General features: G+C 46.9%; 4 protein-coding genes across 8 annotated transcripts; 1 reads left to right on the forward strand and 3 right to left on the reverse strand.

The window, feature by feature from the left end:
• Positions 1 to 2392: 2392 nt before the first annotated feature.
• Positions 2393 to 58260, reverse strand: RSF1 (remodeling and spacing factor 1). Of its 3 annotated transcripts, XM_062639072.1 has the most exons (16): positions 57896 to 58260; positions 33818 to 33909; positions 28350 to 28442; positions 27518 to 27723; positions 26684 to 26841; positions 21256 to 22982; positions 20284 to 20481; positions 19007 to 19111; positions 17379 to 17458; positions 15940 to 15994; positions 15015 to 15124; positions 10970 to 11037; positions 9691 to 9898; positions 7231 to 7454; positions 4975 to 5166; positions 2393 to 3270 (listed from the first exon to the last, which is right to left on the reverse strand). In XM_062639072.1, exons 1-16 carry the CDS (start codon positions 58095 to 58097, stop codon positions 2693 to 2695), a joined length of 4296 nt encoding a protein of 1431 aa, XP_062495056.1. In that variant the 5' UTR covers positions 58098 to 58260; the 3' UTR covers positions 2393 to 2692. The 3 variants fall into 3 exon arrangements, with proteins under 3 accessions (XP_062495056.1, XP_062495057.1, XP_062495058.1); XM_062639073.1 differs by lacking the exons at positions 33818 to 33909; positions 57896 to 58260 and adding an exon at positions 33632 to 33797; XM_062639074.1 differs by lacking the exons at positions 27518 to 27723; positions 28350 to 28442; positions 33818 to 33909; positions 57896 to 58260 and adding an exon at positions 27140 to 27303.
• Positions 57823 to 68959, forward strand: AAMDC (adipogenesis associated Mth938 domain containing). 2 transcript variants are annotated; one of them, XM_062639227.1, is made up of 4 exons: positions 57823 to 57847; positions 62938 to 63088; positions 67423 to 67518; positions 68229 to 68959. In XM_062639227.1, the coding sequence occupies exons 2-4, from the start codon at positions 62957 to 62959 to the stop codon at positions 68367 to 68369; spliced, it is 369 nt and encodes a 122-aa protein (XP_062495211.1). In that variant the 5' UTR covers positions 57823 to 57847; positions 62938 to 62956; the 3' UTR covers positions 68370 to 68959. The 2 variants fall into 2 exon arrangements, with proteins under 2 accessions (XP_062495211.1, XP_062495212.1); XM_062639228.1 differs by lacking the exon at positions 57823 to 57847 and adding an exon at positions 61725 to 61749 and having other exon boundaries at positions 68236 to 68959.
• Positions 68960 to 74474: 5515 nt separating this feature from the next.
• INTS4 (integrator complex subunit 4) lies at positions 74475 to 106797 on the reverse strand. 2 transcript variants are annotated; one of them, XM_062639135.1, is made up of 23 exons: positions 106653 to 106797; positions 105914 to 106105; positions 102814 to 102931; positions 101767 to 101873; positions 101383 to 101568; positions 100493 to 100543; positions 99776 to 99864; positions 99333 to 99453; positions 98760 to 98831; positions 97513 to 97687; positions 94739 to 94944; positions 91173 to 91315; positions 90295 to 90410; positions 87621 to 87754; positions 86372 to 86529; positions 83077 to 83170; positions 81383 to 81463; positions 80862 to 80992; positions 79977 to 80036; positions 78550 to 78709; positions 78059 to 78202; positions 77180 to 77300; positions 74475 to 75191 (listed from the first exon to the last, which is right to left on the reverse strand). In XM_062639135.1, exons 1-23 carry the CDS (start codon positions 106704 to 106706, stop codon positions 74998 to 75000), a joined length of 2907 nt encoding a protein of 968 aa, XP_062495119.1. In that variant the 5' UTR covers positions 106707 to 106797; the 3' UTR covers positions 74475 to 74997. The 2 variants fall into 2 exon arrangements, with proteins under 2 accessions (XP_062495119.1, XP_062495118.1); XM_062639134.1 differs by having other exon boundaries at positions 105914 to 106108; positions 106653 to 106788.
• A 2009-nt stretch (positions 106798 to 108806) lies between these two features.
• KCTD14 (potassium channel tetramerization domain containing 14) lies at positions 108807 to 113714 on the reverse strand. Its single transcript, XM_062639254.1, has 2 exons — positions 113376 to 113714; positions 108807 to 110490 (listed from the first exon to the last, which is right to left on the reverse strand). The coding sequence occupies exons 1-2, from the start codon at positions 113433 to 113435 to the stop codon at positions 109819 to 109821; spliced, it is 732 nt and encodes a 243-aa protein (XP_062495238.1). The 5' UTR covers positions 113436 to 113714; the 3' UTR covers positions 108807 to 109818.
• Between the last annotated feature and the right edge of the window lie 341 nt (positions 113715 to 114055).

Here is a 114055-nt window from a genome sequence, read left to right on the forward strand (position 1 = left end):
TAGGACTTTCTGAAGGGCATTTCCTGCAGTTCCAACTCACCCAACGTTCCCACTGGTATAAGAGGGAACTCTGGATCCCAGAGAGATGAAGCTGTCTCAGGTACCACAGGTGACTTCTTAGAAGAGAGAAAAGCTGGGTTTTGAGAAGTGAAACTTGGACACAACTTGTCATTCCCTGCTTTTAAAACATGACATTCCTGATGTAAGCTTCAATGCTCCAACTCTGCTTCCTGGTCTTTCCCACTTTGACATCAGTCCCTAACTCGGTATCCTCCTGGTTGGTATATTCAGTATCTCAACCCTTTTGTATCTTCCTATGTTCACAATTACTCACACACCATGTATTTAACATCTGGGATGACTCTAGAGGCAAGAACGTTTGCTACAGCACTGATCAGATCCTAAAAGGCTCCATCAGGCAGCAAAAGAGATTATGGCACTGCCAAAACAAACGAGAATCCATCACTTGCACATGGACCAGTTTCCATGGCAAGTATTAGAAATGAACATTGAGAAGCAGAAACTATGTTCTTGCTTGGTTTAAAACGTAAGTGTATTAGAAACGTAGCAGCACTACATTTATGCATCACTTAAGCAAAGAAAACCACTAGAGTAGCTTAAAATGCTACAACAGGCTCTTTAGAACTTCATCCTACGCTTCTGTGGCTTTTCATTACCCTGTTTTAGGAATGAAAGCTTAGTTAACAGCAGTAAGGTGGGAAAAGAGTTAATCTGTAATGGAATCAGGTTCTCATTTAGAGTGATTTCTCATTTAAGGTACAAGCTTGCTTAGCACAGCAGATAGTGAGTTCCATCTGATTCTAGCTCTACAGCAGGATATGTGCACTGCTGGAACCCAGATGAGGAAGAGTCAGAGAGTGGTTTGGATAGAAAGAGATGGGGCAACAAAGGCCAGAAGGCAGGCAGTTTGGGGATGTAGGCTTTCTAGAGAGGTATTTAGTAAAGGCCTAATGCCAGTTGAATGCCAAGAGAACAGAAGTGCTTCATGACTGACTAGGAAATACAATATAATGGAAGGGGATGGGGTGGGGAAGGAGAACTCACTCCTCGGTGGCAGCAGCAGTTTTGGTGCATCCATTGCCGGCAATGGACATCAACACCAGTCAAAAATCCCAGTCTCAGAGCAAGAGGATTAACAGATGTGACCTTGTTGGGTTGCAGTGTTTGGCAGATGTGAGCTGTCCGTGTGCTACAGCAAATGCTACAGCCTGCATCTGGAGTCAGAGTAAAGAGAAAGCTGAATGCTACCCAAACCACATCAGCTCTGTATATATGCCCCATGTTGGTTGGGGTTGTCTTATCCTTGAGTAAAAGCACAGATCACTTCATGCCCACTCAAAAGGCGATGGGATGTCTTGGAGCCGAGGGTTTTCTCTCACAAACACTGCCTTCTTGAAACCAGCTGGGTCACAGGACAATTATTAACATGGATTAAGGAAACCCTAGTGGCCAAAGGCCAACGCTACATTCAAAACCCGCTAATAACATCCAGGCAGAGAAGTAAAAGCGAAACAAAAACCACACACAAACCCCAAACAGAAAACCTCCCAAAGGAAAACTGTTCCATTTGTTTACTTCAATTTGAAGTAGATATTAAAGACATGAATGGACCAGTGGTGGTTTAGTTGTAAATCCCTCAATCCTCTGATGCACTGTCATTCTGGTGGTCACGGCTGTTTGCACGCACGGATTTTGCTGGGAATACTCCAACACGGTGAAACTCGAGCGGCCAGGCAGCTACAGGCTTCTTTGTGTCTGTACAAGCTTCCAGCACGTCAAGATGCCATCCAGCTTACAGATAGCTTCACCTTGATACATCCTCCCTCTAGACACTGTGCATCGAGGAGCATCGGATGAGACAGCTTTCGAGACTGATGGCAAGAGTGTTTGGGCTGCCAAAAACTTCATTACAGTACACTTTACTGTACAAACACTTTAAAGGATGTTTATTAGGAAAGTCTGCAAGTCATAATGGATAGTAGAGTTCTTGTTTATGGTACCTTCTTGGCCTCTAAGGATTCTGTTTGCCTCCAGTATTCAAAAATCAAAACTGCATCTCCATGAAGGTGATTACTAAAATGAGCTATGGTTGTTAACCTACAACTCACAAAATGCAACAGTACAGACATTTAATCTTTCACTGTCTGTTAAGTTGTCATCTAAGTTGTGAACATTTAAATATAATATATATCTCATATGAAAAAGCTAAAGCACAAGTGCTTCTGCACCCACCCCTTCCCACCCCACCCCCCCCACCCCCCCCCCCTTGCTTTGAGCCAAACCCACCCCAGCTCCGGTTTGGGCCCTGACCGATTTGGAATGCTTTCTTAGGCCACCCATTTCCACAAATTTGTATGCACTCAAGGAAATATAAAGTCAAAAATATACAAATCTCTTGTTGTTATAAGGTTTTTGTGAGTGAAATTACCCAGGACCATGGACTTGGAAGGAGAAAGGGGAGGAAGGGGTAAAGAGAGAGGGACTTTACAGCAATTCATCTTCAGAGTTCAAAACTGGTCACTTCACAGAAAGACTGCAGGACTGGTGAAATTCTTGCTTCTAAAAAGTGATACTGTAGTGGCGAGTTTTCTAGGAAAAATAAAAGAGCTTTTAAGAACTGGCCCGCTGGTATGAGCTACCGTGGAATAAATTAGCACAAAAAATGGAAGTCTTATAACTGTTCACTGTTACAGACGTAATCAACAAGGTCAGTCACTCGCAAGAGTTCATCTTCATCTTCCTCCGGCCCTACCGCCTCCTGCCCGCTCCCCGTGCCGTTGGGCGCCAGGCTGGCGCTGGCTGTGCTGTCCTTGGGGGCTTGGGTCTTCTCAGCTGGCTTCCCAATCAAGTTCTCAATGGTTTTCCCTGGGCTCTGTCCGTTGGTGGAAGGCAAATCCACCAGGCTGTAGTCCAAAGGGCTCTCTACTTTCCCTACGTTATCAAAGTCATCTTCGTCGTCGCTCTCTATCCGGTAGCAGTGCTTCTTGCTGTTGTCTTGAGGAGCCTGTGCTGCTGGCAGCTTGTTCGCAGGAGCAGGTTTCTCGGTGTCATCGTTGGTGTTTTCAAGGGTGTCTTCCTCGTCCGTTTCGATCCGGTTGAGCCGTTTGCGGACAGGCCGCCCCTCGTCCTCCTCCTCCTCCTCCCCTTCCTCCTCACTGTAGTCGTCTGTACTTCGCCGGCGCTTCCGGATCAATCGCTTGGACTCCTTTGTGGATTCGTCATCTTCAGAGTTCTTCGATGTGTAGCTCTCTGGAAGAAGCAGCAGACTTAAAGCCATTAGCAAGTGAGTACAGCCAGAACCATCACACTATCTAGTCTTCATCTTTCACATGCATTAAAAAGCCACATCTCGCTCACCACACACATTTCTGTCTCCTTCCCCAACCAACTCAGAACTCTTCCAGGCTTTTTACTGTTTAAATAAACTGCTCAGGAAGCAAAGACAACAATCTGTTGGACTGCAGTGACAGGACAAGGGCTAACGAGTTAAAACTTAAACAGGGGAGGTTTAGATTGGATGTAAGGAAGAAGTTCTTTACTGTGAGGGTGCTGAGGCACTGGAATGGGTTGCCCAAGGAAGTTCTGAATGCTCCATCCCTGGTGGTGTTCAAGGCCAGGTTGGACAGAGCCTTGGGTGCCATGGTTTAGTGTGAGGTGTCCCTGGCCATGGCAGAGGAGTAGAACTGGATGATTTTAAGGTCCTTTCCAACCCAAACCATTCTATGATTCTGTGATATTCTGTTTCCAATCTAAGGCTTTGGAAGTGGGTGTAATTCCCCCTAAAAGTGGTAACTGCAAGCCAGGAATAACAGATCTGCATCCCTGATCTAGTTCCAGGGATGGGGCAGCCACAGCTTCTCTGGGCACCCTGTGCCAGCGCCTCAGCACCCTCACAGGGAAGAGCTTCTGCCTAAGAGCTCATCTCAGTCTCCCCTCTGGCAGGTTCAAGCCATTCCCCTTGGCCTGTCCCTACAGGCCCTTGTCCAAAGCCCCTCTCCAGCTTTCCTGCAGCCCCTTCAGGCACTGGAGCTGCTCTCAGGTCTCCCCTTCAGGAGCCTTCTCTTCTCCAGGCTGCCCCAGCCCAGCTCTCTCAGCCTGGCTCCAGAGCAGAGCTGCTCCAGCCCTCACAGCATCTCCATGGCCTCCTCTGGCCTTGCTCCAACAGCTCCACGTCCCTCTTGTGCTGCTGCCCCAGAGCTGGATCAGGGCTGCAGGGGGGGGGGCTCAGAAGATACTGTACAGTTGCATTACCTGCTTGTTTCCCTTCATCTAAGAGCCAACTCTAACACTGTAAACTCAGGTCAAAAACTACCTACAAATCAGGTGTTCACCCTGTCAAGCACAGCTGATTCGCTGAGGCTGCCTGGCAGCTATTGCACCCTGTATTGCTCCGTGTCTCTAATAGCCAGATCCGAGGTCTCAGAAGCTGGCACCCAGAATGAAGGGCACCCAACATCAGTGCTTGCTTCTGCAATAGCTGATTTTACATCAAAATGCACAGTGGTTACTCATGTGTGACTGACATTACTGAGATGTGCTTCTCCATGCTTCCCAAAGCTCCTTCAAACAGCAGATGGAATGAGTCTTAACCATGAGCACACACACACTCAGGGCACCAGAAGTAACACCCTTTCCCTTACAAAAGAGAATCTTTAAAGGCTCACGGGATGAAGCTTTGTGACCTCTTAACAGAGAAGTGGTGAAACAAGTTTGAGATTCCAAAAGCCAGTTTTGGAATCTCAGCACTCTGTGCCAGACTCAGTAAACTCAGACCTGGAAGGGACACCGATGCCTATGCTGTGATTGTAACGGTGAACCATAAAGTACCAGTGGACTGAAACATTAAGGAACTCTAGAAGGAACAGTCTCCAAAAGCTGTTTTATGTACAGTTTTCTCTTCATGCTCCTGCTGACCTAGACCAGCTGCTGCAAAGAGAGGACTGTTCGTTTTACCTTCACTGTCCGAAGTGGAGAGCCGGCGTTTATGGACTCTCCTTAACTCCTTCCCGTATCGGACACTCTTCTGTGAGCCATCACTTTCAGAATCCTCCTTATAATTGACTTGTCTCTTCTGATTCCGTCGTGATCTTCTCCTCCTGGTTTCCAGGTAATCATCGTCGCTGTAATCTGTGTAATCACCGCTCTCTGTGCAGAAGGAAACAGCAGCCTGTGTTATTCCATTAAAGCAAAACAACTTAGATGAGCTTTAGACCAGCACCAGTAACTCCATGTGCTCTCCCAGCACAGGAGGCTCATTATTCTGACCCATTCCAGGCGCATGCCTCAGTCTCCCTATTCATCACCAGCACAGAATTGCTGATGTTGCCTCATCCCTGGCAGTGTTCAAGGCCAGGCTCGACAAAGGGGCTTGGAGCAAGCTGCTCTAATGGAAGGTGTCCCTGCCCATGGCAGGGGTTGGAACTGGATGAGCTTTAAGGTCCCTTCAACCCAAACCATTGCATGATTCTATGATTTCCAGATCTTCTCACAAAGCCTTTTCCTGCCTCCCTCAAACTCCTCCAGAAGGTGCTTTCCTTCCAGTGTTTTTATTCCTTCATCCCTACTGGAGTCAAAAGATGCCTCCTCTACAGTTCCTGAGAGTTGAAACAACCTTACTGGATTGGAGCTGATGATGCACATTACCCTGGGAAGTCCTTTCTGCTTCTGAAATGTAAATAAATTAGTTATAAAATTGAAAGTAACAACAAGCATCAGTCTCCCTAGAGCATAAGTTTGCTTAAACCAGAAGCTGTACATAGGACACTTACCAGCACCCACAGCTCTTCCTACACCAGTCTACTGCACCTACTGCCTTCAAGCATTAAATAGCCTTGAATCAGCTTTAACTTGAATCAGCTTTTTCACTGTGCCACAACCATTACTGCAGAACACAGGTCTGTAAGTGTCACATACTGCTCCTTAGTGATTGCCAGGAGTCACTGATCAAAGTGGCATCCTCTTTACTTCCTCAAGCATTAGAGGAAGAATCAGAGCAAGCCAACAAGAACCACCTTAAGGAAGAAACTCCATCACTGGAGACTGGAAACAAAGCCACTCACAGGGAACCTTAGTTCCTTAGCTCAAAATAGGCTTAAAGCAGTATCCTGGGGGACCACGAAGGGGGTGAAAGACAGAAACACATTGTTAACTCTTGGATACATATGGAATGACACTGGAATCAGCTGGGTTTACCACAGCTGTCTGTCCACCAGGAAACAGTACTTGCTGCTGTGTGCTATAGATATAGAAGTTACTTTAGACTTCTGCCAATATCTTCACTGGGAACAGGTTATGATTAGATGCACTCAGGGCAGGGAGACAGCAACTCTTTTAAGTGCATGTAGCTAACTTCATCCCTCCGTGCACGAACCCTCCTTTTGGAAACCAATACTCCAACATATTCATCTCTGTTCTAGAGAGGCAGATACACCACTGGGAAGGTAACACACACTGCAATAAGTTAACACTCCAGTGTACTTAGTACCTTATATTCACAGTAAGTCAAAGTAAGTGCTTATGTATCTGGTGCTTTCCAGGACTGGGTCTCGAATGAAGCAGAAACAAGGAGGGCAGTCCTCAGAGGAAGATGCAAGTCAGGAAAAGGTTTAAGTATCTCATAGGTACTATTCTCACACTTCAGACTGCACAAACAGAAAGCAATCTGCTTGAAGGACAAGCAAAATAAAGTGAATAAAGTTCTCCTGCAATGGAAGAGTCTTCAGTTACTAAAGATCAAAAAGGATAATTATGGGAGAGAGATTCAAGGTGTTATCATTGGCTTTCGAGCCAGAACTCGAATGCCATACAAGTGAAGGAATTTTCTTCCATACAAACAGAGGGAAAATGTTTCTTTCAGAAGCTTTTTCAAAGGTGATGGGAAGGTTTTTGTGTAGCTATGAAGCATATTTTGACACCACCATTTCTCTTCCCTGCACTCATGTGCCCAGCTGGAAGGTATGGGGTAGCTGTAACTGTCCACAAAGACACAAGCTTCCATTTTAATACATAACTGCTGAACAAGCAAGCACCCAGAGCCCAGCTTCCTGCAGAATATTCACAGCCCAACAGGTAGCAAACTGCTTTACAGCGAAGATGACATCTGACTTGACCAAAGCAAGCCAACAGGTTCATGTCAGTCATGCCAGCAAACACAGACTTCCACTCTTCCCCTCTTGAGTACTGAATATGGCAAAGATTTCTTCTACTCACCAGATTCTCTGCTTGAATTCTCCTCAGAATCTTCATCTTCATCATCTTCAGAGTATTTTTTCTTGACTGTTTTCCTTCGTAACCTCCTGCTTTGCCTCATGGGCCTGGAGAGGTGTCGCCTGGAGATGCGGGCACAGAACTCGGAATCGCTGTCTTCGTTTGACGGGGGGTCATCTTCACTCTCATCCAGGTTCTCCTCTGATATAACAAACTCGTCCTGAGATCTGGTCAAAGAAAGACCACAGAGAACACAGGTAGATATTGGAAACAGAACTTGGAGTTTACAAGTGATAGATGCAAAATATATCTGTCATTAAAGATCTATCCATGAAATATATCCGTGTATGCAGAATTTCCCATGCAAACATCATGAGGTTCAATAAGACCAAGTGCAGGGTCCTGCCCCTGGGTCAGGGTGAACCCCAGCATAAACACAGGCTGGGGGAGACTGGATGGAGCCTGGAGAAGAGAAGGCTCCTGAAGGGGAGACCTTAGAGCAGCTCCAGTGCCTAAAGGGGCTGCAGGAAAGCTGGAGAGGGGCTTGGGACAAGGGCCTGTAGGGACAGGCCAAGGGGAATGGCTTTAACCTGCCCGAGGGGAGACTGAGCTGAGCTCTGAGGCAGAAGCTCTTCCCTGTGAGGGTGCTGAGGCGCTGGCACAGGGTGCCCAGAGAAGCTGTGGCTGCCCCATCCCTGGCAGTGTTCAAGGCCAGGTTGGACACAGGGGCTTGGAGCAAGCTGCTCTAGTGGAAGGGGTCCTTGCCTGTGGCAGGGGTTGGAACTGGATGAACTTTAAGGCCCCTTCTAACCCAAACCATTCTATGGTTCTGTGGTATTTGAACACAAAGCTGCTGCTCTCATGTAAAACATGCATCTCAGCCTGATCAACTTCTGACATTCCTGTCATTTCCAAAGTGAGCCAATGCTTTTTTAACCACCATTAGGCACTGCAGTTCACAGTCCCCTGCATTTGGCCACCAGCTGAATGTAAATCCCAACATAGATCCAGCAGACATTCAGCAGAGGAGGGAGCTGACAATGCATGAGCACACTTTACCTGATCAATGCACTATTACTTCTACCCTCATTGACTGGAAATGTCCAGCACATTTAACTCAGCACATTCATGTCCTCAGCACGATCATGGGTGGAAAACAAAGCTCCAGACTGCATCTGTGTTGTATACATTATCCACACACTTAGTAAACTGACACGGTGAGAGGTGTACAGCTTTAAATGTTGATGCTAAAAAGCCCAGGCCTCATGCTCCATTAAGTGCCTTCACTGAGGCATAAAGAATGTCCAAGATTAGTATTAATTTTGTTAATGTCAGGCATTTCCCAGACGGAATGATGAGGAATTTCACAGAAAAAGAGTTTCAGTCAGCCAGAGCAATACTCATTTAGTGTTTAAAGCTTCACATGTATTGGTTTCCTATAGTACAAACTGCTTCTCTGGCTGTTTTCAAACTCTTACCTCCTAGAAAGCAGAAAGCAGGAATTGAGTTCAGAACCTGCATGTCAAGGTGTGTATGCTCTAAATGGGGACATTTTCCTCTTCTGATTTTCAATCAGTCCCAAGAATAATCCCATAAATTGGGCATATTTCCAAAAGGAAACAGCCAGCCCCATTTTAGCTACGTCTCTGTTAAGGATTTCTGCTGGAGGGTCACATCATAACAACATTACAAGAGGGACACTGAGGTGCTGAAGCAGGGCCAGAGAAGGGCAACGGAGCTGGTGCAGGGCCTGGAGCCCAAGTGTGATGGGGAAGGGCTGAGGGACCTGGGGGGTTCAGTGTGGAGAAAAGAAGGCTCAGGGGGGACCTGATGGCTGCCTACAAGTGCCTGAGAGGAGGATGGAGCCAGGAGGGGCTGGGCTCTGCTCCCAAGGAACAAGGGATGGGACAAGAGGAAACGGCCTCAAGCTGCACCAGGGCAGGTTTAGATGGAGCTGAGGAACAATTCCTGCCCCAGAGGGTGCTCAGGCATTGGAACAGGCTGCCCAGGGCAGGGCTGCAGTCACCGGCCCTGGAAGTGTTCACACCCCATGGAGACGAGGCCTCAGTGCCATGGGGCAGTGGTGGCCTTGGCAGTGCTGGGGAATGGTTGGACTTGGTCATCTTAAAGTCTTTCCCAACCTAAATAATTCCATGATTCTATCAGAGAACTGGGCCCATCTGCTCCTTCACTAAGATAACCACGTCCAGAACACCACAGCACAGCCTCAAACACACCAGTAACATTTCCAGAACATGTTTTGCTTAAAATACAGATGGGATGATCTCAGTGCATGGATCTGGGTGCTGCTTTTCCAGCACAGTGACATTCCCTTAGGTCAGGAACACTTCTGCTGGCACTGTGCAGTGCCACTCCAGCACCGGGCTCCTAATCATTGTTTCAGAGGCACTTCAGAGACACAGGAGGCTGTAGCAGTTGTGGTAGGGGTTAAATCAGACCTACCCATCACTGATCTTGAATTCCTCTTCACTCTCCTCCTCATCCAGGTTGCTGTCGCTGTCCAGGTCATTCAGTCGCCGTCGTTTCTTGCGCCGTGCCACAGCAGCCCTTTGTGGTCGCTTGTTTTCTTTCCTTTCCTCCTCTAGGATTGTGGAAATGTCTTTTCCACGGTGACCTGTGATATTGGACATGTCTTTGCCTCTGCCAATACCTGAATTCAGTGAGAGAAAGGGGGGAAAAGAGCAAGTTTAGGTTTTGTTTAACTTTATAGGTATCTTCCTCCCATGCCTCCAGTTTCAGCTATTCTCTTTAAAGCAGGGTATTTATCATGCAGCGCTCTGTCTCGACCACCCTGTGGTCACTTGGACATACTGAGGTCCACATAGAGGGTGTCAGCATTCTGACACTCAACCCAACCCACACTATTACCAATTGCCAGTGCCTTTTGAGTAGGGCAGATGTCAGAAAACACACCTTCATCATAATGCTCAATATCCCTCTTGGGAGATGAAGTGTTTAAGTTGTGGTTTGGCCACAGACTGGGGTTCTGCAGGGCTGGTTTTACTGTTGAGACTTAGTTGTGTCTACTGTATGGATCTTGTGTCACACACCCTCAGACACCTGATTTACTGACTGCCCATGTGCATCCACCAAGCTTCTGAAAACTGGTGTCTTGGTGGAGATGCCACAAGCCAAGGAACTGAGGGATAAGGCTTTCATGGGAGCTTTCTCCAGCAAGCTGAGGTGATGCAGAAGCACAAATCCACCTGCACTGCCAGATACTAGTGAAGATCTCCCTTTTGGTCCTCTATGTCACCTTAATAGGCCTCCAAGAACATAATTCCACTCTATTCATGTTCAACTGAGAAGTGCTTATAGAGCTTATCAATATTTAAGATGACTTTGGAGACCCAGGTTTCAGGGGGCCCAACTGCAGACCCCAGTTTTGACAGGGGACAAATGCCAACAGCACAAGCTGCCACCCCAGTCTCTAATCGAAACCCTAGCAAATGAATTATAAGGGTTTTCTTGTCATGCTTATCCATTGCATTCATATATTGAATGTACAAGCTCAATTTAACTAGCAAGACCAAATACATTTTGGCAGCCTGAGATGGCCATTCCCAAGGCAAATGATTTCATTTGATTCCAAAAGTACAGCAGTATAATCTGTAAATCATGGAGTTTAAGGGAGAGGATGCTATTTGTGGCTGCTCATAATAAAATAAATCTCAACCATTATCACCACTGCAATGAAAACCGAACAGCATCAGTAACATACCTCCTCCGTCAGCCTCCTTGATATCATCTTCAATGGCTTCATCAATTGCCTCATCAAATTCATCAAACCTAAAAGGAACAGCTTTCATTTACCACTCTGAAGTGAATCCTGATTAAATTATACTATGAAAACATACTTATGTAAAACTGCTCTAAGAAATCACAGTGCACAATGGGCTGGATATAAAATAACAAAGGTAATGAGCTGGTTGATGATCAAATAGCCACTTCTTAAAGGTGTGGGGTCTATTTCTACTTGCTAACAGCTTATTTACCATTGCCTGGCTGTCTTACTACTATGTATGTGAACAGAAAACCACCCTCCCTTTGCATGACACCCCACTGAATTTAACAATATATAACTGCAGTGCTCTATAAGATGCTCTCAGTGGCATTTTTCACACAAAGCATCAGTCATTTATTCCACACCTTTCATCAGAAGACACACAAACACCAATCTGCAAGAGAGACTTTTAAGCACCATTAAAGTCAAAGGAAAATGATTCATGCTGTCTGAATCTTCCTTGAAACCTTATTTCAGAGAGCTCTGAGCTCCTCTTTAAGCTCATGGGCATTTTACTTTATGGATCTGTACCCTCCCAAGCTGAACAGATAAAACATATTGTACACAGTACCACTGAATCACAGAATCCCAGACTGGTTTGGGTTGAAGGGACCTTAAAGCTCATCCAGTTCCAACCCGTGCCACAGGCAGGGACCCCTTCCACTAGAGCAGCTTGCTCCAAGCCCCTGTGTCCAACCTGGCCTTGAACACTGCCAGGGATGGGGCAGCCACAGCTTCTCTGGGCACCCTGTGCCAGCGCCTCAGCACCCTCACAGGGAAGAGCTTCTGCCTTACATCTAACCTGAACTCCCCCTGTTTCAGTTTAAACTTTGTAATTATATACAAATAAGCTGTAATGTTACAGAACTAAAGAGAAGAACCAAAAGCCAAATCTGCTCTAGTGGAAGGTGCCACTGACCATAGCAGGGGGTTGAAACTGGATGAGCTCTGAGGTCCCGTCAACCCAAACCATTCCATGATTGTATTCAATATTTGTGTTTGTCAAGCAGCAACGTCTATAAAACCACCTGAATCTCTGCACAATGAGTTACTCATTTAAAGGGAACAGCACTTGGAGGGAAAATGATTCAATGCTTTCATACAGATGATTTCAGTTTGTTTCTCCAGTCAAATCCCACCAAAAAGGACCATTCCCTGTATCACCACATAGATGTCTTGACATCTAGCATGCAAAAGTTGACATTTTATGGACTACAGCAGGCAGTGTGTGCTTGCAGCCCAGAAAGCAACCGTATCCTGGGCTGCATCAAAAGGAGCGTGACCAGCAGGTCGAAGGAGGTGATCCTGCCCCTCTGCTCTGCTCTTGTGAGACCTCACCTGCAGCATTGTGTGCAGTTCTGGTGTCCTCAACATAAAAAGGACATGGAACTGTTGGAACAAGTCCAGAGGAGGCCACAAGGATGATCAGGGGCTGGAGCAGCTCCTGTATGGAGACAGGCTGAGAAAGTTGGGGCTGTTCAGCCTGGAGAAGAGAAGCTGCGTGGAGACCTCAGAGCAGCTTCCAGTGTCTGAAGGGGGCTGCAAGGATGCTGGGGAGGGACTCTTCATTAGGGACTGTAGTGACAGGACAAGGGGTGATGGGTTCAAAATGAAACAGGAGAAGTTTAGATTGGATATAAGGAAGAAGTTCTTTACTGTGAGGGTGCTGAGGCACTGGAATGGGTTGCCCAGAGAAGTTGTGAATGCTCCATCCCTGGCAGTGTTCAAGGCCAGGTTGGTCAAAGCCTTGGGTGCCATGGTTTAGTGTGAGGTGTCCCTGCCCATGGCAGGGGGATTGGAACTGGATGATCTTAAGGTCCTTTCCAACTCTGTTCTATGATTCTGTGTTATTTAGATGCAAGATTTTCTCCTCATATTTAAAACCCTAATGTTTTAAATACAAACACTGACAACTGGACAAGACTTTCATTAAAGATTCAGTTTCTCAGTCACAAAAGAAAGATTACAGTGATATTTCTCCTCCAGCAGAACAGCAGAAGAACAACTCCAGTATTACTCTGTATTCCAATAACAAGCATAAACCACGTCCTCATTTAAAAGTAATGTGATGGATTTCTGGTCTCTTTATATATTCCCTAAGAATAATGGCATGTGGTGTGCAAGGCAGGTTTACACCCCAAGGCAGTAAGTGGAACTATGCCATCAATAACATTAGTTCCACATCACTCCAACCCCCATTTCCCCTCCACACCACTAAAAACCCAACCTCTTTAAAATGTAAGAAATCACTTGATGCTTTCAGATCACTGCTACCAAACACCCTGAGCTCCAACACGAGCTGACAACAGCTTGCCCATGAGGTGCAATGGACCATTGCTTCTGCTGCTGCCGTCTTCATGCAGCAGATCTTTGCTAACTGCTCAGAGGACTCGACAGCTCACTCGAGGGATACAAAGGGATTACATGTCTCGAGAGAACACAGTGCCACACGATACACATCTGTCTGTCAGCAGAGTAAGGCATTTCCCTGCTGAAGGAAAGCATACACGATTGTCAGTGACACCAGTGGGACTTCACTGTGGACATGTAAATGTGAAGTGAATCACTGACAGGTGTAGTGTTTTCAGCAGCTCTAAGTTAGGTGTAGGATGGAGTCTGTAAGAAATACTCTATCATTCTGTATCAGAAAAACATCGTATGAAACATGACTTGGATTTGGGAAACCCAATCCCCGGAGTGCAGCACAGGCTGGGATCTGCCCCGCTGGGGCAGCTCTATGGGAGAGGACCTGGGGGACACAAGCTCCATAGGAGTGAACAGTGAGCAGATGCAGCAAAGGCAACAGAATGCTGGGAAACATCAACAAGGACATCACCAGCAGAGATAAAGATGTCCTTGTCTCACTGTGCTCAGTGCTTGTCAGTTTTCCACCCCTGGAATACTGTGTTCAGTTTTGGTCCTGCTGCACAAAACCGGTGTGGATGGGCTGGAGAGGGGCCAGAGAAGGGCCACAAAGATGATCCAAGGGCTGGGCAGCAGTGAGGAAAGGCTGAGGAAGCTGGGACTGTTCAGCTGGAGAAGAGAAGGCTCAGGGAGACCTGATCCATGTGCCAGGAGTTAAAGGATGGCTACAAAGAAGATGGAGACTCCCTTTTGACAAGGAGTCCCATGGAGAAGACAAGGGGTGATGGGCACGACTTATTGCTGGGGAGATTCCCACTGGACACAAGAGGGAAATTTTCCACACTGAGGACAACCAGCTGCTGGAATCATGTCCCCAGGGAAGTGGTGACTCCCCAGTGCTGGGCACTGTTAAGACTGGGCTGGACAGGGTGCTGGGACACCTAGTCTAGGTCATGCTTTGCCTCGAATGGTTGGAGCAGATGATCCCTGAAGTCCCTTCCAATCTGGGACCTGTTCCAATATCCTGGAACTTTCATTTACTAATTGCATTTTTACTATCACAGTTCCTCTGAACAGGTACAGACAATTTTTAGATGAACTGTCTCATCACTGCACGTTCTGTTTCATGCCACTTTCATGCTGGACAGAGCCTTGGGTGACACGGTCTAGTGTGTGGTTTCCCTGCCCATGGCAGGGGGATGAAACTGGATGATCTTAAGGTTCTTTCCAACCCAAACCAGTCTATGCTTCTATGTCAAAAAGCCCTAAGGGGGGGTTGGAAAGAGGAATTTAAGGTTTTTAGACACAAGCATAAGTTTCCCTTTCAACCAAAAGGAGAGATTTGATTCACCTGCTTTAACTTACTGCAGGAACTGCAGCAACACCCAAACCTTCTCCAGTATTCCTGAGCAAAGCACCACATGCATTTCTTTTCCTACCTCATGCCTTTGCTACAGCACCTCAGATGCTTTTGCAACCACTAACCTTAACCAGCATTGAGAGGAAAGAACAAAACCCTCTTTAGTTGGGCCTCTCCTTTAAATGTACCAGTGTGCAGGTGAAGCAGCGCTTATAAAGAAACCAAGTTTGACTTCTCTTTGCTCTACAAGGTGCTGACCTGTAGCTTATGCACTTGCGGGTTCGGGTGGATCTCCTTTCAAGCAGCTTTGATTTGGGCTTTTTGGAATCTTTCTTCTTCTCTTCGTGACCTTCGGGTATTTCTGGCTCCTGTTCACATAAGACACAAGGGTCAAAAAGCTTCATCTCCCCCCTCCCTCCACACCCACTGTGCCTGAGCTCATGATAGGGATAATTCCTATGATCCATCGGGGGAGAAAGTTAGCTTTATTACAGCCAATTGGAGTGGAAAGTCTATGTTTAAACCAAAACGCAGTCTCAGTTTGAGCTCTCATGCAAAGAACAGTTTCTACCACTTCAGACAAAGGCCTCTGGCAAAGACTTCAAGTGAATCACTTTAAAATGTGTCTAAGAAGTGAGAAGAAGCTGTTTTCCACGTGAATAAACCCAGATTTCCTCCTCTGTAAATGGAAACCCTATAAAAGCATGTTAATAAACCCCTAAATGTTTATAACCACGAGTTCAATCCACATTTGAGGGAGGCAAACGTTACGCTTCTAATACACACGGCATATTCCCTTGGAATCACAAGCCAGGAACATTTGTTCCCATCCATTCCATGACAATTAGACCTGGATAATTACACAGCAAACACCAGGGTTAAATAAATGCAATCCCACCTTTATAACCTATAGACCTGCAATGGGCAGGGAGGTGATTCTGTATCCTCCACTGACAGAGGACTCTGCAGGGCACCACTTGGCTCTAACACACACCACGAAGCTCCCTTGGTTTCCCAGCTAAATTCAATCTAAACCAAAGGGACTACAGTTAGTTCTGACCTCCATAGAGATGGATTTTTCTTCCCAAGATGCTACATCACCTCGTAATGCACCACTGAGGAACGGCTGCCCTGAGAAACTTGGGATATAAACCAATACTCTGACACAGACACAGTAACTTACCTGAGGTGGGATGATGTTCTCAATACTGATCCCCACGTAGACCAACCGCTCTTTCCTTTAGGAGAGGAAAAGGGAAAATGAACTTACAGACTGTAGATGTATCGAATTAGCACTGTTTGAAGCTCGTGCCATCTCTAGGCAGAAGCATCCCAAGAGGATGTTCCAACTGAAATCAGTTATTTTAGTTGGAATTATGTGCTAAATCTCCTATGATTACATTTTCCTGCCTGCATAATGTGGGAGATTCCACAGAGTTCTGACAAACAGTACTTGAAGATTGCAGCCAACACAGAAGTGATCGAAGTGAGGTGTAAAAGGCAATTAAACAACTGAAAGACAGTAATGTTGTGATCAAGATTATGTGGTCAGATCCATAACCACGACCAACTAGACTCTGAGGGTGCTGAGGCACTGGCACAGGGTGCCCAGAGAAGCTGTGGCCGCCCCATCCCTGGCAGTGTTCAAGGCCAGGTTGGACACAGGGCCTTGGAGCAAGCTGCTCTAGTGGAAGGGGTCCCTGCCCACGGCAGGGGTTGGGACTGGATGAGCATTAAGGTCCCTTCCAACCCAAACCAGGCTGGGATTCTATAACTTTGGAGGCACTGAAAGATAAAACGGGAACTCAAAATCACACTGATCTGGAAAAATGACAGGATGCAATTCCAAATGGACACGTGCCAGGTTTTAGACCTGGGCAGGAACAATCAATTCCAGAAACACCAGGGAACAAACTTGTCCTGGGAGTGGGGGGGGTGGAACTGCATGATCTTTAAGGTCCCTTCCAACCCAAACCCTTACATGAGTCTATGAAATAAGGGCCTATGTAGCAATTCTTTGCCAGAGGAGAAGAGTCTGAACAAAGATCAAGTCAAGCTGCTTTGGAAACAGCTATGATGACAGATGGGACTACAGCAACTGCAGAATCTTGTCAACTTGGCAAAGTTTAACAGAATCTAAAGCAAAAAGACTCAACCCCCACATTAATCTGGATCTTTGTAGCAAAGTTTGGACTTTGGATGGGGCTTGGAGCAAGCTGCTCCAGTGGAAGGGGTCCCTGCCCGTGGCAGGGGGTTGGAACTGGATGAGCTGTAAGGTCCCTTCAACCCACAGCAGCCTGGGGTTCTATGACTCCATGACTTAACTTTGCTTACAGCAGGAGCTGTACACTGGGCTGACAATATAACTGACACATGCAGCTGAACCAGTTACCTACAGGTATGAGAAAGCCAAATTCGTGTTCTGGCACCTTAGAGAAACTTAAATACAAATGTATTTGCTTGTTTTTCCCAATTATTGGGCCTATTCCCAGCACTGCACCACCACCACCGAGTGGGAAGTCAAACCTGGCCTTACCACTTCCCAGCTGTTTCACACAGCTCATTCAGGTATCACCACCCCTCTGCAGAGCACTCGCTGTGAACACAACCACACAGCAGTACCTGCGCTCTGCACGCTCCTTCTTCTTTAAGACCACGTCCAGATCTTGTAATTGTTCTTCCAACTTCTCACAGAGTAATTTCTGAGGGATTTAAACACAATATGAGTTTCGTTCATACCAACTGTTTTCATGTTCAGATGGCTCAGTCACTACTTCTATATTCATCCAGAAGAAGGGTGAGTTCTTTGCTACACTGGAGGCACCTCTTCGATGAGGACAACAAAGACCATCTCCCTAAAGCACTTATGCTCCACCATGAGCTGCTACAGCCATGCATCCTCCCAGTAACTGGCATTTACTGTCAGAAGCAACGTGCCTAAAGCAAGAGGTTTGGAATCAACACTTCTAAATCAGCACCTCATTTTTGTTGGTATTTACAGCTTTGGCACAGAGGATTTCATAGCCATACATAACATGCACACACAGTGGTACCTGTTTGGCCCTTATCTTAATCTTTGGAGAACACAAGAGACTGTGGACAGCACAATAAAAAGTGGAAATACACTTCAGGGTCCTTTTGTTACCAAATATCTTACTACACCACTTTATATATGGGTCCTTGAGTATGAAAGTGACTCTTCATGGACAAACTGTCTTTTGTTCCATGTTAATGCCCTCATCGTACCCTTTCCAAGGATGATCTTCATGCTTTTACAAACCTGTCATTTCTCCTCTTAAAAATCACTAAAAACCAACAGAGCAGTGAGATGCTCTAACTACCAGCTGCCATCCCAAACTGGGTAAAGAAAACACTATTATACAGTTAAGATTATCATTACTTAAACTTCTCCTAAATACAACTAAAAATCACTGCTCGGTGGCACCACATCGTGTCACGTCCAGTGTGGCTTTTTACAGGGCTTTTGGCAAGGGATCTTCCTAAAAGCAAGGAAAGGGGTTTGGGAATCAGGCAGATTACTCTGAACATGTGCATCAATGGTTCTCCATCAATTTACCAAGAACAGGAACACACACTCCCTGCCTTACCCCTGCAAGTCTGGCTGGCTTAGATGTCCTTTAAATGAAACCAGACCCATGCACCTATTATCTTTTGGCAGAAGCAATTTCTAACCTTCAAGAACATGTTCATGCTTGTCTGTTACTTGACAAGGACAATTCAGGCTTTGCCAGCAGAGGCAAACTATGCTGTGAGACTCATTAGAAACAGCAGCTTTCTTTACCCAGCTCCTGAGCATATGTCTCTGAAGAAGGACCAGCACTGAGAAACAGCTGCTCGCTTTGGCCACTGAGCCAAAGATGGGAGAAGACCAGCATGGTTGGAAATTCCCATCAGCACCACAGTCACCACTAGCAGAAAATGAAAGGGAAGGGAAAACCACCTCACAGAAGTCAGGTTTAATAATGGGCAAGATGGAAGCTGTGGCTGCCCCATCCCTGCCAGTGTTCAAGGCCAGGTTGGACACAGGGGCTTGGAGCAAGCTGCTTTAGTGGAAAGTGTCCCCACCCGTGGCAGGGGTTGGAACTGGATGAGCTTTAAGGTCCCCTCCAACCCAAACCAGTCTGTGATTCTCTAACATCACCATCCCCACCACTCATCACCACCTATGTTTTAACAGAAGTCAGATAAAAGCTGAAGAGCAGAAGAGTGAAGCTGAACAGGAACCATACATGCTGGCAGGGTGGGCAGAACCACTCTCCATCAGGGATGATCATCAAGGGAGGGCGAAGGCAGGCTGTGTGGTACCCACTGTCACAGGAGTCACACAACAAAATCTGTGGAAACAAAACGAGCCATGAGCATCTTTTGGCATCCACATGTAACGAGCTCCAGAACCACTTCTGCAGCCGACACAGAAGCACTTCATAAATAGCTTGGACTGCACCAAAACCTCCCAGAATCCTGTATCACCTCTCACTGGAGGCTTCCAGGGCCGGGAGTGGGTTTTATGGGGCAGTTTATGTATCACAGTTTTCCATTTTAACACCAGATTTCCTCTGCTTATGTGTTCTCAGGCACTTAGTACTACTGGACTATGTAGATTGTAGCATGGCATGGAATGTGGTAATACTTTCAAGATCCCAGATGAAGTGGAAAACTCCATCTGGACACGAAGCGGTATGAACTGTTTTCCCTGTGCACTCATATCCACACAAAGCAACCCTGGTTATTCCTCAAGTCAGGATGATTTTATGTCCTCAACAGTAGAGACAAAGTAGGGGCATAAAGAACCAGGCAACTACGGAAGTTCATATTTACCTGGGTATAACTGGAGACATCCCTTTCCATTAAAGCTGGTAAAAGCTGTGTGAGTATATACTATTTATGTCTAACTCCTAAAGGTGAAACCTTGTCTCAGCTATGCTAGGATATCTGTCACACCCCTCAGAGTAGGCTTGTTTTGTGGATTTATAGCAGGACATTAGGATTTCCCAGGTGAACAGAGGAATTTGTGATGATGGCTACCACTGATGAATGAGAAACGTGTACCAGGAAGAGTGAAAGCTCAAGGTGCTCTTCCTGTATGGGGTTTTGCTGTACCCAGTAGCCAGGGTGATGTGCAGCTCTATCCAATGAGGATGACTATGGAGCTGTGACCATGTCAGAAGACACTGGAAAGGACACACTTTTACACTGCTGGGCTTTTTGATGTTGTCTCCCCTGCTTTCACTTGAGAGGCACAAGCTCAAAGCCTCACCCAGGCTAATTCTCAATGGACTAAATTGTGTTACATGTCACAAAAGACAACAATTGAGAGGTGATAAACAGAATAAATCACTTCCCTTCTTATTAAAGGCAAACTCATTTACTACCAGGAGTTTACCACCTAAAACCTAGAAAGGATTCTCTCAAGAGCCACGCCAGAGAACGATGCCCCTTTGACACCACCAAATCCAATCCACCACATCCACACAACACCCGACAGCAGCTCGCCCCAGAAGCCTACCAGCTCAGGGTGATTGGGAAGGCCACACTTCTTGCACGGCTCATCGTCATCAGCAGGGGCAGCTTCTTCTTCCTCCTCCTCTTCCTCTTCCTCCTCCTCCTCCGAGTTTTTTTCACTCTCTGAGGCCTCGCTTTCATCGTTGCTTGAGTATTTCCACCGGCCGCGTGTCCTCGTACCCGTCCACCGAACTTTGCTTCTCTACGAGACACAGCAAAGGGAAGCACGAAGGAAGCTCTCACAGATCACATACAATACTTGTGTCTACACCGAACAGATTCATTTCCATCACAACAGCTGAATTTAGCACAGAGCACTGCACAAAGTGTCTTGTCAAAGAGCCTTCAAATGCAACCCGGTAATGCACGGAGAGAAATTCCTATCTCCCTGCAGGAAGAAACTCTCAAGGAGCATCTTCCATAAGAAAACAGGCTGAGAAAGTTGGGGCTGGAGAAGAGAAGCTGTGTGGAGACCTCAGAGCAGCTTCCAGGGTCTGAAGGGGGCTGCAAGGATGTTGGAGAGGGACTCTTCACTAGGGACTGGAGTGATAGGACAAGGGGTGATGGGTTCAAACTGAAACAGGGGAAGTTCAGGTTGGAGATAAGGAAGAAATTCTTTACATTAAGGGTGCTGAGGCGCTGGCACAGGGTGCCCAGAGAAGAAGCTGTGGCTGCCCCATCCCTGGCAGTGTTCAAGGCCAGGTTGGACACAGGGGCTTGGAGCAAGCTGCTCTAGTGGAAGGTGTCCCTGCCCGTGGCAGGGGTGGGAGCTGGAGGAGCTTTAAGGTCCCTTCCAACCCAAACCACCCTATGATTCTATGATGCTATGGCTGACTCCACTAACTGGAGTGCAAAGCTACTTTCCTTCTAAAGCTCACAAAAGGAACATAATCCTCAATACTCCTACGTAAGTGCATATCCTTACAGGTAAGCCTCGGGGTGTTCTTTACTGCCGGGTAACAAAACAAGGTATTACCTTGTTAACCTTGGAATTTGATTCCTTCTCTTGTTTCTTTGCATCTTCTTTCCGTTCCGGTTTTTGTGCTGCTGCAGGTTTCTCCTCCTCCTCCTCCTGTCGCTTTTTGTCCGTTTTCTGATCCCGAGTCTCCACAACCTTTGGAGTGGGCTTGGATATCCTTGGAGATCTCCTCAACGTGCGGCCAATGCTGACCTCTTCTGGCGGCGTTTCTGCCTTCCTCTTCCGACTGGAGATCCTGATGGTTAATTTAATCCCTTCTTTCTGCCTTTCAGAAGTGATTTCTTTGTTATCTGTCGCGCAGCTTTCTTCTTCAGACACTAGCTTATATTTAAACTTGCTTTTAGGAACTGGAGCATCCTTTTTACTCTCCGAGGAGTCTTCTAGACTCGAAGCATGGGCATCATCTGATCTATGTGGCTCTGGCTTGGCAGCTTCTGGCTCCTCCTCTTGTTTTTCAGGGCTGGATCTTTCCTCTTTGCTCTGCTCAGGTTGAGGCGTTTTACTTTCAGAGCCCTCCTTTTCCAAACCAGAGCTCTCTAAAGCAGCAGGAGAAGCAGGCGCAGGGGGTGTGGCAGCAGCTTTTGGAGAGGCAGCTCTCTCCTCAGACTCACCTTTCCCTTTCAAAGGCTCTTCATCAGTCAGTGCTGGGTTGGGCAGCTCTGCAGCAGCAGATGCAGGTGGGGACTTCTCTACCTTCTCTAAGCATTCTTTGGGTGGCGAGAGTCTCTCCTGCTTGATGTTTGTGGCTGGTTTCTCTTCACTTGGTTTGGCACAGGCTTCAGGGTTCAAAGGCTCTTCCACTACCACGTCAGTGGCTGTGCTGTCAGGGGGCTCCTTCTCCGCAGGACTCGATTCCTCCTTTAAAGGCACTTTCTGATTAGAAGCCTCGGAGCCCGCAGCCCCGATCTCCTTCGGCACAGCCACTGCGTTCTTCTCCACCTCACCCGCTTTGATGATTCTACTAACAGAGTTCAGGGACTCTGACCCCTTTTCCCCACTCTTCCCATTTTTCTCCTTCAAGGAGCTGCTCTCTTCCTTTGCACCAGCAGAGTGCTCCGGCTTGTTATTCTGTATGACGCTTGGGGTTAGCTTTTCGCAGCTCACCTCTCCATTCACCAGCACTTTCCCATCAGGACATAAAGCAGTGATTGTAGGGACTCTCTTAAAAGCTTCTTCTTCAGGTTTCCCTTCTTCCTTCAAGACATCCTTTGTTGGAGTCACACACTTACACAGAGGCCCCTTGATTGGACTGTCATAGTCATCCGTCAGCTTGATCTCTCGCTTCTTAAGCGGTATTTTGGCCTGCTGGTCATTTTTCAGCTTCTCACTGTCTTCCACTGACTTCTCCACTATTTCTTGGGGAGTTTTGACATTAACACAAAATTCTAACCTCTCAGGCTCGTGCACTGCCATTTTATCCGTGCAGCTTTTGACTTCTTTTAAGTCTTTTGACTCTATTTTGTTCTCCTTCACCTCGGCTTTAACGGGCTTGACGTTTTCTTTGAAGGAGTCACTTTCCTCTTTGACAGTTTGCTTTTCTTCAGCGTATTCTGAAGCCTTCTCTAATTTTACTATTACTGGCAACTTGATGATTTCTTTTTCTTCCACTTTCTCCATTTTCAGGGTGTTTTCATCTTCTTTGAGCGCAGGAAGAGGGAGTGTTTCTGATTCCATCACCTGTTCCTCTACCTCTTCTTTCTCTTCTTTGATTTTCACTTGATTTTCTGTTGACAGAAAAACAACTATGAATCACCCACAGGACCTACAGGGTCACAAAGAGCACCCATCAAAACCAAGGCAGATATAAAACATCCAACAACAGACACCCCCCCCCCCAAATGAATCTTCTCTCATTGAATACCCAGGGGTCTGCCCAGTCTAACACTGTCATTAAATGAACGGGATGTGAATTTTTAGCTATAGAATCACAGTTCAGCTTAATTATACACCAAAATAAACTGAAATTGCAGAAGCTAGCAGCAGAATTCTGCATTTAACCTTCTTTAAACAGCCATCCCAGTCCTTTCAACACTCGCACAATGGTTTCAGAGGGTACATAAAAGGGACACGTGGAGCATCAGCTTGAAGTCCTGCTTGAGTTCCTGAATTCATTCACAAACTAGAACGTGGTGGAGGAATCCATGGTCTTCAAGTGAAATTCCACATGGAAATCAGCCCCGAGCCGTTCAGAGAAAAGAGAAGACATTCAACTGTCCGAGGTGAGCTCTTAGGCAGAAGCTCTTCCCTGTGAGGGTGCTGAGGCGCTGGCACAGGGTGCCCAGAGAAGCTGTGGCTGCCCCATCCCTGGCAGTGTTCAAGGCCAGGTTGGACACAGGGGCTTGGAGCAAGCTGCTCCAGTGGAAGGGGTCCCTGCCCGTGGCATTGGGCTGGAACTGGATGAGCTTTAGGTCCTTTCCTACCCAAACCAGTCTGGATTCTATGTGTAGGGAGGAAGAATAGAACTGGTAACATTTTCAAACACAAAGCATGCATTTATGTAAGTCTCAGCAGCCAGCACAGCAGTGGAAGATGAAACCCGGAGCGGAAACATTCGGAAGGCTCAAAGCTGGTCTTTTCCCTTTCAGAGGAGTGCTTCCCGTTCTGATCCCTTGTAGCACAAAAACTGCCTCTTTAAAGCCATTTGTCCGTAATGGTGAGAATTGAGGTCATTTTTCTGTGTCCAACTTCTTCCACCCTCTTTTCATGTACCTCTTCTTCAACTCTGTTCAACCATTTCTTCCCTTCACCTCAGGCTTTCTCCCAGACTTCATCAAGGAGCACCAGAATCCCAAATCTCCTCTACACCAAAACTCAACAGCTGTAGTTGTCCGTAGTTAAACAGCCACAGGCTATAGTTTAACTCCCCAAACTGTTCATAAAGTGTTTCAGACACACAAACTGACTTAGCTGGTGCACAAGGCCTCTCAGCACCACTTGAGTCGATTCCTCAGGCTGGTAAAGTAGATGCAAGCATTGGGTCAGTTGATCTTCCTGCTTTAACACTATGGAGTCTTGGGTAACATGGTTTAGTGCAAGGTGTCCCTGTCCATGGCAGAGAGTTGGAACTGGATGACCTTAAGGTCCTTTCCAACCCAAACCATTCTGATTCTATGATGTAGGAAGTGGAAAGATCAAACGGGTATCAGGACTTCCAGTAGGTTTCCACTGTACCACGGAAGAGCTTTGTGTGAGGTGTTTGGACTACTAGGAAGAAACACTAAAGCTTCTCAACTGAGAGGCTCTGAGCAGTGCTTTGTGACTGTGCATGTATCCATCACTTCATCATTCATTCCATACACGGGACCAGTGCCCAGGAGTGATTCTGCATCAACATGATGTGAGACACAGGCAAGATCAGTACTTGGAATTCATTCTGCAGTGTTGGTAACCACACAGGTTGTGTTGTCACTTAAATGCAGAGTAACACACTGGAAAAGCCTTAGACTGGAAAAGAAACCTGCTGGAGCGCATCCCAATTCCCTGCCATTTCTACATTAGTCTTTTAATGCTTCCACAACCACTTCAGTGTTACCTAGATGTTTTATTTCTTCTGCTCTACACTGTTTGTTAGAAAGAATGAGAAAAAAAAAGCAAGCCTTTCCCTTTGATACCCAGAACCAAGGCAGGCTTTGGCTAATTTCATATACCAAATTAACTTAGGTTTAGAAGGAACACATCCTAACACACTGAAACCCTTAATTCTTCTCTCTGATTGTGAAAACATCTTGCATTTTGGTAACACCAGGTTGTAACTGGGGCGGAGTTACTTTGGATAAGCAGCTTTTAGCTTTCCATAACCTGAGAACAGAGCACATCTTGCAAAATAAAGTACTTCAGGTTGACAAATACTTGCTAAAAGCAACACACACAGCAACAAATTAGGCCCATTAATATGTATGTGCAATGACATTATAATAAAGAAGGAATAAAGGTTCTTTGCTAATAACAGCAATGCAGGGGAGAAAGCCAAGGACCACTTCACTTCTAAAACATTTGAGTATTTTAAATCATTACAATTAAACTCATGTTGAGTTCTGGAGTCCTCAACATAAGAAGGACATGGAGCTGTTGGAGCAAGTCCAGAGGAGGCCATGAGGATGATCAGGGGCTGGAGCAGCTCCTGTATGAAGACAGGCTGAGAAAGTTGGGGCTGTTCAGCCTGGAGAAGAGAAGCTGCGTGGAGACCTCAGAGCAGCTTCCAGTGTCTGAAGGGGGCTGCAAGGATGCTGGGGAGGGACTCTTCATCAGGGACTGTAGTGATAGGACAAGGGGTAACGGGTTCAAACTGAAACAGGGGAAGTTTAGATTGGATATAAGAAGTTCTTTCCTGTGAGGGTGGTGAGGCACTGGAATGGGTTGCCCAGGGAAGCTGTGGATGCCCCATCCCTGGCAGTGTTCAAGGCCAGGTTGGACACAGGGGCTTGGAGAAAGTTGCTCTAGTGGAAGGTGTCCCTGCCCATGGCAGGGGTTGGAACTGGATGATCTTAAGGTCCTTTCCAACCCAAAGCGTTCTGTGATTCTATGATTCTTGAAAAATCATGTTGATTGTGAAACACTGGAGGATATAACCTGTATTTTCTTGATTCAAACTCAAAAGGAAAAGGAAGCAGTGCACCCAATGATGTCTTGATTTCAAACATGGCATTGCACAAAGGTATTTTTCTTTTTAAGTTTTAATGTTGCTAGAACATGTAAAGTTTGGCAATAATTCAATGCCCCCCCAAAAACATACAATGATGAGCACGTACAGCAAAAATAAAAAACTCCTCATAAATAAACGCCTGAGCCTAAATATGCATGAAATACCCTGCAGAAATATTTATCATTTCAAAGTACTCAATACTGAAGGGCAACGGAGCTGAAGGGCCTGGAGCACACGTGTGATGGGGAAGGGCTGAGGCACCTGGGGGGTTCAGTCTGGAGAAGAGAAGGCTCAGGGGGGACCTGATGGCTGCCTACAAGTGCCTGAGAGGAGGATGGAGCCAGGAGGGGCTGGGCTCTGCTCCCAAGGAACAAGGGATGGGACAAGAGGAAACGGCCTCAAGCTGCACCAGGGCAGGTTTAGATGGAGCTGAGGAACAATTCCTGCCCCAGAGGGTGCTCAGGCATTGGAACAGGCTGCCCAGGGCAGGGCTGCAGTCACCGTCCCTGCAAGGGTTCACACCCCATGGAGACGAGGCCTCAGTGCCATGGGGCAGTGGTGGCCTTGGCAGTGCTGGGGAACGGTTGGACTGGGTGAGCTTAAAGGGCTTTTCCAACCTGGTTGATTCTGTGATTTACTGGATTTACTTTGAACAGAAACAGGTTCTGTGGGTTGATTTTCTTTAACAAGTCCTGCTCTAACACAGTAACTTTTCAGGAAGTTGAGAACTCTTTACATTGCCATAGCACAACACTGAAAACTTGAGAAAAGAAGGCAGAAAACCTTGTGTAGATGCTTCTGCACCCTTTTTGGTGTCTTCATCTTCTATGCTGGGGCTTTCACGGGATGAATTCTCCTGCTGAGCATTGCTGGGTTTCAACAGGGCAGGATCAATCTGTGCCTTCAGCAGCTCCAGGGTCTCAGCGAGCTCATTGCGGTTCCTAGATGACAGAATTAAACCCCATATTATCTGATAAGCCACTTGCTCAGCCCAAAGGGATTCATATCAAATAAACAAACACCATCTGCTTAAATGAGCCCTGCCCTGAAAACCAAATACACAACCACAGCAAAACGCCTGTCCCACCAGTGGCTGATCCTTCATAGTCAGAAGCCTCCCAGTTTATCCATACCAAAATGAAATACCTCCTTTGGGGGAAGGACCTTTTCCATCTCATCTAAAGCCCTCTCAAGTCTGGATGTGAGCTGCTACTATTCTTTTCTGTATTATCCTCTTACCCATCCTCACTGACTGCTTTCCAGTTGCTTTTGCCCTCTCAGTGGAGAGGAAGTTGCAGTTTTCTGCTCCAACAGGAACAACCACATCATTCAAGTGACATTTCCAAAAGCAGGGGACTACAGTGGTGGCTGCTGTGAGAAGCTGCCAGGAGCTTCGCCTGTATCCTGCTGCCCTTCCGTATCTCCTTTATAGCTTAAGCAGAAACACATTACACATTGGCTGTTACCAACACATACATGTGAAGGCAGAGAATCCCACCGTCAGGAATCCTGCTCCATGAGAAATGGAGTTATTACCACACATTTCTGAGACAGTCACAAATGGCTGAAAATCCCTATCAAATAAGGAAAAATAAAGGGGAAATAAAAAAGGAATACCTAACAATGCACTTCCAAGTGGATCCATCCTGGTCATCCTGCTCTTCTATGTACATCCTGACGTTATGCTCTTGATCCAGCTGATACCAGTACATGAGGCCATCCTTGTCACGACCGATGGGCTGAAGGCGCATGGCATCAGCATCCTCCTCATTAATGATATTCTTGAACTTGAGGTTATCATCAAACTGACATTCACAGAGATACTGGGAAAGGGAGAGATGAGGGAGACTGCTCAAATGTCAAAATACAGACAGAAATAAGAAAATCAGTCATTTGGAGCTTCTTTTTAGGTCTCTTTCTATCATATCTGTGAGTTTGAGCTACCAGGGGGGTGTTTTCCAGACCATGCTGGTTTGAAATGAAAGAAGTTTTGGGGTTTGGGTTTATTTTTCCAGCTTAGAAAGCGTATTTGTAACTGTTTTCTTTTACCTACTCCAAATAATCTCATTCTACAACGAGCCATATCCCCAAACTTGGAAGCAACCCTGAGAGCTTCCTCAGGACTTGAAGGCCCATCTTTGGCTTTGGAACTCAACAAGCTAATGAACATCTTCAAGTGCACTGCACAGGCACAGAGACGCTGACAGAACAGTCAGTGCAAACCAGCTTCCATACAAAGGGCAAAAAGTATGCAGTGTTCAGTTTGGGCCTATTCCACTCAAATGAATCTGATGCCTGGCACAAGAGGAGATCTATATTTAATGTATCTACTTATGGCTCAGTCAAGCTAAATATGCAAGCTGTTGAAGTGAGTGAGAAAGCCAAAGCTCCAAGATATTTAAGTGAGCAAGGAAGAAGTCCTTCAGCACCTCAGCTGATGAATGAGTACCTTCAGAATCCCCAGTTTGCATTCAACGCTCATTTCCAGGTATCCTTTCTTTTCCATCTCCCAAGCCCACGTGCTGTTGAATTCTTGGCATATCTGTCACAAACAAAATCACAACAGTGCCAGGGTTAGTGGAGGAAAGCAACTTTTGTATTAACAGTACCATGTTTCAGTAACAATTACACATGAGCTCTTCAGATAGCAGGTCAGAAAGCCTCAAAGAAAACAAAAGTGGGGTTGTTTGGCAAGCGCTTGTGAGGCTCCATGAGAGAATAGATCATTGAGGCTCTGATCATAGCTGCTCATAGCAGCCTTCCAGTACCTCAAGGGGGCCTATAGGGATGCTGGGGAGGGACTCTTCATTAGGGACTGTAGTGATAGGACAAGGGGTAACGGGTTAAAACTGAAACAGGGGAAGTTTAGACTGGATATAAGGAAGAAGTTCTTTACTGTGAGGTGCTGAGGCACTGGAATGGGTTGCCCAGGGAAGTTGTGAATGCTCCATCCCTGGCAGTGTTCAAGGCCAGGTTGGACAGAGCCTTGGGTGCCACGGTTTAGTGTGAGGTGTCCCTTGCCCATGGCAGGGGGGTTGGAACTGGATGATCTTAAGGTCCTTTCCAACCCAAACTATTCTATGATTCTATGATTCTGTGATCACCACCACGCTCTTTAAAGCTCTGAAATTAGGCAGCACAGCTCTGAACCAGGAAGATATGCTTGTCTTTGCTGTGCCAAAGATCCTATTCTTTTATTTCTGACTTGTCTATTTAGAAGAGAAACTCTCTTGAGTAGACATTTCTTATTACACGTCTTTATGGCACTTAGTGCGTCTTGGGCCACCTGAGCCCTACCCCTCTACTGCAGATAAATGCCACTGACACTCACTCTGCACTCTGGAATTATGATTCTTTAGAAAATAAACCAGGGTTCAAGCTGCTTGATCAATATTTTAATGTACAGAATCATCAGAGAATCAACTGGGTTGGAAAAGCCCTTTAAGCTCATCCAGTCCAACTTTCACCCCAGCAATGCCAAGGCCACCACTGCCCCATGGCACTGAGGCCTCGTCTCCATGGGGTGTGAACCCTTGCAGGGCCGGTGACTGCAGCCCTGCCCTGGGCAGCCTGTTCCAATGCCTGAGCACCCTCTGGGGCAGGAATTGTTCCTCAGCTCCATCTAAACCTGCCCTGGTGCAGCTTGAGGCCGGTTCCTCTTGTCCCATCCCTTGTTCCTTGGGAGCAGAGCCCAGCCCCTCCTGGCTCCATCCTCCTGTCAGGCACTTGTAGAGTGAGAAGCGTGGCCAATTTCTGTTTACTTCAAGCAAATAAATTCAATGACACCAATATAAGGAAAAACCAAACAAAAAAAGTGGCAGTAGAGTACAAGCAGATTGACTCAGCAGAAGCTCCAGCAGTCATGGTGCAGAAGGAATTCCCCTCTCCTAAACAATTCAGACATGAACAGGGAAGAGCTGTTCAGCAGTTGAGGACACATGGTGAGGCTATTCCAGCGGAAACACCAGTTGGAAGGAGGCAAAAGCTGATCAGTCTCCAGTCAAGATTATTCTCAAATGCTTCTATTGAATGACTGTTCAGATTAGCACACGAGCTGCTGGTGCTGCCCTTCAGCCTGCAAGGAAGTAAGGCCCTGCCTGATGGACTCAGTCAAGGCTGTGGTCTCCCAACCACTAAATGATTTTTAAACACAAGATACAGCCACTAAGCTACCTGGAAACCTGTAAATCACACCTGAAAGCACCTTTCTCTGGACACAGCTGCCAAAATAACCCTAAATTTCACCCACCAGTAGAACTCAGCTGATTCATGTTGTAAAACTCCATGTGGGCTATAACCCCAAGGCTGTGCTACCTACCCTCTGCTAGCCTTAGTACCAACACCTTTTCTTCAGTGACCCATGGGTAAGCCTGCACTCAGATCAGCTCACCCACACCATAAATCATGCTCTGACTTTAAACTATGGCCTACAGAGAACTGTGAAGAGTGCTCTCAGGTCACAGTGCATCCTGCTGGAGGGCCATGTTTCCTGCACCAAAAGAGCCTTATGTGAGCACTTCTCTGATGCAAAGCCAATGCTGACAGCAAGAAACAATCCCTCCTCACTCACAAAATGGGGTTACTCTGCTTTGTGTCTCATTCTCAGCTGTGTAACATGAGGAACACTGGGAGCTGTATATCAATCCCTTGCTGAGGGCATGTGCCAGTCACTGCTCATTACTCACTCATCAAGTATGAAAGCAATGAGAAGTTTCACATGCAGTGGAAGTGTGTGGCTGTCAAAGCAGAAGCTCAGAGGCATCATTGCTGCTGAAGCATCTGTTCAACCTGAAAAGACTACGTTTTGACAATTAAACCCCAGATGATTGTGCTTCCTCCTGCCAAGCACTGTCACAACCCTGAACTATGGATCTCACTGAGTCAGGCTCTGATGACATGTTCATCTCTGCCTTCAGAGAGGGGACTTCTCACAGTGGTAAAGAGCTGCTGCTTGCATGAGCTTCTGCGCACTAAGGAGTGGTCAAAGCCATCCCATCCAGCTAAAGAGAACTTGAAACACCTCTCAGGTTATTTCCAAAGCAGCTACGATGGCATCTGACACTATTGCCATGTTCCTAATGTTCACTGTAAAGAGCAAAACCAGCAAGGCCTGGGTTGGACTACAGGCACCTGAATTTTAACAGCCAGAAAAGACATTGTGCTCAAAACGTGCCAGTTTTGGGGCTGAATGTGCCAGATGGAGCAGTCCACGTAAACCTTATCCGTATAAAACTGCAGGATATGCTTGACAAAGGCCAAGTCATAGAATCCCAGACTGGTTTGTGTTGGAAGGGACCTTAAAGCTCATCCAGTTCCAACCCCCTGCCACGGGCAGGGACCCCTTCCACTAGAGCAGCTTGCTCCAAGCCCCTGTGTCCAACCTGGCCTTGAACACTGTCAGGGATGGGGCAGCCACAGCTTCTCTGGGCACCCTGTGCCAGCGCCTCAGCACCCTCACAGGGAAGAGCTTCTGCCTAAGAGCTCATCTCAGTCTCCCCTCTGGCAGGTTAAACCCATTCCCCTTGGCCTGGCCCTACAGGCCCTTGTCCCAAGCCCCTCTCCAGCTTTCCTGCAGCCCCTTTAGGCACTGGAGCTGCTCTCAGGTCTCCCCTTCAGGAGCCTTCTCTTCTCCAGGCTGACCCAGCTCAGCTCTCTCAGCCTGGCTCCAGAGCAGAGCTGCTCCAGCCCTCTGTAAGGCCTTTTGCCAGGAGACAGCACAACCTGAATTAGCTCAACTGCTCATTTCCCAAAGAGCTCAACTGAACAGTTCCTCTTCACTGTTCACATGTTTAGGAGAAGCCACTTCTCTACCTCAGCCCCACAGAGAATCAGAGAATCATAGAACAGTTAGGGTTGGAAAGGACCTTAAGATCAAGTTCCAACCCCCCTGCCATGGGCAGGGACACCTCACACTAAACCATATCACCCAAGGCTTCGCCCAACCTAGTCTTGAAAAGATATGCCCATACATACTCCTTGCACAGAGGAGAAGAGCTATTTTCTTCCAAGCTGCTTGATAAGCATTTTATATTATTGTAAGTACAGCTCATTTAGATCCTAGAGCCATCTTCTTCCAAACAAGACTTGTGTGGATGCTGGTGAGCCAAGCTGGGTGGTTCACCATCAGAAGACTCAGCTGCAGTGCTCCCTTCCTACCCTAACATACAGTCATCAGTCAAAATACCAGCCACAGCTTAGAAACATTGTTTTTATCATGCTCTTCGCAAGCATGGCAGTCAAATGAAGCATATCTATAAAGAGCTGGTATATAAAACCCATATTAATACTATTTATGTGCATAAATATGAAGAGCATTTAAATTTGAATGCTCTGCATTTAAAGTTTCCACCTTAAGACACAAAACCAGTCACACATAGAATGTATCAACCCCGGTTTTATCAAAGCAACACATTAGTGGGTTTTAGCAAAGGAAAAGCAGGTCAACATTAGAGTATGTCAATAATACAGTGAGCAACCTGCAGGCATCTAGGAAAGTGCTCCCAATGGTTCCACAATGGTTCCCAATGGTTCGGTTTTTGTGGCTTTTCCCAATACTCCATTGGTTTTCTAATTTAGTTATATCCCTTTGAAATGAGGACAACATTAGCAAACCTCTCTAGCTACCTTCAAATTCCTTTGTTCTTCAATGTTTCTTTGAACCATTGCCTAGACTAAGCTTCAAGCTAGCTCTGGAGACTGTTAAATGAAGTGGAATTTCTTACTTGGTCTTCACAGGGGGGGTGGGAGGCTTTCCTCACCACTTCCCATCCTTTCAGTGCCTGCTGAAGAAGATTTGCCCTTGTAACCTTGGTTTATCCCTCTGCTTTCTGCTCACCACACAAGTGCTAAGTTGCTTCAGCAGATGACATATGTCAGACTCGGTTTTTCTCAGCTTGCTGCAATGGCTTTTTAGTTTATTAAGGAATTCAACACAATTCAGTAACTGCAGTAATATGTGAAGTACACACAAGTTACATAAATTATTACATTATTCTTCTAAAACATCATTATGAATGCTTTACAACTGGTTAAGAGGTTACATTTAACCCCACGCCCTTCAGAAGGTTAATTCCTGACATAATCCCAGTCCTAAAAGCATCACCATCTTAACACTGCATGAACCTTAAGATGAATCCCTGGCTCTGTAAAACTTAGGGACAACACTTAAGGGACCAAAAGGCATCTGGATTTGCCACTTACCATTATCTGTGTCATCGGTCTTACCATAATGCTGTGTTTCTAAGTAAGATGCAATCATGGCTGCACAGACAATACTAAGACTATGTTTTTGTGGATTAAAAGACATATAGAACATACCCAAGGGGGAAATGGTAACCCGTTAATTTTGAGTATCTATTTCTATTTTCTGAAGCACTGTAAACACTTTAAACTGAAAACTATGCCTGTAAAGTGCCATCAATGGCAGAGCCACAATTAAACTCCCAATACAAAACAAGGGGATGCTGGATTTATAGATACATAACTACATTTTCATCCTTTTGAGTGCACAGATATCAATCACCACAATACTTTCATTTATTATTAACACATGCTGCAAAACCTGTGTGGTGAGTTCCTGGGTAAATACCAACCAAATCACAGTACTAAAATCATAGCCAGATGACTGACAGACAAGTGAATTGTTCCTGTGTAAATCTCTGCTAGACTTAGTTTGCAGGCTACAAAACCTCCTTATTTAGGGTCTTAATGCTCAAAGAAGTATTTTACAACCAGGTATGAAGGTGTCCACTCTTGCACATGCAGAAATACTGTCTGGTTACTCAAAGTTAAGCTGGGATCTTCCACAACTAACACCTGGGCTTGCACAGTGTTGACCACGACACAGCCCAAGGCTCATTCAGAGGTCATCCCAACCACACTCCAGCATTGCAGTATCATCCAACGTGCACATTGTACCTTGATCAAATATTTTTCCCATCTGTCTGCTGTGACAGACTTGCCAATCTTTCTCATCAGTTTCAAGTGAAGCTCCACCAATTCTTTTGGAACTGCAGCATTGAGAGAAAGAGAGAGAAAAAACAAAGACGTTATGAAGGCTGGTGAAAATACACTTCAATGCTGAACACCAATAACACCAAAACACTGTGACAGAGACATTCTGATTGAACAGAGTGACTTGAGCTCTGCTGAAAAGCATCCCCACAACTGAGGGATGGGGGAAGGTTAATTTAATCCCGTTGGATTTTCACTTACGATGATCATTGTCCTTCCTTATATCAAGGAAATAAGTATGAATGATAAAGATGTACAAGTTGTGGCAGAATTCAACCAACTGGACAAGAACTATACCAGTGAAGCCACCTACAAAAGTACTACCACAAGCAACACGCTTGCAGCTGCCCCCATAAACCCAAAGCCGTCTTCTGCCCCACAACCAAGACATCACTGAATCCAACCTCTGCTTGAAACACTCCAGAAGCTTTATCCTAAATACTTACTCTGTAAGTACTGCAGGGACAGATTAAGGCCTGGAGATATGGGGTTGAGGGATGGAGGAAAGAGCTGCTGCAGAGTACGACTGCATCAGCACCATCACAGAATCAACGTTTCCCACCCAAATTGTACCTCCCTCTGTGTACGCTCCTCAGATACAGCTTCACCGTCTCCTCGCAGCTCACATCTGTGATTTATGAATCAATCTGGCACCACCAAGTGGCAAACTCGCAGAACATCAATTCTAGAAGCTAGTGAGCAGCATGACCTTTGAAAAACACAAACCCAGTTATTACTAATGCAACTCTATGTGCCCACTGCCAGGAGCATCCTCATTTGTCATTTGTTGAGGAGACGCTTGAAGAAATGAACTTTTCAAGTATCTTTCTCTGCTCTTTGCATGTACCTTTATTTTCTCAAAGCATTTCCATCCCTCTGTGCAAACACACTTTCAAAGCTGTAAAGCCAAGAACTTTTATGATCAGAATTTATGATCATGTAACTTATGATGGCTTTTCTGATGGCCCATGAGCGTTTCTTGACACAGAATAAAGAGCTGGGACCCTAAATGTTACTGAGATGCCATTTCTTTTACTGTTCTATTCAATATTTGAGTATCTGTGTGAATCTATTCAATATTTAACTTAAATTCACCTTCGTGTTTCCATCATTGAATCCCAGACTGGTTTGAGTTGAAGGGACCTTAAAGCTCACCCAGTTCCAACCTCTGCCATGGGCAGGGACACCTTTCACTGGAGCAGCTTGCTCCAAGCCCCTGTGTCCAACTTGGCTTTGAACACTGCCTAACACTGAACCTGCATAACTTTAACTTACTTTTGTTCAGGATGTAGAGAGAATTCTTGACAAGAGTTCACTGAAGTGGGACAAAAGAAGAATCATTACAACACTTCCAATCCAACTTGTAACACACCAAAGGTAACAAATGGGAGATATAACTGCTTTGGGGTTGAGTTGTTTAAATCAAACAGACTACATCTCCTTTGTGAAGTGTCATCCTTGTTCCAGTGGGACCTGCATCACTCACTTCAGGAACTGTTGTAAGAACTTCATCACATTGTGCCTTCTTTTCAATCTCACATAAGGGAAGGAACAACACATGGAACCTTTCTTCCCCAAGAGCCATTCTGAAAAGGTTGTGGTCAAAACAGTGCCATGGAAAGCACATAAACCCCTCTAAATCCGAGTGATAGTCTCAAACTGATATGAACCCTTCATCTCTGGGTTGTAACACAGCAGCTCTCTAAAACCTTGAGAGAATACACCTAAGTGGAGCAGAAAACACCAGGACATTGTGCTAAGGGATAATAACACATACAAACATTACTCGTAAAGAAAAGCTGTTTCAAAGGATCAGATATAACCACACCATGGTGCCATCTGTGAGATACCCAAAGACAGCCTTTCCGAGGAAGAGGCATGAGTCAGATGGGATGAGTCACTGTAGGTACCATGATAAGGCTTCTGGTGGAGTTCAGCCAGCTGGAGTCCTGCATTTTCCTGAAGGGCAGCTCTTACGTAGCTTCATCCAACACCCTTTGAGTACTATTCCAGGTACTGCAGCATTCCAGGGAATGTCCCATGCAGCAGCCCCACTTCTCAGAAATTTGGGAATGGCTGAAAATTGAAATGAAGTGTGAACACATGGAAATCCCAACATCTGCTCAGAAAAGCTGTAACTTGAACACCTGCACAACCAGAGATTAGAGACCTGATAGTGGGCACCATCCACAGAACCATGACCCCGTTTCACCTCTATTTATCTGCCCTGCCAAAATGAACAGTTTCACAGCTGAACACTAAAACAGGACTGAAGTGAAGGAGCACAAAACCAGAACATGCAGGTGACAAAGAGCCCTGGGGCTGAAGGAAGGACTGGGGGAACTTGGTATTGGGAAAGTGATTACGACTGAAAACCTACATATCAGAGAAGAGCTGGAGTGCTGGATACAGAGGGGAAGAGCAAAGAATCACAGAGTGGTTTGGGTTGGAAGGGATCTTAAAGCTCATCCAGTTCCAACCCATGCCATGGGCAGGGACCCCTTCCACTAGAGCAGCTTGCTCCAAGCCCCTGTGTCCAACCTGGCCTTGAACACTGCCAGGGATGGGGCAGCCACAGCTTCTCTGGGCACCCTGTGCCAGTGCCTCAGCACCCTCACAGGGAAGAGCTTCTGCCTAAGAGCTCAGCTCAGTCTCCCCTCTGGCAGGTTAAAGCCATTCCCCTTGGCCTGTCCCTACAGGCCCTTGTCCAAAGCCTCTCTCCAGCTTTCCTGCAGCCCCTTTAGGCACTGGAGCTGCTCTCAGGTCTCCCCTTCAGGAGCCTTCTCTTCTCCAGGCTCACCCAGCCCAGCTCTCTCAGCCTGGCTCCAGAGCAGAGCTGCTCCAGCCCTCGCAGCATCTCCATGGCCTCCTCTGGCCTTGCTCCAACAGCTCCACGTCCCTCTTGTGCTGCTGCCCCAGAGCTGGATCAGGGCTGCAGGGGGGGTCTCCCCAGAGCCCAGCAGAGGGGCAGGATCCCCCTCCCTGAGCTGCTGCTCACGCTCTGGGGGTGCAGCCCAGCACACGGGGGGGTTCTGGGCTCAAGCACACACTGAAGCCGGGTCATGGGCAGCTTCTCCTCGCCCAACACCCCAAGTCCTTCTCCTCAGGCTGCTCCATGCAGTCTCCCCCAGCCTGGGTTTGTGCTGGGATTGCCCCAACCCAGGGGAGAACCTTGTTGAACTCCATGAGGTTCACATAGTCCCACCTCTTCAGCCTGTCCATCCCTTCTGGATCCCATCCCTTCCCTCCAGCATATGATGGCCTTGGTATAAACTTGGCATGATAAATCAATGGAAGGACAAAACCTCTAAGTAAGAACCAGGCAAGAAGTTGCAGTGGCCCTCTGACAACTGTGACAAGGAGCCCCACATTCACACAGGAAGCTTGGCACAGAAAGAACCTGAAGGATTTGACGTCTGTAGCGTTTCCCAGCGAGAAAGAGCAGTAGTTCCTGTTCTAAAGGACAATTTCAAGAGCTTATTTTCTAGCTGAGTCACTTGATGAGTATCATCATCCTCCCAAGTTGTGTGCCCACAAAAAGACACACAGGAAAGGGATAAAAATGTAACGGCTCTGGCTCCCGAGTGAATGAAAAGAGCAATCAAACATGCTGTCATCAAAGCCCAGATCAAAACAGAGAGAACAAGTCACCAAGTAGCACTTTTATATCCTGTTCCTAGAAAGATTTTGGCAGGCATGGAAAAACAAACAAACCACGCTCACATTGCAATGACACTGATATCCCATGGAAGTACTCTGAAATCTGGATGCTCAGCAGCTACATCATTTTCATACCTATATCCAAGTACCTTTACATCACTTAAGTGATTAAATACCTATCAGAAGAGTGCCTGCTTACCTGGACCATCTAGAGCACATGCCACTAATCATTATTCAGCGATCTTAAGACTTGAATCATGCTGATAAACCCATCCCCATGCAGGGATCCCATCACACCACACCTTTCACTGCCACATGTGAATTAGTTGTGTCCAACATGGACAGTGCTTGACTCTGGAACCTAAAAGCCTTTTCCAACCCATGTAGTAAGTTGTGTTGCCAACCTAACAGACCTGGCTACGAGACCTGCAGACTTCACTGCATCGGTCCTTGCTGCAAGCAGGATGTGACCCTAAAACACAGCCCTGATTTTAGCTGAGAGATTATTTTCAAATAGTTACAATTTATCCCCTATTTCTCAAGGCTGTAATGAAGCCCCATTGCTCTGCCACAAGTCACAGAATCCCAGAGTGGTTTGGGTTGGAAAGGACCTTAAAGCTCCTCCAGCTCCAACCCCTGCCACAGGCAGGGACCCCTTCCACTAGAGCAGCTTGCTCCAAGCCCCTGTGTCCAACCTGGCCTTGAACACTGCCACGGATGGGGCAGCCACAGCTTCTCTGGGCACCCTGTGCCAGCACCTCAGCACCCTCACAGGGAATCCCAGAATCCCAAGGGTTGGAAGGGACCTCAAAAGATCATCTAGTCCAACCCTCCTGCAAGAGCAGGGTAACCTAGAGTACATCACACAGGAACTTGTCCAGGCGGACCTTGAATATCTCCAACGTAGGAGACTCCACAACCCCCCTGGGCAACCTGTTCACAGTATCACAGTATGCTAGAGATTGGAAGGGACCTCAAAAGATCATCTAGTCCAATCCCCCTGCCGGAGCAGGAACACCTAGATAACACACTAGATCCAGTGCTCTGTCACTCTCACAGTAAAGAAATTTTTCCTGATGTTCACATGGAACCTCCTAGGCTCCAGTTTACACCCACTGCCCCCTGTCCTATCACTGGACATCACTGAAAAAAACCCAGCTCCATCATCCTGACACTCACCCTTTACATATCTGTAAACACTGATGAGGCCACCCCTCAGTCTCCTCTTCTCCAAGCTAAAGAGTCCCAGCTCCCTCAGCCTCTCCTCATAAGGGAGATGCTCCACTCCCTTACTCATCTTTGTGGACTCTGCACTGGACTCTCTCCAGCAGGTCTCTGTCCTTCTTGAACTGTGGGGCCCAGAACTGGACACAATATTCCAGATGCAGCCTCACCAAGGCAGAGTAGAGGGGGAGGAGAACCTCTCTTGACCTACTAACCACACTCTTTCTAATGCACCCTAGGATGCCATTGGCCTTCTTGGCCACAAGGGCACATTGCTGGCCCATGGTCATCCTCCTATCCACCAAGACCCCCAGGTCCCTTTCCCCTTCGCTACTGCCCAGCAGGTCAGGCCCCAGCCTGTACTGGTACATGGGGCTGTTCTTCCCCAGATGCAAGACTCTACACATGCCCTTGTTGAATTTCATCAAGCTCCTCTCCGCCCAACTCTCCTGCCTGTCCAGGTCCTGCTGAATGGCAGCACAGCCCTCTGGTGTGTCAGCCACTCCTTCCAGTTTGGTATCATCAGCAAACTTGCTGTGGGTACACTCAGTTCCCTCATCCAGGCCGTTGATGAAAATATTAAACAGCACTGGTCCCAGCACTGACCCCTGAGGGACTCCACTAGTCACAGAAAGAACTTCTTCCTTGTATTGAACCTAAATCTCCCCCTTTTGAACCCATCACCCCTTCTTCTATCACTGCAGTCCCTAACGAACAGTCCCTCTCCAGGTTCCTTGTAGCCCCCTTCAGACACTGGAAGCTGCTCTGAGGTCTCCACGCAGCTTCTCTTCTCCAGGCTGAACAGCCCCAATGAGATGATTTAGAAATCATCACCTTACTTTTAAATGAGGAAGTCGTTTATGCTTGTTATTGGAATACAGAGTAATACTGGAGTTACTATTCTGTTCTGCTGGTGGAGAAATATCACTGTAATCTTTCTTTTGTGACTGAGAAACTGAATCTTTAATGAAAGTCTTGTCCAGTTGTCAGTGTTTGTAATTAAAACATTAGGGTTTTAAATACGAGGAGAAAATCTTGCATCTAAATAACATAGAATCATAGAACAGAGTTGGAAAGGACCTTAAGCTCATCCAGTTCCAAACCCCCTGCCATGGGCAGGGACACCTCACACTAAACCATGGCACCCAAGGCTCTGTCCAGTCTGGCCTTGAACACTGCCAGGGATGGAGCATTCACAATCTCCCTGAGCAACCCATTCCAGTGCCTCACCACCCTCACAGTAAAGAACTTCTTCCTTATATCCAATCTAAACTTCCCCTGTTTCAGTTTGAACCCGTTACCCCTTGTCCTGTCACTACAGTCCCTAATGAAGAGTCCCTCCCCAGCATCCCTATAGGCCCCCTTCAGATACTGGAAGGCTGCTCTGAGGTCTCCACGCAGCTTCTCTTCTCCAGGCTCAACAGCCCCAACTTTCTCAGCCTGGCTCCATACAGGAGGTGCTCCAGCCCCTGATCATCCTCATGGCCTCCTCTGGACTTGTTCCAACAGTTCCATGCCCATCTTCTGTTGAAGACACCAGAACTGTACACAGTGCTGCAAGTGGGGTCTCATGAGAGCAATGGGGCAGGATCACTTCCTTCAACCTGTTGCTCACATTGCTCGTGATGCAGCAGAGGATACACCTCATCCCTAAGCTGTTACCTAAGCTCTTCTGCTCCTTGTTACAACTACCATTGTGGAGCTGACCTTAGTTCACAAGGTTTTATCCATGCACAGACATTTCTGGCAGACAAAACTCAATTCTCTAAGCATGGCAGCATTTTATTTCAAGTGAGGGAGCATACATTCTGTTACACTGTTGTTCAACGTCTTCATCGCTGACATGGACAGTGGGATTGAGCGCGCCCTCAGCAAGTTTGCCGATGACACCAAGCTGTGTGGTTCGGTTGATACCCTAAAGGGAAGGAATGCCATCCAGAGGGACCTCGACACGCTTGTGAGGTGGGCTGATGCCAACCTCATGAGGTTTAACCATGCCAAGTGCAAGGTCCTACACCTGGCTCGGAGCAATCCCAGGCACAGCTACAGGTTGGGCAGAGAAGAGATTCAGAGCAGCCCAAGGAGAAGGACTTGGGGGTGTTGGTTGATGAGAAAATGAACATAAGCCGGCTTCAGTGTGCGCTCCCAGCCCAGAAAGCAACCGTATCCTGGGCTGCATCAAAAGGAGCGTGACCAGCAGGGCAAAGGAGGTGATCCTGCCCCTCTGCTCTGCTCTTGTGAGACCTCACCTGGAGCACTGTGTGCAGTTCTGGTGTCCTCAACATAAAAAGGACATGGAACTGTTGGAACAAGACCAGAGGAGGCCACGAGGATGCTCAGGGGCTGGAGCACCTCCTGTATGGAGACAGGCTGAGAAAGTTGGGGCTGTTGAGCCTGGAGAAGAGAAGCTGCATGGAGACCTCAGAGCAGCTTCCAGTGTCTGAAGGGGGCCTATAAGGATGCTGGGGAGGGACTCTTCATTAGGGACTGCAGTGACAGGACAAGGGGTGGTGGGTTCAAACTGAAACAGGGGAAGTTTAGATTGGATATAAGGAAGAAGTTCTTTCCTGTTAGGGTGCTGAGGCACTGGAATGGGTTGCCCACGGAGGCTGTGAATGCTCCATCCCTGGCGGTGTTTGAGGCCAGACTGGACAGAGTCTTGGGTGCCATGGTTTAGTGTGAGGTGTCCCTGCCCATGGCAAGGGGGTTGGAACTGGATGATCTTAAGGTTAAGGTCTTTTCCAACCATAACTATTCTATGATTCTATCAATGCAAGAAAGATACTGATTAAAGTCTAAAATCACCTTCTCTCACATCTCTCACTTGAATCAAAAGGCAACACGCAAAAATTCAGAGCAGGTTGAATACAAAGCCCTTTTCTAAAAGGAGTTTCATTCCCAAGGTCTGATGTACTCCTCAGTGGAAAAAACCCAAACAAAACAGATTTATCCCTTTTTCATGTATCATAGAATATCAGATGAGATCTATTGCAAAGATACTTTTGCCCTGTTTCAGGTTCAGCTTTAAACATAGCATGTTTGGTCTTCAGTCAGTGGTCATCCAACCTGCACTTCAAGTAAGTCCTAGTTAAACTCTGGGATTCACCTTTTCATCCAGACTTGATTGAACAACAGCAGCAGATGAAGGTTTCATGGCAGTTTCTCTTGAAATCCCACTTTTACAAGCTTGGATCTCCCAATAAACCCCAGCATTTCTCAGTTATTATACCCTAAAGAAGTACAAGAATGTAACCATGCTACAAAGACACACATCTTTTATTCTGCAAAGCATTCAGCAGTGACTAACATGGAGAAATGTTGAGAACTCCTCAGTAAGAACTTGGTATTTCATAGAATAATCAGGGTTGGAAAGGACCTTAAGATCATCCAGTTCCAACCCCCCTGCCATGGGCAGGGACACTTCACACTAAACCATCTCACCCAAGGGATTTCCCCACCAGCAGCATTATGAGAGTCTTCTGTAAGGAGCAGCACAAGCAAACTGAAGGTGAAGCCAACACAAGTCATTCTGCATCAGCAGCTGAAAACCAAGAGCTGGGTGTTTGCTCTGCCCTAAGGTAGAATCAGTTCCTTAACAGAACAGCAGTGAAAATGAAATATAGAACATTTGAGATCCCAGCTATCCAGAAAGAACCACACAAGGGTTTAGAGACTTGGGCAAACTGGTAAGAGAGGAACATTTCCAGCAGCTGACAAAGATTTCCATGGAAGTCACAGGAGGATGAAAGTCATTCTCCAGCTGAATTCCTGACCTCAACCCAAAACTCTTACAAGTTTAATCCAATTAGCACAGAATTTGAGGCTTCTTTTAAATGGTTTCACAGCCATCAGCAGCCTTGCCTTTAGAACCCCAGGGAGCAAGTGTGAATAGAAAGGCAAGAATCACAGAATTCCAGGTTGGGACAGGCATCAAGGATCATCTGGTCCAACCATTTGAGGCAAAGCATGACCTAGACTAGATGTCCCAGCACCCTGTCCAGCCCAATCTTAATAGTGTCCCAACATTGGTGAGTCAACACTTCCCTGGGGAGATTATTCCAACGGCTGCTTGTTCTCAGTGTGGAAAATTTCCCTCTTGTGTCCAACTGGAATCTCCCCAGCAATAAGTCGTGCCCATCACCCCTTGTCTTCTCCATGGGACTCCTTGTCAAAAGCGAGTCCCCATCTTCTTTGTAGCCATCCTTTAACTCCTGGCACATGGATCAGGTCTCCCTGAGCCTTCTCTTCTCCAGCTGAACAGTCCCAGCTTCCTCAGCCTTTCCTCAGTGCTGCCCAGCCCTTGGATCATCTTTGTGGCCCTTCTCTGGCCCCTCTCCAGCCCATCCACACCTGTTTTGTGCAGCAGGACCAAAACTGAACACAGTATTCCAGGGGTGGAAAACTGACAAGGAAAAAACCTGTCAAACAGAATTAGCTGATAAAGTAGTCCACAAAAACACAGTGTGGGTCTTGACCAACTTTAAGCTTAGGTCTAAAACAAAGATTTATTTAGACTTAAAGAAGACGCAAACTCCCTCCTTTCGTCCTCTTGTGAGCTGATACCTGGGTCTCACATAGGGTGAGGATTCAATGAAGTTTCATCCCTTAGAGCACCCAACCCTTTAGTATCAACTGCTAGGAGCAAACTCATGTTTTGACCTGTTAACACCATTAAAACACCCACCCCTATCAACATAATTCTTTTAATTGCAAGAAACGGTTATAACTTTGGGGCTGCTGCGGCTTCACAGGGGGAGCCAAGACTGCACCATAGAATCATCAGGGTTATAAGAGACCTTAAAGCTCACCCAGTTCCAACCCCTGCCGCAGGCAGGGACACCTTCCACTAGAGCAGCTTGCTCCAAGCCCCTGTGTCCAACCTGGCCTTGAACACTGCCAGGGATGGGGCAGCCACAGCTTCTCTGGGCACCCTGTGCCTCTGTCAGAAGGTAACAAAACGCCACAGCACATACATGAAATTACCCACCCTTGGGCTACCTTTAAATCCTCTTTTTAGTGAGAGTCTCAGCTTAACACAGAAGGAAGAAACTTCATGCTCTTCTTTTTCTATTTAAATATTTTCACTACAAGTCACCTTTCATTAGTTTCTAAACGTTTCTGAGCTCTGGCCTTGGTTATAATTTGCAGCAATCAATTGTAATTATGGAACATGTGAAAAGATTTAAATTGGAATTACTTTCAAATTTCATTCATTGTGCTATTTTTCAGGTTTTACAATACAAAAAGAATGCAAATCTCCAGCAGCCCTGTCTGTGCACTTGAAAAACCTCTTCTGAAGCTAACAGCAGCCTTCTTTAAAACTTGATACAATCTTCCTTAGTCTCCTGACCTGTCTGCACAACCTTGCAAGAAGGAACTGTCACAGCCAAGCACTAAAATGAAGCTGAAGGTAAATGAGCAATCACCAAAACAAGAGGTAGATACACATGCCTGAAATTAAATATGCCAAATGTTACTGTGATTCTCAGCCCATCTTTGTGCCACCTGGTGTTTTGTTAGTTTTTAAATGCCCACTCCATGTTAATAATGAGAAGAGAAGGCTCGGGGGGGGGACACCTGATCGCTCCCTACAAGTGCCTGAGAGGAGGATGGAGCCAGGAGGGGCTGGGCTCTGCTCCCAAGGAACAAGGGATGGGACAAGAGGAAACGGCCTCAAGCTGCACCAGGGCAGGTTTAGATGGAGCTGAGGAACAATTCCTGCCCCAGAGGGTGCTCAGGCATTGGAACAGGCTGCCCAGGGCAGGGCTGCAGTCACCGGCCCTGCAAGTGTTCACACAACATGGAGACGAGGCCTCAGTGCCACGGGGCAGTGGTGGCCTTGGCAGTGCTAGGCAACGCTTGGACTACATGAGCTTAAAGGTTTTTTCCAACTCAGTTTATTCTTTGTTCCATGATTCTGTTATTTTGTCGGGCTAACAGCTAATTTTAAATACCCTGGGATGTGTTCATCATGAAATTTTCCCTGCTGATGCACACTTATTAATCACTCATCACTGGCTATCACTTGCAATTTTGTTGCCCATTCTCAACACTATTTGAGCCACTGGCACAGGGTGCCCAGAGAAGTTGTGGCTGTCCCATCCCTGGCAGCAGAATCATAGAATCATCGGATCGTTAGGGTTGGAAAGGACCTTAAGATCATCCAGTTCCAACCCCCCTGCCATGGGAAGGGACACCTTACGCTAAATCATATCACCCAAGGCCTTGTCCAACCTGGTCTTGAACACTGGCAGGGATGGAGCATTCACAACCTCCCTGGGCAACCCATTCCAGTGCCTCAGCACCCTGACAGGAAAGAATTTCCTCCTTATATCCAACCTAAACTTCCCCTGTTTAAGTTTTAACCCATTGCCCCTTGTCCTGTCACTACAGTCTCTAATGATGAGTCCCTCTCCAGCATCCCCATAGGCCCCTTTCAGATAGTTTAAGGTCAGCTGGACACAGGGGCTCGGAGCAAGCTGCTCTAGTATAAGGTGTCCCTGCCCGTGGCAGGGGTTGGAAGTGGATGAGCTTTAAGGTCCCTTCCAACCCAAACCCTTCTGGGATTCTATTTTCTCCACAGCAGTGCTTCCCCTGAGGCTGCATTCGCCATCTTTCACCTTGAGCTTTTTTAAATCAACTCATTCCTGGAGTCTTCTTCCCTAGAGATACCCATGAACCATCTGACACAAGCCTGAGCAATGTGTTCCAGCTGACCCTACGTGATCTGGGAGCTTGGACTTGATGATTCCTGACAGTCCCTTCCAGCCTTAACCACTCTGTGATCTCCTTCCTGTTTTCTTGGCAATTAAGATTAATTGTCCATCCCATCAAAAGAATAATTAGAAGTTAGGAATTCCACTTTATTTATACCACAATGACCAATACCCAACTTCACCCAACCTGTATTGGTTCATCACTTTCAGGTTTCTGATGCTGCTCCCCCTCTCAACCCATGACCACTTTGGATGCTGACTCATGTCCAGTGGTTGGGTGATGCACTCCTCAATACTCCTCTCACCCTGTGCCAGGGAGGGTTGTCAGGGGTGTGCAGAAAGCAAATCCACTCCTCAGCTGGCCCTAACTTAACATCAACAGCATGAACACAGACGACTGGCAACATCAGTTTGAAGACTGCAAGGCTCAAACCACATTTCATGGCTCACCTGGCTCCTCCTGCCACAAGCAATAATGCCAAAGAAGGGCTGGGCATAAGAGTTCCTATTTTTGTTTACATCAGGTAATAGAGCTGTGGAACACAAGTTAACCACTTTAATCTGTGATCTCCTGAATGACTTCGTATCTGTCAAGCAGGAACCACTAACCTATACTTCAAAAGAACTATCCATGCTTTCAAACAGAAAACAGCAGAAGATTTTTCTTTGGAGAATAACATAACTATGAAATTACAATTCCACAAAGTTGGCCAAAACCAGATGTAAAAGCTCCTTGCTTCTGATTCCCTAAATCTTTGTTCGACTCTTTAATACGTGGTACTCACTGTGTTCCACTCCCATGCTCCAACACAACTTTGGGTATTTTTCCCAGCTGTATTTATGAGCTTCTTCAGCAGAGGAGCTAACCCTGGCAGCTCAGCATCCTTCCCCATCATCAGCTGCTCCAGCACATCATTTCCTAACATGAAAGTTTTATCATGTTTCATCTTTATTGCCTGCATTTCACCAGGGTTTTACCATGTAGCCCTCACCTTGGATGCTTTCTTACACTGCTGCTAACTCCAAGAACACCACACCACAAGCTCTGGGATCAAACTAAGACTTCCATACTTCTATCACCCACTAATGAATATGCCTTTTGTGAAGCATCCCAACTTGTTCTCAGGAGGAAACCATTCTAATCCTGGGAGTCATTAATACTAAAAGGCAGTGAACGTGTCCTGGCACTTGTGCTACCAGATAAGAGGGAGATGAGCTGGAAAACAGCCACAGCAGCACCAGAGGGACACTGAGTGGAGAAGGAAATCAAGTGACTACTCAGAGGCAAACTTCATTCGGCAAACTACTGGGCCAGGATTTTGCCAACCACAACTGTTAGGAGAGCAAAACAGAGCTTAAAGCAAGCAAAAAAAGCCAGAGAGCTTCATGCTGATAACCCCCATTTTTAAAGCTAGGATTGACTGCTTGTTATCAATTCTTCAAGTATCACTTTAGCCTAGGAGTTTAAGGGGAAACAAATGCTTTTCTCTAAGGTACTACAATATCTGAATTATCATAATGGAAAGAAATCAAATGCTAAAGCACGGCTGCTGAAACACAGGAGTCTTTAGAAACAGCCCTTCCCTCATTTTGAGAAATGGTTTGTTTTCCCCAGACCATTACAGACATCAACAGGATCACTATGTCTATTGTAGTTCTGAGAAATTCTCTGCTGCTCGAGCTCCAAGAGCTTTGTCTGGCTATGGGGGAAGAGAAATAACTCTCTCATGCTGATGGCACACTGCATATATGAGAGACAAATGCTAGAAGGTACTAAGTACTCATTAAAGCTAAAATGTAGAACTGAAGCAAAGGAGAGTTCATTGATTTGGGGAGAAGGAGGGAGAGGAGAAGGAGTAATGAAATAAGGAGGCAAGATCACCTTAGTGTTATAAATGGCCATGGATATTGCTGTTCCACAACTGGAAGAAACTGTGCTCTTCCTGCAAGGCTGGAAGTAACCAAGAATATAACACACCTTTGTGTGAGTTGTATTGTTTCTCAATGATTTGAGACAGGGTACAGATGATGGACATGGAGCTGTTGGAACAAGTCCAGAGGAGGCCACAAGGATGATCAGGGGCTGGAACACCTCCTGTATGGACACAGGCTGAGAATGTCGGGACTCTTCAGCCTGGAGAAGAGAAGCTGCGTGGAGACCTCAGAGCAGCTTCCAGTGTTTGAAGCAGGCTACAAGGATGCTGGGGAGGGACTCTTCATCAGGGACTGTAATGACAGGACAAGGGGTAACAGGTTCAAACTGAAACAGGGGAGATGTAGGTTAGATATAAGGAAGTTCTTCCCTGTGAAGGTGCTGAGGCACTGGAATAGGCTGCCCAGAGAAGTGGTAAATGCTCCACTCCTGGCAGTGCTCAAGGCCAGGCTGGACAGAGCCTTGGGTGCCATGGTTTAGTGTGAGGTACCCCGCCCATTGCAGGGGGTTGGAACTGGATGATCTTAAGGTCACTTCCAACCCAAACCAGGCTGGGATTCTATGATTTATTCATCACCTTTCCATCCTCTGCGCCTGTTTGCCAGTTCAGTCCTTCAGTAGCTCCCATCCTCTCCTTCACCCCACACAAAGGAAGTCTTTCTGTCACTGTCTTCTGCCTCCAGCAGGATAATATCACCAAGTCACTAAGGAGGCTCTCTTTCCCCCCCTCAAAGCTACCAGGTTTCTGCTTGAGGGATGCAGTCTATCCAGCTACTGCAAAGCACAGAAAGACCACAAATAGTTATTCTGTTTTAATCTTCATCTCAACAATACTATGTGTCTTCCAGAAGTTCTTCCCAGGCCATAAACAAGCTATTCTTAATATCATCTTCAGGACAGCCTCAGAAGTGGCTGTACGAGGCAGCAGGCACTAATACTTGCACACACATAACTATCTGTTATCACACCAGACAATACTACATGGAAGTAACCTCAAACAAGAGGCTACTCCTCAGCTTCTGCAGCCCTCTGAAGGTAGGCAGGTCCAAGAACAAGGACTGTTGGCCAGAACAGAACTTAGACGTGATGATGGTGTCACACAGGACTCACTTTGGTGGTTAGAAAGTTCCCTGATACAAATATACCACAACACAGTCTATGAGGCTTCTTCAGAAAACATCATCTCACCCTGACCAGAAGAATTTCCACCAGCATTCCAGGTTCTTGTACGCTTGCCCTGAAATAAGTCTTGGAGCAAGCTGCTCTAGTGGAAGGTGTCCCTGCCCATGGCAGGGGTCTGGAACTGGATGAGCTCTAAGGTCCTTTCCAACACAAACCATTCTATGACTCTGTCATTACACATTATTACAACGTATCGTGACTCTACCAAAGAGTCACATCAAGCCCTGTAACTTGTGATCAGCAGTACACAAACATGCTTGATACCATACATTAAACACAAGAAAAAGCAATTACACTAACAGAAAACTCTGCTTCTCTACCCTCTTCTTTAGAAACATACCTAATCTTAAGCTTGAAAGTCTGTCCAGCTCCTTGTCACTAGATCTGGGTGGCTTTTGCTTGCTATTTTAAGCAGCTCAAAGCTTCAGGTATGTTTCTCCCATACAGATATTCAACAGCAGTTTAAGTCAATGTTCCCTGTGAATGTCTTCAGAGAATGGTGAGAACCCTTAAACTTAATGCTGTAAAGCTTTCCAGGTATTCCAGTGTCAACAAAAACACCTGACATAACCCACTGGAACAAGTGGCTTCAGCAGCTAAACTCACTTGAAAAGAGAGCTGATGTTAGAGGTCTACAAGATTTACACAACATACAGCAGACTGTAAAACAACTTACTGCTTTGAAGTTCCAAAGACTATACATTTCTCAGTTTCAGGTATTCTCTACTGAAATAACATAAAGAAATTATAAATGGTTTCCTTGGGGTTTCCACAAGCGTTTACCCTCAGTTCATTATAAAGACAGAATAGGGAAAGGGGAGAAAAGCTTTACTGAAATGGACCTACTGCCATCTGCATGGTATCAGGTCTTTTTATTCAACAGCTCAACCGAAGCCAACATGTGAAGAGTGGTTTTATGATCAAACTCCAAACAAACACAACACATTCACAGAATCACAGGATGATAGAAGGGTTTGGGTTGGAAAGGACCTTAAGATCATATGGTTCCAACCCCCTGCCATGGGCAGGGACACCTCACACTAGACCATGTCGCCCAAGGCTCTGTCCAGCTTGGCCTTGAACACTGACAGGGATGGAGCATTTACCACTTATTTGGGCACCCTCACAGGGAAGACCTTCTTCCTTGTATCTAACCTGAACTTCCCCTGTTTCAGTTTGAACCCATCACCCCTTGTCCTACCATGCTGTAATCAAGTGAAAAATTTCTAGGCTGGGCTCAGCAGGATGATTGTAAAGAGTCAAAGGAGATAAAGATGCTTAAACTGCAGTGGGAATATGGAAGAGTGCCTCAGACTGGAAATCCCAACCAAAACACACTCAATGTTTTCAAGATCACCTTTAGCACCATCATGACCAGCAAGATTTTGATGCTGGATTGTTATGTGGCAGAAAGAATATGTAAAGCATACATACATGTAACCAACAAATCCAACCCATCCTGCTGAGCTGAGCTAACACAGCCCCACACCCTTTGGAAGATGCCATCACCTGAAGAAGATGCTCCCTCATTCACATATTGGGGAACTGGCAAAGAGCAAGTGGGTTGTGCAGTCATGTGTAAAACAGATCTCTGCTGAACACTGGGCTAATATTTTCAGTCACAAAAGATCAAGTGCTTAATTAACATTTACACCAATTCTCCAGCTATTTACCAACACAAATGAGGTGGGATTTGATACCATGGGTCCTTAAACACAGCCCTAAACACAGATGTAGATCTTGCTCCCCTCCATCCCATACATCTACTATTCAGACTGTTGCAAGTAAAATCTCTTAGTTAAAAGACTGTGTATTTTTGTTAGAACAGGGAGAACAAGTATTGGTTTCCTGTGATGGTTTGGTCCAGTTTGCCCAGTTTTGCCTTTGGTAGAGATACAGCACTGAGGCACACTGTAGGGTGATCTGTATTGGTACCTCAGGTTTACAACTAAAAGTACAGTAATACAGAAGCAAGGACATCTCCCAGCTCTCCCAAGTTCCACTTAAAATCATATCCTGGGTTGCTGTGATGGTTTTGGCTGGAGTAGAGGTAATTTTCCTCATAGTAGGTGGTATGGGGCTGGTTTGCATCTGTGCTGGGAATAGTGCTGATCACACAGGGATGTTTTAGCTATGGCTGAGCAGTGCTCACACGAGTCCAGGCCTTTCCTGTTTCTCACACCACCCCACCAGCAAGTGAGCAGGGGGTGGGAAGGGACAGCCAGGAGAGCTGACCCCAAGGATATCCCACACCATAGGATGTCAGCTCAGCACATAAAGCTGGGGAAAGAAGGAAGGGGAGGATGTTGGGAGCGATGGCATTTGTCTTCCCAAGTCACCATTACATATGATGAAGCCCTGCTGTCCTGGAGATGGCTGAACACCTGCCTGAGCATGAGAAGTGGTAGATGAATCCCTTGTTTTGCTTTTGCTTTACCTGTTAAACTGTCTCTATCTCAATCCATGAGTTTCCTTACTTTTACCCTTCTGATGCTCTCCCCCATCCCATGAGGGAAGAGGGAACAAGCTGCTCTGTGGGGCTGAGCTGCTAGCTGGGGTTAAACCACAGCCATCCTTTTCAGCACCCAGCATGGGGCTTGAAGGGTTTGGGCTAAAGACAGGTTTGATTGGAATGTTCTAGTTCATTTATAGCTGTTCTTACTGTTCAGCTATTAACTTGCAGGCACCTTGTTTGCCATGGGGCTCACTTGCCTTGCTGTAAATTCAAGTCTAGTGCTTTTTGCTTTGCTGTTTGCTGTAGTGGTGCTCATCTCGCTCTGCTCTGCCTGGGAACACTTGGTAACAGCAGCGGCCATGTGCCTGGGCTGGCAGATGGCCAGGGCATGGCTGCTGTGTCTGTGCTGCTGTACCTGGCAGGCTGGAACTCCAGGGTCAACTCCAGTCAAAGGGACTGTCACCTCTGGGTGAGTTCACTTAGGAGCAGGACACCCTGAAGCTGTGGATGAGTCCACACTAGAGCAGGTATATCTCAAAGCATCTGTGGCCATGGTTATGTGTGGAGCACTAGGTGGACCTCTGAAGGGACTGTGGCCCAAGGGTAAGTCCAAGCTGGAGAAGGTACCAAGCAAGCAAGTGGCATGGTTGGTACCTTCCTTGGCATCCTTGGCTGAAAACAAGTCCAAGCTGAAGCAGGGGCAAGGGGAGGAGTTCATTACAATGTTAAACCCTACAGCCAGGGCCAAAGGGGCCAGGGATAGAGACTGCAATGGAAATACCTCTAAATTGTTGTGAGCCAGGATCTAATTTGCATGTTATAGGAATTACTATAACAGGAGATGGAGCCTAAAGTCATAGACTGAATTAACTCAGGGGACATTTTACAGACATTTCAAGGGGTGACACATAAACTAAGGCAAAGATATATGTATTAGATCAAAGGATGGGAAGGGTGGTAGTTTGTAAGGATATAATGGAGAGGATGGGACCTAGGATCAGGTGGTATGGAATAAGGGGTGGAGAATGTGGTTTTGGCTGAGATAGAGTTAATTTTCTCCACAGTAGCTGGTATGAGGCTACGGTTTGGATCTCTGCTGGGAATAGTGTTGATCACACAGGGATGTTTTTGCTGCTATTAAGCAGTGTTTACACAGAGCCAAGGCCTTTCCTGCTTCTACCACCACCCCAACAGCAAGCGGGCTGGGGATGCACAAGGAATTGGGAGGAGACAAGGCCAAGACAGCTGACCCCAAATGACCCCAGGGATATCCCATACCATAGGATGACAGTTCAGCACATAAAGCTGGAGGAAAAGGAAGGGAGGGGATGTTGGGAGTGATAGTGTTTGTCTTCCCAAGGCATCATTATGTGATGGAGCCCTGCTGTCCTGGAGATGGCTGAACACCTGCCTGTCATGGGAAGCAGTGGATGAATCCCTTGGTTTGCTTTTGCGTTACCTGTTAAACTGTATCTCAATCCACAAGTTCCCACTTCTATCCTTCCAATCCTCTCCCCCATTCCACCAGGGGGAAGGGAACAAACTGTTCTATGGGGCTGAGCTGACCATAGCAGTTACTCGTTAAAGAATTCCCATAAGAAACACCTTACTTTCTGAAGCATCTCAACAACCAAATTCTGACTTAACCCCATCACCATCTCGACAGACACTCAACTTTGGCCTCTCTCAAGAAGACCATCATCACTGCAACCCAAGTCACAACATTTGTTCTGGTGTCCTCAACATAAAAAGGACATGGAACTGTTGGAACAAGTCCAGAGGAGGCCACAAGGATGCTCAGGGGCTGGAGCACCTCCTGTATGGAGCCAGGCTGAGAAAGTTGGGGCTGTTGAGCCTGGAGAAGAGAAGCTGCGTGGAGACCTCAGAGCAGCTTCCAGTGTCTGAAGGGGGCCTATAGGGATGCTGGGGAGGGACTCTTCATTAGGGACTGTAGTGACAGGACAAGGGTAACGGCTTCAAACTTAAACAGGGGAAGTTTAGATTGGATATAAGGAGGAAATTCTTTCCTGTTAGGGTGGTGAGGCACTGGAATGGGTTGCCCAGGGAGGTTGTGAATGCTCCATCCCTGGCAGGGTTCAAGACCAGGTTGGAGGAGGTCTTGGGTGCCATGGTTTAGTGGGAGGTGTCCCTGCCCATGGCAGGGGGGGTGGAACTAGATGATCTTAAGGTCCTTTCCAACCCTAACTATTCTATCATTCTATGATTGTACATACAGCAAGAATCACCATAGGATCACACAATGGCTTGGGATGGAAAGGACCTTAAGCTCATTCAGTTCCAACCCACTGCCATAGCATTCTTAAAGGCAAGATATTCTTCATAAAATCAAATCTTCATCAGACAGCTTTCAAATGAGCCACCAGCCAGGAAGTTCAGCTGTTTTATCATAAAGCCTTCATAAGAAGCCTATTTTCACACCTCCTAGCTGATCCCACAATTCAACAGCAAAATCAACACCACACATTCCTCTTTTCATATTCCAGCCTGATTTACATCACCCCCCAAATCCCAAAGAGCATTTCAAATTGGTTCGTGCACTTTAAGACAAGACCATACCTGTGTACACACAGTTAAAACATCTCACCCCCTATTAATACAGGTTCATTTGATATCAAAACTTGTCAAACAACTACAGGAAGTTGTTCTTACTTGAGCACTGCTGTCATGGCTATTTGTCTTGAAATTCTTAGGTAGGAGAGATAATACAATAAAAGTTCAAGTCCTGTCTGAGCCTTAAAAACCTAAAATGCCTCTAAGAAATACTTGATAGCTTCCTTGTTGACAGCATCTGCTCAGCATCCTCGCAGCATCCCTTCTGTAAGGGAAGTCATACCTTATACCCTCAATAATGGACAAGTTCTTTGCTGTAATTATTAACTGGAAAGAAAATACGAGTGTTCTACAACCACTGAACAACATACGAATGAGCTCCTGGTTCTCCTTGAGGCTCCTAACAAAGAAAACGACCTCTACTGATCTCTCGCAAGAATAACTCTTTGAGACAAGACAATCTAGGCGTGTTCAAAAACAAAGGACCAAAAAACCACCCCAAAACCAATACTGGAACTGCTGAACCTCAAAGCAGGGTTAAACAACCCCCAAAGTATTGACTCCCTTCCTTCATTGCAAAATTAATACGGGGAGGAGCTCGAAACAGCCGTTACTTCAGAGCAGCCCTCCAGGATCTGAAAGGGACTACAAGGATGCTGGAGAGGGACTGGAGTGATAGCACAAGGAATAATGGGTTTAAACTTGAACAGGGGAGATTTAGGTTGGATATAAGGTAGAAGTTCTTCCCTGTGAGGGTGCTGAAGCACTGGCACAGGGTGCTCAGAGAAGCTGTGGCTGCCCCATCCCTGGCAGTGTTCAAGGCCAGGTTGGACACAGGGGCTTGGAGGAACCTGCTCTAGTGGAAGGGGTCCCTGACCGCGGCAGGGGGTTGGAACCGAATGAGCGTTAAGGTCCCTTCAACCCAAACCAGTCTGGGATTCTGTGATTCTATTGGGATTTAAAAGTTGCTCCAGATACAAGAAAATCAGAAAATAAAACACTTTGTAGGTTCTGTAGCTATTTGCTCCATATTTTATGTACACTGTCAATGCAAATCCACTGTCAAGCAATGCTGGTATCAAAAGTGAAAATGTATAGAACCGAAATCAAAGTCCCTTTTGCTATCCAAGGAAAACTACATACAGTTGGTAAATAACAGATGTTCAGCAGAAAAAAAGACCACTTTAGTTTTCAATCAATGTTTAGCAACTTTATGACTTGTACACTTAAAAACAGCATTTTGAAGACTAATGGAAGTAAATATTATGTAGAGAAATACAGTCATGACAAGTATTATCCCAAAAGCATCGTTTTCCCAAAGGCCAAGTGCGGGGTCTGCCCCCTGGGTCAGGGCAATTCCAGCACAAACACAGGCTGGAGGAGACGAGATGGAACAGCCTGAGGAGAAGGACTTGGGGTGCTCGGTGAGGAGAAGCTCCCCAAGACCCGGCTTCAGCGTGCACTTGAGGCCAGAACCCCCCTGTGTGCTGGGCTGCACCCCCAGAGCGTGAGCAGCAGCTCAGGGAGGGGATCCTGCCCCTCTGCTGGGCTCTGGGGAGACCCCCCCTGCAGCCCTGATCCAGCTCTGGGGCAGCAGCACAAGAGGGACGTGGAGCTGTTGGAGTGAGGCCAGAGGAGGCCATGGAGACACTGCAAGGGCTGGAGCAGCTCTGCTCTGGAGCCAGGCTGAGAGCTGGGCTGGGTCAGCCTGGAGAAGAGAAGGCTCCTGAAGGGGAGACCTGAGAGCAGCTCCAGTGCCTGAAGGGGCTGCAGGAAAGCTGGAGAGGGGCTTTGGACAAGGGCTTGTAGGGATAGGCCAAGGGGCATGGCTGTTCTAGTGGAAGGTGTCCCTGCCCATGGCAGGGGGCGGGAGCTGGATGAGCTTCAAGGTCCATTCCAACCCAAATCTGTCTGGGATTCTGTGAATGAATGTCCCTAGTTGTTTTTTCAAGTAGAAACTGTCTGAAAGGTGGAAATCTAACCCTGATGAAATGCAGGCCTTAAGGTCCCTTCCAAACCATTCTGTCATTCCATGATTACATGTTACTACAATGTATCATGACTTTACCAAAGAGTCACACCAAACCCTGTAACTTCTGATCAACAGTACACAAACATGCTTGATACCACACATTAGAGACAAGAAAAATCAATCACATTAACAAACACACTGTTTCACTACTCTGTCCATGAGGTTTATGCCCAATTTATGCTATAAGATACCAGGTGACAGCCACCAGCATCCCAGTCTAAGCCCCATGATTTGGTTGTAACCAAGAAAACCCCTGTCAACCCATAATGAAAACTCCATAATCTAAATCACTGGAAAGCTGTTTAGAACATGGTTATGCAGAAATCATTGTCCTACTGACACACACATCATGCAATGAAAGCCATCAGGATTATATTTGTTAATCAAATGCATATCTTAAAACACAGGTCACTATCTCACACCTTCATTTGAATTTATACTGCAGTTCACACAAGAAAATTACTCTTACACACCCACTCCTATCCCATCACAGAGTAAAAGCATCAGTTTTCTTTACAGACATCACTTTAAAAGACGTATTTTCATTAAAAATTCAAACAAAATAGTATGTTGGTGGGTTTTATGAATAAGTTTTGCAACAGTTTAACAAAACTGTGCTGTTCCTGATGTGCCCTTTATATAACATAAGAGGTAAAGGGCTGCTGGGGAATTGAATATAAATACCTGTTTTCCATAAAGTTAACCCTGTTTTTAGAAGTTAGTGGATCTCAGCTGTCTGTTTTATACTGATCAGACACTGGACAACACGAGGAGACAACACATTAATCCTATTTCACTGTATTTCTGCAGTGGCTGTTGCGAACTCACAGACAGGACAACTGCACTCTGCCCAAAACCCAACTTCTTTGATATAAGGGAGCCCCTCCATGCTGATTTAAACACCCCCCCTTTGAAGACAGGGAGGGTTGGGTGGGGAAAGAGGGGAGAATGAGTGCGTTTGGGGGGGGAAAGCAGGGGCTGTTGGACCAAAAGCAGCCCTGAGCTGGGCTTCTCCAGCAGCAGGAAGTTTCTATGGGGCCTGGCCGAGCATGCGCCGTGAGCTCCACAGTCTCCCTATGTGGCAAGAGTGCAGAGGCAACAACCAAACCAGTAACAGAGACAAGAGACCAAGAGCAACAAGCACCTTCCCCTCTATATTGCGACTGCAGCCTCCATAAAGCCCTCCCCAGGCTTGGACAGGGCCCTCCCACCTCCATGGCTGGGAGCAGGAATTAAGGAGTCTGGCAACCAAATCTGCTACTGGAGAGAGGGGGAGAGGGGAGGAGGAGCAGCTTGAAAGGGAACAGCCGAGTGTATAACCCATCCCTCCACCTCACACAGCTCAGGTGGCGGTGGGGAAGGAAGAAGCAGCCAGATTATCCCCCCCCCCTCAAACTACAAGAGGGGACGAGAGGGAGGAGAAGAGAGGGATGGAGGTGGCACACAATGGCTGACTGTTGGTGGGGAGGAGATGGCCTACAACAGCAGTCATGGGGAGGGCGCAGGGCTTCTCTGTGCCTCCCCCTCCCCATTCCTCACCCCACAGAGAGGGAAGGAGGAGGGGTTGAAGGAGGATCAGGACATTGCCTTGTGTATGTGTGTGTGTCCTTCTTGCTTTAGGGGTGAAGGAAAAACGGACACATAGGAAGGGTGGGGATGGGGGGGGGGAAGGCTGAGAAGCAAACCCCCAAGCTGCTGGGTGGGGAGGAGATGGAAGAGCCCCATTGCCAGCGCCAGGGTGAACAAAAATAGTTATTTTAGCTTAGCCTCCATTCTGCAGGAATCCCACCCGCACGGAGCACGGGAACGGACTCAGGGAAACAAGAACGGGGAGGGGGGGAGGAGGAAAGGGGGGTCACAGCCGACACTGACAAGGGGGAGGACGGGAAGGAGGGGAGGAAAGGTCCCCCCACGTCCTTCCCGTGCCCCACAGCGGGGAGGCAGCTCCCCCCCACAGACACAAACAGCTGGTCCCCCCCTAAAAAAAGCAGGAGAAGGTTCCCCTCCCCCCGGAGCGCCGCTCCGGGAATCCCAGGCCCCGCCTCTCCCTCAACGCGCTCCACCCCCGGGACCGGGAGGAGGCGGGGGGGGGGGGGAATAGCCCCAGTCCCCTACTTCACCCCCAGCACCGCGGGCCCCCACCTTCAACCGGTCATGCAGAGTGTGTGTGTGGGGGGGGGTGGTGGGCTGAGGTAACCGGGCCGCTCACCCTGATCTCCAGGCTCCTGCGGCGGCTGCAGGACGCGCTCCAGCTCGGGGAAAGGCAGCTCGGGCAGGTCCAGTAAAGCCCCGTAGCGCTCGAGGAAGGAGCAGACGACGGCGAAGTTAGGCCAGGAGCCGGGGCAGCACGGGCCCGCCGGAGGAGGGGCAGGCGGAGATGGGGCCGGAGGAGCCGCCGCCGCCGCCGCCATCTTGGACCTGAGGATGGAGAAGGCGCTGAGGGGAAAGAGGGGGGAGCGGGGAGAGGGAGGGAGGGGGCGCTGCCGAGCCGCGCCGCCAGTATCCCACAATGCACCGGCGGAACAGCGAGGGGCGGGGGGGAACGGCGGCCAGAGCGGCGCAGGGCCGGCTGCCCTCCGCCGCGTGCGGCGAGGGGAATGAAAACAAGGCGGGGCTCCCCCCGCTGCTATTTATAGCGGGGCGGGGATAGACCGCCCGGATGACCAATCGCAACGGGAGGTGGGCGGGGCCAGCGGGTAGCGCTGGCCAATGAGAGGGCACCGAGCGTTCCCGCCCCCTCCGTTCCGCGGTAGAGGTGGCGGCGGGGTGCGCGCGGTGGGGTGAGTGTTAACGGTCGTAACGGATCCATCCCCTCAGTGCGAGGGGGCGCGGTGGGACGGGAAGGGGGGTGAATGGCTGCTCGTCTCCTGGTCCCGCTGCTAGGCAGCCGCTCTGTAGGGCTGCTTAGCGTTAGAGAGAGTGGTAAGGTGGCAGGGCCTTGCTTTGAGGTGCGTTTGGGGGGTGTCTGAAAGCTGTGCTGCCCGCCAGTGGCATCCCCCTTCGTGCGGTTCTGCTCTCCTCTAGGTTCCCTGCTTTTTCCTTATTCCTTCTCTCCCACCTACTTCGAGGAATCCTGCTCTGTTCCCATCACCCTGCTCTCTGTGATCTTCACCAGTAGTTCCCTTCACCCGTCTTCTCAACAGCATTAGCTTACCGAGGTCCTGAAGAAAGTTCTTGTTGTTAAACTTGATATCTATCCCCTCCTTACCCCGTTTATACTTAACCTGTCTTGTGTACTTGCTGTTGTGCTGTCGGGTATGAAGTCCTTAAGAAGACCTGCTCCTTCAGCTGCTGTATTGCTCCTGAAATGGCTGAGGAGAAGTTGCCTGCCTTCACCTGCTGACCCTGAAGAATTAACGTTGTCTTTTGATGCATTGCAGTTGTTCTGTCTGAAGCTGCCCATGTACTGACTTACTCTGTCACCTTTGTGCCCTTTGATCTCAGGTTGCACCTAGATTTTATGAAGCATTCCTTCCCTCTGCAGTCTCTTCATAAAATACCCTGATGTGCTGCTGTTGTTCAGCTTTTATACTCGATTTGTTGCTGGTGAGAGCTGCCCTGAAACAACATTTACCCTCACTGGAGATGAGTGTTGGCAACTTTAAAATCCACCTGCTTGTTTGCCTGCACTTCATCTCAAGTTTCTGTTTCATTCTCAGCTGTTCTTTTTTTCAGCCGCTGCTTCATTCGGTATAGTCTCCTTGCATGAACTTGTATTTTGCCTCCTTTTAAGCTCTCCTTCCTTTATTTGCTGTGATTTTGCACTCTCATAACTTCCTGAACCATTCCTCCTCCTTGTCTCTTTGTGTTTGAACTACTGCAGCATTGTTAGTTTAGGTTAAACTTATGAGTCATAGACTTCATGGTCTCTGATCTTAAGCGGTGGTGCGTGTTTTGGTGCTGTACCTTTGTCATAGTAATTAAAAAAGCCAAATTATTTATTGGGGAAGCATTTTCCTGCTCCTTGCTGACTGGTGACAGGACCATGCCCAGTGTCCATGTCCTGGGTTCAGCAGTAGCAGTCATTTTTCTCCTTCTTAGTAGCTGGTGCAGTGCTGCGGTTTTGACTTTTGGCCTGGGAACAACGCTGATAACTCTGATGTTTTTAGTTGCTGCTCAGTAATGTTTAATCTGACCAAGGCCTTTCTGAGTTTCATGTCCTGCCAGGGAGGAGGGGAAGCCGGGAGGAAGCAGAGACAGGACACCTGACCCAAACTAGCCAAAGAGGTATTCCATACCACAGCACGTCATGACCAGTGCATAAACGGGGGCATATACCCAGCAGGGCTGGATCACTGCTCGGGTCTGGCTGGGTATCTGTGGGTGGGTGGTGAGCGGTTGTATTCTCTTCCCTTGTTCCCTTATCATTATTACTATTGGTGGTAGCAGCAGTGATTTGTGTTATACCTTAGTTACTGGACTGCTCTTATCTCAACCTGTGGGAGTTACATTCTTTTGATTCTCCTCCCTATCCCTCTGGGAGCAGGGTAGGGGGAGAAAGGAGGGGAGTGAGAGAGAGACTACGTGGTTCTGAGTTACTGACTGGACTTAAACCACGACAGTCCAGAATGTTCAAAGTTCCAGCTAAAATGTTCATTCTTACTTGAAGATACTCTTCCTAATTCAAATCCTGTTACTGGTATTCTCTGGCAGTATTATAGGAAATAGCTTTAGACTGCAATTTTTATTTATGGCTTTTAAGTTTTCTTTCTTTGTTTCTGCTACTTGCTTATTTTTGTGCTATTTGGAAACAAGAGTATGGATTAGGAAGCTCTTCCCTGTGAGGGTGCTGAGGCGCTGGCACAGGGTGCCCGGAGAAGCTGCGGCTGCCCCATCCCTGGCAGCGTTCAAGGCCAGGTTGGACACAGGGGCTTGGAGCAAGCTGCTCTAGTGGAAGGGGTCCCTGCCCATGGCAGGGGGTTGGAACTGGATGAGCTTTAAGGTCCCTTGAACCCAAACCAGTCTGGGATTCCCTGAACCCTGGCTCTCCTGTTTGCGTTTTGTGCCTGTGTGGTTGCCCAGTTCCAGCCTTGTATGGATTGGATTCCCATTTGGATTGGGAAAGGTGATATTTCTAATTACTGTTCATTCACCAGTGTCAGATCTCCAGGTCTAATTCTGCTGTTCCCTCTCAAACGCAGCACAGGCGAAGGTTATTTTCATTCTTGAGAGCCAGGCTGTGAGCAGTTTATTCAACCTTTACTGCGGTTGGTGGGTGATTTCATTCTGTTGGGACTCCAGCTGGTTATTCTTCTGCTATAATCTCCCTTCAAGCAGATCTTTGGAAAAAAAGTCTTGCAGACCGGTGTTTAAATCCACTGCATTGTGGATTGTGCGGTGAGGGAGGCCAGAATACATGAATCCAAGCAAGTTTCATTCATGGCTGCTTGCCTGTTTGGCAAGGGATGGAAGAGTCACAGAGTGGTTTGTGTTCTGGAAGCTTAAAACCCATCCAATTCCAGCTTCCTGGCACAGGCAGGGACACCTTCCACTAGGGCAGGTTGCTCCAAACCCCATCCAACCTGGCCTTGACACAGGGTTGCACTTGGCCTTGTTGAACTCCGTGAGGTTCACATGGTCCCACCTCTCCAGCCTGTCCAGGTCCCATCTCTTCTCTGCAGCTATTCTGTGGAAGAAGCACCTCTGGCAGACTTGCTCCTGTTCTGAATCCAACCTAATGTGGTTTTATGTCATGTGAAGTGGGGCACTGAGACCCTCTCCTGGCAATCTGAGGAGAGTGTGTCTGTGCTGTGATTTGCTGTAGCATGTTAAAAGCCAGGGAAAAGGCTTTCCAGGAGGGTTGGAAAGCTGGTAACCCAAAGATTTCTGTTTTGTGAGGGCTCTTTAATCTCTGCCACCAGAGTTCCTGTGATTGATTCATTTTTTTCCCCTGATGGATTTGGATTAAAAAGGAAAAGATGAGAAACCTCATGTCTGGAGACATCAGCCAGGGAGAATTTCTGGATCGTTCAGGAGCAGATCTCTTTTTACTGCAGTCACAACCAGTTTTCTGCATAATGTGGTGTTCAGACCATCTTCCTCCTGAACTGGACAGATGGAAAGGTGACTCCCTTCGAGGAGCATTTCCAGGGTGTCACCAGGCAATTCCTCTTGTCATTTGCTGCCAGAATCACAGCAGCAATCAGCTCACAGTGATGTGAGGGACTGTGAAGAGGGCATAAGCTTCCATGGTGGGGTGAGCTGGTGCTTTGAATCCCTGCCTGATGGCTGCCCAGCTGTGACTGTGATAGAGATCTCAAAATGACTGTGCTTAATACCAAAAAGCAGTTGGTCGTTAGCAGTGCTGATAAGGCCTCAGCTGGAGCACTTCATCTAGTTCTAGGCAGCACACATCAAAGATGCACGCCAATTGTTGCCTGCCAGGGGAAAAGAGAGGAGAAAATAAGCAGAAATCTAGAAAACATGACTGAAGGGAAGTTTATTTCATTTAAAAGAAAGGAGAAAACACAGAGTTAAGTCCTTGGGAAACAAAAGATGGTGGAAAAGAGAAGGCTTAAGCTGTTCTTGTCAGCAATAGAAAGGATTAAGAAAAAAAATGGGTTTAAATTGAAACAATGAAGGTTGAGGTCAGAGATTGGAAAATGTATTATTTGGGTGTTTAACTGTCCAGAGACATTTATCTCTGCCAGGAGTGACAAGGAAAAGAAGGTTGGAAAGTCTCCTTTGCTGTAGCAACATGGCAGTGCCATTGTTCTGTTCGTGGCCTTTCCATTGTGTTTACTGGGAGTTGTTTAACCTCATGTACCACTTTTAATTAGCAAAGCAGCCGAAGAAACAGCGTGTCTCAGATATTTTAGGATATAATTACTATATTCATTGTACATTTTAGGGAGAAGATTGAAACACAGGTTGGAGCAACCTGCTCTAGTGGAAGATGTCCCTGCCCATGGCAGAGAGTTTGGAACTGGATGATCTTCAAGGTCCCTTCCAACCCAAACCAGTCTGTGCTTACATGATTCTATGTGAGAGGATATTCTGGAACCTGATCCCTGTTAGTAGTTTTAAGAGCTGAGCACCCAATAGTTGTACAGATTTAGTATATAAAATTATTTGCACCAAATCCTGCACAAAATTACCCTCAGTTCAATTCAGTTGTGCCAAAATGATGTGGATAAAGCCTGTAATAGCATTTCCTTCCTAACTCCTTGGGGCAGGGGCAAAGCTTTCTGGTTATGTCAACATGCTGCATGTGTTAGCCTGATGTTATGCATTAAAATATCCTTTTTCCAGACTTTGGTTCAACTTTGTGATGTCTTCCCCTGAAATTGCTTCCCTTTCGTGGGGTCAGATGAAGGTAAAAGGCTGCTCCACAACATACAAGGACTGCAAAGTCTGGCCAGGAGGAAGCCGAACCTGGGACTGGCGAGAAACTGGGACTAATGTAAGTTTGCTGGTTACTAATCTTTAGTCCAAAGACCAGTTGTTAGAATTCCAGCCAGAGATTCTGCAAGTTGCCTTTTGCTTCCATCTGTTGGGCTTTTCCTGGGAAGAACCAAGTGTGTGTTTCAGACATGAGTGTGCAAACGGGCTGGAGGACTGCAGGCACGATGTCCTGTAGGTGATGGTGCAGCAACTCTCCTCCCAGCTCCCCTCACCAGGCAGCATCCCTTACAGGTCTCACACAGCATTCTGTGTTTGGTTAAGAGTGCAGTTGTCACCAGCTGCTGGTAACAGCCTCTTTCAGACTGTGTAAACAGAAATTGTCTTAAGTGAGACAGGAAAAAATGTAAGTGAAGCTAAAAGAAATCACCAGTAACTGACTCTGTGTGTTTGGAAGACAACAATGCATGTGGTTTAGTTTAGATCCTTTTCCTTGGGGTCCCTTGTGCTTATTTCAGAGGAAAGATATGCAGCTAGTATCATACACACTGGTTTTGCCATGAAAAGCTCACAGTCTGGCTAAGCACACAATGACTGCTCTTGGTAGCCATATACTAAGTACTTGCCCTCACAGTTTTTAAGCTTTATCTGTAAATGCTATCAGAACAGTATAAAAGTCCATGGAACAGTATTGACATTCCAGATTTAGAAGCAGTATAACATCTGCTGTGTTAGGAACTTGATGTTGGTAATTCTCCCCATATATTAGGCTTGCACTACAATAGCTCTATTGGCTAGGGAAAAAAACTCCAGGCTTTCCAAGCAAAAGTTAAAGCACAAAAGGACTATGTACCAACCACGTCTTAGACCCAGCACCTGCATCCGCAGCCCTGTTGAATTCATTTTGATGCAACTCAAGGGCAGAACCTTTGGGTTTGCAGCTTCATCTATAATCTTTGGGGGAACAGAACTTTGCTAACCTGTCAGAGGTCCATTTATACAGTTTATAACACCAAGAGAAAGGTAGTTTTTTACCTTTCTCTCTGCAAAGGTATCTTTACCTTGCAAAGAGAGATAGCTGCATATATAACACTATGAGGAGTTAGGTGGTGTGCTTTAAACATGAATAGCAAGCAACCACTATAAGAACAGAGCTAAGCTTTTCCAGACTGCATCTCCAACTTGAAGAACTGTACAAAATGAATCCAGTCAGCACTGGAAGTAGTAGCATTCACCAGATGCATTTTCTCCATGTTTCTTTATGGTAGACTGTAGTGCCTCTATATTAATTGAGCATGCTTTTCCTGGGGGTAAATGGAACTGAAGTTGGGGAAACAAGCAGTGCTGATCATGTCCCACATGCCAGCTGGAATGAATTGCCTCCTTTCCTCCTCTGCTGTCAGGCTGCTGTCTGGTATGTAATCCTTCATCTCATAACTGGCTCTGCAAGGTTCTGTAACTGAGCACTGATAGCTCTTACAGCCTTAACCCTTGGGAATGGAAGGCAGCCTCCCTGCCTGGCTGCACTCCTGCCATCATGGGAGAAAAGAGTAGGAAGTCAGAGAACAAAAGAGGCGAGGAATTCTGCTGCTCTGCCTCTCCCCCTCCAGCTGCCCAGTCGACAAGGATACACTTATTCCATCATTACATGTTTCCTACAACACATGTGAAAGCCCCACATCAGTGTGTCTTGTGTAACCAAAGAAAATCCTTTTGTTCCATGGCTTCAGTGTCTCAGGAGTACTTATGTGACACAAACCTTCCCCAGTAATCCATTTATTGCAATTGCAGTAAAACATTCCAGTTCTTTTTGTCCAAGTTTTCAGCCTACTTTAAAAAAACCCAAAGGAAAAGCATGTCCTGTTCTGTCACAAACATACACTTGCAATGATTTGTTCTGGGATTGCTTTGTGGATTGAAGTGACCTCTGCATTCTAGGTGTAGATATCAGATGTGAATGGACTAAGGAGAGGACAGCTTTTGGGCTGGCCAGCTGTGTCCTGGGGTGCATCAAGCACAGCATAGCAAGCCAGTTGAGGGAGCTGATTCTCCCACTCAGGGCCACACTGATGCAGCCTTACCTTGAGTGTCATGTGTGGGTTTGGGTGCCTCAGCATAAGGACATCAAACTAGTAGAGTGTGTCCAGAGGAGGGCGACCAAGATGCTGAAAAGCCTGGAGGGAAAGTCTTGGGAGGAGTGGCTGAGGTCACTTGGCTTGTTCAGCTTGGAGAAGGCTGAGGGTGACTTCATCCCAGTCCTTAGCTTCCTCAAGAGGAGCAGCAAAGGGGGAGGTGCTGATCTCTGGTGACCAGCAATAGGACACAAGGAAATGGGGGTCAATTTGCATCAGGGGGAGTTCAGGTTGGACTTCAGGAAAAGTCTCTTCAGTGAGAGGGTGGTTGGACACTGGAACAGGCTCCCTGGGAAGTGGTCATGGCCTCAAGTCTGTTAGTGCTCGAGGAGTGTCTGGACAACACTCAGAGCTATATGGTTTAGGGTTAGTTAGTCCTATGAGGAACAGGAAGTTAGACTCAATCCCGATGGGTCCCTTCCAACATGATGATCCTGAAGGTAATTTCCAACGTAGTTGATTCTCTGATTCTATGAGGTATTCTATGAACTTAGAGAACCATAAAGGCAAACCACCTCTGCTGAAATTCCAGGCAACATCCAGGCTAAAGGCTTTCTTGTGCAGTAAGTTTAATCCATCCCTTGGAAATTGCGCTCTGCTGTGGGAAGTTTCTCTCACCTGCAACTTGAGGACCTCACTTGTTTATTTCAGCTTCAGAAGTCTCACTTGCTCTGTTCTGCAAGCTGAGGCAGTGACAGGGCTGAGAACTCTCACATCTTGTCTGAGGCTGCAGCGTCAGCTCCTGAAGACTCGGGCAGGGAAGAAAGAACAGGAGAGGACACAAAGAGCAAAGCTCACTAATGGAACATCAAACCAGTTGTTAAGCTGGTGCTTTGACCTTAATTCATTGAAAGTATGGAGTATTTTTCTGGAAGTGTAAGGGATAAAGCATTAAAATAACATCCTCCAGAAGTCCACCATGGCATTACCTGCTTCAGGTGTGAAAACCATCTCAGTTCCCTCAAGGAACATAAAAGGAGGGGGAATGGTATTTATGATCTAAAAACAATACATACCAAAGAGGGGCTAAATTCTAGCACAGGCTGTGCAGTATCTTACTCTTGGCCATAGAGAGATACATAAAACTTGAATCCAGGAGGAGAATTACAGTGACATTAAGTTTTATGTTAACACTGTAGGTGTATTTGTGGATTCTTGTGTTTAAAGTAGTAGTAAATAGTTGTACTTCTTTAAAACCCTCATGCTCTTAAAGCTCTTTTTGTCTTGGAGGAGTTTGGTTTCAAATACTCCTTTCTCCACATTAGGAATAGTGCAGTACTTGAAACTGAAATGAAGATGACAACATATTCCAGTCCTCAGTGGTAAATGAGATTTGCAGAGTAAACAAGGAAGTCATTTTATCGTTTTAATTATCTGAGGAGCTCTTTGTAATTAAAATGAGGATTGGGTTGGGGCAATCAGTGTTACAATGAGATTTTGTTCCTTTGAAAACAGCAACATGTTGCAGTTTGTGGATTTTGCTTTAACAGCTATAAAATGCTTGTTCTTAGAAGTAAATCATAGAGTCACAGAATGGTTTGAATTGAGAGGGACCTCAAAGCTCATCCAGTTCCAACCCCTGCCATGGGCAGGGACCCCTTCCACTAGAGCAGCTTGCTCCAAGACCCTGTGTCCAACCTGGCCTTGAACACTGCCAGGGATGGGGCAGCCACAGCTTCTCTGGGCACCCTGTGCCAGCGCCTCAGCACCCTCACAGGGAAGAGCTTCTGCCTAAGAGCTCAGCTCAGTCTCCCCTCGGGCAGGTTAAAGCCATTCCTCTTGGCCTGTCCCTACAGGCCCTTGTCCCAAGCCCCTCTCCAGCTTTCCTGCAGCCCCTTCAGGCAATGGAGCTGCTCTCAGGTCTCCCCTTCAGGAGCCTTCTCTTCTCCAGGCTGACCCAGCCCAGCTCTCTCAGCCTGGCTCCAGAGCAGAGCTGCTCCAGCCCTCGCAGCATCTCCACGGCCTCCTCTGGACTTGCTGCAACAACTCCACATATTCTAGACGCATGTAATGCTTCTTTTTACCTGTTCAATGAAGTATTATAATATTACCATCAATTGATTAACTATCATCCTTCATCTGCATATAGAATGCCTTTTTTTAATTACCAGTGTTATCTGCTGTGTGTATGAAGAGGCTTGTGTTACGTTTTGGCACTGCTAATTTATGCTGCTATGCTGTGGACAGTTTCAAAAGACACAGAAGGAGCTTATCTGGTTGATGCTCTCAGTACAAACTGTTGTTTTCCTCCCCTGGCTCTTAGCATTCTCCAGGAGTGCAACCAGCTGACCTTGAAGAAGTGGTCAAGAAGGGTGTTAAAACTGTGGTGATTGGTCGTGGCATGAGTGAGGCGTTGCAGGTAGGCCTGTGTGCTGTGAGAAAGATGAACTAGAACTGTTTGCTTTCCCTCTGATCAAGAGGAAAAAGAAATCTAAGATGCCTTCCTAAAAGGGGAAAAATTCAGGATGCTGAATTGGCATCAGTGAGCTCCTGCCAGGAGTCCCTTTTTCCTGAAAGAAACGTCATATGAGATCCTCTGTGTCAGCATCAATGTGAAATGGTAAAACAGGTTCATCTGCTACAGGAGGAACTTAAACAAGGGGAACTTCTTACAGTGTCATTACTCACCCTCTTAGAACAGGTCATGAACTTGTTCTCTGGCCTGCTGTAAAGACTTTGATAATGAGGTATTTTTGTTGCTCACTTCAGCAGATAGCACTTCTGAGCCCCTGTAGCTAGTCTGAGCTTCAGGAGAAGCTACTCTTTAGTTTTTGATGAGGTGAGTAACACCTTATTGAGATTAATTGTACCTTTAGCTCCAGTTCTATTTATTTTGGTAAGAAAGGGCTGCATTTTAATCATAGAATAACCAGGACTGTAGTGACAGGACAAGGGGTAATGGGTTAAAACTTAAACAGGGGAGACTGAGGTTGGATACAAGGAAGAAACTCTTTACTCTGAGGGTGGAACAGGATGCCCAAGGAAGTTGTGAATGCCCCATCCCTGCTTTACAGTGTGAGGGGAAAAGAACCTAATACTTGCTTTTCCCATTTCCTTTTCTCTTCTGAGGTTCCAGCATCCACTGTGGACTATCTGAAGAAAAACGGGATCGATGTGTTGGTGTTGCAAACAGAGAAGGCTGTGGAGCAGTACAACGCCCTGGCTGCACAGGGTGTCAAAGTAGGGGGGGTCTTCCATTCAACCTGCTGACTCCTGGCAGCTCCATGACCACACAAATCACAGGCACATCCCTCCATTGCATCAAATTACAGGCAAGAGAGTGTGGAGTTCCAGGCCAAGGTGTTTGTGCCCTGACACTCTGAAATGCAAAGGCAGTTTATTAGATTGAAACCAATCAAGTGCTTACAAAAGGGGGTTGGTAATGAAATCACTGAATTATAGAACCATTTCCATGCGTTCTTGAGACTGATTTAACCTGAACACTGTCATATTTTGGTTACTTAGCTCTTCACCTGTTTGCTAAATTAAAATGCTAAGTTTTGAATACTTTCATTAGGAAATGGCCCAAGATTACATTATTGGCCACTGGAATGCAGCTATAGGATAGCTGATGGGTACAACCAAGTGGGTATGAAGGTAAAACTTCATACCAGTAAGTTACAACATAAACAAAAAGCAAACTCAGAACATACAGCTTTGCCTCCTGCTTCAGTGACTTCAGTCAGGAGGTTGGCTAATTCATGACCATCACGCAATTTAACACTAAGATTTTACATTGAGCTAGAAAAAGGAATAAAAAATAAAGTTTACAGGGAATAAACATCAAATTTGAGCCTTAATCCTCCCAATGATAGGAAAATGCTTTGAGTAGTGCAATATATATCTATTCACAAGTCCTTATGTGCTTAAAATCACCAGGAAGATTTGTCACAAGAGTTTGCAACCAGCAGCAGACGTTGATCTTTAGGCAATGAGCCTACATTGCTGCTAGCAAGTGGGGCTGGATGTGAGGATTCTGACTGGTCATGGTTAGCTGAGGATTTAAACATCGTGCCAACAAGCAGGTTATTCTGCTGCAAGTTTAACAAGTTCTCTTCATTGCTGTTGTTGGTGGGCTTCTATTAATAGACAAGTTCCCTCCTTGTAGGTATTCTTTTCCCCACCAGGCTGTGCAGATGAAGTCTCTGTTAATGACAGCACAAAGGTGACAGTAACGGCCTGAGGCACTTGGAGCTCTCCCAGCAGTAGCAGAGAGGCTTAGACTGGTATGAGAATGCAAAGACCTTCACTAAATCCTCTGTTCTGTTTGCTCTGGTAATCATTTCAACCCTTTTATCTGCTCCAATACAAAGCAGAGGGAAAGTAAGGGAGAGCTTTTATCTTGCAAGCTCCTAATGACAGCAGTATTCTGTTAGAGCAGCTGCATTTGAGGCATCTCACCTAAACCAGCCAGACCTGCTTTTCCAGCTGCAGCTGCATTCTCTGACACAGCAGCTGGTACAAGAAGCATCAGAACTGCTGTGGTATTTGTCTGCATAACTTCCATGGGGTGAAATAGGTGAACCACTACCCCGGAAGACTTGCAGGCATCCCGAGGGAATGCCATAGACTCACATCCTGCCAATCCACTCTGTGTGAAGACTTTTTGCATTAAATTCTGTTCTCTTCTAGCAGGGGTAGTTTGACTCTCTTGCTTGTGGTGATATATTTGTATTATTTAGCAGAATTTGGCCTCTTCAGGAACCTGCTTAGGAAGGTTCCATGGGATACAGCCCTAGAGGGCAGAGGGGCCCAAGACTGTTGGTTGATATTCAAGGATCCCCTGCTACAAGCTCAGGAGTGCTGCATCCCAACCAGAAGGAAGTGCAGCAGGAGGGCCAGGAGACCTCCTTGGATGGATAAGGAGCTCCTGAGGAAAATCCAAATTAAAAAAGAGGCTTATAATAAGTGGAAGCAAGGACAGGTGGCATGGGAAGAGTACAGGGGTGTTGTCCGAGAAGCTAGGGACCAGGTTAGGAAAGCTAAGGCCCAATTAGAATTAAACTTAGCTAGAGGTATTAAAGATAACAGGAAGGGATTCTACAGGTACACAGCAAATAAAAAGCAGACTAGGGAGAATGCAGGCCCCCTCAGGAAGCTCTCAGGAGAACTGGCTACACAGGATTTGGAGAAGGCTGAGGTTCTGAATGACTTCTTTGCCTTGGTCTTCACTGGCAAAGGCTCTGACCACACCACCCAAGTCTTGGAAGGTAGATGCAGGGACTGTGAGAATGAAGACCCCGGGCCCACTGTAGGAGAGGATCTGGTTCGAGACCATCTTAAAAATCTGAACGTGCACAAGTCCATGGGTCCTGCTGAGATCCATCCGTGGGTCCTGAAGGAGCTGGCGAATGAAGTTGCGAAGCTGCTGGCCATCATATTTGAGAAATCATGGCAGTCAGGTGAAGTTCCCGATGACTGGAAAAAGGGAAATATAACCCCCATTTTCAAGAAGGGGAAAACGGATGACCCAGGGGATTACAGAGCAGTCAGTCTCACCTCTGTGCCTGGCAAAAACCTGGAGCAGATTCTCCTGGATGGCATGCTAAGGCACATGAAAATCAACAAGGAGCCAGGCTGAGAGAGCTGGGCTGGGTCAGCCTGGAGAAGAGAAGGCTCCTGAAGGGGAGACCTGAGAGCAGCTCCAGTGCCTGAAGGGGCTGCAGGAAAGCTGGAGAGGGGCTTTGGCCAAGGGCCTGTAGGGACAGGCCAAGGGGAATGGCTTTAACCTGCCTGAGGGGAGACTGAGATGAGCTCTTAGGCAGAAGCTGTTCCCTGTGAGGGTGCTGAGGCGCTGGCACAGGGTGCCCAGAGAAGCTGTGGCTGCCCCACCCCTGGCAGTGTTCAAGGCCAGGCTGGACACAGGGGCTTGGAGCAAGCTGCTCTAGTGGAAGGGGTCCCTGGCTGTGGCAGGGGTTGGAACTGGGTGAGGTTTAAGGTCCCTTCCAACCCAAACCACTCTGATTCTGTGATTAATGTGACACATTAATGATGAAGCCAAATTGAACAAAACTGCTCAGCCCATATCCTACATTGAGGAAGAAGCTTTGTGCTCCTCCCATCATGTGGAACTCTGTGCGTTGTCCTCCTAAAAACCCTGAGGGGAACACAGCCCATTCAGTGTTTAGGAGCTGTGCCCAACCTGGCTTTGTGCTGCAGCTTCTCAAGTTATTCCTTTCATTTGGCAAAAGGTAGGATTCAGAAGCTTCCACTTCTGGAACAGGGAGCTGCAGCATGCAGATGAAACGGGTTAACGGGTTTCACTTTCTAAAGGCAAACTGCCAGATTTCACTACCATCAGGACAAGATTTTGGTGTCAAGATGACCCGCTGCAAGTCTTTCCCATCTGGATCTTCTCTTCCTGCTCTCTTCACAACTTCCTGAGGCAGCATCAGCTCCACTTGGGCTGCTCCAGTCTCTGAAAGCCCAATTTCTTTCTTGGTGCCTTTGCTCCATGGTAGAAACAGCTGGGACTGATTCATCCAGATTCCAGCAGCCCTCACTTGGTATCTTCATTAAATCTCTGCTTTCAGCTACAGCCATAAATAACTGGGTACAGTTAAGGGCTCATTGGCCCCATGATGGGAATGCACTTTCACAGGGCAGCGTTTCTCATGCACACACCCCACTTCGCCTCCCACCACGAGCCCCATCTCCTGCCTGCAGTGAACTTGTGTGAAAGCAACGCCGGGGCTCGGCTGGCTGCCAGGAAGGTCCCAGCCCTTATCTTGGTGAGACAGCACTAGCGAGGCCATGAAAACACTCCCCCACCCCAAACACACCAACACTGGTGGCTTTAGGGGACTTCAGATGAGCCACAGAGAAGCTGTGGCTGCCCCATCCCTGGCAGTGTTCAAGGCCAGGTTGTACACAGGGGCTTGGAGCAAGCTGCTCTAATGGAAGGGGTCCCTGCCTGTGGCAGGGGTTGGAACTGGAGGAGCTTTTAAGGTCCCTTCCAAGCCAAACCATTCCATGATTCCGTGTTTACAAATCTGCTCATCCATACAGCAGGGAAATCAAAGGTAAATATGAATCTTGGAATGGGTACAGTCAAATGCTATTGAGGAAATGTGTTTGTACATGTTTGACTGGACCCTGACGCTGAATTTTAAGATCATCAGAGCGACAGAACCCTTTTCTTTCAGTTCAGCTGAGATGATGATGAATATGATCTGCTTGAACAGATGAAACCTAAGAAGAAAAAGAGAACCTGCCATTTCTTCCATGATTCAAACTAGGGATCAGGTTAAAACTTACAGGATGCTATTGAGAAGCCAACTATGGAATACTCATGAGGAGATTGGAAATACTCCTATCAGCCTTACAGTTTCAAGTGGTTTTTAGGTATTTTGAATTACAGATGAAGAACTTTGCCATAGCTCTTCAGTATTTGATTCTCAATTGGTGGTAATTCAGAAGGCGAGTGATCTTTGCCTATTATGATGATGAAAGGAGCTCAAGCACAGCACGAAGGGAGCAAACAGTAGAAATTAGTCCCAGTGCTCAGGAAGTGGGAGAAAGATGCCAAAATCTTGATACTGAAAATGAAAATGCAAAAGAAAAGGTCCAGACTAGCAGCTTTTGGGGCCTGGGAGCAAATCAGAAACCATAACCTACATACCATTAAGCACAGAGCAGCCAAATTAGCTTGAGGAGAAGCAGAGGTTGTGCCAGAGAGCTGGGTAACAGCAGGACCTGGTGGGCTTATCTGCAGCATCAAAGCTTTCCTGTGCTGCCCATCAATATTGCTCTAACTTGACAAGGAAGGGTGGCACTTGGGAACAGAGGCTCTGCCTCTGCCAAAGCATCAGTTGTGGCCTGGAGCATACGGAGAGCACCTGAATTAGATGTCCTTATTGGGATGACAAACTGAAGTGCCAAATTGAGAGGGGAAAAAAGAGTCTGGAATGAGCTAGCTCAAGTACAGAGAACAATCAGCCATTGGAATAACCTCCTCAGGGAAGAGGTGATGCCCCAGCGTTGGACACTGTTAAGATTGGGCTGCACAGGGTGCTGGGACATCATGTCTAGGTCATGCTTTGGCAGGAAAGGTTGGACCAGATGATCCTCGAGGTCCCTTCAACCTGGAATTCTGTGATTTATAGATCTATGAAATTGACTGGAGACTGCTTCCTACTGAGATGTACATCAATCCCTGTCTGCTGGGAACTGAACTGAGGATGCCAAGAAGTCAGCTGGTAACGACTCCGCTGTGAGACGTGCAAGGTCCTAAAGGTAAAACACCAAAAACCAGTTTGTGAGAGCAGCAGCACTAAGAACTGATATTTAACTTGAGAATACCTGAAGGATCTGCACAGTTCAATGGTTCTGAGTCTCTCGACCACAATATTGCTAGAAGATAAAAGAAAATCACAGTAACCCTTGCAGTGATCTCCCATCTTCCTCAGACCTCGCACTGTGTCCACTCATGTAACAAGAAACAGATCAGCCTGACTTTTCCAGGTTTATTGTAGGAAAGCACAGGAGGGGTCATTACTTACACTCAGCTCTAGACAACTGGAAAGTATTTCCTCACTGCTCTTTGCTTGCTAAAAATACCCCTCTCCCCTTCTCTAACAATTGATTTATGAACACAGGTCACATTTGGCTGCTGCACTATAAAGTTTCACACATCCAAGTGCTCCTAGGAAACCCCACCAAAGGATTCCTCCTCATAGGAGTTCCTCAGCCTGCTGAAGCCCTGCACACGGGAGCAGTGCACAGACCCACTTTCCAATGGGAATGCCAGCAGGATCACGTTGGTTGTAAGTTCTCATCCCTCCATGCTCCTGGCTCACCTCCTACGGGGAACACTGACAAGCTGCCTGCTGGTTAACTGAGAGCACGTTCCAGTGCTTTGGCTGATCAGAAAGACTTTGACTGCCAAAAGTGAACTGAAAACCTGGATGGGTTTTCTCACCTCAAGTCAGATGGGATCACATCACCCAGAAACAGGCGCTGTGAAGCTTGGTGGGATGGAGTTAGGAATTCTCCAACCTGTGGTATTTAATCTCAGTGCTCCTAAAGACACACAAAGGTGCAACAGAAGAGCTGGATGATAGAGATGAGTATGTTTGACTCCATTTTATCTTACAAAACAAGTAACATACCGTGTGTTGCTGTAACTCAACCTCCACATCCTGCTAACTGAATTCTGCTGCTTGCACCAACAGCTTCCTCCTCCTTCCATTCAATAGCAGAGCAACCTGTGCCCTCACCAGGACTGCACTTTGCTGCAGAGGAGGTAAAAAAGCTCAGGATTTAACCTACATCCATTGGCAGCTTCACTTTAAGGTGCAATTCCTACACCAGAACAACAGCACTTGAGAGTATTTATTTGGTTTTACTAAGAATTTAGGTACCAATGCACAAATGCAAGGTTTAGACACTCAAAAAGAACCCAAACCAACCCAAAAGACCTCACACACACCCACACTCCTCAGCTTTGCTTCTGAGTACTGTAAAAATAACACTGATTCCTGTGCTTCAGCATTTACATGGTAAATACACAGCAGAAAACAAAGGCCTGGAGGAGAACCTCCTGATAAGTAAAACTGAAGGTAGGCCCCAATTAAATTACTACTGGAATGGTGATTGGGAACTGCCTGGGTTCAATATTGAATTGGCTTGAAACTGCTCTTCACTGGATGAAAAATACCTGTATTGGTCTGTCTGCTTCCTAACAGAGAAGACCAAAGTTCTTCAGCAGCTTTATATCTGTGCTTGACTGTTTGAACCCATTATAAACCAGTCTGGGTTGGGTTCACTCTTAGAACACATCATATTGCTTTCATGTCAGCCAAAGAGCCCATAAATACGTTTCTCACAGCACCAGGCTTCACCGCCTGGCAGGTTTGGGCATTATGTACACCTTGACAGGCTTGCTGAAGGGGATGGTCCCCTCTATGCCGTTTTCAGATGGTGGGAGAGCCTCCAAGCTCTCGTTCCAGGCAGATTTGGGCATTTTAGCAGCCGCCTTGCTCCGGTTGGAATTGTAAGCCAGCAGCAACCGCACTTCGATCTGACAGGGCTCTGCAGAGGAAAGCAAACAGAACAACCCAAAGATGACTCATGAGGTTGAACAAGGCCAAGGGCAAGGTCCTGCCCCTGGGTCAGGGCAATCCCAGCACAAACCCAGGCTGGGGGAGACCGGATGGAGCAGCCTGAGGAGAAGGACTTGGGGTGTTGGGTGAGGAGAAGCTCCCCATGACCCGGCTTCAGTGTGTGCTTGAGCCCAGAACCCCCCCGTGTGCTGGGCTGCACCCCCAGAGCGTGAGCAGCAGCTCAGGGAGGGGATCCTGCCCCCCCTGCTCCAGGGAGACCCCCAGAACTGCAGCAGTGGCTCCAGATGAGACAGCACCAGCATCAGACAGAACACAAGGAATAACCTTGTCCCACACTTACCCCACAGTTCAGCCACCACCTCCCAAGGCTCCCCTTTTCTCCATATCACCAACTCTTATCTGTAGCTTTTAGTCACCTCTATCCCTTCTGCTATACCCCCATCAGTTAACATGTGCCTTGTAGCTGGGTGTTCTCCTCCCTAAGCACACACTTGGCACCGGCCTTCAACAAGTTCCATTGTCCTGAATGAAGGCAATTTGTCCATTTTGAACTCTGACCCTGTGTCCTCCCCCTCCCTGCTTGTGTCCTCCCCACATTTCATACACCCAAGTGCCAGTGTCAGCGTTAACGGTTAAAGTAATGGCATGGGGAGACAGCAGAAGAGAATCATAGAATGGTTTGGGTTGGAAGGGACCTTAAAGCTCATCCAGTTCCAACCCTCTCCATGGACAAGGACACCTTCCAATAGAGCAGCTCTTTACAGACCTTCTGATCATCCCTTAGGACCATACTTAAAACACCCTTACAGTGAAATAAAGACTTGATTTCGCTCCCCCTGCTACCTTTAAATCCAGATCCTTCCAGTCCTAGAAACAATACTGTTCTTTCTCTCCAAACCAAGCTAGCAGGACGAATGAGTACACCAGGGAAGTGCTATATAAAAAGGAGCATGTGAAAGAACACAGCACTAAAGAAAACTGTTGGTTAAAAACCCATCACCAAACCCTATTTATAACAGCTCAGAAAATAAACTGCTCAAATAAAACCCACATTTGAATAAACGTGAAGGGATTCAAAAGGAAACGGGACAAAGGGAGCTCTGAACAAATCCTCTGCTTTTGTTGTTTGAAGTCCACAAGCCAATTACTGAAGCACTTCCATGGGGACGTGCGGATGCCAACAGAGACTGAGCAGGAATGCTGGAGGATTTCATCCAGGCTAAAGGGTGGGGGGTTTTAGGGCATTATTAAAAGGGTGAAAGTTGCATCAGTGCTGAAACTGTGCTGTTGGGTACCCACAGTTCCAAAGGTACTACCTATCAGATCTAAGCCAGTGAATCACAGTGAGTCAGCTTACCCTGACTCCCTGCCTTTAACCGAGGCTGCAGACCTGACTCCTACAACTGATCTTGCTCTGCATGGAGATGGGTGATGTCCTGCCCTGGTTTCAGCTGGGATGGAGTTAATTTTCTTCCCTATACATGTGCTCCCCAGCCTGTGGCAAGCACCTTCTCTCCCACAAGAGCAGCCCCTCCAATCACCTATGGAGCAGCAATGCCTGTCAACCAGGGGAGATACTGCTCAAAGCCTGCAAGAACAAAGTCTGACCAACTAAGGGCAGCACCACCAACAGCTTTAGGCTCCAGGATCCCAAAAATCCTTTGGTGAGGCACTGGACCAGGCTGCCCAAGGAAGCTGTGAATGCTCCATCCTTCACAGTGTTCAAGGCCAGGTTGGACAGGGGCTTGGAGCAAGCTGCTCTAGTGGAAGGTGTCCCTGCCCATGGCAAGGGTTGAAACTGGATAAGATTTAAGGTCCCTTCCAACCCAAACCATTCTAAGGATCCTACATCCGCAAGACTGTGGGCATGGACTATGTGCAAGAGACTGGGATCAAGCAAGACATGCTGTTATCTTAGAGAAGCACAATCACATGAACTTGTATCATCATCATTACCTGTCCAGGCTGTGTGTGAGAGGTAAACCTGAGTTATCAGTCTGTGCCTTCCCGGACTGGGATTTCGGAAGTCTGCTGGTTTAGGATGGATGAGCTGTGCTTGTCCATCTGGATACAATACCTATAGAGAAAAAGAAGGAAACAACTGAATGGCAACTGGGCTGGGGATCTGCAGAGTGAGAGCTGTGCTGGTGGGTTCCAGTTGAGTTTGGAAGGTAAGGATGTGAGCTTCAGCTTGGAGAGCCAAGAATCCAGCTGGCCACAGAGTGGCCATCCAGGCCCATAGCACAGGTGGAAAAAAAGCCATCCACTGACACCAGCTCTTCCTCTGCATTGTCAACAGAGGTTTTACTTTCTCTGCTGTCAGGGAATTCATGTAGTTTACTTGGCATCGCATACACACACCCCACACCCCCCCACCTCCCCAGCTGCATTTGAAAGGCTCCAACCCCTGCCACAGGCAGAGACCCCTTCCACTAGAGCAGCTTGCTCCAAGCCCCTGTGTCCAACCTGGCCTTGAACACCTCCCTGTCCCTGTACCATTCGCAACAGCTCCTTTTGCTCCTCCCCTTCCCACTCCTCACACTGGAAGTGCAGCAGCATTTATATGTGCTCATGCTCATGTCCACACCGTGCTCTGTGCATGGGGAAGCAGTGTGGAGCACAGAACGTCAAGGTGCTCAAAGCAAACTCTCAGGAGCTGCACACTCAAACCAAACTCAACCCAGAGCACTATACACCACATGGACCACTTTCTCACTGTGGGCCCAAACCCCAGAAATCCAACATTCTTCCTGATATCAGTAAATGTAGAAGTATTGACATCAAAGTGCCCCTAAGGCACAGTCACGTTTGGATCTATGTCAAGCGACTGCTTACCTGAACTTTAACAGTTCCTTGGGGATCCTGCACATGTTCCAGAGTTGCATCAACATCCAGAGCCACCACCAGCCCCGAGGTGAACCTCAGGGGGTTGTCAGATTCACCAGTGGGCTCGATGATGTTCGCGGTAGCTCTGTGGAGCTGTTGGGAGGAAAGGGGTTGACAAAAGTAAGGAGGTGAAGGGAGGAGGGAAGAGAAGAGAACGCAATCACTGCTGTTCTTCATGGAGAAGTTGTGGGTTGGAACTGGATGATCTTAAGGTCCTTTCCAACCCAAACCATTCAAAGATTCTATGAACTTTGGATTCTTTTAGATACTGCCAGGAATGAAGTCCTCTATTTAGCAGTAGCCCTGGGGATGGTAGATAAGAAGAAAGCCATTGAAGGTAGAATGACCAAGAACCTGAACTCTAAAAGCTTCATGGTACATTAGGAAGTAATCAGACAGTCCACAAGGATAATGCATTTAATCCTCTCTGTTGCTCTGACCTGCTCTGGAAGAGGAAGGTGGAGGAAGGTACTTTGTCGCAGCGTTGTCTGAAGAATCTTGACCACTTCTGAAGGTTTGGATGTCACAAGCCTGGGCATTAAGTCCAGCAGTTTATCTACAAAACTGCCCTGCATGTGTGGGAGCTCAGAGATGAAACATCTGTGTTCAGAATAAATGAAAACCAAACACTTTCTTCAGCGTTACTCATTAAACACATTATGTTATTCGACGCAACGCAATGGTTATTTCCAGCCAAGCTACTTATAGAATCATGGAGTGCTTTAAGATCCTTTCCAACCCAAAGCTCATCCAGCTCCAAGCCCCTGCCACAGGCAGGGACCCCTTCCACTAGAGCAGCTTGCTCCAAGCCCCTGTGTCCAACCTGGCCTTGAACACTGCAAGGGATGGGGCAGCCACAGCTTCTCTGGGCACCCTGTGCCAGCGCCTCAGCACCCTCACAGGGAAGAGCTTCTGCCTTATCTCCAACCTGAACTTCCCCTGTTTCAGTTTGAACTCATTACCCCTTGTCCTATCACTGCAGTCCCTGATGAAGAGTCCCCCTCCAGCATCCCTGTATCCTCCTTCAGACAGTGGAAGCTGCTCTGAGGTCTCCATGCAGCTTCTCTTCTCCAGGCTGAACAGCCCCAATGCAATGATTTTTAGGTCCTTTCCAACCCAAACCGTTCTATTATCCAGACTATGGAACTCATCACTGCCTGGGGGATTTCCTGAGAAACAAGGATGAATTTTGGTGATCCTGAGACTCAGTGCAAGGAAGAGACACAAAGCAAATGAGCAGTTCTGTTCACCAGCTACTCAGTTTGCAGAGCATTAGGGAATGGGTAGATTTGGTTCCCTTCTTTCATCACTTAACCAGCTACAACTGCAAAGCAGATAATGAATAAACAGGAATTGAATCAGAACTAGAGATGGAATTCTGCTCAGGCAACTCTGGATACCTGCATCTCCAGGTTACCTATCCAATTCCCTTCCAAGTCAATGGAAAAACACTGGGCATCCCTATTTGGTCTATTTTAGCCATCTCGATTAGGAATACAATGATAGAAGCACCTTTCCAGTGAGAGGAGAGCTGAGTGAGCACTTCAGAAGTAGCGGCCATTCAACATCAATGGCTGGGTGAGATGACTCCCACCCTGAGCATGTAGATGGTTCATTCACCCTTACTTACAATTTAGAAACTGTGATAAAGGGATATTACTTCCAAAGAAAGCTCTTCCATTGATCCCACGTTTATAAAGGGAGTTTCCTTCTTGCTTAAGCACTATTTCAGGATAGCATACCCCGAGATAGGACAGCAAAAGGGGAAGGGAGATGCAAACAGATGAAAACCAAATGGGATATTCCCCAGTGACAATGGTGGGGGGAACTCTGTCACCTACAATGAAGCAGCAATGAAATTTCTCACCTCTGAAAGGAATCCACTTCTTGCAGGAACTTCTCACACATCCCAAATAGGGGCTCCACTCTGTAATGAGGAGAACATTCCTTGCCTTAGTTTTAACCAAAGGAAACAGGCTCTGGGGCACATTTTGGTGTGCTGGAATCCAGTTCAAGCTCCTATGAACTTACAATCAGAAGAGTGTTCCCCATCAGAGAAGAAAACAAGTTGCCATCTCCCTCCCCAAATCCATATCCCCTGCCCACAGTCATCTGCATAAGACACTAAGTTCCCAAGGCCTCTGTTAGAAAACTCTTGACATTGTGCCTACAAAACAAGAGGTTAAAAGGCAAATACACAACAGAGCTCTATGGCAACACAGTAAACTGATGGCATCAAACTCAAAACTGAAGGAATGAGGTACATTAACCCACTTTGCTCTAATTCCCCCCTAATTCTAACCCACCCAAACCCATTCATTGACCTCAGCAGCCAAAATGAGCCACATGAAGCCTCCAAAACTTGCTACAACTCAACAATACTTAATGAAGCCAACATTAGTGCATTCTTTAATACACAACTTAAATACATCCCAAATATCAACTCCACAACATTTTTAACCTATTTTTATCTTCAGAATGAAGAGAACTCTACCCCCAAAACACATCTTCCTCATATATTTCTCATCTACTACAGTATTAGGCATTACGAGTATTTATAGTACTTATTTAAATAGTATTTCTATTGTAGATATAAAGGCAAAAGAAGGCTCTGAATTCTTTTAGCTAATGGTTACTGGCATGTTGTGATGTTTCATGTACCCAGTTTATCCTTGCTGGGTTTTAACCAGAGCTGAAGGAAACTGAGCTTAGAGTTAACTCCATGAAGACCCTTTCCCCAGGTCCTCCTTACCCTCTGGTGGTCCGGGCAGTCACGATCAGCTGTAAGGCCTTTGCCTGCAGCCTCATGTGGTGAATGATGACCACCTGCCTGCTTTCCACCCCGCTGTACATGAACTCCATCTTGTATGTTTCTTCCAAGATCTGTCAAAGGGGCAGCACAAGGGTGAGAAACCATCAGGCTCTGATAAACTCCTGCACACAGCAGGATTGTGATAGCACTGAGCTGTGTGGTGCCGTCAATACAACGGAGGAAGGGATGGGATCCAGAGAGACATGGACAGGCTGGAGATGTGGACCATGTGAACCTCATGGAGTTCCACAAGGTCCTCCCCTGGTTTGGGGCAATCCCAGCACAAACCCAGGCTGGGGGAGACTGCATGGAGCAGCCTGAGGAGAAGGACCCGGGGTGTTGTGTAAGGAGAAGCTCCCCATGACCCGGCTTCAGTGTGCGCTTGAGCCCAGACCCCCCCTGTGTGCTGGGCTGCACCCCCAGAGAGTGAGCACTCTCAGACCCAGCTATTTCCACCTCACCTGCTTTGCTGCAGCAGATGCCAACGCGTTCTGCTTCAGGTACAGAGGAGCTGCCACGTTCCACAGCTTCTCCTGCAGGGCCTGCAGATGAAACACCAAGAACTGATGGCAAATACCAAGTTCAGACTGAATATTCTAACATTGGGCTAGATGGGCTCGGGAGCAGGGAAGATGCTCTGTCTCACTGCTGTACACCAGCAGGTTGCTTAAAAAGGAGCCAAAGATACATTCTCTGCTTTTAAATATAACACAGGGAACCGAGGTCTCCAAATTATATAAAGAGCAGATCACTTTGTTGATTCACTCAGAATCATAGAATCATAGAATGGTTTGGGTTAGAAAGGACCTGAAGCTCATCCAGTTCCAACCCCCTGCCATGGGCAGGGACACCTCACACTAAACCATGGCACCCAAGGCTCTGGCCAACCTGGCCTTGAACACTGCCAGGGATGGGGCATTCACAACCTCCCTGGGCAACCCATTCCAGTGCCTCAGCACCCTCACAGGAAAGAACTTCCTCATCTCTAACCTGCACTTCCCCTGTTTCAGTTTGAACCCATCACCCCTTGTCCTATCACTACAATCCTTCCTCAGCATCCTTATAGGCCTCCTTCAGATAACTGGAAGGCTGCTGAGGTCTCCACGCAGCTTCTCTTCTCCAGGCTCAACAGCCCCAACTTTCTCAGCCTGTCTCCATACAGGAGCTGCTCCAGCCCCTGAGCATCCTTGTGGCCTCCTCTGGACTTGTTCCAACAGTTCCATGTCCTTTTTATATTGAGGACACCAGAACTGCACACAATGCTCCAGGTGAGGTCTCACAAGAGCAGAGCAGAGGGGCAGGATCACCTCCTTCGCCCTGCTGGTCACGCTCCTTTTGATGCAGCCCAGGATAGGGTTGGTTTCTGGGATGCAAGCGCACACTGAAGCCGGCTCATGTTCATTTTCTCATCAGCACCCCCAAGTCCTTCTCCTTGGGCTGCTCTGAATCTCTTCTCTGCCCAACCTGTAGCTGTGCCTGGGAGTGCTCTGACCAGGTGTAGGACCTTGCACTTCTCAAGCTCTAAGCTGGCAGGAGCATTCAAGTTGGTCTCTTGCTCTTCTTTAGGTGTTTGAATGTAACTTACACACGTGTAAAGCAAGAACCAAAGGAAGCAACAACCAGATTTTGAGAAGGGGCTCGATAAAAGCTTTGCTATGTAAAACCAAGAAGGGGTTTCAGTTTGTGTGGCTGCCATTTGGCACAGCTCACACTGCCCTCAAACCCTTGGAATACATTTCTCACCCAAAGAAGGCAATTTAGATGTTCTCTAATTATATGTTCTATACATACAGAGAGATACCTATACAGTTGTTAAATATCTGGTTGGATGTAAGGCAGAAGTTCTTCCCTGTGAGGGTGCTGAGGTGCTGGCACAGGGTGCCCAGAGAAGTTGTGGCTGCCCCATCCCTGGCAGTGTTCAAGGCCAGGTTGGACACAGGGGTTTGGAGCAAGCTGCTCGAGTGGAAGGGGTCCCTGCCAATCCAAACCATTCTGTGGTTCTGTAACTGGCAAAGTTACTGCATAAATGATGTGCCAGAGGAGGGAATGGGGATGATGATCACCATCCACCAGTTTTCAGCACCACATGGAAGCGCACTGCTGCGATGGGGGCATTTCCAAAGAGCAGCCCAACAAACCCCAGGTGAAGCCAGACCTTGATGAGGAGGAGCTGACACTGAAGGTAAGTCGCAGTGAAGTCTGCCATCCCTGCCAGCTCTGACTGCAGCTCTCCAAGCCTCTGAAGATCACTGAAGCATGTGGAAAAGAAAGAAAAAGCCATTAAGACAGCAAGTACATTAACCTAAATGCACTCAGAATGCAGCAACAATGAGGCTATTTCTGCATCCTGCTTTTATCCTTAGAATAAGCACCAGAAACAGCAGCAAAACCCTCACTACAACACAGTCTGCACCTTGGGCCTTGGCCTGTCCTTTCTCCTTGGACACCAGCGCTGCAGTGGTGTGTCACTGTCAACCCACATTACTGACAGCCCTCTGGGAACCATACAGCACAGTGGTTCCAGCTTGAACTTAAAGCACTCCAGACTTGTACAGCAGCTAATGACCCATTTGTGTTACTCTGCTGGCACATCTCCTCATGTGGGCTGGGATAAAGTGTTTGGAATGTGTCAGGCTCAGCCAACCAAGTGAATCTGAAGTATAGCTGCCTTTTAAACCAAGCTGCATCCCAACATAATGGTATCTCTCCAACTTGCTGTCGTGTGTTGTGTGGTGTAAGCATCTCCTGTAAATCGGAAGTAGCTTTTAACCTGGTTGAATGAAAAATGACAGGTAATGGAATGCAAAAGGCTTCAGTTCTCTACCCTTAGACACATTTTAAACTCAAAAGCGTGTATTTGAGACCACCCCACTTGCATCACTGTGCAGTTCTGGTGTCCTCAACATAAGAAGGACATGGAGCTGTTGGAGCAAGGCCAGAGGAGGTCATGAGGATGATTGGGGCTGGAGCAGCTCCTGTATGGAGCCAGGCTGAGAAAGTTCAGGCTGTTGAGCCTGAGGAAGGGAAGCTGCGCGGAGACCTCAGAGCAGCTTCCAGTATCTGAAGGGAGGCTATAGGGATGCTGGGGAGGGATTCTTCATTAGGGACTGTAGTAATAGGACAAGGGGTGATGGGTTAAAACTTAAACAGGAGAAGTTTAGATTGGATATAAGGAGGAAATTCTTTCCTGTCAGGGTGGTGAGGCACTGGAATGGGTTGCCCAGGGAGGTTGTGAACATCCCTGGCAGTGTTCAAGGCCAGGTTGGACAGAGCCTTGGGTGCCATGGTTTAGTGTGAGGTGTCCCTGCCCATGGCAGGGGTTGGAACTGGATGATCTTAAGGTCCTTTCCAACCCAACCCATTCTATGATTCTAAGACAACAAAACTCATTTGTTGTCACAGACCTGAAAACAGGTTGGATGAGGAGGATTCAACTCTGCATTTTGCTTTGATCTCAAGTGTACTAAAACTGTCACTCTCCTTCCACACTTCCTACTATATTATTAAAAAGAACATATTTTTCTTCAAATGACTTTCTTTTTCTTTGTTTTAGATTTATCTTTGTATTTCTCATGCAATTCTGAAGCTTTGGCTCTGCCAAACCAGAAGGCTCCTGCGTGCAGAGACATTCAGAGCAAGCTATGAGATTATCTGTATCATTTGCAGCTAAAGGAAACCTCTTCTCAGCAGGGAGGGTTTGTGCCTTCCTTCAATGCAACAGCAGGAAAGCCAGCCTGAGCCTTACATAGTGACTCCATCCCAGAGGGAAGAGGAGACTCCTGGGTGCTTACTTCCCGTGTCCTACTTAATGCATCACAATACACCAACAGGCATGCCATCTCTCAGCTAACAACCAGGCAGATATTCCATTTCCCAGTCTTCTGCTGTTCCCAATTCCACCAATTCTATTTCCTTACAAATCTCAGACAGATTCCAACATCCCTGCAAGACAAAAAAGATCCTGTTGTGTGGATGGAGGAACTACAGCACAAGGAGTGATTTGCTCAGAAGGCTGCCTTACAGCTTCAGAGGCTGGGGGATGAGTGTCAGCCTTCAGTGTGGTCCCAAGCAGACCCCAGCTCCATGACACTAATGCTAAAGGAAGAGGGATGTCCCACCACACAATCCACTGCTGTGAGCTGCTTCCATCTATTTCCAGTTGTTGGGGCAGGAAACTCCTGTCCTCTGCAAAGTAACCTTTAACACTTTGGTTTGGACTTAAATCCTCCTTTCTCTTAAACTGGCTCCTGGGTGGTGATCCCTGCAGGAAAAAAGCCAAGGCAATGATTTCCATTGGCTCCAAAGCATCACTGTCCTTTACTGCATGGAAGTTACACACGAGCCATCTCCAACATGATTCCTACACACTCACAGTCTGTGAGGTTTCCAGACCTCCATCATGCCTGTAAGGCTCAGGATGCCCTGCCAAGAGATGACCTGTTTTAAGCATTTAGTGCATTAAATGCTTTGAGGCTGTATTTCAGGTTGTTTCAGCTTCAAAACAGCTGAACACACAACCAGGTAGTGCTCACAGTTAGGTTTTGAGTGAGGAGGAACTGTTTAGTCTCCACTGCAGGTGGGTGTGAAAGCAATTCGCAGCTACACATACAGAAAAGGCAGTTGTTTGGGAGGGAATGAAAAAGAATAAAGCTCTTTGGAATGCCATATTCCAAACAAAGGATTTAAATTGTTTTTCTACCCCTCAAAATAAAGCTCTTCTCTTTCCAACCAGGGGAACTGCATCAAAAGGAACCTTTTCAAGTGTTTTGTTTGTCTGAATCAGTCTAGAGATGAAACGGAAGAGGCAGCACGAAATCCACCTTCCGAAGCCACGCCACACACTCTAATGACATAACAGCAGAGAGCAACACACAGGAACATTGTTCCAGGAAAATCTCTGATCTTCAAACTGATGGAGAATGACAAAGCCCTCTGTAAGTGGTAATGAGGAACCCCACAAAGCACCAGAAGCAGGTCCTCTCCTGCTGAATGAAAGGCCACATGGAAAATGGAAGAGGGAAGGGGACAACGTCTCTCCCCTACCCAAAACCAAAACCCTTTGTTCATGTACATTACAGTTACTACAATCCAAATGAGGGGCTCCTACAGGGACAGAGCCCTAGGAACGACACACCAACTGTCACCAGAAAAGCTAAGAGCATATTTTACCACAGCAGCAGTCCAAGAACAGCCTTCTTCTTCCTCTTACCATGCTCCAAAATGATGTCTCCCCAAAATGCACATTGATTGTTCAGCAAGGAGAGCCAGACCATCAGTTCTACCTTACACAGACCATCAATGCTGTGTTATCGTGATGCTCTCCAGAGGAAGGCTCAGATTAAGTGCCCAATGGCAAATTACAACCACAATACTCAGAAATAAAGCAGCTGCCACAGAGAAATTGGGAATCCTGAACAAGGCTCCATACACAGGTAAGATTCCAGCCTTACCGGATGGTGAATTCCAGCAGCTCCTGGATGCCCTGTGCGTCGAGGTGCTGAAGGTTGTAAACCCTCTCCAGGCTCTGATGTAAGAACTGCTGGGAAGGATCTTCATGGGGTGTAATGCTGGGAGAGACAGGGGAGGACACCAGCTTCCTGCCTGGCAACTGAACAAGAACAAACACATGCAAACAAAGGATATAAAGGCCAACACAAGCAGAAAAGATGGTGATGGGCACAGGTTGGTCCTGGGGAGATTCCAGTTGGACACAAGAGGGAAATTTTTCCCATTGAGAACAGTCAGCCATTGGAATAAGCTCACCTTTCTTTGCCAAGAAAGGTTGGACCAGATGATCCCTGAGGTTCTTTCCAACCTGGGACTCTGTGATTCCATGATTCTATGAAGTAACAACATTGCAAAATGCTGTCACATTATTTAACAACTTGCAACTGAGAGCTCCAGTTCATTTCTCAAACCCAAAGTCTGTATGAAGGATTTAGAGCCTGCATCTCAGTTAATATTCTCCACTTGCAGATGGAGAGCTTCAGGTTAAACCTCAACAGCCCTTTGAGGGAAACATCTCCCTCATCTGGTAACTCTTACACTGAGAAGTCAAGGGAAGCCCAAGACCACACAAACTGCCATTAATTTCATGAGCTGCTGTAAGACTTAAAACCAACTTCAATCCCACCTGTACTTCCATGAAGGAAAAACATACTTTAAAGCAGAAGGGAACACATCTCACTCGTGAGGATGAGCAGGGGGCTACGGCACTTCCCGTTGAAGACAGGCTGAGAAAGTTGGGGCTGTTCAGCCTAGAGAAGAGAAGCTGCATGGAGACCTCAGAGCAGCTTCCAGTGTCCGAAGGGGGCTACAGGGATGCTGGGGAGGGACTCTTCATTAGGGACTGTAGTGATAGGACAAGGGGTGATGGGTTCAAACTGAAACAGGGGAAGTTCAGGTTGGAGATAAGGCAGAAGCTCTTCCCTGTGAGGGTGCTGAGGCGCTGGCACAAGGTGCCCAGAGAAGCTGTGGCTGCCCATCCCTGGCAGTGTTCAAGGCCAGGTTGGACACAGGGGCTTGGAGCAAGCTGCTCTAGTGGAAGGGGTCCCTGCCTGTGGCAGGGGTTGGAACTGGATGAGCTTTAATGTCCTTTCCAACCCAAACCACTCTGGGATTCTATGACAGACATGGAAGACACCATCAATAGTCACAGTAGAGGATACGAATAAACCAAACCAAAGTGGTTCAACTTACTCTTAAGGGAGGGACCAGATGAGAGAGGCTGTCCCGCAGATAGGCATAATGTCTGAACGTGTGATCAGAGAACAGGGCAGGCATCGTTGGGCAGCTTTTAGCAGCATTGAAAATCAGAACCAGAACAGCAATGTCTATTGAAATGGAGTGTTAAAGAAAACAAACCAACAGCAAGAAACCCCCAAACCCCAAAGCATTCTATGATGCTATGAAGAGCAGCTCCCTGGGGACAGCAAATTAAAACAACAGCTCAACAACCCTTTTTTTCTGCTTGAGATTTGCTTGGGAATGATTTGCTCATTCTTTACAGCTTGGGAATGCAAAACCCAGAGGCGGGTGTCTGAGTGGATGAAAACCAAGGACAAAGCACAAACATTACAGGATGGGCCATAATGGAAGAAGGATGTTAGTGCTGAATGTGGGATGGCTCAGAGGCAACACAATGGACAGAAGCCAGGAAGTACAAATGCAGAACAGGCTCATCAGGTGGAGTTTTACTCTTCCTCAAAGCTCACTCTGTGCTTACCAGTGTGGTACCCAAACACCACCTAAAACTGAACATTTGCCTTTGGAAATTGAGACACCCCCCCCCTGCAGCCCTGATCCAGCCCTGGGGCAGCAGCACAAGAGGGATGTGGAGCTGTTGGAGTGAGGCCAGAGGAGGCCATGGAGCTGCTGCGAGGGCTGGAGCAGCTCTGCTCTGGAGCCAGGCTGAGAGAGCTGGGCTGGGTCAGCCTGGAGAAGAGAAGGCTCCTGAAGGGGAGACCTGAGAGCAGCTCCAGTGCCTGAAGGGGCTGCAGGAAAGCTGGAGAGGGGCTTGGGACAAGGGCCTGTAGGGCCAGGCCAAGGGGAATGGCTTTAACCTGCCTGAGGGGAGACTGAGATGAGCTCTTAGGCAGAAGCTCTTCCCTGTGAGGGTGCTGAGGCGCTGGCACAGGGTGCCCAGAGAAGCTGTGGCTGCCCCATCCCTGGCAGTGTTCAAGGCCAGGTTGGACACAGGGGCTTGGAGCAAGCTGCTCTGGTGGAAGGTGTCCCTGCCTGTGGCAGGGGTTGGAGCTGGATGAGCTTTAAGGTCCCTTCCAATACAAAGCAGTCTGGGATTCTGCGATTCTATGAAAACTGCTGCATTTCCTATGATGCCCCAAATCCCATCCCTCTCACACAGACCTAAACCAAACCAAAGAATCAAGCATGGGAAAATGACTCTGGAATAGGAAAACATTTTCACAGCCTGAGAAATACAGTGGCCAACTGAAAGCTTCACTCAGTTAACCCAAAGGCACTTGCCTGTACATGGTTTACCCCAATTGGAAGATCTCTATCAGGAGAGTGTGAAAGGATCCCAATACAAATCTTATTATCATCTGAGCACTTGCATGCATGAGGAAGAAGTAGGTTCAACCCAAGAAGAGACTGAACCCTTATCTCTCTCCTTCAAAACCTTCTGCACCCCTGGGCTGCCAAGCACAATGTTTTCTACTTGATAAACCAATATCTCCCCTTTACCCCAAATCTTCTCCAAATTAGCTATTGAACAAATGTGATTCAAGTTTCTTGAGTGCTTTGTATCAAAGAAAACCACATTTTCCATTAACAGGTTACACTGGAAAAACACCATCCAGGTCTAACTTGTAGGTTCTGGCTCCCAGGCCTGCCTTCATGTAACTCATCTCCATAAGACGTGGTCTTATTGGAGGCCAATTCACCTCCAGAACATTCTCTGCTATAACACTCTTATATTCAGGGCAGGAAGGTGCACTGAGCTAAATGACAGCTTCCCCCCACCACAATGTTCCTTCAGTTCCCAACTCAGGACAAACTGACTCACATTACCACTCAACCATCAGCTTAATCTTTCTCTCCACCCAATTCCAGCCCTTTGTCACTTCTCACAAGGTATTTGTTTAATCTGCACAGAGTTTGGAGCTGATGGCTTGGGTCTGGTGAGAGAAATAAGGAGGAGATTCACAGAGGGAGAGACTTGTTACAGTTGAACATGTCTCAGCACGCATCAGAAACATCACATTCTGCAGTGGCACAGAGGGAAGCAAAGGGAACAACAAACAATGGGGGGAAAAATGGCATTTTGCATTTCCAAGGCATCTCCTATTGTTAAGGATAAGGGTATAACAATAACAGTTCATAATCTAAAGCATGAGAAGAGCTGATGTTAATAGGAGTTCTGATTTTACATTATGTCAAAAAGATGATGAATTTGCAGCACGATGGGGACTCAGCCACTGCTGTACTAAGAGGTGGTGCTGCTCTACACACGGCACAACAGTGAGGACAGCACAAGTTTTACCTATAAAGAAAGCAGAGAAGGAAACCCACTCTTAAATAAGAGCTAAAGCACCTTCAAAACTAATGCAAACCAGTTTGCACATCAAAGGACTCATCTGCAAAGCCTCAACCTTGACAAATTGCCTGATAAACACTATTCATCCCAGCATCAAGAAGGACAATTTTATACCACACTGGGATTGATGAAGATGGTTCCAGACAACAGTTATTCCATCACTTGCTGAGTAATAAGACTTAAGTGGTAAAGGGATTCAGAAATAGCTACAGGATTGTCTGCTACAGCTGGAAATCACTTAAATGTGAACATCAGGAATGTACAAATTCAATCTGTTCCAGGCTAAATGATCAACTGGCTTCATGAAAAAGATACAGGCTGGGTCATCCATGTCTGGTTCTGGAGTGTCAAAGAATGGATGTGTGCTCAGCAGCTCTGGCACTAAGGGAAGCACCAAAGTGGGATGCCTGCTCCCCAGGAACTTCAAGCATCTGGAAACACACAGATCAAAGTATCTCTTAGTTAACATGCACATGGCAAAATACAACATTTTAAAGCATCATTATACTGCAGCAGCACTTTCAGCATTAAAATCCTACTGTCCGAGCCTGTCTCTTCACAGCTGAGTATGTGCATTAATATTTGATTGGATCCAAGAAAACTGAAGGGGCAGCTTGAAAAAGCAAGTAGTAATAAAATGGTTTATTGAAATCGTCCAGAAATGCTTAATACCTGGAGCTCTACAACCAAAGAAAAGCTTTCAGACTAACACTGACAAAAGAGTGTGTTTTATTCATCAGAAATAAAGGAGGAGGTGAAAACCCACCCAAATAAACCCCCAAACTCCAAAACCAATGCCAGAGTACAAAGCAGACTAAAATCAGTGTTTCCAATAATACCCAAGAATTCCATCTCAAACCATCTGTGCTGGAGCATCACTTCCTTTGTTGCTCCCATTTAACGACCTCAGACAGAAAACGTCCCTCCAACAGCACAATGCCACAACCCATCCATTTGTCCTAAGGGATATAACCAGCTCCTGGTAAATATTGCTATTTAATGCAGTGTCAAGTAAGCACAAAACACGAGTTGCATAAAAGAGATGAGGTTTTAAACTGAGGGTTGAATTCATCTTGCCTGGACTACAACAGGACTATTCACCTGCAATACCTGTTACCTCCTTGGCTAGCTCAGTATTTGCCTAAGCCCTTGATTACTAAGAATAGGAAAGGAAGGACACTGAACGCACTCACTTCCATATGGATTCTCTGTCGGTGGGATACTTGGTCAGGTTTTTCAGCAGCTCCACCAGTGCCAGATGGATGCCTTCCTTAGTGGAGACGTTGGTGCAACACAACAGTTCGTGAAGTGCTTCCCGAATATCCCTTGAAGAATCCTGAAAAACCCAAACAAATCCCAACCCAGTCACCTCTGAGTGCCGAGATGTGCCTGTAGATGTGTTTCCTTTAGAGACAGCAGTTCCTGCTCCTTGCCTGGTTTAGTATTAGAGGCATCTGAAGAACACCACACGTTTCTAGTTATCACAGCTAAGCTCAGACCCAGCAACTGCTGCAGGGTCTCCTGCGGGTCTCATCCACGCTGTGCTGCATTTACTGGAGTGAATGGGCACTGCTTCACTACTGATTTTCTCAACCAGAATAAGAATCACTGTTTGGTTTGGGGGATGTTGTACCCTCAGGAATAGGCAGTAATGGAAAAAGAAGGTGCTGGGTAACTCGGCAAAACACAGGCTGGGGGAGACCCGATGGAGCAGCCTGGGGAGAAGGACTTGGGGTGTTGGCTGAGGAGAAGCTCCCCATGACCCGGCTTCAGTGTGCGCTTGAGGCCAGAACCCCCCCATGTGCTGGGCTGCACCCCCAGAGCGTGAGCAGCAGCTCAGGGAGGGGATCCTGCCCCTCTGCTGGGCTCTGGGGAGACCCCCCCTGCAGTCCTGATCCAGCTCTGGGGCAGCAGCACAAGAGGGACGTGGAGCTGTTGTGAGGCCAGAGGAGGCCATGGAGCTGCTGTGAGGGCTGGAGCAGCTCTGCTCTGGAGCCAGGCTGAGAGAGCTGGGCTGGGTCAGCCTGGAGAAGAGAAGGCTCTGGGGAGTCTTCAAGCAAGCTGCTCTAGTGGAAGGTGTCCCTGCCCGTGGCAGGGGGTTGGAACTGGATGCGTTTTAAGGTCCTTTCCAACAAAACCCATTCTGGGATTCTATGGAAACACACCAAAGACTGCTTTATTGTCTCTGGAGAAGCCTTTTATCATTCAACACATGAAGCTCAGTTCCAGCTTTAAACAGGCTAAAGTTCCACAAGCCTTTAACCCAGTCACCATCTTCCAGAGGGTTTCAGTAAGCACTGAGGACACATCAGTGGCTCTGCAGACTATGTTAACAGTGCTTATCTATAGGATAAAGAACTTGACCTAACTATGGGTTTACAGATGGACAATAAAACAAACCAACCAACCCCTAAAACCCACACTTTTAACTTCGGTCAGGAGCCTTTCTATGATCACACAGATCCCTAAGATACCACTTTCCAAGTCACACTGTGCCCATCTTATTTTTCAGGCCAGGGTGACGTTGCACAGAGGAGCTTGTTCAAGCTCCAAGTAGTATTTTTAGAAGCCCTTGTGGCTGAACTCCAGCTTAATGACATTCCTCCTGCCAAACCCCACCTTGCCATTCCCTATCAGTGCATTACAGTCTCTTGCTATCAGCGTTTGTGTGCCACTGCTGGGTAGGATGTGAAAAGCTGATAGGATACAAGAACTGGACGGGTTTCAAGGGTGTTTTAAGTTATACATTGCTAGTATCAACAGTTCATTCATCATTGTCTTACACAAAAGAAGAAAGAGGAGACCTTATAGAAGCTCTTAAATGACACCAACACACACAAATGATCCAAGGAGGAAAGCTCAGCAGGACCTGTTCCTTATTCTAGTGGTGGTGGGAGGCAGACTATGATCAGAAGAGAAGATGGACTGCAAGGACTACAATTAAATGACTATGGACATAAAGGACTCCAGGTGAGTGGCACAGAACAGTGGAAGGGGAGAAGAGAGAAGGGAGGCACAAGACTATGAAGGGACAGAGAGGAGCACAACTCGACAGCAACTGAGATCAAGGGCAACAGGGAAAGCAGGATCTAAAGCCTGGTCAGAAAAGCAAGGAGGAAATGGTAGTTATACAGGTGAATTTAAAGCAGTGGGGTGAAAACAGGAGCTACCCCCAGGCACAGCTGTTCCATCTTTACACTGCCAGAAGAAATTTAGGCACTAAAGTTAATGCCATTTTCCCACATCCTTCATTTTGGTGCTGGAAGATGGATTTTACAGAAGCAAAACACCTTTCAGACAAAGCCATTCAAATGTTAACTCTCACACTTCAGGTATCCCAATACCTGCTAATAATAATGATAATATAAACCATAACACAGGTCTGATTTATCACAGTCAGCACAGAAGCTTAAGACAGACCCCAGTCTAACTGGGACATTATTATACCTTGATGCACAGGTCCCCAGGTGGAACAAACATAAATCACCTACATAAAAACATGAGGAAAACCAAAGCTCATTCAGATCATGTTCTATGGGCTTTGTTAAAGCCTGGTAAGAGATCAGTTTGCTTCTTCCTGGGAAGACACACCAGGGTTGCCTTGGGTCAAGCAAACAGCAGGTGAAAAGACACAAAGAGCAGATATGCAGCACGCCTGAGGCTGGGAGACTGCCTAAAAGAGGCAGGAACTTGCCTGCTCCATGCAGCACAAGCAGAAATCAAACACCCACACCTCAGGGCTACAGCTCAGCAAACAGACCAGGTCTGTGGGGAAGCAGCACAGCTGATAAAGCCAAAATCTCTCCCCAGATCAACCCCATCAAGCTGGAGCTGCAGCTGACTCGCGCTGTCCTCTGGATCCTGGCTGAGGACTGACTGGGAGGATGCTGGTTGGGAAAACCCAAATTATACCACAGAACACAATAACAAACTCTGAACAGTCAGAAGAGAGATCTCCTGCCTAGCTCTGGCTCTGCCTGGTGAGCAAAAGTATAGCCAAAGCAGACAAACAAAGGAAGCAGAGAGGAAAATGAAGCTGTATTCAACCTGAAGTGGTGCAGAGTGCTGGACCACAAACCAACACAGAAGGCAACACACGTGAGACAACAGAGCACAGTGATCAAGGGAAGAGCTTGATCTGAAATTCATCTGTTTCAAAGTATTCTGTTGTCCTGGGGATTACAAGCTGCTGGATCCAGAGCACCTCTCATACAAAGACAGGCTGGGAAAATATGAGCTGTTGAGCTTGGAGAAAGGAAGCTGCGTGGAGACCTCAGAGCAGCTTCCAGTGTCTGAAGGGGGCTACAAGGATGCTGGAGAGGGACTCTTCATTAGGGACTGGAGTGATAGGACAAGGGGTAACGGGTTAAAACTGAAACAGGGGAAGTTCAGGTTGGATATAACGAAGAAGCTCTTTATTGTGAGGGTGCTGAGGTGCTGGCACAGGGTGCCCAGAGAAGCTGTGGCTGCCCCATCCCTGGCAGTGTTCAAGGCCAGGTTGGACACAGGGGCTTGGAGCAAGCTGCTCTAGTGGAAGGGTTCTCTGCCCGTGGCAGGGGTTGGAACTGGGTGAGCTTTAATGTCCCTTCCAACCCAAACCACTCTGGGATTCTGACCTTAGCCTTATGCTATTAGAAGAGCAAAAAACCCCAACAATAAAGGTGGACAGTCTCATCTCAAAGGGGCTGATTAACATTATACAGTGAAGCACCCCAAAGAAGGCACGAATAAGTTTTTCCCCTCTTTAGGAAATCCTTACCTCCAAGACAGCCAGCACAGTATCCAGCTGGTCTTCCCTCAGTGTGATGTTGTTGGAAATTTTCCTCATGGTGTGTATTGATTGCAACCTCACCTCCTCTATTTCATCATTAAACATGTCAACCAAGAAATCCAGGCATTTCTCAGCGAAGGAAGGCGAGGATTGAGCCAGCATGCACAGGGCTTCCACTGCAGCAATCCGAACCTCTGTCAACAGAGAGGGAGGGAATTCATTGTGTAAGTGCTCTTTAAAAGGACACACCACTCAGCAGCCAGGCCTCACACTGTTCAAGGACTGGGATAAGGAGAGGAGATGCTAAGGGAACTCTGAGGGTGACCCTGAGGGGGGTTGGAACTGGATGAGCTTGAAGGTCTCTTCCAACCCAACTTTGTGATTCTATGATGAGGGAGACTAAGCAGAGAACCCACTGGGGACACTTCCACAGGCAAATCTTCAAATCAGAAGCCTCACCTCTAATACTGCTGCTGTGGTAAGCACCTACAAGAGGGACCTGCAAGTGACAAATAGGTGTCCTACCAGCAATTAACACTATGTGTTTCCTAGTGAGTTTTGCAAGTGTAGCATTAACTGTGGTACCTTAAGCAAAGTAATTGAGGTAATTAAACTCTGCTTGTTTTATTCTTCCTGGCATTTTAATTGCTTGGAGCATTCAGTGCATTTTTATGTAGCACTTCATGAATTGCTGAAAAGCCCAGAGTATCGGCACTGAACACAATGAAACTCCTCTGCTTCCTGACTTCAGATGCCACAAAAGAAAGGAAAAAGGTGCCACATTATTAAAATGCCTCATAATTTAAGCACAGAAGTATCCAGAGTGTATTTTGCTGTAAAACATCACAGGAACTTGAAGAATACCCAGATGTAGCAAGCTCAAGCAGAGATGAGATTCTCTTCCCTAAAACCATCCTCGCTGGCTTCCATCACATTTATGCATGGGGATCGTAAAAGAGGATGAATGGGATGTCTTGCAAACTTCATTGTTTTAAACATACTTCTATCTTGCATTCAAATTAGCTCATCTTGAAAATAATTACTTAAACGGGTGTGTAGCTTTCAGGCCCATTGTTCTTAAAGCACACACTTGAGTCCTGATGTTCAGATTAAAGAGAAAAATGCAAACACAGCAAGACCCCTGCGTGCTCAGGAACAAAGCTGCTGTCACACACATGAGTCCCTGTGGTCTTTAAGACCAACGTATTGCCATTTTGCCAATATTGCTTTCAGAAGCTGACCCACTGACTGAGACTGAAGTTACAACAAGTAATGCAAGCAGCACACTAAGGAAGAAGAGAGCTCAGCAGGATTTAAAAGCGCTGCAGTGCAGGGAAAGATCCAGGCAAGAAACCTGGAGAGGGGCTTTGGACAAAGGATCTGGGGACAGGCCAAGGGGAATGGCTTGAACCTGCCCGAGGGGAGACTGAGCTGAGCTCTTAGGCAGAAGCTCTTCCCTGTGAGGGTGCTGAGGCGCTGGCCCAGGGTGCCCAGAGAAGCTGTGGCTGCCCCATCCCTGGCAGTGTTCAAGGCCAGGTTGGACACGGGGGCTTGGAGCAAGCTGCTCTAGTGGAAGGGGTCCCTGCCTATGGCAGGGGTTGGAGCTGGAGAAGCTTTAAGGTCCCTTCCAACCCAACCCATTCTGTTACAGAACCATGCTTTTATTTGCAAGAGTCATGGAACAAAACCCCAACCTTCACACCACAATGTACAAGCGGTATTTTTGTTATGGTGGGTTTGTACTTTCTAATTTAACCTCATCCTTCCTGGAACATGAAAAGCAAATTCAGGAATAACATTGTGAGCTCAGCATCTCCTCAGGTCTCTGCAAACACCCCCCGTTCTCAATAGAAACGGGCATCATGTGCACTTCACCCACAGGAAAGTTGGGCTGGGAAGGGCAGCACACAGACTTTCCTGAGGCCATCAGCATGGTCAGTGCTCCAGCCAAACCAGGATCTCAGGAACACGTGTGTTCCACTTGGACACTCCTATTTCATCCCTTTAAAAGAGCATATGAGAACTAGTCTGCTGGAAAGAGATGGCAGCCTCTACATCCATCATAGGAAGACCAACAGAAACAAACATAATAGCAGTGTGGAACAGGTAAATATGACCTCAGAACAGGTCATGGAATTAAAGGAAAGAAAGAAAAGGAATTATCAATAACATTGCTAAATATGTCAGCAAGACCCCACCCTGGAGGTGTTCAAAAGCAAGACCATCCCTGGAGGTGTTCAAAAGTCATGCAGATGTGGTGATTTGTGACATGGTTTAATGGTGGCCTTGGCAGTGCTGGGGTAAAGGTTGGCCTTGATGATCTTACAGGTCTTTTCCAACCTGATTCTATGTTTTCCTTCCTGCAGAGGAAACACCAGTTCCAAACAGCAGCAGCAGCAACTGATGCTGCCAAATTAGAGCCAAGTGCAACAGTTAAATTTAAGTCAACAACAAAAAAAGCCAATCCTAGTAGGTTTCTTTGTACCATAAGCAACTACTTCTTACAGGTATTTTACTAAAACCTATATATTTGGTTTTGGCTACTCAGTGAACCATTTCTATCCAAAATTCTGTGTAACACTGCAGCATCTTTGAAACAACTGCCATTATCAGAGCTCGCAATGGAATAAAACCCCACCAACTTGAAATCCACCGAACACAACAGCCAAGTGATCTATTTTGACCCCAAGAAAACCCAACAAAACCCAAAAGGTTATTAGCCAGCACACATCTTAGTCATTCCATAGTAACTTAACACTTACCATACATCTCATCCTCCAGGCCATGAACAAAAGCCCCACAAGCTCCTGATTCAATCAAGTTTACAGCCCCTGTGTCGATTTCTTCTTTGGGGGCATCATCTCCCCACTTTCTGCCACTGGAAAACTCCCCAGAGCTGTAGAGTTCTTTGGCTCTCTCATGTGCAGTGCGCTTCCTCTGTCCAAACAAGACTGTCAGTTACAACCATGGTAAACTTGGAAGTAATAACGTGTTAAATGGCTTTAGTGGAGTTGAAAATAGATGTAGCTCAAGGCTTAGACACTGACAGACACATGCAAATGCAAAGAAAAGCAAACAGTACCTTCTCTTCTATGATTAATTCTAATTGCCAGTAACTTTTTGTACTTTTAATGTTGGGAGAAGGGTAACAACCAATATATTTTAACTAACAATCACAGAATGATTTGGGTTGGAAAGGACCTTAAGATCATCCAGTTCCAACCCCCTGCCAGGGGCAGGGATGCCTCATATTTGACCATGTCATCTTAGACATCCCTTATAAGAACAGCCAAACTGGGTCAGAGCAAAAGCCCATCTAGTTAAATAACCAGTAACTGATCTGCAAAAACATGGTATCACTTTGCAGCTCAACTTGTTCAACTGCAATTAAATCCTTTCATGACTACCAACACTACACAGAGTTCAGCAATGCAGAAAATGTGATATTTATTCGGCATGCTTGGCTAATCCACCTCCTTTCCCCCACACTGTACGGAGAGCTGTGCAGCACTTTCTTTAACAGCCTTTACAAAGCAGCCCACAAAAACTACCAGCTCTACCTTCATCTTTCTTTTATAGGCAGGAAAACTGAACACGCTACCTCAACCAAGTTGCTTTAGGAAGGAATTTTACTGACAAGCTTTGCTCTTAGGGATCAGCCTTTAGCAACAATGGATCTTGCAGGATGCTTCCATAAGCTTGCTCCTAAAACTAAGATGCAGCCTTTCCATACACAACAAATAAAGCTTTTAGCCAAACATCAGAAGAACACAAACTTTTACCTCTTATCTGTGAAACCTGAATAGCCTGAAGCTGTTTATTACATGCTCGGCTAATGAAACCTAAAACCAGCAATTCATTGACTTTAATCTGAAAGAAAACCTGTCATCATCAATTCAATCTCAGCAGCCCTGAGCAAGGACATGGTAAACAAGCACGCTGAACATTCACATACCTGCTGTGCAGTTTTAGTACACTACACACAAGAAAACCAAACCCATTTACGTACCCTCAGATCCGACATGAGCTTCTTGTCAAGAGTCTGGTCTAAGAAATGGGAACTAACTTGTTGCATAGAACCCTAAAGAGACAAAAAGGAAGAAACAGGGTTATTCTAAATTACAGCATACAGTTTCCTGACTTATCCCAACACAGCATCCAATCTTATCCACTCATTCTAACAGCTTTACACAATGCCTGACACTCCTGTATGTCAGAGTCTAAAGGAGTTCACTTAAAATGCTCAGAACATCTTATTTTCCCACTGGAGTGAATATGGTCTTTCCTGAGTTCAGCTGGTTTACACGTCCTGTGCCGGAGAAGCAGGGGAGGGAAATAGGACAAGTACTTGGTTTTTGCTTGGATACCCAACCCTCTACTCTCAAGGGAAGAATCACTACAGAGTTCAGCTGAGAAACTTCTGGGTTTCCTCAGCCTCTCTCCTTTCTTTCTTCTCTGAATTCTGGTATAAATTTACCTATATAGTTAATGAACATTCTACCATTAATGTCCAAATAGATGTGAAATTAAAGTACCAGAAGACTGACTATTCTTAACTGGAGAAGAACAGAATGCAACTTACCAGTAACTTGGCAGCTTGTACTCTCACAACCCAGGAACCATCACTGACCATGTGACAGATTTTACCAAAGGCATCATCAACCAAGCGGATTTCTTCATTAGAAGAAGGAATTGGGACGATGCTGTCAAAGAGAAACACGAGTCAGTGAATTCAACATGTGCTGATCTGACACCATGCTGGATGGCATCAAGTAAGAGACAACTATGTTGGATTCCTATGGATGTGCAACAAGTACCAGGAGCCAAAACTTCATCTGGATCAGTGCATTCTTATCAGGTATTGACAATTTGTACACATCAGCTACTCCTGACTTACTCTCGGGATTTAGGAAGTAAGACTTCCAGGATTTAGGAAGTAAGACTTACTAAGTCTCAGGACAAGACTCTCAGGATTAGGATGATCACTCTGCCAGTGCTTTGAGTCACTCTCCATCCAGTACATACCTTTCAGGGTAGAGTTGACTGAGGACCCAAATGAGCTGAACTGCAGCACTACGCACTTGCTCGTAATCATCTGCCAACAGCTTGCAGGCCTGAAAGAAGAATCACAGTGCAATCTACCCTAAACATCTCCACCTGAGCTGTCATTCACTTCCCACAGTGCAATGAGGACCCCTACCAGGAATCAGCATAGGTTAAAAATCAGGGGGGATTTATTCTTCCCTTCTACTCCCTATTATTTCCAGGTTTGATTAGGTAGACTTGTCCTACTAAAGTCCATCAGGACATGCTGGAACACTCCAGAATTGTCTGTATTATGTAGGAAGCACGAAATCTGAGTCTATAACAGAACTAATTTGATGCAGGCTTCAGCTGTGCAACCTGACTGACATAAGATACAAGCTTCATGTATTTGCTCCAATAAACATGGGGTTAAGACTTTGAGATTGCCAGAAGACATTAAGAATCACATAGTGCCTTGTCCTTCCCATAATTATCTCCCCCAACAATATATATCATAGCATATGCTTTAGTGTATTTAAGCACAATAATGCTAAAGAGATTTCCATTTCCACTGTCATAGGACAATAAGGAATACAGGCAACAGTGCAAAACACTGCACACCTCTGCTCAGTGCCCTCCTCTCAAAGCACATTGTCACAGAATCTAAAAAGCAGGATATGCAACCAAGAACAAAATAAAGAGAAATACAAGGTTTACCTGACTGTAAATAGCCTGCTGTAACTTCAATCCTCTTTCATGAAGCTGCAGCTACAGGGAAAAAACAAACAAGTATAACCATAGGTTTAAGTGACAGAGACCAAGTTTTCACCACTGTTTTTTCTGATTTGAGTAAAATCTGGATTCCTCCTATAATGAAAATATTTCATTATCTTGCCTATAAGTATTTTAAATCATAGACTCATAGAATGATGTGGGTTGGAAAGGACCTTAAGATCATCCAGTTACACCCCTTGCCATGGGCAGGGACACCTCACATTAGACTAGGGTGCTTCAAGCCCCATCCAACTTGGCCTTGAACACTGCCGGCAATTGAGCATTTATAACTTCCTTGGGCACCCTGTACCAGTGCCTCAGCACCCTCACAGGGAAGAACTTCTTCCTTCCATCCAACCTTAACTTCCCCTGTTTCAGTTTGAACCCATCACCCCTTGTCCTATCACTACAGTCCCTGATGAAGAGTCTCTCCCCAGCATCCTTGTAGCTCCCTTCAGACACTGGAAGCTGCTCTGAGGTCTCCATGCAGCTTCTCTTCTCCAGGCTGAACAGCCCCAACTTTCTCAGCCTGTCTCCATACAGGAGATGCTCCAGTCCCTGATCATCCTTGTGGCCTCCTCTGGACTTGTTCCAACAGCTCCATGTCCTTCCTATGTTGAGGACACCAGAGCTGCACACAGTGTTGCAAGTGGGGTCTCATGAGAGCAGAATAGTCAAGATTATTATTTAATCTTGACTTAAGTATAATTTCTTTAAACTTCACAGCCATTCATTCTTTAATTGATTAGGAAAACACAACTGCATATAAATACATTGGCTGTCCATTCTCCAAACCTTCCAGCAATTGCTTCCACTACACCAGCACCACTTACCATGGCTTTTATAGCTGCAGTCCTAACCCGAGGGTCCTGGTCATTAAAATGATCTCCTATGATCTTCTGCACATCTTTGGCAGCCTGGCTTTCAGATTCTTTTGCAGCACCTTTTTCCACTGGTCCAAGACAGCCAATTAACTGCAGACATTTATTCCTTACACCATGGGAGGAATCTGTCAGATGCTGTGGAATGGAAAAGAAGAACAGATGTAACTGGAAGCTTGTTGTTCTTTCACCCCTTTGTAACAACTAATCATAGGAAGATTCCTAGCAGTTAATGAAATGTTAGTATTGCAAGTTTGTTGAGACTCTAAATACTGACTACATGGTTTTTGTCCTGCGGCAGTGATAAAGGTTTCCTGCCCAATGAGGCTGCCTTACCTTGCAGGCCACCTCGACCAGTCTCATCCTGACTGGTGGATTCTCTGTGAGTTTTGTGCCAATCACCAACAGGGTGTCCAGCAGCTGAGCAAGGACCTGGTGAGACTCTGCAAAACAAAGCAGTGAAAGGTTCTGTACCTCTTTACTGAGCTCCTCACCAGCTACAGAAGCACACATGCATCAGGGCTGGAAGGTCCTCCTGAAAACTTCTCCTTTCAATGTCAGAACAAGCTCACCTCCCTCCTGCACATCACTTACTCTAGCACCAAACCACTTAAGTGGCCCTCTGCTGAACTCACTCAACCCACCCAGCACTTACAAGTGAGATTCAGGTTAGATATAAGGCAGAAGCTCTTCCCTGTGAGGGTGCTGAGGTGCTGGCACAGGGTGCCCAGAGAAGCTGTGGCTGCCCCATCCCTGGCAGTGTTCAAGGACAGGTTGAATGGGGCTTGGAGCAAGCTGCTCTAGTGGAAGGTGTCCTTGCCCATGGCAAGGGGTTGGAACTGGGTGAGCTTTAAGGCCCCTTCAACCCAAACCATTCCAACACAAACCATTCTGTGATTCTATAAATGACATTAAACTGTATCACATAAAGCACATATAAACTGTGACTATAACATAGAAAATAAAAACAGACTGCAGTGAAACCACAAACAAGACAACCTGTGTTTTACTATTACAAATCCAGAACTAATAAACTAATACATAGTAAGAAAGAAAACATCCTCTGCAAGCAAGATTTCACTTTAAGCAAGACTGTCCTCTAGAACAGAGCACTTGAGAAGCAACAGGTCTTGCACAGTAATGGAAAAGCAAAGCTTGCACTCCCTTAAAACAAAGGTACATAGCAGGCAGGTCTGAGGAGCATTTTTCTCCTCAGAACATAGTATTTTCTGTCATCATTCACAACAGCAGAACATAAATACTCTCAGCAACAGTTCCCAACTCTACACTTCAGCTCTTAAGGGCCTTACTACTGTCCTAAATGCCGAAAAGACAGGATGAATCTGCCTTGACCTCAGGCACCACCTGAAAACTGGGACTTACTCTCATTCTGAAGAGTGTTAATGGCATCATCCATGATGCAGTCTGGAGAAAACCCAGCAGTTTTGGACAACAAGCCCAGCAGGGAAGCGATCTTCAGCCTTACAGAGGCATCATTCTCCTGGAAGGAATCAACAGACACCTCATTTATTGTCCAGTTTCCACTACACACAGGCAGGACCCATCTGTAATTCAGCACAAGGGTCAGAATTTTGCTGTCAGTTTGTTTCCTCCTCTACACACCCGCAGCACATCCCATAGGGCATTGACCATACAAAACCATTAAGGTGGCAGCTTCCAGCACATCTCAAAATTATTCTTTTACTCACAATTCCTCAAAATTACCTTCATCCTGTTTGGAAATATAACGTTTGAATAAATCAAGTTTTCAAGACAGCAGAAAACTCAGTGTTGCTCAGGTTAGTATCTATTTTAATGAACAAGTGGGAGGATTTTAGATGAACTGAGGCTGCTGGTCTCTTGATCTCTACAAAGATAAAGAGCAGAGTCTGTGGGCTACAGAAAACAACTGTTTCTCTTACTGGTGGGGAGGAATCTTGCCAATCTGATAGCAAGAAATGAAAGAAATCCAACACAGCAAGGTAAACACTGAATAAACCAATAGATGCATGCGTTACCTGCAAACATCTGCTCATTTTGACATGATTTAGCGGGGGCCTTGGCAGACCTGTGGTAACAGTTGGACTTGGATGATCTTAGGGACTTTTTCAACCTACTTGATTCTGTGATTCATTTAAGCAACAGCAAAGCTGTCCAAGAGATAATTATATAAATAAGCTATGACTGTGTTTAGGAGAGACTCACACATCACACACACCCCACAAGTGACAAATGTGATACCCACAGCAGTTACCTCTTTCTCAACTGAGCTGAGAAGCATTTTCTCTCTCCAGGGTTGAACTTATGCCCTTGAACAACAGTTGCTGTCACTGCAGTGCTTACACTTGGCGGTAGGACATATGGATTTCCACAGTATTGTGGTGTTCAGATGAACAGGGGAAGTTCAGGTTACATGTAAGGCAGTTCTTCCCTGTGAGGGTGCTGAGGCACTGGCACAGGGAGCCCAGAGAAGCTGTGGCTGCCCCATCCCTGGCAGTGTTCAAGGCCAGGTTGGACACAGGGGCTTGGAGCAAGCTGCTCTAGTGGAAGGGGTCCCTGCCCAGGGCAGGGGTTTGGAACTGGATGAGCTTTAAGGTCGCTTCCAACTCAAACCACTTATGAAGGCATTTTTAACAGCCTTAGAAATACCATCTGTGATGTTATTATGGAGCTACAAGCAGTCTCCCACCCCAAAGGACATCTTTCTCCCTCCCTCCTTCTAACGTGCCTCAGCTGGAAAATAGAGGAAGTTCTCCTTTGAGTTTGCAGGTCTGATTGCCATCCACAACCAAAACACCCGTAAGTGAAGCTGCCTCTAATCCCTCATCCCTGCTACCCTGAAGGGTCAGGAAAGGAACATGAGGATCACCTCAGGCCACTGTTTGAAGACACATGTCACAACAAGGCTTACAATACCCTGCCCCCATGGCTTTCCCACACACATGGCAACATGCTCTCTGCTCAGCTGTGGTGCTGATTCCATCATCACCATGGCCATGGGTGGGAAAATGGGGAAGAAAGGAAAAGCCAGATGATTTTCCTGATCTATTTCAGAAGCCAGTAGGACTGCTGGGGGATTGTTCTATCACATATAAAGGGATGAAGAAGCAGGAGGCTTCTCTACCACCTTAAAACACTACAAACAAACACATCATCACACAACTTCCACTGCAGTTCCAGCTTTCAGAGTGAAGTTTCTGAAGGATCAGTTCAAGTGCAAGTTTTAGTATAGAATCATAGAACAGCTAGGGTTAGAAAGGACCTTAAGATCATCCATTTCCAACCCCCCCTTTTCTGGAGATACTGGTTTATAATAAACCAGATCTTCAAAAGATTTTGTCCTTAAGTAAAATATTATCAGGACTGTGCTGCTTTATAAACTGGTTTCTGTAACAGGTTATGCACTTGAGAATGTGACTGTAGACTTGAGTCTCTCTTCTAATATAGGCTTCAAGACAAACTTCAAACACAAACAAGCTGCATTATTTGACCACAAATGACAGAACTCCCAGAACAAACAGATGAAGGTGTCCAATCTTTTGAGTGGGAACCAGTCCAGTGACCAAAATAAATTCTCATCAAAATGGCCAAATGTGAAACAGTCTCGAGTCAAAGCATTTAAAGTACAGAAACAGATAAAATGCAACTGAGCTCTGCTGCAAGCTCAAAGCAAGACAAACTCAAATATAAGAGGAAAGACAGAGTAGCATAAGGGTGTTTCTGAGAAACATTTCAGTTTTGTCAGATGTCAGGTTGTGAATGCTCCACCCTTGGTGGTGTTCAAGGCCAGGCTGGACAGAGCCTTGGGTGCCATGGTTTAGTGTGAGGTGTCCCTGCCCATGGCAGGGGGTTGGAACTGGATGATCTTAAGGTCCTTTCCAACCCTAACAATTCTATGATTCTAAAGCTTTGCTTTATCAAGTGAAGGATCAATATCTGGATACCATGAAACATATTTTATCCCTGTTACTTATTTGTTATTCTGCTTTTAAGACCTTTTTGTTGAAAAGATTTTCAGTAGTGTCATTTTAAAAGGGCTTTGCTCACAGCATAAGCAATAGCTAAAATGCTTCTCCACTGCTAGAGAAAATAAAGAGCAAGGTAAGGAAACATCAGTCAGGGAGGACTCAGACAAAGTTAAGCCAGTTCTGGATAGTCAGGCTCCCTGGATAACTTCTTGTCTTTTGTCCCTTGTTAAACTGAAATTAACTTATCACACACTCAATTAACTAATCACACTATCTGCAGGGATAACACAGTCACAACCTTGTCACAGGCTCCTGAAGCCATCAGCAAAGGGACCAACATGATCAGAAACCACTGGGGTAAAGGATCAGAGTCCCTCAGCCTCCTCACACATAGAAGCTGTTGGCAGCCAGGTGAGCAACACAGCACCCTGTGACTCCCAATTACACATCCAACACCCCAAAAACAAGCCCAGATGGAGGATCCTGGAAGCACACTTGGCTCCCAGCTTCACCACCTTGTAATAATGTTCCAGCAGGATCCTGACAACCCCTTCCACGCTCTCCACTTCCACAGGCTTCCTGGCAAACTGGAGCAGGTACTGCAACGCATCTGCAGGCGAGGTGGCTTTGCACAGGTCCACATGGAGTGCTGCTGACTTGCTGGGCTTGGTCAACCTCAGCTTCTTAGCAGACAAGTCCTCGTGCTGCTGCTGTGGGCAGAGGGACATGGGTCAGAAACACACAGCAAATCCTTCATAGAGAGAGCACCAAGCCTGAGTTATCTCCTATGCCCCACAGCAGTCCCTGGCCTCTCCCTCATCTACCTTAGGACAAAACACATCCTCAGCCCCCCATGGCTGCTCCTGTCCTGCCCATATAGCCCCCATTCTCAGGAAACACTGCCTCCTCCCACACCGACCTGCGGCAAATCCTGCCCCTTCCAACCCCACACAACCAACCCACGGCAAACACAAATCCTCCCGTACCCACCAGCCTAGAGCAGCCGAACAACTCGCCCTCGTTCCCCGCCCCGGGCTGGGGGAAGCCACATCAGTCAGTCCACATCAGCCCCCCGTCAGTCGGGACCCCCTCCAGCCCCTCACGGCCCCATAGCGGCGGGCGGCACACAGCGGCTAGGCCGCGGGCTGAGCCCTTGGTTTCCGCCACAGCTCCGCCTCACGGGCCGCACGGCGGAGCTCGGGAGCCGTGCCGTCCCGTCCCCCCCCCCGGCCCTACCGCGTATCAGTGCGTTACCTGGACCACCTTGGTGAACTCCTCGTACACCCGCTTCTTCAGGTGCGCCGCCATGTTGGCGGCCGCGCAACCCGGAAGAGAAACCACCGAGGCACCCGCAGAGAGGCGCCAACAGACAGAGGCCTCTCTGCACAGCTGGAGGAGGAGCTCTATGGTCAGGAGGCCGCGCCCCGCAGCGGGCGGCCTGCTGTTGCCATGGGAACGCGGGGCGGACATGGCGGCTGCGGCCTGGCCCGGCTCGCTGCTCGATCGAGCCCCGATCGTTTTCCACCAACATACTCACCAGTTTCGTTAGTATTTGATAGCAGACCGTATAAATAGCCACATATAAATAACATGGATTGCCAAGTTAGAGAAGGAGACCTTAGAGCAGCTCCAGTGCCTAAAGGGGCTGCAGGAAAGCTGGAGAGGGGCTTGGGACAAGGGCCTGTAGGGACAGGCCAAGGGGAATGGCTTTAACCTGCCCGAGGGGAGACTGAGCTGAGCTCTTAGGCAGAAGCTCTTCCCTGTGAGGGTGCTGAGGCGCTGGCACAGCGTGCCCAGAGAAGCTGTGGCTGCCCCACGGACAGGGACACCTTCCACTAGAGCAGATTGCTCCAAGCCACATCCAGCCTGGCCTTGAGCGCTGCCAGGGATGGGGAACAAAGAGTAACAGATCTCTTTAGAGCAGCCTTTTGTCCATTTGAAGGCCACCTTCACATCTCTTCGCCTGGACTAAGCACCACCAACCATTCAGTTATGACCGAAGGTACGATCATAGATTGTATTTCTTACACCTTGTTGTCCTCTCAGACTCTGTGTCCATCCTTACCAAGGGTCTAAACGTCTCAAATAGCCCCTCACACCTACATCAGAACTGCCCTGAGCTGTGACTTCTGCCTTTAACTGGGGTCAGTCTGTGCTGAGCTGAGCACATTGGAAACCGAGCTTACTTGGGAATGATTCACATCCATAGGCATACAGGTAAAACTTGACATCTTCAGGACTGGGGGATTTGGGAGGGAAGAGGTCAGTAAATAAAGCATTTACTTCATTCAAAGGGCTTTTAAAAGTTATTTATTTAACATCCCAGAGATTACTGGAAGAAATCCGTCTTCTGAGAAGCAGAGACAGTGTGATTGAAATCAAATGACAGTGGGATTGAGCGCGCCCTCAGCAAGTTTGCCGATGACACCAAGCTGTGTGGTTCGTCTGATACCCTGAAGGGAAGGAATGCCATCCAGAGGGACCTTGAGACACTTGTGAGGTGGGCTGATGCCAACCTCATGGAGTTTAACCATGCCAAGTGCAAGGTCCTACACCTGGGTCAGAGCAATCCCAGGCACTGCTACAGGTTGGGCAGAGAAGAGATTCAGAGCAGCCCTGCAGAGAAGGACTTGGGGGTGTTGGTTGATGAGAAAATGAACATGAGCCGGCTTCAGTTGTGCTTGCAGCCCAGAAAGCAACCGTATCCTGGGCTGCATCAAAAGGAGCGTGACCAGCAGGTCGAAGGAGATGATCCAGCCCCTCTACTCTGCTCTTGTGAGACCTCACCTGCAGCACTGTGTGCAGTTCTGGTGTCCTCAACATAAAAAGGACATGGAACTGTCGGAACAAGTCCAGAGGAGGCCACGAGGATGATCAGGGGCTGGAGCAGCTCCCATATGAAGACAGGGTGAGGAAGTTGAGGCTGTTGAGCCTGGAGAAGAGAAGCTGGGTGGAGACCTCAGAGCAGCTTCCAGTGTCTGACGAGGGCTACAAGGATGCTGGGGAGGGACTCTTCATTAGGGACTGTAGTGATAGGACAAGGGGTAACGGGTTAAAACTGAAACAGGGAAAGTTTAGATTGGATATAAGGAGGAAGTTCTTTCCTGTGAGGGTGCTGAGGCACTGGAATGGGTTGCCCAGGAAAGTTGTGAATCATAGAATATTAGAATAGTTTGGGTTGGAAAGGTCCTTCAAAGATCATCTAGTCCAACCGCCCTGCACTGAGCAGAGACAGGTTCAACTGTAGCATGTTGCCCAGAACCACATGCCTGGCAGTGTTCAAGTCCAGGTTGGACGAGGCCTTGGGTGCCATGGTTTAGTCCGAGGTGTCCCTGCCCATGTCAGGGGGGTTGGAACTTGATGATCTTAAGGTCTTTCCAGCCCTAACTATACTATGATTGCATGAAATCAGCCATTATGATTTTCAGAGTGATTAAAACCAAGGTAACAGCCATCTCCAGTACAAAAATAAACCTTTAAATACTAGGAGTTTTACAACACGATGTGGGATCCAACTCGTGTTCTGTAAAGGAGAATTTACACTGAGGTCCCAGGCTATCGCTTCAGTAGCACTTCCTTCCCATCAAATGACAGTGGGTTTTCCCTATTCTTCCAGAAGCTTATATATTTAGAAATAACATCCTAATAATGATGAATATCGTAAGAAAAAGATCAAAATGGTGTGGCCTGAGAGAGGAGTGATGTCCTTAGATTATAAACTCTATACTATAAAAAAATGTATAAACTTAGATTATAAACCATCAGCAATGGTATATTTCCCTTGTGTTGATCCTGGACCAGAGCTGAGGTTCTCTGTCTTTACTTCAGAATAAGTAATAAATAATGCTAATAAATACATTGGTTACAGAGCAGGCTGGCTGCTGGAGGAACACAAAGAGAGTGGAGGCGACCAAATTCTTTTTAACCCACATTCTAGCATGGAAAGCAGTGAGAAGAAGAGCTTTTGCCATCTCACTAAGGATCCAGATTTAATTTGAGCATGTATTAATGCAGCTATCACTGTTTCCACCGTGAATTGCACCTATGTGACCCTTCCCGTTGGCACTGAGAAGCCAACTCCACATGTCCATGATAGTTATTTGGGACTATTCATTTCTCTTAGGTTGAGTGATTTTGGCTCAGATTGGCCTCTCTGAACTAACTTAGTAGTTAACAGTGCTGAAAGAGTAAAATTCTTCCTTTTCCTGCTGCCTTTTAAACACGTGGTTATCCCCTAAGTAATCAGTAGCTCTTAAATCTTCTTTAATTTAGCAAATGACCAAGGGAGATCATTTCCTTGCCCCATGCATTTCCTCCTGTCCTTGCGGTAATCCGTAGCTTACTCTCCACAGACCAAGTTAATTTGGTTTAATAATTACTTCCATCCATTCCCTTTGGAATTCCCTTTGGAGGCACTTTACTACCACCAGGTGAACAGGAACTTGTAGAAGAAGTCATGCGATTTGAAGCGGAACCCTTTTTCGGCAACATAGGGCTGAAAGGCTATTTTATACCCTTTGGCTTCCACATCCATTTGGATGCAGTCCAACAGGTCAAAAACACTTGGCGCTGCCTTCCAGGGCCCAAACTTCACCACGGACTTCTTATCCATGTCCAAGCTGCTCAGGGCATCCTGACATCTGGCCGCATCCTCCTCGGTCTTCACCACGCACACGATGACGCTGGAGCGGCGCGACGCGACCGCCTCTGCCCTGGCGATGCGGATCATGAGCTCGATGTTCTCGCTGTAGTTGGGCACACGAGCCAGAAACTGCTTCCTGGCCATGAGCTCCCCAAAGAGCTGTGGGGAGTCCTCAAGCTGCTTGATCAGAGGCTCGATGTCGTAGAACAACGCCTCCTTGTAGACGTCCTGGATGCACTGGGTGGGCACTTGGTTACTACGAAGGTACTCCAGGATGTATTTGAAGTAGGTGCCTGGCCTGTCGATGAAGAACCTCCCTTCGGAGTCAGTCTTCAGTTTGGGCTGGCCAGTGAACATCTCTGCCAGCTTGGAGCCAGGGTGTTTCTTTAAGGTGCTCAGGGTTGTTGTGTACATCTCCCCGCCGACATTTAACTCCACGATTGGGAACAACTGCAAGAATCACAAAGGGGACAAAAAGCCGTGTGTGTTATCAGTCTGAGGCCATGAACTTGGATGTGTTTAGTTAAAAAAGGATGATTGCTGCTGGAAGTGGGAATGGTGGTGTGAGGAGCAGTATGAGCTCCCATAGGGATCAGATGGGAACAGCCACCCCATTTATTGCTCAAAGCAGATGTGGGATGTTTATACAGCCTTCATAACCACAGCAGCAGAAACCTGGACATTTCAAAATGGCCAAGTCCTCACCACATCTTTAGGATGAAGGAAATTTGGGATTAGTCCACTTTTTGCAAGTGGGGAAAAGGGACAAGAAGTACCCTGCCCAGGGAAGCTGTCAGTGACCTCAGGATTCAACATCCATCTCCTAAGTCCCACACAAGCCGCTCTCCTTCCAACAAGAGCAATCTGTGTGCTCTCATCCTCCCCATGTGAAGAGAGACAAGGCTCTAAAGCCCTGCAACTCCATTCTTCTCATCTGAGCTGGTGTTTTCTCTTCAAGGAAGGAACTAAAGCCCCTTGAAATGGGTGGAATCTTCTACTTGTCAGGGAGTTGAGTCATAAATACTAAGGAACACTCAAAAATCCAGCATGTCAGAGATGGAGGACAGAATCAAGGCACTTGGAAAACCTGTGATAGCTTTAGCTAGGAAGTAAAGGAAATCATAGAATCATAGAATGGCTTGGGTTGGAAAGGACCTTAAGATCATCCAGTTCCAACCCCCTGCCAGGGGCAGAGATGCCTCACACTAGACCATGTCACCCAAGACTCCATCCAGCCTGGCTTTGAACACTGGCAGGGATGGCGCATTCACAACTTCCTTGGACAACCCATTCCAGTGCCTCCCTCACAGTAAAGAACTTCTTCCTTACATCCAACCTGAACTTCCCCTGTTCCAGTTTGAACCCATCACCCCTTGTCCTATCACTACAGTCCCTAATGAAGAGTCCCTCCCCAGCATCCTTCCATCCCATCATTCATGCAGCTGACATGGATTTAAGAAGAAATAATGTAAAGCTTAGGGTTTTGTTTGGATTTATTTCATTTCCCCATGCTATCTGAAACACATTGGAGGAGCCTTGAATGCCGGGAAGCTGGATGTGATGTCCAGTCCAGCCTTCCTGGTGGTTCAGTGCTGCAGAGTTTCAACAGCATCACTTTGCACTTGGTCACTTTCTCCATTACTCAATACTGTAAAAAGAACTGGAGGAAAAGTAGTTCTTTTCCTCCAGATAAAGAAACTGGAGGACAAGGAGAGGGAAGAAAGGAGGCAGTTGTTTCCCTCCTGCTGTAATCATCCCATACGCAGCCAGGACCACACCTGCCATTGGGAAGGTGTGAGTCAATAACAACCCATTTTTTCCAGGAGCAAACCTGCTCTTTCTTGGATCTGCTCACACCAGGATCTGCCTCAGTGCTTCGGTCACATGCCTGAAGTGAAGCACGTGCTGAAGTACTCAGCTGGATCCCAAGGACCAGACGCACGGGATGACGTGAGCTGATCTCCAGCCAAGAGAAAGGGGAGCTTCTGCTGCCCTCTCCCTTTTCCATCCTCATTCCTACCTACCTGCTTCTATTGCTCACCTTGTGCTTCTCTTTCACCTTACTGAGCTGAACTGGCTCACAAAGGATTTAACAAGCAGCAGAGCTAGCAAAAGGAAGGGACTAGGAACAGATAACATGGAGCAGGGGGAGACCTTCCCTTTAGACAGCAGTAAGCTATCACATTTAGCAGCAATTGGCTCCCAGCCTCAGCAAGGCAGGGAAACAAGAGCCAAAGACCCAGCTGGAATACTGCTTTGCCTTAGTGTGGGTGGCTTCATCTTGGGGACGATCATTTACACTAGAGCCAAGGAGACATAAATATCAATTCTGTCTGAGCCGATCTTGTGATTCCCACCCACTGAAGAGCATGGCCCAGAGCTGTTTCTGTAGGAAATCTGCCATTAATCCAAGTGCCAGCAACAGCTTTTCCCTGACAGGGCTCATTTGACAGGAGGGTCTCATGCTTTTGAGCCTCTGCTCCTTTCTCAGATGTTGCATGCTGTTGCTCACTGACACAAATGGATCAAATCTTCATTAATACCGTAGCCAAATTAACCTGATATTCTCAGGTCCAATGGTTTTAGCCTGGGGAGCAGAACTGATTCCCAGCAGACCAGGAGCACTGGCACCAGCTGATTCCCAGCTCTGTCATTAGTGAGGTGACACTTAGGAAAGTCATTCCACCCACTTATGCCCCAGTTTATCCCCCTATAAACCGGTTACTTCCTTGGGGAAGCGTTTTGCAACCCACACCTGAAAAGTAGAACACAAGAAGGTTGGATCGAAGAGGTCTGGAGGGAGAAGTTGTACAGCTACAGCAGAGAAGACAAACTGGTTAAGAGTGGCCTGAGGAGAGAGGAGAGGAAAAGGAAAACGATCTCATCACTGATTTCTGCCTGTCTGACATTGCCTCTTGTTTTCCTTAGAGCTAGAAAAACTACTGCTCCCACCTGATGACTCAACACAGGGCATTGCTCCATTAGAGACTCCAAGAACTGTTGAAACCCACCCAAAACTCACAGCAGGTTTTTATTTAGTTATCTGAGCAATTAAAGGTCATATTAAGTTAATTCCACCTCTTGTAAAAGGAGAAGAAGAACAACTCTGGTTACTTGTTGTTAGCAGATCTATGCCAGCAAGGGACATGGCCCTTCTGTAAGCAAACAGGCCAGGGTCAGACAGCTTTATACCTAGAGCCCTCTTCTTGCTCACACATCTGGCAAGCCCTGGTGTCTTTACAATAACAGATGGGGGTACAAAAACACTCTAAAGGAGCCCAAAGGGAATGCTTTGATCCCCCAGGACACTGCCCTTGAGCTGGTACATTACTCACAGTATGCAGGCTTCCCGTGACCTGCTTCCGAAAGGGCTTGTGCTCCGATGCAATGCTCATGTCCCTCGGGAGCTGCCGGCGTGCAAAACCTGCTCCTCAGTGCTCAAGTCCTGCTCCACTCACACAATGGCTCCTCACTGGCCTCCAGTCCAATTTCACTCCGCTTTCCTTGGTTGGATCAGGTCTTTCTCAAGCTCTCAGCCCAGCCCGTGCCCCCAAGGCTCCAGTTTGCTCCGGGCACAGCCCTGGTGCAGGTTGTAGGGAATGGGGAGGGAGCAGCCTGCAAGCGGAAGTATTTGCTCATTATGTTCTGGCATCCAGCAAGGTGCAGGGTGGCCTTGGGCTGGCTGCCAATGCACAGCTCTTGTAATACCGCCTGTGCCGTGAGTAAGAGCCAAATCATCCTGCCCCAAGGAGGCTGAGTGCACAGAGCACCTCTGAGGAGCTCCACAGTGTGTGTCTGTGTGGTCACCTCTGCCTCGTGAACCCATTGCATCAAGACCAGCAAACACTTTCACAGCTTTTTGGCCTCTGTGCACTGCTGTTTTAAAGCACATAAATATTAATTCTTGTTAAATATAATTCAGGTTATCCCAAACCCTCTCATTCATCCCATTTGCTGGCACAAGACAGACATTGTTCCCATTTCCCAACTCAAGAGGGACTGAACCTGCTTGAGT

The sequence above is a fragment of the Pezoporus occidentalis genome, unplaced genomic scaffold (assembly GCF_034315485.1).
Source record: "Pezoporus occidentalis ecotype Australia unplaced genomic scaffold, CSIRO_AGI_Poc_V1 ctg6, whole genome shotgun sequence".
NCBI classification, from domain to species: Eukaryota; Metazoa; Chordata; class Aves; order Psittaciformes; family Psittacidae; genus Pezoporus; species Pezoporus occidentalis.

Coding starts and splice junctions, on each gene's coding strand:
- RSF1 (XM_062639072.1), bottom strand. CDS start 58,097: ATGGCGGCGGCGGCGGCGGCTCCTCCGGCCCCATCTCCGCCTGCCCCT. Junction 9,899..10,969: donor CAAGGAGGCTGACGGAGGAG/GTATGTTACTGA, acceptor CACTGAATTCAG/GTATTGGCAGAGGCAAAGAC. Junction 5,167..7,230: donor GAATTCAAGCAGAGAATCTG/GTGAGTAGAAGA, acceptor CCTTCTGCACAG/AGAGCGGTGATTACACAGAT.
- AAMDC (XM_062639227.1), top strand. CDS start 62,957: ATGTCTTCCCCTGAAATTGCTTCCCTTTCGTGGGGTCAGATGAAGGTA. Junction 63,089..67,422: donor GGCGAGAAACTGGGACTAAT/GTAAGTTTGCTG, acceptor CCTGGCTCTTAG/CATTCTCCAGGAGTGCAACC. Junction 67,519..68,228: donor GCATGAGTGAGGCGTTGCAG/GTAGGCCTGTGT, acceptor TTCTCTTCTGAG/GTTCCAGCATCCACTGTGGA.
- INTS4 (XM_062639134.1), bottom strand. CDS start 106,706: ATGGCGGCGCACCTGAAGAAGCGGGTGTACGAGGAGTTCACCAAGGTG. Junction 90,411..91,172: donor GACAGAGAATCCATATGGAA/GTGAGTGCGTTC, acceptor GTGTGTTTCCAG/ATGCTTGAAGTTCCTGGGGA. Junction 75,192..77,179: donor CTCACACACAGCCTGGACAG/GTAATGATGATG, acceptor TTTCCTCTGCAG/AGCCCTGTCAGATCGAAGTG.
- KCTD14 (XM_062639254.1), bottom strand. CDS start 113,435: ATGAGCATTGCATCGGAGCACAAGCCCTTTCGGAAGCAGGTCACGGGA. Junction 110,491..113,375: donor TCACGGGAAGCCTGCATACT/GTGAGTAATGTA, acceptor TGATTCTTGCAG/TTGTTCCCAATCGTGGAGTT.